The sequence below is a fragment of the Salvelinus alpinus genome, chromosome 2, assembly GCF_045679555.1.
Source record: "Salvelinus alpinus chromosome 2, SLU_Salpinus.1, whole genome shotgun sequence".
NCBI lineage: Eukaryota > Metazoa > Chordata > Actinopteri > Salmoniformes > Salmonidae > Salvelinus > Salvelinus alpinus.
The window spans coordinates 36,064,640-36,186,535 of NC_092087.1; the positions used below are offsets into that span (position 1 = coordinate 36,064,640).

The following is a 121,896-nucleotide window of genomic DNA, read 5'->3' on the forward strand; positions in this document are numbered from 1 at the left end:
AATGTAGAAATATCTTATGCCACCAAGTCCTTTACGTGGGTAAACAAGACAAAAACCCAGCATCACAGACAAAGATCGAGTTCTCGCTTTGTGGTGGATGTTTATCTGCCTCCTATCTTGATATCCACCTTTTAAAAACCCTGGCGACCATTTGTAGATTACCAATGACGTCAATCAGATATAGAATAGAATATGAACGGTTTCCTGCAGGCTTTCAGTCTAGCATGCATATGTCATGTGAATTTGTGCATTTATCCCATTAGTAAAGATTAGACTGTTTCATAACACACTGATGCAGTTCTGGTTTACTTCCAAAAAATTATTTTTTAATCTCTTGGTCCTACATGAATAATTGAGTAAAACAATCATATAAACTCATCCCTTAGAATGATTTGTAAATCACAATGTTATATTCATGAAGGTACCCACCTATCTGCTCTCAATGCCAGCTGCCATGGAGACACAGAATTGTACTGTATCCCTGAGCAAACTAATTAAACATATGAAAAGATTTTCTCATAACTGTTCATGCCAGCAATCATCGTATGTAATTTAAATGTGAAATAACATTCAATAAACAAGTCTCTCTTCCAGGTTAAGTTAAGCAATGCTGATGGAATGATTGAAGTCCGAGTATCCTATTCCTCCATTCCTGATAATGTACATCTCATTAACACAGTCCATCTTATATAAGATTTGAATTACATTGACATGCTCCTCTGTTCACACACTACATCTGGAGTCATTGTCCAGTCTCTCCAAAAGGTAATAGGTGGAAGTTTGAAGAGGAAATCTCTACTTTAGTTAAATTGGCTCTAACAACACTGACTGTGGTTATTTTTGGTCTTTCTCTTACGTTGCTGTTTGACGACAAGAGCCCAGAGGACAGGTTTTGTGAATACTTCTTTAAACTTCAACTACTTTTGTCTTTACCTCAAGGTCCTCTGACTAGAAGCGTGGCAGAGACTCTTTTCAAACTCGCTTTTACTGTGTACTGACTGTCTCTGAGCTGACAGCTGTTGCTCTGCTTGATATATTGGTCTCTTTCTGCAGCTTGTAGGTTTGTATAGTATGTAGGTATATCTAGTTTTTGGTGACTGGTATTTCTTACAGTAGGTATTCTTGCTAGGCTGGGTATTAGGGTCCAGTGTGTTAGTAGCTTGGTACAGTAGGTTGAAATAAGGCTCTACTGTGCTGGGGACTGAGGTGAGTTCCCCAAAAACATAAAGATAATATATTCCATTAAGAACATTGTTCGTCCCTGCCCTTGTACCTAGATCCTCAATTGTATGGGATGTCCAGCTGGTTTAGAACCCGCACACGACCATCATTTTCCTCCCCTGACTCAAGACATGTCTGAGGATTCACCTAATGATCTGGCACCTGCTAAGGCACAAGGTAAGTCCTTTTCGGGGTTTCTATTTATTTTTATGATCTGTTGGAGATAAATAATGAATGAGGTCAAAGCTATGATCAAACTGAGCTCAGGCTGGGAGTTTTGGGTGGCATATTTTCCACATGTCATGCTGTTGTGTTTCCCTCTAGGTGAGTCCCATAGTACTCTGGGGGGTAACACCTCTCTCCAAAACCAGCCCCAGGATGGAAACAAGTACAACAACCACTACTGGCCCATCGAGAAGAAGACCCCTAAATGTGAACGTCTTGTAAACAGGCATTTGTCCCCCCCTTATGTCTCCCTGGTTACACAACAATTTCCGTAACCTACAGTGAGCTACAAAAGTATTGGGAGAGTTACAGACCTCCCCCCCACTCCCCCACCCCCCCAAATGCTAAGCTCTCATGTTATTGTAATGGTGAGAGGTTAGCATGGCTTGGGGTTATGACATTTGTGCGTATGGTACTTTTTCACTCATCATTATTCATGATTCATTCAGGACTATCAATAATCATGGTAGCGTCCACATTAATGTAGAAATGTTTGGAAACATAGTCTCTTCTCATTTACAATAAAAGTGACTCCAAAATGTCACAATACATTATTTACCATTCATTTCTATTGGGCACAAAATAATCTGAAACACAACCAAAACAAACAGCAAATGCATCCAACAAGTTTGTAGAGTCACAAGCTTGATGTAATCATTGCGTGCTTGGAATATGGGACCAAATACTAAACATTTTACTAGTTTAATACACATATAAGTGAATTGTGTCCTAAAATGGCTATGTACTAAAGTGCTGTAATTTCTAAACGGTTCACCCGATATGGATGAAAATACACTGAAATTAAAGATGACAGTCTGCACTTTAACTTCATAGTCATTGTATAATTTCAAATCCCTAGTGCTGGAGTATAGAGCCAAAACAACAAAACATTTGTCACTGTCGCAAATACTTTTGAAGCTCACTGTATATATGACATGTGGACTGTGTGACATTCACATACACATATCAGAGAGGGGAATGACATCTCTCCTTAAGTCTCTTTTATTTCAGATCCCGCTGTGCAATCTATCCCTGGCCTTCTCAACCTTTATGCTTTCATCTCCATCATATTTATAAGGCTGTAACCGGGAGCTGCAGAGACAAACCCCAGGCTGTTGCTGTTAACTCTATCCCTCTGTCTGCTCTACAGAGTTGACACCTATCCCTCCTATCTGCTCCACAGTGTTGAGACCCATCCCTCCGTCTGCTCTACAGAGTTGAAACCTATTCCTCCCATCTGCTCCACAGAGTTGAGACCCATCCCTGCCATCTGCTTCACAGAGTTGAGACCCATCCTTTCCCTGTGCTCCAGAGAGTTGAGACCCATCCTTTCCCTGTGCGCCACAGAGTTGAGACCCACAGAGTTGAGACCCATCCTTTCCCTCTGCTCCACAGAGTTGAGACCCATCCTCTCCCTGTGCTCCAGAGAGTTGAGACCCATCCTTTCCCTCTGCTTCAAAGAGTTGAGACCCATCCTTTCCCTCTGCTCCACAGAGTTGAGACCCATCCTTTCCCTCTGCTCCACAGAGTTGAGACCCATCCTTTCCCTGTGCTCCACAGAGTTGAGACCCATCCTTTCCCTGTGCTCCACAGAGTTGAGACCCATCCTTTCCCTGTGCTCCACAGAGTTGAGACCCATCCTTTCCCTCTGTTCCACAGAGTTGAGACCCATCCTTTCCCCTTGCTCCACAGAGTTGACACCCATCCTTTCCCTCTGCTTCACAGAGTTGAGACCCATCCTTTCCCTCTGCTCCACAGAGTTGAGACCCATCCGTTCCCTCTGCTTCACAGAGTTGTGACCCATACTTTCCCTCTGCTTCACAGAGTTGAGACCCATCCTTTCCCTCTGCTCCACAGAGTTGAGACCCATCCGTTCCCTCTGCTTTACAGAATTGAGACCCATCCTTTCCCTCTGCTCCACAGAGTTGTGACCCATCCGTTCCCTCTGCTCCACAGAGTTGAGACCCATCCGTTCCCTCTGCTTCACAGAGTTGAGACCCATCCGTTCCCTCTGCTCCACAGAGTTGAGACCCATCCGTTCCCTCTGCTCCACAGAGTTGAGACCCATCCTTTCCCTCTGCTCCACAGAGTTTAGATCCATCCTTTCCCTCTGCTCCACAGAGTTGAGACCCATCCTTTCCCTCTGCTCCACAGAGTTGAGACCCATCCTTTCCCTCTGCTTCACAGAGTTGACACCCATCCTTTCCCTCTGTTCCAGACTCCTTAATCCCCTCTGCATTTGCTCCTCTGAGACCCCTTGTCTAAATTCATCTGACTCGTGTCGGGTTAGTGAGTGCATGCCAGGGTTTAACACTACAGGAAATACAGTATTACTGCCTATACATCGAAATGTCAGCTAACATACAGCTTGATAGGAATACTATCTTCTCTGACCTGCCTACTTTGCAGGGGATTTGATTGGTGTCTCCATAAAAGTGTTTTTGACTGATTCACTGAGGCCCAAAGCAGTGCCTATATTTTAGAGTAACAGCATGACTATATCACCTACCCAGGTGACTGGTGATGATGTAGCTCAAAATGTTCTAGGACATGGACACAGATTTGGAGCCAACAAAACCCTGGGATTACCAATAGTCTGAAGAAGGAGAATCTGTTGCTAATTTCAATGTTTGAAGTTTGCTAAATCATTATTGCCTTTCATGTATTCTTGCTACTGTGATCCAGTAGTGGAAAAAGTACCCAATTGTCATACTTGAGTAAAAGTAAAGTACCTTAATAGAAAATGACTTGCATAAAAGTGAAAGTCACCCAGTAGAATACTACTTGAGTAAAAGTGTAAAAGTGTTTGGTTTTAAAAATGCTTACAGTGCATTCAGAAAGTATTCAGACGCCTACCCTTTTTCCACAATTTGTTACGTTACAGCCTTATTCTAAAATTGATTAAATCATTTTTTCCCCTCATCGATCTCCCATTAATACTGGAGTGATATACAGTTGAAGTCGGAAGTTTACATACACCTTAGCCAAATTCATTTAAACTCAGTTTTTCACAATTCCTGACATTTAATCCTAGTAAAAATTCCCTGTTTTAGGTCATTTGAGATCACCACATTATTTTAAGAATGTGAAATGTCAGAGTAATAGTAAAGAGAATGAATTATTTCAGCTTTTATTTCTTTCATCACATTCCCAGTGGGTCAGAAGTTTACATACACTCAATTCATATTTGGTAGCATTGCCTTTAAATTGTTTAACTTGGGTCAAACGTTTCGGGAAGCCTTCCACAAGCTTCCCACAATAAGTTGGGTGAATTTTGGCCCATTCCTCCTGACAGAGCTGATGTAACTGAGACAGGATTGTAGGCCTCCTTGCTAGCACACTCTTTTTCAGTTCTTCAGTTCTGCACACGCTTTTTCAGTTCTACAAATTTTCTATGGGCTTAAGTTCAGGGCTTTGTGATTGCCACTCCAATACCTTGACTTTGTTGTCCTTAAGCCATTTTGCCACAACTTTGGAAGTATGCTTGGGGTCATTGTCCATTTGGAAGACCCATTTGTGACCAAGCGTTAACTTCCTGACTGATGTCATGAGATGTTGCTTCAATATATCCACATCATTTTCCTCCCTCATGATGCCATCTATTTTGTGAAGTGCACCAGTCCCTCCTGCAGCAAAGCACCCCCACAATATGATGCTGCCACCCCCGTGCTTCACGGTTGGGATGGTGTTCTTCGGCTTGCAAGCATCCCCCTTTTTCCTCCAAACATAACGATGGTCATTATGGCCAAACAGTTCTATTTTTGTTTCATCAGACCAGAGGACATTTCTCCAAAGAGTACGATCTTTATCCCCATGTGCAGTTGCAAACCGTAGTCTGGCTTTTTATGGCGGTTTTGGAGCATTGGATTCTTCCTTGTTGAGCAGCCTTTCAGGTTATGTCGATATAGGACTTGTTTTACTGTGGATATAGATACTTTTGTACCTGTTTCCTCCAGCATCTTCACAAGTTCCTTTGCTGTTGTTCTGGGATTGTTTTGCACTTTTTGCACCAAAGTACATTCATCTCTAGGAGACAGAACGCATCTCCTTCCTGAGCGGTATGACGGCTGCGTGGTCCCATGGTGTTTATACTTGCGTACTCTTGTTTGTACAGATGAACATGGTACCTTCAGGAGTTTGGAAATTGCTCCCAAGGATGAACCAGAATTGTGGAGGTCTACAATTTCTTTTCTGAGGTCTTGGCTGATTTCTTTTGATTTTCCCATGATGTCAAGCAAAGAGGCACTGAGTTTGAAGGTAGGCCTTGAAATGCATCCACAGGTACACGTCCAATTGACTCAAATGATATCAATTAGCCTATCAGAAGCTTCCAAAGCCATGACATAATTTTCTGGAATTTTCCAAGCTGTTTAAAGGCACAGTCAACTTAGTGTATGTACATTTCTGACCCACTGGAATTATGATACAGAGAATTATAAGTGAAATAATCTGTCTGTTAACAATTGTTGGGAAAATGACTAGTGTCATGCACAAAGTAGATGTCCTAACCGACTTGCCAAAACTATAGTTTGTTAACAAGAAATTTGTGGAGTGGTTGAAAAATTAGTTTTAATGACTCCAACCTAAGTGTATGTAAACTTCCTACTTCAACTGTAGGTCCTGGATGGCAGGAAGCTTGGCCCCAGTGATGTACTGGGCCGTACGCACTACCCTGTGTAGCGCCTTACGGTCGGATGCCGAGCAGTTGCCATACCAGGCGGTGATGCAACCTGTCAGGATGCTGTCGATGGTACAGCTTTTTGAGGCTCTAGGGACCCATGCCAAATCTTTTCAGTGTCCCGGGGGAAAATGTGTTCACGATTGTCTTGGTAGGTTTGGACCATGATAGTTTGTTGGTGATGTGGACACCAAGGAACTTAACGGTCCGATACAGCCCTGTCGATGTGAATGGGGGCATGTTCGGGCCTCCTTTTCCTGTAGTCCACGATCAGCTTCTTTGTCTTGCTCACGTTGAGGGAGAGGTTGTTGTCCTGGCACCACACTGCTAGTTCTCTGATCACCTCCCTATAGGCTGTCTCCTTGTTGTCGATGATCATTCCTACCACTGTTGTGTCGTCAGCAAACTTAATGATGGTGTTGCAGTCGTGCTTGGACACGCAGCAATGGGTGAACAGGGAGTACAGGAGGGGACTAAGCATACACCTCTGAGGGGCCCCCGTGTTGAGGATCAGCATGGCAGATGTGTTGTTGCCTAACCTTACCACCTGGGGGCGGCCCATCAGGAAGCCCAGGATCCAGTTGCAGAGGGAGGTGTTTAGTCCCAGGGTCCTTAGCATAGTGATGAGCTTTGTGGGCACTATGGTGTTGAACACTGAGCTGTAGTCAATGAACAGCATTCTCACATAGGTGTTCCTTTTGTCCAGGTAGGAAAGGGCAGTGTGGAATACGATTGAGATTGCATCATCTGTGGATCTGTTGGGGCGGTATGCGAATTGGAGTGGGTCTAGAGTTTCCGGGATGATGGTGAGCCATGACCAGCCTTTCAAAGCACTTCTTAGCTACCGATGTGGGTGCTATCTTAGTCCTGTATTGACACTTTGCCTGTTTGATGGTTTGTTTGAGGGCATAGTGGGATTTCTTATAAGCGTCAGGATTAGTGTTCCGCTCCTTGAAAGTTGCAGTTCTAGCCTTTAGCTCTGTGTGGATTTTGCCTGTAATCCATGGCTTCTGGTTTGGAAATATAGGTACGGTCATTGTGGGGATGACGTCGTCAATGTACTTATTGATGAAGCCAGTGACTGAGGTGGTATACTCCCTAATGCCTTTGGATGAATCCCGGAACGTATTTCAGTCTGTGCTAGCAAAACAGTCCTGCTGCTTAGCATCTGCATCATCTGTCCATTTCCGTATTGAGCAAGTCACTGGTACTTCCTGCTTTAGTATTTGCTTGTAGGCAGGAATCAGGAGGATAGAATTATGGTCAGATTTGCCAAATGGAGGGCGAGGGAGAGTCTATGTGTGTGGAGTAAAGGTGGTCTAGATTTTTTCCCCCTCTGGTTGCACGTGACATGCTGGTAGAAATGAGGTAAAACGGATTTAAGTTTGCCTGTATTAAAGTCCCCGGCCACTAGGAGCGCCGCTTCTGAATGAGTATTTTCTTGTTTGCTTATGGCCTTATACAGCTTGTTGAATGAGGTCTTAGTACCAGCATCGGTTTGTAGTGATAAATAGACAGCTCAAAAAAATATAGATGAAAACTCTCTTGGTAGATTGTGTGGTCTACAGCTTACCATGAGGTACTCTTCCTTAGGCGAGCAATACCTTGAGACTTCCTTAATATTAGACATCGTGCACTAGCTGTTATTGATAAATAGACACACACCCCCACCCCTTGTTTTACCAGACGGAGCTGTTCTGTCCTGCCGATGCACTGAAAACCCAGCCAGTTGTATATTATCTGATTCTTCGTTCAGCCACGACTCGGTGAAACATATGATATTACAGTTTTTAATATCCCGTTGGTAGGATAATCTTGAATGGAGATCACCCAGTTGATTCTCCAGAGTTTACACGTTGGCCAATAGAATGGATCGTAGAGGCGAGTTACCCCCTCGCCGACAAATTCTCACAATGCACCCCAAGGATGCACCCCAAGGACACCTTGGGGCACCCCAAGGACACCTACACCACCCGATGTCACAGGAAGGCCATAAAGATCATCAAGGACAACAACCACCCGAGCCACTGCCTGTTCACCCCGCTATCATCCAGAAGGCGAGGTCAGTACAGGTGCATCAAAGCATGGACCGAGAGACTGAAAAACAGCTTCTATCTCAAGGCCATCAGACTGTTAAACAGCCACCACTAACATTTAGTGGCCGCTGCCAACATACTGACTCAACTCCAGTCACTTTAATAATGGGAATTGATGGAAATTATGTAAAAATGTATCACTAGCCCCTTTAAACAATGCCACTTAATATAATGTTTACATACCCTACATTACTCATCTCATATGTATATGTATATACTGTACTCTATACCATCTACTGCATCTTGCCTATGCCGTTCTGTACCATCACTCATATATCTTTATGTACATATTCTTTATCCCTTTACACTTGTGTGTATAAGGTAGTAGTTGTGGAATTGTTAGGTTAGATTACTTGTTGGTTATTACTGCATTGTCGGAACTAGAAGCACAAGCATTTCGCTACACTCGCAATAATATCTGCTAACCATGTGTATGTGACAAATAAAATTTGATTTGATTTTGAACCTCCATCCCATATATTTCCATCTTGTCTTCATTGAAGAAAAAATCTTTGTCCAGTTCGAGATAAGTAATCGCTGTTCTGATATCCAGAAGCTCTTTTCGGTCATAAGAGACAGTAGCAGCAACATTATGTACAAACTAAGTTACGAACAATGCGAAAAAACACACACAATAGCACATTTGGTAAGGAGCTCGTAAAAAGGCAGCCATCCCCTCCAGCGGCATTATCACCATTTTCTTGTTTTTTAAATTTATGGATCACCAGAGGCACTCGGACATCATTAACAAACGAAGCAGTTGTGTTTGTGAGTCCGCCAAATCAGCGGCAGTAGGGATGACCAGGGATGTTCTCTTGATATGTGTGTGAATTGGACCAGTTTCCTGTCCTTCTAAGCAGTCAAAATGTAATGAGTACTTTTGGGTGTCAGGGAAAATGTATGGTGAAGTAAAAGTTGTCAAAAATATAAATAGTAAAGGACAGATACCCCCAAAAACTTCTTAAGTAGTACTTTAAAGTATTTTTTACTTAAGTACGTTACACCACTGCTGTGTTCATACATTTTATTTTTTCTGTCAGTACTTTTAAATACTATTACTGACCAAGTATGAATTATGCACTCTGATGGTTGAATGAAACAGTGTTTGTAAATGACAAATGATTAATAATATTAAAGGACTTCAAAGGTAGATTCTGTTATTGAGAGGTTTATTAAGTTTCCCCAGAAATCATATTCTGAAGCTGTCAATCACTATACATGACATTGCCAAGATTGTAAACTTCCAAGTACCATTTTTTCAGGTTTTATTCCCATTTATCAACCGTTATGAGAGAGTTGAATTATACATACTAATTGTAACCAACTTATCTTGTCAATCATAAAATCTTGGCAATAGCTAAGTATCTCACCTATGAACAATCTGATATGTTTATTCCATCAAGAGCATGTGGACATCTTGAGCTTGCCTTATCTGACCCGAATATTGGCTTATTTGTATTGGGTCTCTTGTAATTACATTGCAGTACACCACTACTGATGACTGATACAAAGTCAAAGGAGAGAGGATTGGGGGACAGTAGTAATTGCAGGAATAGAAAAACATATTTATTCTTATGCAACAGTCTAACTTAATCAGTTCTGAGAGGTTAAGAGGGTCAACATAGATAAGCCTGTTTGTATTGATAATTGTTTTCCTAGAATTCAGTCATATGAAACTAAAATGTAATGTTTGAGCTGTATGGTGGGTGGGGTCTCTAGATCTGTCCAATTAACCTTGACAATTAGATGGATGGATAGCTATACCTTTAATAATTGTTATACCTGGTACCAACCAGACTGACAACATAGTGGGCTAAGATATGATCATTTATTGACTCCTACGACCTACACTAGACTGTTACAACCATGACTAATTGAATCTGTGCAAAGAATATTCATGCATTTATTCATTCATCCGAGTAGTAACAACACTGCCATCAAGTGGAGTCTTGCAAAATGGCAGGGATTGAAAGATTTCATATGAACTCGCAAATTGACAGATCTAGAATCAGTTTACCTTTCCAGAAACAATTAGGAAACGACGCAAGATCTGACCTTAGATCGGTTTGTAGGGTCAATCATCCTCCCCCACATTGTGCCCTTGATTTTGGATGTGCCTTGAAGAATATTTGCTTGACATACATTTTTTCTCATCAGCAAAGACCCCAACCAATGAATCAATCACAAATGTCCCTTTGACGTCAAATCAGTCACGTGGATTTGCTCATCAGTGCGCACGTGGCTGTTTTACAGTTAGCTAGCTACTTTCTGTCATCAGAATTCTCATAGAAGGTAAAGTTGTTAAACTAGCTAGCTATATAGTCTCCGATCGAATTGCACTTCGAATACATGTTTTGTTAATATTTGATCAGTCTTATATCAGATGTTATATTAGGTAATGTACCCATTTTGATGATAACAAAGTGATGTGATCCAAGCTAACATATTAAGCTAGGTATCTAGGTAGGTAACATTAGCTAGCTAGCTAGCTAGGTTAGGTAGCAACTGAGTTAACGCATGGTAGCAGAATCCTGTAATTTACATGTCAGACCAAATTTTACTAGCCACAGTATCCAGACCAGAGATGTGGCTTTGACATGTGAGAAAGAAAATAAGGTTGATTTGTGAAGGTTAGTTAGCTACCTAGCTAACAAGCCTGTCTGTAGTCGGAAACTTCACATCTTAAAACAGAACGGAAACTTTGTTATCCATCTTTTTTTCTTCTGTGATTTCATTAGGGAGAAATTATGCCTCTGTGCTAACCCTCTTGGAAAGACAAATGGAGAACAAAGTTTCAGGTCTGTTTCTACAGAAAATAACATAATTCGGTTGAAAGAAACAGCTCTGCAGGGTAAAACTTAACTTTAACAAATTGTTGTCTATTGGTGTTTTTCAAATTGTGATGTGTCTGATACATTGGGAAGATACAAATCACTGAACTATATGCTTGTTCTGAAGACAATTTTAAGGTATTGTTTGACTTTAGTGACTAATAATGCAGACATCTCTTTTGCTTGTATTTTTGACTAGGGTTTCTGATATGGACAGCAACAACAGAGAGAAGGTGAAGTTTGACTGGCTACGGTCAACACTCGGCTCGCCTACAAAGTTCCACAAGAGCAATGGTGGCGCACCCAAGCCCACCCGCTGGAGTGTGTCGCCCAGTGAGGTTTTGAATGCCTCTGATCTGAACGTGTCGGCTGGCCTGGGAGAGCTGGAGGACATCTGCCTAGACACACCCAAGAGAAAGGTCACCTCGCCAGACGAACCCAGCGGGAGCAACCTCTTCACAGGGAAAATCAAGGGGCTCAGGAATCTCTCCAGAAAATGTCTGAAAGATTTCACTCCCTCCGAGTCCAAGGTAAATCATGACTGTGGACTCTGCTAAGCAATTCAATGCACGGACCATTGCTCTGTTCTCCCAAATGTCATCTTTCTTTGCCTCCTCTTCTAAATGAATTCAGATGGCCAGTGTTACATGTCATTTACTGGTGTTGCTTCCATTGGATATATCTATGTCCAATTTTTTTTTTCCTTAGGCGGTACTCAAGGACACAACATCCCAGTCAGAAAGCCGTGTCTCCTCACCTACACCGTCAGCCTGTGGCCTGAAGAGGAAAGACCGGACCCCACAGGAGGGGTCGAAGGCAATTTACCTGAAGGCTTTGACCGCCGCTATCAGGGGAGGAGGAGAGAAGCGGTCCCTGGCCAAAGCAACTGCCGAGAAAAGCCCTTCTTTCGCCAAGAAGTCCACAAAAAAGAACCAGTCTTTGGACACAGTCAATGACGACATGCCCAGTTTGGAACCAGACGACTGCACGGCTCTTGACTTGGACTGCTGCTCAGCCCAGTCAGAGAGCGAGTCAGAGGACATGGCTCCCCTCGAGGGCGGAGACTACTATTCCCGCCCAATGGTGTTTGAGGAAACAGGGACACAGGATGAGAACACTGGTCTCAAAAAAGACACAAGGGTGAGTCACAGGAAAGAAGGTTCCAAAGGTTGGTTAGCAGGGATTTACATGTGTAGTATGGATAATTGGTTGGGGGCGGTTCAATTAAGATAAATATTTTGTTCCTGAACCTATATTATTATTCAACAGAGATATCTCTCTATTCTCTCCTTTTCCATCTCAGAGTGTGGTGCTGAAAAGGGATGACTCCCCTGATTGGTCAGATGTTGAGGACCCTGTGGTGGTGGAGACCTTCTCCCAGGAGGAGTCTCCATCGCATTCCACTGCCAAGGTGGAGCCCAAGAGAGAGGTCAGCAGCAGTGACTCCTCCTTACCTGCTCTGGACTACATTCCTAACTCTCTACTTTACTTCACGAAGCCTCAAACATACCACCCAGACACCTGGAAACTCAACTTTCCTGCTGTGAATGCTCAGAGTGGTAGTATTACAGCACCCTCTCTCACCTCCCCCTCTACAAACAGACTGAATGGTGTTGTTCAGTCACCCAGTGAGAGCCCAGCTCAGCCCTTCCCTCAGTCATGGAGGACGGTGTTCATTTCCTCCAAGCAAATCCCCCCAGAGAAGCCAAACAGTGCACAGCCGCCTGCCCCCGGGACACCCAGGACTGGCATGGGGGGCATCGGTGCCCCGCACTCCCCCAGCAGTGTCTCCTCCTCCCCGGACCCCTTTGCTCTGTGGGAGCCTGCTATTCGCTCCAGCAACACTTCGCCTGCTACACACAAAATCCACCCCCTGTTCTCCAGCCCCTGTGAACAGACCTTCCGAAGGTACTCTGACGGAGGCCCCTCCTTTCCCTCTTCCTCCCCCTCCAGGTGCTATGACAACAGCACCAACACCAGGAGAATGTCAGTGGGGGTGGAGCCTATCTGGGCATGCGACCCCTCCCAGCGGAGGGCGAGCCAACATGGCTTCGTGGACACCCACTGCCACCTGGACATGCTGTGGGGCAAGCTGGGCTTCCGGGGCACCTTTGCCCGCTTCCGCAGCCTGCACCAGAGCAGCTTCCCGACTGATTTTCACGGCTGCATCGCTGACTTCTGCAACCCTCGGATCATGGTGCGGGAAGCGCTGTGGGAGGGCCTGCTGGCGGAGGAGCTGGTCTGGGGGGCGTTCGGGTGCCACCCCCACTTCGCCAAGGAGTACTCTGAGGTCCACGAGCGTAGCATTCTAATGGCCATGCGACACCCTAAAGCTATAGCCTTTGGCGAGATTGGCCTGGACTATTCCCACAAGAACTCCACCAACACATCCAGGCAGAAAGAGGTATGGTCAGAGCTTAATTTTCTCCCTCTCATTCAACTGATCCATTTGAAGTAGTTAATAAGCTGCTGCTTGGTGGAGGTAGTGATGGTGTTGAGTGTTTGGTGCCCCCTGTAGGTGTTTGAACGTCAGCTGAAACTGGCTGTGGCTATGAACAAGCCTCTGGTGATCCACTGCAGGGACGCAGACGATGACCTGCTGCTCATCATGAAGAAGTGTGTGCCCCAGGACTACAAAATCCACAGGTCAGTGTCTGCATGTGTGTGTGACTGTGATACTGTTCATGGGGAATTCCACAGTAACAGAATTACAATTTGACTGTTTTTTGTTTCACTTTTAAAATGTGTGCCGAACAAAAACCATTGATTTCAAAGTTTAACAATCCATACAACTCTATAGACGGGTTAGCATCAGGAAAACGATGCGCACGCTTCAATGGGGCAGAAGCCTGTGTAGTGATTCTGGATGGCCAGATGGCTATCAACAATGACAAGAAGCTGCCATGTGGGGAATTGTAGGTTTCTTGTTCTTGATACCATGTCTTGTTTTGACGGATGTCATGTCTATGCTAATATGGCAAAACAATTTGCTAGCTAGATGAGCAAGAACTAGCAATGTATTTGAGAAGTGCTCATTCCGCAAATGTATGTTTTCAATAAACATTGGAGACTAACTATAGTTTACATGTTGTCAACAGTCTAAGTCAACCTCGTCTGTTTTGCCCCATAGTTGCGTACACGTCGGTTTTGTTGCTAAACAACCAACCCGTCTATACACAAGGACTACTTTGAACAACTTCCACAGAAAAAATTACAAAAACAAGTTTAGTGGAAGAACTGTGCAGATGATAACTTTGCTCACAGAATTATGGTAAAATCTCCTTCAGTGTTTTTATGCGACCACCTTTTCCAAAAACTGAAATATCTGCTTTGTTTTTTAACTACAGTAAGTGAAATGGATTTACATCATAGGTCCCTGATCTGTACTACACAGAAATGCATATGAATGTCATTCTCCATGTTTCACAAGTTTGGATATTGCAGCACAGTAGAGTAAGAGTGCAGTACAATATAGCACAGTAGAGTGGATTACAGTATAATTTAGTACATTACAATATACTGTACTCTACTTTTCTTTACTGTATTGTACTAATGTATTGGACTGTGCTCTCACTGTACTATGCTGTCCAAACTTGTGAAACATATCTATGATAGGTTCAGATATGGTCCGGTCCATCTGTGGACGTTAACATTAACGTCAGGGTGGACTGACCAAATTTCAACTACTTTTCGACGTCAATGGACGACCGGTGTCGGTCAGTGCTCAGTGGGTGAGGACGCTGGTAACAGTAAATGGAAAAAGAGGGGGCTCATGGGTAGGTGTCGGTAAGAGCTGAGGGTAGGTGACATTAACTGGAGAGGAAGTGGTTGTCAAGACAGACTGTTTTAACACTTGGTTTAACACAAAGCAGCCACAAACCAAACCGTTTTGAGCTGAACACAACAGTATGCCAGTGGAAGGGAAAACAGTAGCAGGTGACACAACTTGTGGTTTGTGGCTGCTACGATTTCCCATTGTAGCCAATTCAGTATCTGTAATTCCATTACTGTTTTGGTAATTCTGTTACTAATTTTGTAACAGAATGACGAGTTTTAATCACGTAATAATTCATAAGAGAATTTGATATCAGTAAATCACTAACTAATTGGTAGGTCTACCATTACTTGTTATAAGTCTGTGAACTTTCATTATCTTCCCTCATGAGGGAGAGAAATAAAATATCTTAAAGGGATTCTCCATTACTTTTGTATTCTTTTTAGCGAGTAGTTCTGAAAGTAGCACCCACGAGCCAAAAGTGGTCCCTGAAAAAAATCATATGTGAACCATGTCATTGCTCTCTTTCTTGCTCTACTGTGTGTGATTCTTGCTAGCTGTCACTCAAATGGCGAGGGGCTGAATCTCATTGGCTGGAACTCAAATTGCTAGGGGCTGGTCCACATGGGGGGAAATGTAGGGGAAGTGGTGCAACACAGCTTCCAGAAAAGTCACTTTCAAACTAAGGATTTCGTGGCTAATTGAGGTAAGTCAGTAATACTGCTCATAGATTATGCATGTATGGAACTACACATTGTAACATCCAGCCTAAAGTGGGAGGTAAAAAAAATATATACTTACTAGTCGCCAAAGTACTGGAGCATGTCTTAAAACATATTTTTTTTTGTAACAATTACAAGGCACAAGGAATGTTTCTTAAACTTAGACTTACATTTGCCTTTCTTTTCCACAGACACTGTTTCACCAACAGTTACCCGGTGATCGAGCCCTTCCTGAAGGAGTTTCCCAACCTGTGTGTGGGCTTCACGGCTCTCATCACCTACCCTAGTGCATACGAGGCACGTGACGCGATCCGCAAGATCCCCCTCGACCGCATCCTCCTGGAGACAGACGCACCCTATTTCCTGCCCCGACAGGTACACACAAACACCACACGACAACACACATTTGGGAGGGTGGTTCGACGGGCACCGATTCACAAGCTAGGCGTATACAGGTGAAAGTTTAAGGTTGACAGTGCATGTATGTAAATCATTTTTGTTCTCTGTGTACCGGTAGGTTAGTAAAGATGTCTGTAGGTTTGCCCACCCAGGCATGGGTATTCACACCCTGCGTGAGATCAGCCTTCTGAAGGGAGAAAGCATCACCACGGTGCTCACCACGATCCGACGCAACACCACCCAGCTCTACGGCATATGACCACGACGACAGGGAAGGTCACCACGGAGGCCATGACTACCACCCTTGTAGGCATGGAAAGTACAAGGTGTAGCTGTCGTAGTGACCTGACACACACTCGGTCTCCTCAAACATAGGCAGCCTCATGGAGGAGAGAATTGTGTTATCGAAGGTTCACATTAAATAATAATCGTAAAACAATATATAGAATAAATCAACTATGTTTTCCAAACTGGTTTTGTTTGCTGCCTTTGGCATTTAACGTCTTGGTAGTTAACACATTGCAGAAAAATGTATAAAAGGTAAGAGGAAAAAAGGATGTAGTTGTGAAGCTTTGTTTTAGCTGGCCCCAAGCCCTTGCATAGTTTTAGGAGTTAAGTGAAATGCTCAGTTTGAGCTTCACTCTGTTCTAAAAGATCCCAATGGTTTCAGCAACTATGATCTCACCCTGAACATAAGGCTCCATATGCATCGACTGGAATCCAAATCCTATTTTATTTTTACATATTTTTTTATTAGATTTGACGGAAGCTTTAATTCGTTTAATTTTGGTGTTTGTATTTCTTTTCCTCCTGTCTGCATGTGTTGTTTTGCTGACTTGTGAAATGATTTGGTTTTGATTTAGTCGATGTAGAAGCCTTCCCTTCCTGGTTCCTTCCTCACTATCAAAGGCTGTTATTTACTCAATTAAAAGCTTATTTTTACTTTCTCCTGATTTGTATGTGAATTGATACATGAGCACTTTGGTCCTTTGAATACAGCTCTTTCTCCAGCGCCCCTCATTAAACTCCTCTCCTATCAAGAACATGGAGTCTGCTGCATTAGGCCAATTTACTCTCAACAGGTAAATACCCCTGAGGGTGCTGGTGTACTCAGTGGTTGGTAATGGTATAACAAGCCTGTTATGTGCAAAGGCATTTTTTTAAAGGTTAATACTTTACTCTTGAAGTTATACCTTAGTTCCACTGGTGTCAATTCAGTCAGTTTTTATGTGTAGTTTGATGGGAAGGAATTGTGTATGCTTCAAGTCTGATACACTAAGGAAAGATGTTAAGTGTGTAAAGGGTTTGCAGGGGGTTGTATAGACTAGAGGGAAACTGAGTAGAATGTCCATATAGGGCATTGTCTTATACAGATTTCTGTAGTGTTTTGTATGGGGGAACCAGGCTGAACATCTCCGGCGTTAGGGAGAAATAAGGTTGATTTTATTTCCAGATTTAATAGAGACGTGAAATGGTTGAGTGGCCTGTCCATTAGCCACTTCCTGTGAGCAGTCAGAGATGGGTTAAGAAAGAGAGTTTAGCTTCAGCATTTCCATTTGAGAATGATTGACAGGAGTACCCAGTGACACATCCAGAGAGACACTATCATCACACCAGATCAAGGTGGAAAAGCGGCTAGGACAATGGGTTCAATGTGTGAATGGTACCGAAGTGCCTCTACTGAACTCAGAGAAACACATGATTTTGAGTTATTCATGGACACACGTCTCCCATGTAACAGTTTTTTGTGTTCTACTTGAGCCTGTTTGTATATAGGTCCGGATATGCGAGTACACTCTTGTAGGAAGGGCAGCCTGGAGGTAGAGACGAGGCATTCTAATACAACCTAATAAAACACACGTGGCCCACAGCCCACTGCCAGAGGTGCCCTAGTTCCCCAGGTCTGAGTAGCAGCCTCTTCAGCTGAACTGAAACAGATATTAAACAAGACACAAAGAGAGGAGGGTTCTTTCCTTCAATGAATACATGGTCATAATTTAGCATATTTCACAGGGTTATGTCAAGCGTCCTATTCACTGCACTGTGACTGTAATCTGACCAGAACAAATGAGTTATACTTGCAGGAAACAGCTGAGGGGATTTATAAGAATAATTATTTCTGGCAGATTTAGTGAGATCGATGGGCTGTTTCATATTCTCCTGGCGCTCAAATTCAGATTTTTTGCCATTATGAGCCGCAATCTAAGACAGTCTTTTTACTAGAGAACTCTTTGAAGATAAGGATGAGAGATCTGTTCAAAGACCCAAAATGACCCAGGGAGTAATGAAGCAGTGTTATTTTATTCATCTTTTACAATTCAAATGATGTTCACACAGTAAATCAGGTATAAGACAAATCGAGAAAAGAAAGTTGGAGAACAGGAAATGGGAGGTTCTTTGTATTCCGTGTCTATACCAAGTTGTGATCATTCTGAAACACAGAAACATGATTTTAAACAATGCTGCTCTGGAACATTTAATGCACTCTGCTGTCTGTCTGATGGTTTAGATTTGACAGATGACTGTTCTTTGGCTCCAAATATGGTTAATTCCAAATATGTGCTAATGAATTGTTATAGCTACCATCATGAACAGGCAGTGTATCCAGTGGCAACCTGTCATTCAGGGCAGGTGGGGCTTTGAGCAAAAAAATGAATATACACTACTGTTCAAGCAAAAAATTTGTCCATTAAAATAACATCAAATTTATCAGAAATACAGTGTAGACAGTTAATTTTGTAAATGACTTGTAGCTGGAAAAGGCAGATTTTTTAAAATGGATATCTACATAGGCGTACATTATCAGCAACCATCTGTGTTCTAATGGCACGTTGCATTAGCTAATCCAAGTTTATCATTTTAAAAGGCTAATTGATCATTAGAAAATCCTTTTGCAATTGTTAGCACAGCTGAAAACTGTTGTTCTGATTAAAGAAGCAATAAAACTGGCCTTCTTTAGACTAGTTGTGTATCTGGAGCATCAGCATTTGTGGGTTCGATTACAGGCTCAAAATGTCCAGAAACAAAGAACTTTCTTCTGAAACTCGTCAGTCTATTCCATGTGAGAAATTTCAATGAAACTGAAGATCTCGGTCAATGCTGTATACTACTCCCTTCACAGAACAGCGCAAACTGACTTTAACCACAAAAGAAAGAGGTGTGGGAGGCCCCGGTGCACAACTGAGCAAGAGGACGAGTACATTACAGTGTCTAGTTTGAGAAACAGATGCCTCACAAGTCCTCAACTGGCAGCTTCATTAAATAATACCCGCAAAACACCAGTCTCAACATCAACAGTGAAGAGGCAACTCTGGGATGCTGGCCTTCTAGGCAGAGTTGCAAAGAAAAAGCCATATCTCAGACTGGCTGATAAAAATAAAAGATTAAGATGTGTAAAAGAACACAGCCACTGGACAATTGTTCTGAATTCTGTTGCTGTACATTTAAAAAATACTGAACAGATAGTTATATTGACTACGTCTGTCTTAGCTCGCTCATTAATGTCTTAATCGAAATTACGGATTACCTCTGATCCATTCTCTTGTATTATAGTATGTACATCTCAATTGTCAGTAGAAACCACATTTGTTTAAGCAAGTCAGCCATATCAGCTGTTTTTTTAAAAATATGTAGCAAATGAGGCTGAATGAACTGTTTTGCTGACAGACAAGGCTCAGCTGATAACCAGGTGTAGCAGTGGTAAGGTGTTGGGACTGCTGTTGGGACTCTGCTATTGGGACAGCTTTATGTAGGCCCTAACAGTTTGTGGACACCGTTTGTCACCGTTATAGTGCAATTAATGTCTTGTTTAGTGTTGTGTGTAGTGGCTTTGCTGGTATGCATTAAATAAAAAGTTGAGTTTGCCCCACCAAGATTTACAGGCTAAAATCGCCACTGTCTCTATCCAACTAGAGTAGTAGTGCTGTATGTAAGTTCAAATGTCATCGCAGGGCACCTGCAGTGGCAGTGTCTCCCAGGATATCCTGCAGTATCTTCTGCAGCACGGCACCATACTCCTGGAACTCCTCCTCACTCATGGTGATGCCCATCTCAAAAGGAGCCTTGATCTGAGAACAGGCAGAGCTGATCAGTATCCAAATTAAACCTAGCCCTTAACATCCCTTGGCATGTTTGGTGGTTTTGAAAGCAACAGATAGGGATAAGCAATATGTTAATAACGCCATTTTAGACCCTTTTTTAAATTTCACCTTTATTTAACCAGGTAGACTAGTTGAGAACAAGTTCTCATTTACAACTGCGACCTGGCCAAGATAAAGCAAAGCAGTGCGACACGAACAACAACACAGAGTTACACATGGAATAAACAAGCGTACAGTCAATAACACAATTGATCAAAAAGAAAGTCTACATACAGTGTGTGCAAATGGCGTGAGGAGGTAAGGCAATAAATAGGCCATTGTAGCAAGTAATTACAATTCAGCAAATTAAACAGTTTGCTGAGTAGAGTATTGGAGGCTATTTTGTAAATGACATTGCCGAAGTCGAGGATCGGTAGGATAGTCAGTTTTACTAGGGTATGTTTGGCGGCGTGAGTGAAGGAGGCTTTGTTGCGGAATAGAAAGCTGATTCTAGATTTAATTTTGGATTGGATATGTTTAATATGAGTCTGGAAGGAGAGTTTACAGTCTAGCCAGACACCTAGGTATTTGTAGTTGTCCACATATTCTAAGTCAGAACCGTCCAGAGTAGTGATGCTAGTCGGGCGGGCGGGTGCGGGCAGCGATCGGTTGAAAGGCATGCATTTAGTTTTACTAGCGTTTAAGAGCAGTTGGAGGCCACGGAAGGAGTGTTGTATGGCATTGAAGCTCGTTTGAAGGTTTGTTAACACAGTGTCCAAAGAAGGGCCAGATGTATGCAGAATGGTGTACTCTGCGTAGAGGTGGATCAGGGAGTCACCCACAGCAAGAGCGACGTCGTTGATATATACAGAGAAAAGAGTCGGCCCGAGAATTGAAGCATGTGGTACCCCCATAGAGATTGCCAGAGGTCAGGACAACAGGCACTCCGATTTGACACACTGAACTCTGTCTGAGAAGTAGTTGGTGAACCAGGCGACGCAGTTATTTGAGAAACCAAGGCTGTTGAGTCTGCCGATAAGAATACGGTGATTGACAGAGTTGAAAGCCTTGGCCAGGTCGATGAAGACGGCTGCACAGTACAATCTTTTAGCGATGGCGGTTATGATTTCGTTTAGTACCTTGAGCGTGGGGGGCGGAGCTGTTGGCCGGGATCGGGGTAGCCAGGAGGAAAGCATGGCCAGCCGTAGAGAAAATGCTTATTGAAATTCTCGATTATCGTGGATTTATTGGTGGTGACAGTGTTACCTAGCACAGTGTTACCTAGTCTCAGTGCAGTGGGCAGCTGGAAGGAGGTGCTCTTGTTCTCCATGGACTTTACAGTGTCCCAAAACTTTTTGGAGTTAGAGCTACAGGATGCACATTTCTGTTTGAAAAAGCTAGCCTTTGCTTTCCTGACGGACTGCGTGTATTGGTTCCTGACTTCCCTATCGCGGGGACAATTCGATGCTATTGCAGTCCGCCACAGGATGTTTTTGTGCTGGTCGAGGGCAGTCAGGTCTGGAGTAAACCAGGGGCTATATCTGTTCCTAGTTCTACATTTTTTGAAAGGGGCTTGCTTATTTAAGATGGTGAGGAAATTACTTTTAAAGAACGACCAGGCATCCTCGACTGACGGGACGAGGTCGATTAGAAAGGCCTGCTCGCAGAAGTGTTTTAGGGAGCGTTTGACAGTGATGAGGGGTGGTCTTTGACCGCTGTCCCATAGCGGATGCAGGCAATGAGGCAGTGATCGCTGAGATCCTGATTGAAAACAGCATAGGTGTATTTGGAGGGCAATTTAGTCAGGATATTATCTATGAGGGTGCCCATGTTTACGGATTTTGGGTTGCACCTGGTGGGTTCCTTGATAATTTGTGTGAGATTGAGGGCGTCTAGTTTAGATTGTAGGACTGCCGGGGTGTTAAGCATATCCCAGTTTAGGTCAACTAACACAACAAACTCTGAAGATAGATGAGGGGCAATCAATTCACATATGGTGTCCAGGGCACAGCTGGGAGCTAAGGGGGGTCTATAACAAGCGGAAACAGTGAGAGACTTAGGCTGGGTGGATGGTAGGGGCATTGGGTTGATTTGGATTCAGCAGCAGTGTTGGATTTGTAGAGCTATTTGTAAGAGGTATATCCATGTGCATCAGCAACCTTCTTTGTGTCACTTACCGTATTGTGTTTGTCTTCCTGGTGAAGGGGACCCTCAAACAGCTCAGCAAAGCTCTCAATGTCTCGCCGACCAACTCGAGGGGGCTTCCCTTTACCCTGCAGGGCCAGGCCACGACAGTGAGTCACACACTACCTTATTCACACATTTACTATAACATTACTCACACACATTTTACACACAATTCATAAACCTTACTCACAAACACACACGTCTGCTACACCTTACCTGTCTTACCTGTGGTTTCTGGGAGGGGCTGAGGAAGCTGGAGCCTGCACTGACTGACTTGGCCCACAGAGCCAGAGTACACAGCATCAGTATCATGAGACCGGTGTTTCTCTTCAGTAGCATAATGGATGGCTGTTTGCGCTTCGTAGAGAGAACTCACCAAATACAAAGTAACAACATTTTAAAGCACTGTATATTGTGATGCTTTTACCGAAAGCATTCCTATGGCACAATGTGACATATTTTTTACTTGTGTATAAATTAATAGAGATACCCAACCTAAATATAATCTCCTCTGATATCTTATTTATTGAAAACGAATTGTTATACTCACCAGATATACCTTGGACATTGATATGGTTGGACTAGGGCCTCTTTTCACCTTATATACCTATTCTGATGTTTACCTCTGAGACATTTGGAATCCAAACACATATTTGCTTCTATGTTTGCACATTAAAGCAAATACAGTCATGGTTGATGGAACTGGGAATAGATGGATTGTTCAAATGTTTGAATAGATAAAAGAACAAGAATAGCACAGTTGCAACCTGATAACAGAAATGTTCTTGCTGATTATCACCTTTAATCATACTATTATGATGACACCACACTGTCATGTGGGCTTTAGACCCTTTTAGAATGTGTACCCATACCTGAGCAACTGTTTGCTGGTCCATCAACAGAAACATTCTGCATTTCCTGAGTCTACAATAGACATATTCACTGTCCTATGTACTGAAATATGCCAAGAACACATTATCTCAACTTTCAGTTTTTCCGTTCTTTGTCAGCTGTTAATGGGCAGAATGTTGTGCATCATTATAAGCATCGAAATTGTATATTTCTGGTTATGATATATGTATATATATTTTATCTTTAACTCTGCATTGTTGGAAAATAACCATTAAGTAAGCATTTCACTGTTAGTCTACACCTGTTGTTTACGAAGCATGTGACAAATAAAATTTGATTTGATACCTGAGACATAGTAAAATAACAATCTCTGTCTATACTTGGTCTGATATACATATACATATATTACATAACTGCATGTTCAAGAGCCTAAATCCATTATAACCAGAAACGAATTATGTCAACATTGAAAGCATCAATATTTTTTTTAGACTGCCAGTTGCTTACTCCACACCGCTAGGTGGCAGTCCTGAATCTACTTAGCTAGCTACCCTTAAATTATCACGTGACCCAAACAACATGGCTGCTTCCGAGTTGTAGATTGGTTGCCTTCCACTAGCTAGCTGACTTTGAGCTGCTATATCGAAATCTAACAACCATGGATAAAAAGAAAAAGCAATATGCAGTGACTGCTTCATCGTTGACTTGTTTACAATAATTAATATTGTCACATTTTCTGTCAGCAGTGTGAACCATAGCTAGCTGATTAGATAACGCTTGTAAAAAAAAGAGTAAGTATAAGTAAGTATCTAGCCAGCACGCTAACACATAGCAAGCTAGGATACTGTACTGTACTCTTTTTTTTCTGCATCTGATTGATCTCAAAGCTGAACTCTACAGGAAACAAGAGCAATTCAAACATGAACAATTGGGGCAAGATGCTGGGACTAGTGCCGAATCCCCCAAAAGCAAGGTATGTATTGAACTTTGTACCGTACAGATACACGTAAATCAACCTACTTCGCCTCCATAACGTTCATTGGGTTCTTGTCCCTGTGTAGAAACCTAATGTATGGATCAAACAGAATGAGGGGGTTTCAGCTCCGGCACAGAAAGTTGTGGAACAGGTGGCAGAGGAAGAGAACAAGGCAAAGTGAGTACAAACACATTTACTACACCATCGGTGCCTTCTATTAGAGCTCATTGCTGTTTGCCATGTCTCTCTTTGTCCACAGATGCAAACTAGAGGAGAAAGTTAAACTGTATGAGCAGATGACCAAAGGAGACTTTCCTGGTATAGTTTTGTAATTCGTTACACTGGTCATTACATGCTGTCATATTCTGTATGTAAGTTTGACATGTGAAGGCCCTGCATATGCCATTTGTATTTCTCGCATTGGAATTACAGTCCTCTTTTCCATTGTGTCAAATGAGGAGACAGAGGGACTTTTCCTGGTGGATTTCACCCAGAAGATTATTGACAAGAGAGAGAATCATGCCCAATGAGAGAGCGAGAGAGGATAGAGAGAGCTCCTCCCCCAACCCACCCCCTGAGAACACAGGCAAGGAATGGTAATGTCTGCACAGCACATGAAGCCCCAAACTACTGTATATTTCATCTATAGCAGAGGCAGAGTATTGGACTGTAGATGTCATTGAGTGGTCGAGGGTTAGGAATTGAAGAAGCCGTTGTCTGATTCCTCCTTAGGGTGGACGATCTTGGAGATGCATGAAGAAAGACCTACCAGGGTTCAAGAAAATGGACCTAGACTTTCAGGGAAAAGGGTATATTTTACTCTGATCAAACATGGAAGTGAATGTAAGTTTGTTCATAGAAGAAGATGTTAATGACAATACTGTTCTGAGCTTCGTTTTTTAATGTTTGTACACAGTCGTGACCTGGCTGAGAAGGACCGACTGTCAGAGGACATGCGTGGAGAGCTGCAGAGGTAAGCCTGGGAGAGGGAGGAGGCCATGAACGGGCCTGTGGGACGAATCCACTACGAGGACATCAGGGAGCAACGTTGGCATGGCACTGGTTTCATAGATACAGTAATCAAACTGAATTTACTGTACTTTTTTAACCAAACCCTGAGAGGTGTGTTCTCTGTGGATTGACTTGTCTCTTCTCTGATCTCTCGCCTCTTCCTCCATCTCTCACACTGCTACTTTTCCTCCCTGTTCTCTCTCTGTCTGTCCATGTCAGAGGCCCGTGAGCTGGGTGTGGGCTACTTTACATTTTCTCAGGACCAGGAGCAGCGCAGGAAACAGAGACTCTGGACATGCTCAGACACCAGGTGAGTTACTCTCAGCCTCCGCAACCCCTGAGATTAGGACCTTCTTATATTACTTATCAGTTCAATCAGCAGATTGTTGATGTTAATTCAATTTTTTATTTTGATTAATTATCTCTCCTTTTCTCTCCCTCTCTTTCTCTCAGACGACAGACCAGCGCAGTAAGAGGGAGCAGTTGAAGGAGAAGAGGAAGGCTCTGCTGAACGCTCAGTTGGCCAAGGTGAGGCAAAGGAAGATGAAGACTAAGCTGGACGGAACACAGGACAACCAGGGAGCTGGACACAACCACGATTAGAGGAACCTCCCACAATAATACAGCATTGGGGACAATGATACCTGGGGACAAGTACACTCTTCCCTCTGTGTACTTCAGCGACGATAAGAGACAGCGCTATGGGAAATGGGCCAAACGGGAGCAGGACAAACCCAAAATGGCCTTCAAGTGGTCAGAGGGGCAGGGTGGAGGGCATAAGGAGCCACCCCAGGCCAAGCCCAAAAGTAGTTATTTACCCCAGCCACAGTCAAGTACCCCTGTACCCTCTCAACCCACAATGCTATTCATTGACTACAGCTCAGCGTTCAACACCATAGTACCCTCAAAACTCATCACTAAGCTAAGGATCCTGGGACTAAATACCTCCCTCTGCAACTGGATTCTGGACTTCCTGACGGGCCGCCCCCAGGTGGTGAGTGCAGGTAGCAACACATCTGCCACGCTGATCCTCAACACTGTAGCTCCACAGGGGTGCGTTCTCTGTCCCCTCCTGTACTCCCTGTTCACCCACGACTTCATGGTCAGGCACGACTCCAACACCATCATTAAGTTTGCAGACGACACAACAGTGGTAGGCCTGATCACAGACAACGACGAGACAGCCTATAGGGAGGAGGTCAGAGACCTGGCCGTGTGGTGCCAGAATAACAACCTATCCCTCAACCTGGCCAAGACTAAGGAGATGATTGTGGACTACAGGAAAAGGAGGACCGAGCACGCCCCCATTCTCATCGACGGGGCTGTAGTGGAGCAGGTTGAGAGCTTCAAGTTCCTCGGTGTACACATCAACAACAAACTAGAATGGTCCAAACACACCAAGACAGTCGTGAAGAGGGCACGACAAAGCCTATTCCCCCTCAGGAAACTAAGAAGATTTGGCATGGGTCCTGAGATCCTCAAAAAGTTCTACAGCTGCAACATCGAGAGCATCCTGACTGGTTGCATCACTGCCTGGTACGGCAATTGCTTTGCCTCTGACTGCAAGGCACTACAGAGGGTAGTGCGTACGGCCCAGTACATCACTGGGGCTAAGCTGCCTGCCATCCAGGACGTCTACACCAGGCAGTGTCAGAGGAAGGCTCTAAAAATTATCAAAGACCACAGCCACCCCAGTCATAGACTGTTCTCTCTACTACCGCATGGCAAGCGGTACCGGAGTGCCACGTCTAGGACAAAAGGCTTCTCAACAGTTTTTACCCCCAAGCCATAAGACTCCTTCACATGCAATCAAATGGCTACCTGGACTGTTTGCATTGTGTGCATTGCGCTATTGGTTAGAGCCTGTAAGTAAGCATTTCACTGTAAGGTCTACACCTGTTGTATTCAGCGCACGTGACAAATAAACTTTGATTTGATCCCCTGGTCAGCCCCAAAATGCACCTCCAGCCCCTCAGTGACCCACCTCAGTACCCTTTTTAGACTGGTGATCTTGTTCATGTGTGGTGATTGTGTGTTTTGAGTGACAGGACAATACCGAGGATCAGCCACGATGTAATAGCTGTTTTCTGGGTTTGACATTGAGACGTCTCTGGAAGCTTGTCATTATATTCAAACATATGCAATTACCTGTGATCATTTAAAAGGATCTATGGAATATATATTCAGTGTTGGGATATAGCTATAAGTGACGAAGGTTTGACTGAGATGCTCTAGATGGCGCTGTGCCCATTTACCATTGTTTTATGAGCCACCAGACTCCGTGTAGGTGTGTTCAGAATGTGTAATGTTGAGTGCTTTAAACGTTTTTTAATCCAATGGAGTACTCACTGGCCTGGCATGAACTCCTCTGGTCCATTTCATGCGCTTGACAAGGAGGCAGGTGTGTTTGTCCCATCAGGAAGACAGGTCAGGGAAATGACACTGACGTGGAAAATGTTTAGCTTCTTCAAACAGCGAATGAAAGGAAACTTTAATATTTCTGATCATTAGATTGTATTAAATAGTTATTTATGCCATGTGAGTTTATTATTTATATATACATATACACACACACACACACAGAGATAATCACAATCATAAACTTTACCAACAAGGCTCTGTAAGCAAGCAAATGTTTCAATTTTGTACCACTTATTCCATGTTTAAACCGTTTTGAATGCACCTCTGAAGTACTGTAGATTAGGTAAAATCACCGCTGTTTTTCCTTTTGCAAATGACTTTTTTCCCCCTCCAACTTTTATATTTTTATATATCTTACCACTAAAAGGCTGTGTAATATGTGCTTACTGCTTACACGTAATTCCTTTAAATTCAGTTTGCCAATATGAATTATGAGGACAATTATTTTAATACCATAAAAATATATCTTACATTTCAATCAGTAATTAAATGTTATCGATGCAAATGGTTCCATATAATTTCAGTATTCATTGAAATTATGTTGTTACAATAAAATAATCATATTGCAGTAGCAGGTTGGCCACTCAGGTAGACCACTAATGACATCAAGAGACGGACTTTTCTTCAATGATGGGTGCATTCGTAAATTCGCTCTGCCTGTGTACTCCGATTTCAGAGCACTCTTGTCAACAAAAAAAGTGTAATTAAATTGTTGCCAGCAGCACAGTCACCAACGCCCTGGATAACAGCCTAACCAGCTCTGCTAGGGCGAGTAAAATGGTCAGAGTGATGTGTTCTATAAATTGTGTCTGGAAGTAGCTAGCAAGCTAGCCAACGTTAGCCAGTTAGCTTGGGTGCTTGACTGCCGTTGTGAGGTCAGAACGCTCGGATCAACCCTACTCCTCGGCCAGCCCATTGTGCGTTCTGAACGCACCTAAAGCGAAGCGCTACAACGGCACAGTGCGCGTTCTGGCACTCCAGAGTGAATTTAAAAACGCACCCAACATCACAAAAGTTGTCAAAAATATGATTAGTAAAGTACAGATACCCCAAAACACGAGTTAATTAGTACATTAAACTATTTTTACTTAAATACTTTACACCACTGCAAATAAATGTATTTTGTCTTAATATTGTGCTCAGTGTTGTTTCAACAAACGAGGGAGCAACTTGGCGCCATAGAGCCCAAAGACCAAGGAAGGAAAAATAAAAAAAGACCACGCAGGAGGTAGCGAGAACTTTGTTGGAAGGCCCAAGAGAGAGTTTAGTTTATTAGCATCCCCATAAGCTTCTGCACTTTAAAAAAACACTTTATTTAACTAGGCAAGTCAGTTAAGAACAATTTCTTATTTTCAATGACAGCCTAGGAACAGCGGGTTAACTGCCTTGTTCAGGGGCAGAATGACAGATTTTTACCTTGTCAGCTTGGGGATTCAATCTTGCAACCTTTCGGTTACTAGTCCAACGCACTAACCACTAGGCTACCTGCCGCCCCACATGCAGCAGCTACTCTTCCAGAAGGTCCACAAAACATACAAATGCATGACAAAGTACAGAACCGTTACAGACAAGAACAGCATGAGATATTACATTAAATTCAAAGTAAAAGTTGTACTATTTACACACTATTCATATTCTTATATACAGTACAGTTAAATGAGATATTTAGAAAGAGGAGTGATACAATTTGTTGTTTTTAACTGTGTAAAGCTAAACTTGCTTTAAAAAACATTAACCTCTGGTGGCAGAGCATTCCATGATGACATGGCTCTATTATAACTGAGTGACGCATTAAATCTGTTTTTGGTTTGGGTAGAAACCCATTGTGGTGTGTCTGGTGTGGTATATATGTCTGAAGTGTATGCAAATCTACTGAACAAAAATATAAACAATTTCAACATTTCTCCCCACAAAGGGGCTTTATTACAGACAAAATACTCCTCAGCATGACCCCCCTCCCCCGACGATCCCGCAGGTGAAGAACCTGGCTATTGAGGTCCTAGGTTGGCATGGGTACACGTGATCTGCGGTTGTGAGACTGGTTGGACGTACTAACAAATTCTCTAAAACGACGGAGGCAGCTTATGGTAGAGAAATTAACATTCAATTCTCTGGAAACAGTTCTGGTGGACATTCCTGCAGTCAGCATGCCAATTGCACACTCCCTCAACTTTAGACATCTGTGGCATTGTTTGCGTGACAAAGCAAAACATTTTAGAGTGGCCGTTTATTGTCCCCCAGCACAAGGTGCACCTGTGTAATGCTCTTTAATCAGCTTCTTGATATGCCACACCTGTCAGGTGGATGGATTATCTTGACAAAGGATAAAATGCTCACTAACAGGGATGTAAACAAATATGTGAAAAATAAGCTTTTTGTGCATATAGAACATTTCTGCAATCTTATTTCCAGCACATGTTGCATTTGTATTTTTGTTCTATATATATATATATATATATATATATATATATATATATTATATATAAATCAAAATGTCTTACCTGCATGTGACTCTGTAGGATTTGGAAAAAGTCACGTTTTGGTGCTTCGGAAAAAGACAAGTCCTCTTAAAACTGCTTTAGGACAGTTCGAAATTTACTGGGGTTGGAGTGCTTGTCCAAAATAGTGAATTTTACATTCAACATTTTGCAGGTTTTTCTATATAATGTCTTCCATATAGCCACATTTCCTCATCAGCTTGCATCCACCTCCCCTATAAAGGTGTTTTGGTACTTCCCTTATGCACTACTCTTTACCAGTCAATGATCTATCCTGTTCTCTATCCATAGTGACAATAGTGGTAGGTGGATTGTTTGTCCAGATCTGCATGATGCAAACAAGCAATCTGAGATAGAGGAAATAGCTGATAGGCAGCTGAGAGGCCAGGTCTGTCATTGCTCTTGAAAGAACAGTGAAGGCATGCAGCTCAAAAAGGTCCCCTATTGATCTTGTTTATTATCACAAAAGCCCTGTTATTTGAATTTCATTCCATTTGGATCAGTTGTTGGTCTCCTCTGGACAGATTATAGAAAGGCACAGTAGCAGCCCAGTCTGGCTGTATTTTTACTTCTGATGCGCTGTCTGTTGCTGATCATCATTCTCACAAAGGCCTATGCTCCCAGCATGCCCAGTTATTCAGGAAAGCTTAACACATGTTCTGCCTCCTTTCCGATCCGAGTGGCTATTCCTAGAGCTAGAACCTAACGCTTCAATATAGACTAAATATTTGTCATTTAACTTTTAAAATGAATGACCTTTTATGTGTGGCAAAAACACAACTAACCACAATGTTTTCATCTGATTTCTGGTAGGCTACTTAAAAAGTGTCCTGCAGGCTACTTGCAGATATTCCCCCACTGCGCAATGGCCATTCGATTCATGGAAAGGGACAACTGTTACAAAACACCAAAAAGTTTAATAACATTCAAAGATTGTCAAACTTTCGATACTGAGTAGGGAAGTATATATTTTCTGTTTGTCAAGATTGACATTACTTGATTGTGGTGTTGAAAACTCAAACCATGATGATAAGCGCTCAAAGTAATCGGTAGGCAATTATATATGTTGCTTATTGTTGTGTGTGATGCATTGCCACAGAAACCTGTTGGTGGAAAATTTGTTCCGTATATTTTATATAATTATAAATATAGCATCTATAGCATATTTCCCCCTAGCTGATCATTGCCTGCAGCCGTTTCTGATTGTAGTGTAATCAAATCAAACTTTATTTGTCACATGCGCCGTATACAACAAGTGCAGACCTTACCGTGAAATGCTTACTTACAAGCCCTTAACCAAAAATAACAATAGTAATAAAAAGTAACACAATAACATAACAATAACGAGGCTATATACAGGGGGTACCGGTACCGAGTCAGTGTGCAGAGGTACAGGTTAGTTGAGGTAATTTGTACATGAGGCAGGCAGGGAGAGTGAGCTTGACTGTAGGGGTCGGCAAACCCTCAACCTACTGGCCCGTTAGCCCTGCGTGGCATTGACTATGCCACAAAACTATGCTAAAGTGGTGAAGTCAAAATCCACATTTATAAACACAGGGTTGCTACAGTTGTTATTTATGGTGGTACATTTTTGTTGTTGTAAATGTTAAGACGGAGAAGGGTGTGTATATTATTTTACAGTACAAGGAGGGTTTTGAACGTTGGGGAGAGGGATGCATTTCTTTTATGACACCTCCACTTGGACCAGCACCACTGGTAGAAGTCTGTTGCTAGGCTGTTCCACCTGTTAGGCCTCTCTGAAATGTCTCTGAAATGATTGTTACCAACATGTCCCTGTTGAAGAGCCATGTAGAGGGTTAGATCATTGAGGTTTCTGCATTAAATCAACCCAGAGCTCAACCCTTTACTCTGGATCATCGCAGTTAGCTAGCTGCTATCCGATTGGCTACTCCTGGCTAACTTCTGTGTCCCGAAGCAAGCACCAGTTAGCCTGGAACTAGCCTCGATCTCTAGACCCATCTCCCAGCTAGCTGAAGAGATCTATCAAGCAATTCCTGGGCTTCAATTACCTCTTTTACCAATTGGCCTGGGCCTTGGCTGCCGACACGGAGCCCCGCCAGTCCATCACGACTGGTCTACCGACGTAACCGTCTGAGGAGGTTTCTGTCCCGAAGCAAGCACCAGTTAGCCTGGAGTTAGCCTCGAGCTAGGCCCATCTCCCGGTTAGCCGAAGAAATCCATCAGATAATCCCTGGGCTTCAATACCTCTTTTGCCAATTGGCCTGGACCCTTTCCTGCCGAAACAGGGCCCCGTTAGGACATCTAATTTGTGCATGACACAAGTAATTTTTCCAACAACTGTTTACAGACAGATTATTTCATGTATAATTCACTGTATCACAATTCCAGTGGTCATAAGTTTAAATACACTAAGTTGACTGAGCCTTTAAACAGTTTGGAAAATTCCAGAAAATTATGTTATGACTTTAGAAGCTTCTGATAGGCTAATTGACATCATTTGAGTCAATTGGAGGTGTACCTGTGGATGTATTTCAAGGCCTACTTTCAAACTCAGTGCCTCTTCGCTTGACATCATGGGAAAATCAAAAGAAATCAGCGAAGACCTCAGAAAAAACATTGTAGACATATTTGTGGGAGTGACACAAATATTGGTTTCCACAAAGTTTGCTGCTTCAGTGTCTTTCGAGATTTTTGTCAGATGTTACTATGGAATACTGAAGTATAATCACAAACAATTCAGAAGTGTCAAAGGCTTTTATTGACAATTACAGGAAGTTGATGCAAAGAGTAAATATGTGCAGTGTTGACCATTCTTTTTCAAGTCTGGTTCATCCTTGGGAGCAATTTACAAACGCCTGAAGGTACCACGTTCATCTGTACAAACAATAGTATGCAAGTTTAAACACCATGGGACCACGCAGCCGTCATACCGCTCAGGAAGGAGACGCGTTCTGTCTCCTAGAGATGAACGTACTTTGGTGCAAAAAGTGCAAATCAATCCCAGAACAACAGCAAAGGACCTTGTGAAGATGCTGGATGAAACATGTACAAAAGTATCTATATTCACAGTAAAACGAGTCCTATATCGACATAACCTGAAAGGCTGCTCAGCAAGGAAGAAGCCACTGCTCCAAAACCGCCATAAAAAAGCCAGACTACGGTTTGCAACTGCACATGGGGACAAAGAGCATACTTTTTGGAGAAATGTCCTCTGGTCTGATGAAACAAAAACAGAACTGTTTGGCCATAATGACCATTGTTGTGTTTGGAGGAAAAAGGGGGACGCTTGCAAGCTGAAGAACACCATCCCAACCGTGAAGCACGGGGGTGGCAGCATCATGTTGTGGGGGTGCTTTGCTGCAGGAGGGACTGGTGCACTTCACAAAATAGATGGCATCATGAGTGAGGAAAATTATGTGGACATATTGAAGCAACATCTCAAGACATCAGTCAGGAAGTTTAAGCTTGGTCGCAAATGGGTCTTCCAAATGGCCAATGACCCCAAGCATACTTCCAAAGTTGTGGCCAAAATGGCTTAAGGACAACAAAGTCAAGGTATTGGAGTGGCCATCACAAAGCCCTGACCTCAATCCTATAGAAAATGTGTGGGCAGAACTGAAAAAGCGTGTGCGAGCAAGGAGGCCTAAAATCCTGACTCAGTTACACCAGCTTTGTCAGGAGGAATGGGCAAAAATTCCCCCAACTTATTGTGGGAAGCTTGTGGAAGGCTACCCGAAACATTTGACCCAAGTTAAACAATTTAAAGGCAATGCTACAAAATACTAATTGAGTGTATGTAAACTTCTGACCCACTGGGAATGTGATGAATGAAATAAAAGCTGAAATAAATCATTCTCTCTACTATTATTATGACATTTCACATTCTTAAAATAAAGTGGGGATCCTAACTGACCTAGGACAGGGAAATTCCCTGGGATTAAATGTCAGGAATTGTGAAAAACTGAGTTAAATGTTAAATGTATTAATGCTAAATTGTAATTATTTTTGCCTCTATAGCCTATTTATTGCCCACCTCCCTACTCTTCTAGATTTCCACACACTGTACATAAATAGAAAGATCTTTCTTGTCTTTTGTGTTATTGACTGTACGTTTGTTTATGTGTAACTCTGTGTTGTTGTTTTTGTCGCACTGCTATGCTTTATCTTGCCCAGGTCGCAGTTGTAAATGAGAACTTGTTCTCAACTGGCCTACCTGGTTAAATAAAGGTGAAATAAATTTAAAAAATTATTCATTTACATGACACGTTGACAGTCTGTGGCATTCTTGTTAGTTTCCATTATCATTACATGGGGAATATGTGAATGCTCTGTAACTGAATATTTTCTCATGTATCTTTCTGTCTGGCTAGGAGGATCAGTGTCTATTATAGCTTCCTGGAGCCTGGGGGTAAGACCATGGTGTTTCAGACTGGCACCAGGCCACAGGCTCTGAAGACAGTGAAGCTCAAAAGCTTCCTGCGTGATATTAAATGCCAGGGACACATGGTGAGAGTGAAACCATAGATCTTCATCATGGGGTGGGACTGTTGTGGATTAGTGGGGGGTTTATAGGGGAATGTCAGTTATACAGTACCTGACACCATTTGGCATTAGCCTCATTCTACATTTCCTGCTACTAGAATCTTCTAACAACTAGTTTGTCTTTCAGGTCTGTATCTTTATGGAGGTCACAACTGGATGTATGCTATGCTACACCTCTGCAGATGGACTCGTCTACGAGCCAGGTCATCATCAGTGTTGCCATTTTCTGTGGCTTATGGGCATTTGATGACTTCGGATGATAGGCCTATGTGGTTTCAGTTCCTCATCAATCCACGGGGATTTAACAGTTTTTACAAACGGGAATAAGCAATTTCATAAATGTGTCAAGTGCAGCGTCTGGTTGCTCCTCATTACACACTACAGCGAATATTCTTTACATCGTCAACATAGGAATCACAAAAAAACGTATTGTATGACCTTTTATACACTATATTAGGCCCAGCCTTTGGAATTGAGATTTTCCTAGATATGGCTACTGTTTCAGACCTATATCTATCCTACCCTGCCTTTCTAAGGACACCTTCAGAAGCTAAGTTAACAAACAGATCACTGACCATCAGAGCAGCTCACAGATCATTGCACCTGTACATAGCCATCTGTAAATAACCCATCCAGCTACCTCATCCCCATATTGTTATTTAATTTTTTTTCTCTTTTACACCCCAGTATCTCTACTTGCACATTCATCTTCTGCACATCTATCACTCCAGTGTTTAATTGCTAAATTGTAATTACTTCGCCACTACGGCCTATTTATTGCCTTACCTCCCTAATCTTACCTCATTTGCACACACTGTACATAGATTTTTTCTATTACACTGTACGTTTGTTTATTCCATGTGTAACTCTGTGTTGTTGTTTGTGTTGCACTGCTTTGCTTTATCTTGGCCAGGTCGCAGTTTTAACTAAGAACTTGTTCTCAACCGGCCTACCTGGTTAAATGATGACAAGTCGAGGATCGGTAGAATGGTCAGTTTAATGAGGGTATGATTGGCAGCATGAGTGAAGGATGCTTTGTTGCGAAATAGGAAGCCGATTCTAGATTTAATTTTGGATTGGAGATGCTTAATGTGAGTCTGGAAGGAGAGTTTACAGTCTAACCAGACACCTAGGTATTTGTAGTTGCCACATATTCTAAGTCAGAACCGTCCAGAGTAGTGATGCTGGACGGGCAGGCAGGTGCAGGCAGCGATCGGTTGAAGAGCATGTATTTAGTTTTACTTGTATTTAAGAGCAGTTGGAGGCAACGGAAGGAGAGTTGTATGGCATTGAAGCTCGTCTGGAGGTTAGTTAACACAGTGTCTAAAGAAGGGCCAAAAGTATACAGAATGGTGTCGAATGTGGACAGTGGTTGTCCCACCTAACTAACTTAAGATTAATTAACTAACTAAGTCTGCTAAATGGCTCAAATTTCAAATGTAAATGTGTTTGTGTGTGTGTGTGCGTGTGGGACTGTGACTGTGACTGTCTGTGTGTGTTTGTCTGCACTCCCATTTATGAAGATGGATTTATGGGTTGCTGCCAGGGCACATTTCAGAAAGAGCGGAGGGAGGGGGGGTGCAGTGACCGGACCCCACAGAGTGATGCAGGGAAATTTAATATGCACACTCATGAAAATATAATGCAGTGCAGGGCAGAACGCACACAACAATAAAGAAAAGGCCACTTAATGAAGGTTATGACTGAATAATTCAACCTAATAAGAGCAGAGAGTGACACACACAATGACCGCACTGGGCTTAAATGAAAAACAACAAGCCATATTTTTTTGTTGTTGATATGTAAATAAGGTGTGTTTCTATGTTATTGTGCAGATAGATAAAGACACAGTGAAATGACTTTCTCTGTACTATTATGTACTAGATGGCCACGCAATAAGACTTTCAGTATTTTGCCTTAAAGTTGTGGTTAATAAACAAAACCATATTCAAATGTTTAATTTTACTCTATTTTTATTTCTCTTTGCCAACCTAACACACTTTACTGTCTTCTCTCCCTATGTGTGCAATGTGTCTTGTGTCCACAAATGTACGCAGCGGGAGAGTAGATTTTCGGTGAGACAGTGCCCACATGAAAAAAATACACTAGCATTCTGTTTTTGCAGACTTTACCGTGGTATACTGTAGGATATACTGTAGTATACTGTAGTATTTACTATAGTGTTTTGTTTTATTATGTTTGACAAATACTAAAAGAGTATGTTTTCCATAACCTGTAGGTCGATAGGTAGGTATGACAGCTAGTTCAGCACTTCAGCTCTTTTCTATAATCTGTATGGAACACAATATGGTCTATACTTGTCATGTAGGTTTCTCACTTACGGGTGGCACAGATTGGGATATGGGGAGGGGAATGGGAAGGGTATATGCAAATGAAATATTGTAGTATTTAGTATAGTTAAAAAAGTGTAGTGTTTTTGCGTACTGTAGTGTTTTTGCGGACATTACTGTAGTATTTACTGCAATCTTTTTTGTGGGTATGATACTGTAGTATTTACTCTAGTATTCTCCAGTATATTACAACATCATATAGTATGTACTACACATGATAGAGGGATGCTAAAGTGTGTAGTATAGTATTCTACACTATACTAGAGAATTCTATAGTTAGTACTGTAGTATTCTATAGTAATGTGGGTGCTCTGATTGGCTACGGCTTCAGGAAGACCAACATCCTGAAGGAGATTGCCAAAACCCAGAGTGACCATGCCAAGGACAACTTCCTGCCCCACGACTACAAACTGGGGTGTCTGGCATAGAACCACATAGAACCCCATCACCTTGCTCACTGGTCAAACAGCCAAGGGCTGTCCCAGATTCTGCATGTGGGTTAACATGACACTTGATTCACATTTTTTGTCTCAGTCAGTGTGATCATTTAACATGTTTTGCGATAAAATCAATACATTCACACAGGCCAATGGACACGTGTTAACTCAATAGCACTCTCCAGCTCTTTAAGCAAAGGCATTAACAGGAGCGTAAAAGAAAGCGTGTATTGGCATCAGAAAGAGTGTGTATATGTTTGAGTGTGGATGTATCAGTGTGCTTGTTTGAGTGTTTATAAGGATTGGGCTATTTCAGATCAATGCTGTGATGGATGAAATGGAAAACAGTACGCGAGAGCCTCCCATTGGCCTGTAAAGCCAGCAGGCCTGTGACCAATGACTTCAAGTGGACTGTAGTTTTAGTTTGTCACTGAGCTCTGCTTGAGTGATGCAGGGGCTGGGAAGCCAAGTGTCCTGCTCAGAATCAGCCAGCCAGCAGGACACAGTAAAGGAGATGGACCCGATCCTCCTGGTCCGACTACAAGGAAAAACATTCCCTGATCTACATTTACATTTAAGTCATTTAGCAGACGCTCTTATCCAGAGCGACTTACAAATTGGAAAGTTCATACATATTCATCCTGGTCCCCCCGTGGGGAATGAACCCACAACCCTGGCGTTGCAAGCGCCATGCTCTACCAACTGAGCCACACGGGACCATCTGATCTGCTGTAAAGAAACACACACACACACATACACACACACACACACACACACACACACACACACACACACACACACACACACACACACACACACACACGCACACACACACGCACACACACACACACACACACACACACACACACACACACACACACACACACACACACACACACACACACACACACACACACTTGTTTGTTTTACTATCCTTGTGGTGACCAAACAATTGATTCCGATTCAAAATCCTATTTTCCCTAACCCGAAACCCTAACCCCTAAGCTAGCCTTTTTCTTTGTGGGGACCAGCGAAATGTCCACACAAACACACACACACACACACACAAAGAGCACAGTGGTGTTGGTTTGCACTTCTTTATTGAAGACACTCGTCACAGTTGGTCTGTTTTAACGTCTGTCCCATCCGGACCACAACAGGAGCTAATGGAGCCTTTATGAGTGGGGGATATATGGAGATGGGATGGGGGGCAGCCAGTATCTGACACATCTACCCTGGTAATCCCCCTGTCTTATGTCCTCTAGCATTGAGCAGGGACCACGATCAATGGCCTCTTTATTGCAGTGCAGGGAAGATGGGGGCAGATGGAACATGTTTCCGGTATGGCTGCCCCTCGTGAATGCCATTTCACAGGCATGAGACGCAATAAAACTAACAATATGAAAGTACATGGAGCCAAAATGGCTGAGGTGGTAGTCGTAATAAATGCTGTGAAAGCCAAAATGGCTGATCATGACATATTGTGTTTTTCCTGAAGGAGTGTCTCCAAAGCTCTTAAGAAAGGGGGAAGAGCCCAAACTACAGGTCATCTATAACATGCATATTAAACATTAAATAGACACTAAAATTATACATGGTGTCACCATTGCATACAACTGCCTACTCTTGTTATTGAAATAATGCCCCCGACGGTGCCCCCGACGCTCCCCTCATATTGTGGCACATCTCAGGTACTATCAATACTACAGATTCAGAATAACATTTGGCAGGTAATGTCATAACACTACACAAGGTTGTATTCACTGAAGTGTCAAAGCACCCAGATAGGACCAGAGGGATCCTGATGCACTCAGCGACCGCTGGAGGTAGAGAGGGATAGAGGGATGACTTCCACTGGTTCTATGAAAGAGCCTGGAGACATGTCTGATGGATTATGTCAGCATTGATCCACCTGACTTAATCATTTCCTTGTTTTGCCCATGGGTTTTCCAACACCATTTACAAGTCCCCAACCAGGGTTAGCATTGATAAGGCGAGTGGAGCAGGGGCACTCTGGGTTAGTGGTGGTGTGTGTCTTCAGTGTGACCTTGTGTCTAGCTCATCATAGGTCAGTAGAGTCACACCGTAGGCCATGTTATCACAACAGGGATCCCTTCCTTGATTGACTTAATTGATGTCCAGGATGGAATTCCCACATGCTAATGCGGGTTGATGTTGCAATGTTTTGATAGAGGGGCATGGGTGGGTCAAAGGACATGGGTCATAAAGAGAGACCCCTGTGTCTAAACAATTTTAGGTTTCTAGGGATGGAATGGGATCCTGTCAAAGTCTCAGAGACATAACACTGGACATGGTGTTAGTGAGATTTCCCATTATATTTGCATGCCTTTGAAAGTTGGCCGGTTAGTTTGTGTTTTAATTAACCTCAATGATCTACTCCTGTATAGTAACTCTTCAGTCATTATCTCCATGCCAGAAACAGTGGTCACCTCTAGTTGAATCTTCTATGGGAACTGTAAGCTAAATGCTACAACAGCTTTGGAGCTAACCTAGCTCCCTGTCTCATATAGGCCTATCTCATGAGGAGGGTGACCCAGAAACACTTGGAGGAGAGACGTCCAGGCAGAAATGAAAGAGAGGCCTCAATTAGTGTGACCTGGAAAAACCTGTCCCAAACCGAGTGTGATGGAGGACATTTGTCAACGTCCTATGTTTCATAGAAGCCAAGAGCCTAAGTCAAGTAAGTCATGAGGTGGACAGGCATGGTTTGACAACATCCATACATCTGGTTGGGGTCACACCCATTTGAAATCTACCGTATCTTAGAGAAGACTATGGGGCATAGGGGAGGATTTCAGAGTGTTATCATCTAGTTCCACGTTTTCAGATAAACCGAAGGGTATCCTTGCTGACATTGGACATGCCCACATCATCAGATGATAAGCAGGTGGACAATGGGGACTGATATCTCACTGAGAAAAGGAGAGATAAAGAAAGGGAGAAAGAGAGGGTGAATGCAAATCGATGCAGGGTATAAACCAGACCTTTTCAGAGAATGCCCCATGGGAACAGTCAGTCAGGCAGGAGGGCAGTGAGTCGACATAGCACAAAAATGTATGCACTCTGTATGCACTCTGGATAAGAGCATCTGCTAAATGACAAAAATGTAAATGTAAGCATGTACACATGCCTACACATACCCTGCCAATCACACACATCCATTCATCAGACGCTTACATAAACAGTCATGGCATCATAAAACGCAAACACGCGGCCATCGGCAATCAGCCTTGGACAGAGGAGAAGATTAAAAAAGTATTTATGACTACAGATAAGAGTTGCTTTACTAATGTAGTTTAAGTTTTGTCACAAAAGTTTCTGTAAATGTTCATTCCAGTCGTGTCCCACTAAACACAAACTGGTTGAATCAATGTTGTTTCAACGTAATTTGTCAATGTATTGTGACGTGGAATCTACGTGGAAAATACATTGGATTTGAAAAAAGTAATTAACTGTTGTTTTGAGGGTGAAAATTTCAAGCACAGGATTATGTCATCATGGTAACCAAATTTCAACATAGACAAACATTGCATAAAATATGTAGAATTTTTACCTTGAAAACAACGTCAACTCTTCAACATTATATTCACTATCAGACAAAAAACTACAGGTTGGGCAGCACCTCCTACTGGAAAATGGATATATCTACAGCTATACTTTTTGGTCTTCCACCCAGGGTTTTGTCATTGACTATTACCAACGTGCTAGCATGAGAATGATTGTTGAAAGATCTCCACTTCCCCAACTAAATATATTCACTGTTGCTATCAAAGTCATTTCAAAGGGAAGGTTTAACAGAGCAATTGAAATGTGACCTTACTTTATCACTCATATATCATCAATAATGTTGCTGCTATCGTCTCCTATGACCAAAAAGAGCTTCTAAACCAGAACTGGGATTGCTCACCTTAAACTGGACGAAGAGATTTTCTTCAATGAGTCGGACGCAAGGGATATACTGTTGGCACCCGACCAGGCCCCGATCCCCGTGATTCACTGGAGAAGGAAACGGAGATTCTGAGGCAAAAGATCAGGGTGCCTTGTGAGGACCAGGCGACGAGTGGCTAATCTGCCCTTGCCCTCCGTTCTGCTAGCTAACAATCAATAGCTAGGAAATAAATAGGACGAACTGAAAGCACGTACAGTGGGGAGAACAAGTATTTGATACACTGCCGATTTTGCAGGTTTTCCTACTTACAAAGCATGTAGAGGTCTGTCATTTTTATCATAGGTACACTTCAACTGTGAGAGACGGAATCTAAAACAAAAATCCAGAAAATCACATTGTATGATTTTTAAGTAATTAATTTGCATTTTATTGCAGACCCACTCCAATTTGCATACCACAACAACAGATCCACAAATCTCTATTGCACTCCACACTGCCCTTTCCCACCTGGCCAAAAGGAACACCTATGTGAGAATGCTATTCATTGACTACAGCTCAGCTCAACACCATAGTGCCCTCAAAACTCATCACTAAGCTAAGGACCCTGGGACTAAACAGCTCCCTCTGCAACTGTATCCTGGACTTCCTGACGGGCCACCCCCAGGTGGTAAGGGTAGGTAACAACACATCCGCCATGCTGATCCTCAACACGGGGGCCCCTCAGGAGTGCATGCTCAGTCCCCTCCTGTACTCCCTGTTCCCTCATGACTGCACGGCCAGGCACAACTCCAACACCATCATTAAGTTTGCTGATGACACAACAGTGGTAGGCCTGATCACCGACAACGATGAGACATCCTATAGGAAGGAGGCCAGAGACTTGACCATGTGGTGTAAGGACAACAACCTCTCCCTCAACGTGATCAAGACAAAGGAGATGATTGTGGACTACAGGAAAAAGAGGACCGTGCACGCCCCCATTCTACTCGACGGGGCTGTAGTGGAGCAGGTTGAGGGCTTCAAGTTCCTTGGCGTCCACATCAACAACAAACTAACATGGCCCAAGCACACCAAGACAGTCATGAAGAGGGCGCGACAAAACCTACTCCCCCCTCGGGAGACATGGGACGTCAGATCCTCAAAAGATTTTACAGCTGCACCATTGAGAGCATCCTGATGGGTTTCATCACTCCCTGGTAACTGCTCGGCCTCCAACCGCAAGGCACTACAGAGGGTAGTGCGTACGGCCCAGTACATCACCGGGGCCAAGCTTCCTGCGATCCAGGACCTCTATACCAGACGGTGTCAGAGGAAGGCCCTAAAAATCATCAAAGACTCCAGCCATCCTAGTCATAGACTGCTCTCTCTGTTACCGCATGGCAAGCGGTACCGGAGCGCAAAGTCTAGGTCCAAGAGGCTTCTAAACAGCTTCTACCCCCAAGCCATAAGACTCCTGATCAGCTAGTCAAATGGCTACCCAGACTATTTGCCCCCCCACGCTGCTACTACTCTCTGTTATTATCTATGCATTGACACTTTAACAACCATACCTGCATGTACAGTTGAAGTTGGAAGTTTACATACACCTTAGCCAAATACATTTAAACTCAGTTTTTCACAATTCCTGACATTTAATCCTAGTAAAAAATTCCCTGTCTTAGGACAGTTAGGATCACCACTTTATTTTAAGAATGTGAAATGTCAGAGTAATAGTAGAGAGAATGATTTATTGCAGCTTTTATTTATTTAATCACATTCCCAGTGGGTCAGAAGTTTACATACACTCAATTAGTATTTGGTAGCATTGCCTTTAAATTGTTTAACTTGGGTCAAACGTTTCGGGTAGCCTTCCACAAGCTTCCCACAATAAGTTGGGTGAATTTTGGCCCATTCCTCCTGACAGAGCTGGTGTAACTGAGTCAGGTTTGTAGGCCTCCTTGCTCGCACACGCTTTTTCAGTTCTGCCCACAAGTTTTCTATGGGATTGAGGTCAGGGCTTTGTGATGGCCACTCCAATACCTTGACTTTGTTGTCCTTAAGCCATTTTGCTACAACTTTGGAAGTATGCTTGGGGTCATTGTCCATTTGGAAGACCCATTTGCAACCTTAACTTCCTGACTGATGTCTTGAGATGTTGCTTCAATATATCCACATAATTTTCCTTCCTTATGATGCCATCTATTTTATGAAGTGCACCAGTCCCCCCTGTAGCAAAGCACAGGATTAGCCTATCAAAAGCTTCTAAAGCCATGACATAATTTTCTGGAATTTTCCAAGCTGTTTAAAGGCACAGTCGACTTAGTGTATGTAAACTTCTGACCCACTGGAATTGTGATACAATGAATTATAAGTGAAATAATCTGTCTGTAAACAATTGTTGGAAAAATGACTTGTGTCATGCACAAAGTAGATGTCCTAACCGACTTGCCAAAACTATAGTTTGTTAACAAGACATGTGTGGAGTGGTTGAAAACGAGTTTTAATGACTCCAACCTAAGTGCATGTAAACTTCCGACTTCAACTGGACTTCCGACTTCAACTGGACAATTACCTCGACACCGGTGCCCCCGCATATTGACACATTGACTCTGTACCGGTACCCCCACTATTGTTATTTACAGCTGCTGTTTAATTATTAGATTTTCTTATCTCTTACTTTTTTTTGTATTTTCTTAAAACTGCATCATTGGTTAAGGGCTTGTAAGTAAGCATTTCACTGAAAGGTCTACACCTGTTGTATTCGGTGCATGTGACAAATAACATTTGAATTGATTTGATGGCATTTAGGCCTATATTTGCAAGTCATCAACAGCTATTGTTTCAATTCAACCCAGAATTCAACAAAAAATAGACAATACAATAGGCCTAGGGTTTCAAGCACTAGTTGTTTTCAAATGTAATTATATTTAGTGATAGACTAAGTCCGTGGTACAGATGGAACTATGAAAGCAGAAGATACATCTCCTTGACATGTTGATATTTGGTTTTATAAAAAATACATATATATATTTTCAGCAAGCCATGACACCCACCATCTCAGATTGTTTGGAAATCGTTTTTTGTAGTTAGAAATAGATACGATTTGCATTCCTGAAACATTATTTTGTTTACGTATTATTTGATCTCGGAGAAATTAAGCAAATTGTGCAAATTGGACATATTGTTTTAAATAATGCAAGTGACTTCAATGAGTGATTTTTCTAAACGGGGGAAAAAACATCACCAGATTCATAGGGAATACATTACATAGTATGGAGAAGATTCAATACTCCAAATCACAGCTTCATGCTACTTGTCAAACATTGTAACGATCTTCGTCCTCGTCTGATGAGGAATAGGAAGGATCGGACCAAAATGCAGCGCTGTAAGTGTCCATGATAATTTATTTTATCAGAACACGAAAAATACAAAATAACAAAGTGAATGAAAGAAATGAAAATCGAAACAGTTCTGTATGGTGAAAACACAGACACAGAAAACAACCACCCACAAACAAAAGTGGGAAAACAGGCTACCTAAGTATGGTTCTCAATCAGAGACAACGATTGACAGCTGCCTCTGATTGGGAACCATACCAGGCCTAAACATAGAAATAAAACACCTAGACATTCAACATAGAATACCCACCCACATCACACCCTGACCAAACAAAAAATAGAAACATACAAAGCAATCTACGGTCAGGGCGTGACAAACATAGAGAACTAATACTGTATACTGGTTGTTAGGGTTTGATTGGCATGGGCTGTGGGGTGTCCATGGTTGGCTTTTGACAATTATTTTTACTCATTGGTAGTCGAAGAAGTTTGGTCCAAATTGGATGTTGGGTACTTTATTTATTGAATATTATCTGAATTCTAAAAATTAAAATTGCCAATTTTGGTGCAATTAATTAGCTTAATTTCCAATTATATATGAAATTTAATATCAACAAAATACTGTTTCAGGAATGCTAATCGTATCTGTTACTAATTACAGAAACAATTTCAGAACCATCTGAGATTGTTAGTGTCGAAAACCAATTTCTTGTGCTTTTTGAGGTGGAACGACCCAGAAGATAAACATATACATTTCTTCTTATGTAATCATATAAAGCGTGCATGTCCAAGATAGCATGCATAGGTCGTCGCAGGTCTGTGGAGATTTTCACAATTGATGTAATAACCTGCGAAGAATCTCGAACGGCATTGATCACTAGCACCATGTAATCTAAACTGCAATCCAGGTCATTTGGTTCTGCTATTAGATGAAGCACAGTGATAAAACAATCCGTTGTATAAATAAACAAAATATCTGACATTGTATTCTCATTTGAACTTTGCTGTGCTTTTAAATATTTTGAAAGCCCAGTGATAGACATTTGGGTGACAACTAAACCAAAAATCAGACATTGTTTTTCCATTGGAATATGGTTGTGCTTTTAGAAAGCATAATGATAACACATTGGAAATCCAACTAACTTTTTAAAATTAAATTAAAAAATAAATAAATTCACCCCCTTTTCGTGGTATCCAATCGCTAGTAATTACTATCTTGTCTCATCGCTACAACTCCCGTACGGGCTCGGGAGAGACGAAGGTCGAAAGCCATGCGTCCTCCGAAGCACAACCCAAATAAGCCGCACTGCTTCTTAACACAGTGCGCCTCCAACCCGGAAGCCAGCTGCACCAATGTGTCGGAGGAAACACTGTGCACCTGGCCCCCTCGGTTAGCGCGCACTGCACCCGGCCCGCCACAAGAGTCGCTGGAGCGCGATGAGACAAGGATATCCCTACCGACCAAACCCTCCCTAACCCAGACGACGCTAGGTCAATTGTGCGTCGCCCCACGGCCCTCCCGGTCACGGCCGGCTGCGACAGAGCCTGGGCGCGAACCCAGAGACTCTGGTGGCGCAGCTAGCGCTGCGATGCAGTGCACTAGACCACTGCGCCACCCGGGAGGCCGAAGTCCAACTAACTTTTGGCTGTGTGTGTGAATATAGGTTGAAGTATCATTGATCAACATCTCAACTAAATATTTCCCAATTATCCACGTTGAAATGGCGTGGTATGCCCAGTACATACTGCATGGCCTCTAACAACTGGTTCAGCAGGCGGTCCAGACCTTAAGGATCTGTCCCTCCATCACCGCACAGAGAGTCATAATGAGTTAGAAAGCTCAACACAGGCTAATTCTCCCACAACCGCTGTGACTCTCCAGCCAGTATGGAGGCTCACCATAAAAAGACTCTCCTGCTGTGTTGTGTACAGCCAACTAGCTCTCACAGTCTCACATCAGAATTAGACGTTCATCCATGTTTCTCAAATGTCAAATTTCAAAGTGTTTAAGGTTAAGTTTAGGCATTAACTCCAAACTTTTTAAGGTTAGAGTTAAGTTTAGCCATTAACTCCGAAATCTTTAGGTTAAGTATTAACTCCAAATGGTTGGTATTAACTCCAAAAATCTCAAAAACAACTTTCTATTGCTGGATTTGAACATGCAACCTTTGGCATCAGAGGCAGATGGATTCAGAGATGCAACCTTTGACACCAGAGGCAGATGGATTCAGAGATGCAGCCTTTGGCACCAGAGGCAGATGCTTACACCCATCCGCCATCCCGTCCACAACACCCTAGCAAAATTGAAACCTACCTGAAGGTAACATCTCTCACTGTTGCCCCTAGTGGACAGTTTCATCTGCCGACATCCTCAGACATGAATGGACGTTGAATAATGACTTGTACCACGGGTGACCTGGCTGTATAAAGCAGCCTAAAATCAACATATGTAATGCAGGCTGGCACCAGTAGGGCTGATGGCAGATCTGCAGCGGTGTCTCCCCAGTACATCCCAGTAGCAGATGGATCAGAGCGAGACAGAGAGCAAAGAGAAAAGAGGCCCTGTGGATAATGTGATGAATCCATTTGGCTATGATGCAACTCACAGCGTGAGGCTGCTGAATTCATGTAGTAAATAATGCCTTCACAGTTTGATAAACATTTCCTAGTGTTTTATTTCTCCTCACTGGTTCTGTTGTTCCCTCTGTGTGGTGAGGAGGAGCAGGCTTCCCCAACCAAGGCACTAGCCTAGGACCTTCAGTTCCTATACTGTGGCTTTGTAAGGAAAAGTGAGTCATTTAGCCCTTTTAAACCTTTGTTGCCCACAAATGAGATCCTGCCCTCGTGGATGATACGGTAAGGACGATTCCAAGAATAAAAACTGGTTTCAATTGATCCCCTAAGTACCTGGAAATCTATCCAAAAGAGAGCAGTTAAGGTGTTTAAACTGAGATGTAACAAATTGCAGAAAGAGCATTTGTATACTTCTGTGTTCAGCTGAAATGGGAACTCGACAGGCCGTTTGTCTTCCAGGTGGTGTATCTGTCGTCCTTCGTGGCCTGTTCCTCACGCTGGCAGATAAAGAGATTAGCAGAGTGCTGAGCGCTGTGGGCACAGCACGCACGCTCGTAATGGACTCGTAAATTCTGCTGACGTAAAAGAAAAAAGGAAAAGAGAAAGAGAGGAGGGGTTGAGGGAAGAAGAAGAAAACCGTCAGTTCTCTCTCTCTCTCTCTCTCTCTCTCTCTCTCTCTCTCTCTCTCTCGCTGATGCGAGAATGTTCATGGCAACCCAAACTTTGCTGGCATGGATATTATTATTATTATTTTTTAAACAATTGTCTTTTTGGACACAGTTCCAGCAGATATGGTGGATGCGTAACCAGGCCAGCTTGGTTTGGCTAAGCTCGGCTCAGTACTGTGAAAAGCCCTTAAGACGAATAGTGATAGATGAATGTTCAATTGCACTAATGCCATGACTCAAATGACTGTGAGTTTGTGTTTAATGTAGGTTTAGTGCTACAAATAAAAGCAGAGTTTAGTCTAATGGTGATATACACTGAGTACTCTTTATGACAGACTGACCAGGTGAATCCAGGTGAAGCTATGATCCCTTATTGATGTCACTTGTTAAATCCACTTCAATCAGTGTAGATGAAGGGGAGGAGACAGGCTAAATAAAAAAATTTCAGCAACTCAATATTTGGAAGGTGCTCCTAATGTTTGGTATCCTCAATGTAGATGCCAGACAGTGGCACTCTCTCATGTTGCTCCCCTCTCAGACAGATGGATGGGAGCCCAGATATCGATCTGCTCTTTATTCCCAGCCTGCATGGCTTTATTAAGGCATTCCAATACGGTTTTCCCAGGGAGAATCCCAAATGAGTTGCAGATAAGGAGGATCTGTGACTAACACCTCATGGCAGTGATGATGTGGCTCCTACAGGCCCAAAACCAATATTGATTGTGAAGTCCAAAAGCAGTTTTACTGTGGTTTGCCTCTCAATGTGTCTTTCAGGGGGAGATTAATTGTGCCTCTATGAAACAAACAAGCAAATATAATGATAATGAACAGTTGCATCAACACCGACTAGGACTCCCTGCTGCTCTTCTCTCTCTATCTCCCTTTCATTGTCAAAACAACCTGAATGTCACTGACAGAACCAACCGAAAACAGTTTAAGCATTTGATGGCAGGAAGTTTAAATGGAAATAGTATTTTCCTTCCTTATTTTCCTTATACTGGGTTGGGTGCCATTCATCAAATCAAATCTAATCAAATGTATTTATATAGCCCTTCTTACATTAGCTGATATCTCAAAGTGCTGTACAGAAACCCAGCCTAAAACCCCAAACAGCAAGCAATGCAGGTGTAGAAGCACGGTGGCTAGGAAAAACTCCCTAGAAAGGCCAAACCCTAGGAAGAAACCTAGAGAGGAACCAGGCTATGACCCCCTCATAGCCTGGTTCCTCTCTAGGTTTCTTCCTAGGGTTTCTCAAAGTGTACAGCACTTTGAGATATCAGCTAATGTAAGAAGGGCTATATAAATACATTTGATTAGATTTGATTTGATGAATGGCACCCAACCCAGTATAAGGAAAATAAGGAAGGAAAATACGGGGCCAGTCCTCTTCTGGCTGTGCCGGGTGGAGATTATAACAGAACATGGCCAAGATGTTCAAATGTTCATAAATGACCAGCATGGTCAAATAATAATAATCACAGTAGTTGTCGAGGGTGCAGCAAGTCAGCACCTCAGGAGTAAATGTCAGTTGGTTTTTCATAACCAATCATTAAGAGTATCTCTACCGCTCCTGCGGTCTCTAGAGAGTTGAAAACAGCAGCTCTGGGACAGGTAGCACGTCCGGTGAACAGGTCAGGGTTCCGTAGCAGAACAGTTGAAACTGGAGCAGCAGCACGGCCAGGTGGACTGGGGACAGCAAGGAGTCATCATGCCAGGTAATCCTGAGGCATGGTCCTAGGGCTCAGGTCCGAGAGAAAGAGAGAATTAGAGAGAGCATACTTAAATTCACACAGGACACCGGATAAGACAGGAGAAGTACTCCAGATATAACAAACTGAGCCTAGCCCCCCGACACATAAACTACTGCAGCATAAATACTCATAAATACTCAAATACTCATTCATGGTGAAGTAAAGTTGATAACTAATGAGTAAGTGGAAAACAGCAGATAATCTGCCAATGTGCTGAGTTGGCACAGAGGGCATCTCTGATTCAATTAACCCAGGAAGCACACTAGCTGACCCATACCACAATTGATCTCAATTTCTCTAGGCTTACCAACGTAGCCCACTGTCATGGCATTCTACGACTCTGGCGAGCATGGCAACGGGGTTATCCCCTCCAGTGATAAAGCCAGTGAGGGAAGCCTATGAATGCATTTAAAAGTCAGTTTGATTATCTTGTCTCTGTGGTCTCTATGGGAAAACAGTAGGTCTATAGGCTACCGGTGGAACTAACCCCATGGTGTCCTCTGTTGGAGATAAAGAATTTGTAGAACTCACTCCATGAATATGCCAGGATCAGAATCCCACCTGTCCACTGCTTTTGGCCGCTCTGCTGTACTTAAAGGCTGGGCTCTATAGTCCTTATGGAGCTGCTGGAATTCTGATTATTGCCTGGATTGGACATCCATTACTTCAGCGTGATAACTGTCTGGTGCACTTCTCCACCTCTCTGCATCCCAAACACACACGCACACACACTCATACACACACACACACACGTACACACACATACACATATGATGAAAGGTTAGCTCGGGTTAATCCACTGCAGTTCTAGTCACAAGATCCAAGGCCTCGTGTTCTAAAGCAGAACCTTTACCATAGTCTCACCTGCAAATGTAATTAGTATTTTAACCAGGGATAATTGTTGTGTGTGTTGAGAGTTGATGGTGCCGGTGAAGGCTCATCACTCAGCCACGCACCACAGGCCCAGTACAACACTTATGAGAGGACAGGCCCAGTACAACACTTATGAGAGGACAGGCCCAGTACAACACTTATGAGAGGACAGGTCCAGTAAAACACTTATGAGAGGACAGGCCCAGTACAACACTTATGAGAGGACAGGTCCAGTACAACACTTATGAGAGGACAGGTCCAGTACAACACTTATGAGAGGACAGGTCCAGTACAACACTTATGAGAGGACAGGTCCAGTACAACACTTATGAGAGGACAGGTCCAGTACAACACTTATGAGAGGACAGGTCCAGTACAACACTTATGAGAGGACAGGTCCAGTACAACACTTATGAGAGGACAGGACCAGTACAACACTTATGAGAGGACAGGACCAGTACAACACTTATGAGAGGACAGGTCCAGTACAACACTTATGAGAGGACAGGTCCAGTACAACACTTATGAGAGGACAGGTCCAGTACAACACTTATGAGAGGACAGGTCAAGTACTGAAACCATTCCAAGGACAAGCAACTACAACCTTAACTATGGTCTATGATCTTTCTCCCCCCACACACACAAACACAGTTTGACCTTTCTTAGTCCATTGTTTATTGTTCAGGGGTTGAAATTGCATGCACACCATGCTGTTTTGTGGTTGCTATTTTAGGACTTTCATTTTGTTTGCCTTCCATGATTTAGTGCAGGAAAGTTTTAAATCAGCTTTAAAAATAACATTCATTTGCAATTCGAAGAATGCGCCTGACAGACATATGTGTATGTTTTCACCATACCCGTCATTTATGAAGGTAAGCAATGTTAATAGGTCAGGAAATTGTCTCTGTAAGGTTTCTTGTTTCTTTAACAAAGCCCCTTCAAATCAAGTGTCATTCTTATCTGTGACATAGATTATTTCATCCTGATACCCTTTTCCCATGTGTCAGGGAAATTCAATAAAGTTATATTTATCAAAACCTATTCTGAGGCAGCTGTTTTTCTCACCAGTAGCTTAATCAGAACATTTTCTGAAAAACATATTTTCTGAAAAATCCAGAGAGAAAGAGAGGAAAGAGAGCAAGGGAATGTCCCATGGTCATTGTACGAAGGTCAGGAAGGTATTACAGAAGTACAAAAACAACAACCCAGCTGTGTTTTCTTCCTTAGTTAGCCGTGATGTGATGTGAAATTATATTTAGCCCACCATGACACAACTAGAAGTTCAGTCAGCACCCCTTTACTCTCCCCACAGCTGACAGGACAGACATCCATGCTACCATTTCTATTCCCACTGTAAAGCTGACAGGACACGCATCCATGCTACCATTTCTATTCCCACTGTAAAGCTGACAGGACAGACATCCATGCTACCATTGCTATTCCCACTGTAAAGCTGACAGGACAGACATCCATGCTACCATTTCTATTCCCACTGTAAAGCTGACAGGACAGACATCCATGCTACCATTGCTATTCCCACTGTAAAGCTGACAGGACAGGCATCCATGCTACCATTTCTATTCCCACTGTAAAGCTGACAGGACAGACATCCATGCTACCATTGCTATTCCCACTGTAAAGCTGACAGGACACGCATCCATGCTACCATTGCTATTCCCACTGTAAAGCTGACAGGACAGACATCCATGCTACCATTGCTATTCCCACTGTAAAGCTGACAGGACACGCATCCATGCTACCATTGCTATTCCCACTGTAAAGCTGACAGGACAGACATCCATGCTACCATTGCTATTCCCACTGTAAAGCTGACAGGACACGCATCCATGCTACCATTGCTATTCCCACTGTAAAGCTGACAGGACAGACATCCATCCTACCATTGCTATTCCCACTGTAAAGCTGACAGGACACGCATCCATGCTACCATTTCTATTCCCACTGTAAAGCTGACAGGACAGACATCCATGCTACCATTTCTATTCCCACTGTAAAGCTGACAGGACAGACATCCATCCTACCATTGCTATTCCCACTGTAAAGCTGACAGGACACGCATCCATGCTACCATTTCTATTCCCACTGTAAAGCTGACAGGACAGACATCCATGCTACCATTTCTATTCCCACTGTAAAGCTGACAGGACAGACATCCATGCTACCATTGCTATTCCCACTGTAAAGCTGACAGGACAGGCATCCATGCTACCATTTCTATTCCCACTGTAAAGCTGACAGGACAGACATCCATGCTACCATTGCTATTCCCACTGTAAAGCTGACAGGACAGACATCCATGCTACCATTGCTATTCCCACTGTAAAGCTGACATACAGACATCCATGCTACCATTTCTATTCCCACTGTAAAGCTGACAGGACAGACATCCATGCTACCATTGCTATTCCCACTGTAAAGCTGACAGGACACGCATCCATGCTACCATTTCTATTCCCACTGTAAAGCTGACAGGACAGACATCCATGCTACCATTTCTATTCCCACTGTAAAGCTGACAGGACAGACATCCATGCTACCATTGCTATTCCCACTGTAAAGCTGACATACAGACATCCATGCTACCATTGCTATTCCCACTGTAAAGCTGACATACAGACATCCATGCTACCATTTCTATTCCCACTGTAAAGCTGACAGGACAGACATCCATGCTACCATTGCTATTCCCACTGTAAAGCTGACATACAGACATCCATGCTACCATTGCTATTCCCACTGTAAAGCTGACAGGACAGACATCCATGCTACCATTTCTATTCCCACTGTAAAGCTGACAGGACAGACATCCATGCTACCATTGCTATTCCCACTGTAAAGCTGACAGGACACGCATCCATGCAACACTCAGCATAGCTGTGCCAGCCAAGAGCACAGTTCAAGTAGAACAAACATGTTTTCATTCAGTTTGTGTGGGTGTCTGTATTTATGTGTGAGCATGAGTGTTTGCTTACATTGTTACATAAATATTTTCTGTCATTTTCAATACTGCGAAAGTGTGACTGTATTTTATGGTTAGCGTGGCCCGGTGGGAAAATATTTGAATAGACTCCCAGGCTCACACAATAGATATGATGACAGATAAAAGCGTATTTACAGGAAAACACTTCAACCCCTTGACACACTTTTTTCCCCACCTGCAAAACAGTTACTGTTGAATCACGGCTGGTGATTCTGAACTGCAATATCATAGACTGAGGGACCCAATACATTACTGCTCTGGCCATAACTATCACACGTACAAAAGCTATTGGTTCAGATGAAAAGAAAAAGAAGAGATAAAGAAAATATGTTTACAAGTTTGGAATCCGTACCCTCTCTCAATCCTTGCCCAATTTTTCTGATAGACGTGAAAACAGTCACAGGAAAGAGTAAATCAAGAGGGAGCTCTTTTTTTAAGACACATTGTTATTGTTTTCTCTCAGAGCAGGAGAAAGAAGAGGTACGCACCCTCTCCCTCTTCCCCCGATATGGCCTGATGCAGACAGGAGACAGATAGCCAATGGAGTGTAGTGCTGAGGGAGACACACACACACAATGGAGGGATTCCCCCACTTTATCATATATGTTAGCTCTGGAATGCTTCAGCATCAGACCATTGTGCATAGTATGATTTAGCTAAGCCAGAACACCAAGCATCGTGCTCATGTGCCTCTTCGATGCATGGCCTGAAATCCAACTGTGAAGGAGTGATTTTGCTGGCTCTTGGTTGGACTGTGCTCTCATTGTTTTCCAGTGGCTCTAAATAACACCTGTTCCTACAAGAGGGTGATTATTGTAAAATCATCCCACATGATTGTTCTATAAGGCTGGTTCATTGTAAGTATTTCCTGCTCTTAAAGAGAACAACTCAAAACCATCAATGTAATGTTAAAATCCCCTGGTAACATATTGTGGACAAATAAATGCCATTTGGTGGGGTCAGTAGGTCCCTTCCATTACTACCAGGAGAACAAGGCTTTGTAATAAAGGGCAGTTTTATTGATGGGGTTCATGAGCGGTCCTCCCCTCTATCCCCCCCCCCTCTCTCTCTCTCTCTGTCTGTCTGTCTGTCTCTCTCTCACACACTCTTTTCCTTACTCTCTGATTCTAAATGCTGATTTGCAGGTGTACCTAATCGCTGTATGTGGTGTAGCAGCCAGATTGAATAGGTCTGTCCATTAATCACTCTGCTCCTCCCACCTCAACAAGCTGCTCTGTAACAGCATAGCTGGCTGCACACAGCACACCCCCAACAACCTGCTCTGTAACAGCACAGCTGGCTGCACACAGCACACCCCCAACAACCTGCTCTGTAACAGCACAGCTGGCTGCACACAGCACACCCCCAACAACCTGCTCTGTAACAGCAGAGGTGTTCCACAACACTGGCCTCAGACTAGTTTGTGGAGCTGGCATGTTGACCAGAACATTTCACATCCGTCCCTGTGAGAGGGTTGTGCTCCAGCCCTGAGATCAGCAGCATTGGACTTAGTGGCCTGTTTTCCCTCTTTCAGATCCGCTTCCCTTCGGGAGGCGGGGATGGCTGTGTGTGTGTGTCTGTCTGTCTGTGTGTGTTTTTGTATGAGCCCAAAACATGTTTTCATGCTCCACATCTGCAGCCCCTTGTTTATCAGGAGATCCGTCATTATTCTCTCACGCCACAGAGCAGGGCTGCTCTCTGAGCCCACCTCCTTGCCCTTCATTGAGTCAATATAAAAACATACTTATTGGACCAACAAAAGGGGTCAAAGGTAACAACATGTAATGTTTTTAAATGAGCAGAACAATCTGTGCTGCTAGTAACACTATACTTAGCCTCGGTTGGGGGACTGTTGAAAACAGATGTGTCATGCCCAGATTCGCTTCATATTATGTGGACTGGTTGTCTGTGCATGCACAATAACCCTGATTCAAAAGTACAAACAGGAGAATTCTGCAGATACACAGTTGTGAGGTTTTGGTCATTGGGCACTCAAGGATGTTTTAGTTAATGTGTTAGAGGATCAGTGTGGGTGACATATTTGGGCAGGTCTAACTTAGTGGAACCCAGCAGTGGTGCCTGCTCTAGTTCTTTTAGATCTTTTTTTCGTTACCAGTCAGGTCTAATGTATTATTTCTGCGGTGCCCTGATGTCTGTCTCGTCTTGTAATCCTGCCAGCAATGGGACTTATTTATGTATTTTGCATGTTGAATTATATCTGCAGAAATCCCCAGGCCGGCTGTGATGTGGGCAGATTTTTTTTTACCTTTCAGTGTTGTGTGTGAGAGAGAGAGAGAGAGAGGAAAGATGGCGCACCATGGCCCTTTCTCAGGCAAAGGCAGTTTATCCAATATCCAGCCATGTGCAATGTCACAGCAGGGGGGAATGGTTGTTGGGAACGCTGGAATCCTGGCATTTCCCTTTGGTGGCCCTGGGCAGGACCCAGCAATGCCTTCTGTGCAGGCTTAGCCTCTCTCTGAACCGCAAGTAACAGGGAGTAGAGACTGGGATTACCTCTGCAGCTGAACGTGTGTGTGTGTGTGTGTGTGTGTGTGTGTGTGTGTGTGTGTGTGTGTGTGTGTGTGTGTGTGTGTGTGTGTGTGTGTGTGTGTGTGTGTGTGTGTGTGTGTGTGTGTGTGTGTGTGTGTGTGTGTGTGTGTGTGCGTGCGTGCGTGCGCTCACGTGCTAGCAAGTCCATGTGTCACACTCTTTACCCCTGAGAGATACAGAGTGAGGTAAAGTCAGTTCAGTACACATGGATCAAAATAGCTGCAGTTAAAAGAGATGGTATAATCATGATAATGCTGAATGTGGTTAATAGGTACTGTATATCAATTTGTACCACAATAGGAAAACACGTTATTTCATTGTTGTAATGGAAAATAAAGTATTTTTGGTGTATCCTATCATCAGGTGACTACTTTAGGAGACAAAATATGTTACCTCATCATGTTTTTAAGTTTCAACTCTCCAATGGGTTAAAATGTGCCAGTTTTGTCCATCAGTTGCTAAGGAAGTGGAGCCTCGTTGTGCAGGAAACAGGGAGTGCAATTTCCTGTTATGCAGAAATGTTTTAAGGGACTTCTGTCCTCCAATCAGACTTCAGTTGTATGGGCAGGAAATCATGTCCAAATAGCAGCAGTCTCTGGGATCCCACACATTCTGTTTTTAGCTGGATGTCTCTGAGCTGCCAGGATTCAAGAAATACTTTATAATTGTTAGCTTACAGTCACACTAGTCTGACTAACACATAACTCAAAGTCCTCCTGACTTCAGAGTATGGAAAGAATATCTATATGTTGTCTGCATGATGAGTCGATAATGAAGGGATGTGCTTTTTTACTGATTGGTTCGGCTCTGTGTCTTTCTCACTCAATCACCCACATAGACAACCACACACAGCCCTCGATTGCCACCCACTTCCAATACAACTGTTGCATTTCAAAATCCAAATAATGTGAGGCCTTAACCCCCCAGAAAACAAAAAAACTTTGAGAGAACCAATCAAAGCTCAGCACATTCACACATGGACAGTGTGGTGAAGAAGGCACGACAGCGACTATTCAACCTCAGGATGCTGAAGAAATTCAGCCTGTCACCGAGGGCCCTCACAGTGTTCTACAGGAGCACCATCGAGAGCATACTGTCGGGCTGCATCACAACCTGGTACAGCAACTCCACTGCTGCAGACCGCAAGGTGCTACAGAGGGTGGTACGCTCAGCCAAATGCACCATTGGATGCACACTGCCTGCCCTCCAGGACAAATACAATACCAGGTGTTGCAGGAAAGCCAAGAAGATCATCAGGGACCCCAGCCATCCAAGCCATGGCCTGTTTTCCTTGTTTCCATCAATCAGATGCGGGCAGTATAGGAGGATCATGGCAAAAAAAACGTAAGACTGGCCAATAGATTATAGATTAGATTCTACTCCCAGACCATCAGGCTGCTGAATACACCACTAGTCAGCTACCTGCTGACTATCTACCCAAGACTGGTGGAGAACTCTCAACAATAATTTTTATGATATCACATTGGTAATATCATAGCTAAGCAGGGCTTGGTTAAAACCCTGGATGGGAGACCAAAGTGGAGCTGTAGATGGATAAATTCTCCAGTCGGAGGTGCTGCCCAACTTATTGTTTATTTTTCTGATTGTGGATATAATGTTGAAGATCTGATGTTGTTTTAAAGGTACAAATTCAACAATTTATACAAGGTTTGTCTATGTTAAAATGTGGTTACCATGATGAAATTTCACCCTCAAAACAACAGTTGCCATTAAAATCCAATGCATTTTCCACGTAGATTCCATGTCACAATACGTTGACAAATTACGTTGAAACAACGTTGATTCAACCGGTTTGTGACCAGTGGGTTCCTCCTCAGGAAACGCCAGGGAACACCTCCTGCGCTCAGCTCCCAGTCTCCTGCATCTGTTCAGTCGCGACTCTCACCACATATGCACGCGCCACCAGTCAACGACCGCTACAGCTGGAAAGTAACTTGACACAATAAAAATGACATAAAACTGAGGTTATTGTTTTACCTTTCTGGTCTTTGAATAGCTTTCCTTTCTGTTTCTCGGAATACGTTTGGTTTGGAATATAGCCTACGGGATGTTGCTTTCTCACAAGGATTAATGAACGATAAATGGTTCGGATGCTCGCGCGGATGGTTCCTGAAAATGGATACAGGTATGAGAGCACTTTGATTTGAACACATGTAGCCTACTAATCAAATAGGCCCTAGGTCTTGACAACATTTGTTCATTTCATAATAAAACGCTGCATTGTCTGAGTTGTTTTATCCCGACAAAAAGGGACTGTAAGAATGTGTCCTACCCATAACAAAACGGGAAAGGGACTCTGTGTGAAGGGAGGGGGACAGACTTGTGCTACCTACAGTTGTAGAAGTTGACAAGACCTGGGATGATAATGCCACAGACTGGGATAGCCTATAGGCGTGGTTGGCTAGCCAAATAGAGGTCAAATTGTTGTTTAGATATAGAATTGGTAATGCAATTCCAATCTTATTATTTCAATCATTGAAATTCCAAGTGTGAAAAGAGTCACTAGGTCTTTAGTCTATATCTGAAACTGTGAACAACTACAGTGGAGTAGTTAGGCATTCTATGATGTAGTGTTAAGGGAAAGGACTGTTGGTGGTGTAAAAATATATTTAATATATAGGATAACCGATTTATCTAATATCGAAACACATGAGTGATTATGAATTTATAGACACCAGATATTATTTTGATAATGCGCATGATAGATTTTTGACAAGTTTGTCAGTGGCATTGTTCTGTTGTAACTATGGGGACATTATACAAGGAGTAAGCCTGTATGATGCTTATCACATTGCTGCTTTGTTGAGAATCTGATTGGTTCTTCAAGGTACAGCCAGGGGTGCTGTTTTCCTCAGGTTATGTTGAGGAGATCTTATCACAGGAGGCTGGTGGCACCTGAATTGGGGAGGACGGGCTCATGGTAATGGCTGGTGCGGAGTTGGTGGAATGGTTTCAAATACATCAAACACATGGTTTCCATGTGTTTGATGCCATTCCATTTACTTCGTTCCAGCCATTATGAGCCGTCCTTCCCTCAGCAGCCTCCACTGGATCATATGTAATGTCCTTATGTAATGTCCTTCTGTGTCCTGTTTGACCAGTTATGCTGTCATGTTTTATTTTGTCTTTAGTTTTTTTGTCCCTTGAAACTCACAACTTCAAAGGAGCAAAAACAGTCTATGAGAGGGGCTTCTCTCCAGTGAATTGCAGAAAGTGACTTGGGGAAATCCTTTAGTGTTAACTTGAGTCCCTCTAAGCAAAGTGTCCACTGTCAATACGCCTCCCAGGTGCCCTAGTCCAGCGGATAGTGGAAATAATCGTGCATTTTATGATAAAATTATCAAACTTGGTACACTAATTCTAGATACCTTAAAGGGACAATCCGCAGTTGAAATGATAACGCAGGGTCCTCTCTGCCCCTGTTTCGGTGAAATGCTGAGGGATGGGGCTGGAGAAATGTAACCACTCTCAAATTCATAGACTGAGCTATGGATGAAAGGGCTGACCATACATGAGATGAAAATGATAGTTTTAACTAGGTTTGAGCCCATACAGTGTTTGTTTACATTTACTTTGTGTTACAAACATTGGAGTAAAACAAGCGTATATTTTGGGTTCTGATGGGGTACGACTGTTGAACTTAGCTCATGAGGCATTTATTAATTAATTTAGAAAACCAAAAATGGATGTAGCAACTGCAGATTGCACCTTTAAGTAAGGAACATTTTAATGATTGGAAGCAGTCTGGGAAGCGAAATTTACATTCGTAGGAGTGTCAAGTGTCAGTTGTGCAGAGGTGAGGAATCAGGCGCAGGACACAGAACTGAGTAAATAACGTACTTTACTCTGAAAAATAATCAGCCAATAAATCCACGCAGGGATAACAAACCCTAACACAAAAGACTAACACAAAACCAGGAACTGTCACGCACAAAACATAATGAGCACCAGAGGGTTAAATAGGGAAATAATAATAACGTAATGGGAACCAGGTGTGTACAATCAAGACATAACAAATGGAAAAAGAAAACGTGGATCGGTGGCAGCTAGAAAGCCGGTGACGACGAGCGCCGAACGCTGCCCGAACAAGGAGAGGCACCAACTTTGGCGGAAGTCGTGACAGTACCCCCCCTCCCCATGACGCGCGGCTCCAGCAGCGCGCCGACAACGGCCTCGGGGACAACCCGGAGGATGAGGCGCAGGGCGATCTGGGTGAAGACAGTGAAATTCCTGCAGTAAGGAAGGGTCCAGTATGTCCTCCACCGGCACCCAGCATCTCTCCTCCGGACCAGACCCCTCCCACTCCACGAGGTACTGAAGGCCCCTCGCCCGACGTCTTGAGTCCATGATGGCTCGCACAGTATACGCCGGGGCCCCCTCGATGTCCAGAGGGGACGGAGGAACCTCCCGCACCTCAGACTGCTGGAGCGGACCAGCCACCACCGGCCTGAGGAGAGACACATGGAACGAGGGGTTAATACGATAATCAGGGGGAAGCTGTAACCTATAACATACCTTGTTCAGTCTCCTCAGGACTTTAAATGGCCCCACAAACCGCGGACCCAGCTTCCGGCAGGGCAGGCGAAGGGGTAGGTTTCGGGTTGAGAGCCAGATCCGGTCTCCCGGTGCATACACCAGGGCCTCACTACGGTGGCGGTCGGCTCTTGCCTTCTGTCGCCTGATGGCCCATTGCAGGCGTACATGGGCAGCGTCCCCGGTTTCCTCCGAGCGCCGAAACCATTCATCCACCGCAGGTGGCTCGATCTGGCTCTGATGCCACGGTGCCAGAACCGGCTGATAACCTAGTACACACTGAAACGGAGACAGGTTAGTGGAGGAGTGGCGTAGGGAGTTTTGGGCCATCTCTGCCCAGGGTATGAAAGCCGACCACTCCCCCGGCCGGTCCTGGCAATAAGACCGCAGAAACCTACCCACATCCTGGTTAACTCTCTCCACCTGCCCATTACTTTCGTGGTGAAACCCTGATGTCAGGCTGACCGAGACCCCCAGACGTTCCATGAACACCCTCCAGACCCTTGATGTGAACTGGGGACCCCGATCAGACACTATATCCTCAGGCACCCCGTAGTGCCGGAAGACATGTGTAAACAGGGCCTCCGTAGTCTGTAGGGCCGTAGGGAGACCGGGCAAAGGAATGAGACGGCAGGACTTAGAAAACCGATCCACAACAACCAGAATCGTTGTGTTTCCTTGTGATGGAGGGAGATCCGTCACGAAATCCACCGATAGGTGTGACCACGGTCGTTGTGGAACGGGTAGGGGTTGTAATTTCACTCTGGGTAGGTGTCTAGGTGCCTTGCACTGGGCGCACACCGAGCAGGAGGAAACATACACTCTCACGTCCTTAGCTAAAGTGGGCCACCAGTACTTCCCACTAAGATAGCGCACTGTCCGCCCGATGCCAGGATGACCAGAGGAAGGTGACGTATGAGCCCAACAGATCAATCGATCACGAACATCAGACGGAACGTTCTTACGTCCAACTGGACACTGGGTGGGAGTGGGCTCCCCACGTAACGCCCGCTCGATGTCCGTGTCAACCTCCCATACCACCGGTGCCACCAGGCCGGCTCCCCACGTAACGCCCGCTCGATGTCCGTGTCAACCTCCCATACCACCGGTGCCACCAAGCCGGAAGTATGGGAGTGGGATCCGTGGACCGCTCCTCTGTGTCATACATCCGAGACAGTGCGTCTGCCTTAGCGTTCTGGGAACCTGGTCTGTAGGATAGAGTGAACACAAAATGGGTGAAAAACATGGCCCACCTTGCCTGGCGAGGATTCATTCTCCTCGCCGCCCGGATGTACTCCAGATTGCGGTGGTCAGTCACTGCCTCCACGCTTTCAGAGCCCCGACAACAGCCAACAGCTACCGGTCCCCCACATCATAGTTTCGCTCCGCCGGGCTGATCTTCTTCGAAAAGAACGCACAGGGGCGGGGTTTTTGTGGCGTACCCGAGCGCTGAGACAGCACAGCTCCTATCCCAGCCTCGGACACGTCCACCTCTACTAGGAACGCTAAGGATGGATCAGGATGAGCCAACACAGGAGCCGAGGTAAACAAAGCCTTCAGGTGACCAAAAGCCCTGTCCGCCCCAGCTGACCACTGCAGTCGCACCTGTCCCCCCTTCAGCAAAGAGGTAATGGGAGCCGCTACCTGACCAAAGCCCCAGATAAACCTCCGGTAGTAGTTGGCAAACCCTAAGAACCGTTGCACCTCCTTTACCGTGGTTGGAGTCGGCCAATTACGCACGGCTGAAATGCGGTCATTCTCCATCTACACCCCTGACTCGGACAGGCAGTACCCTAGGAAGGAGACGGACTGTTGGAAGAACAGACATTTCTCAGCCTTAACGTACAGGTCATGCTCAAACAGTAAACCAAGCACCTTGCGCACCAGAGACACATACTCGGCGCGTGTAGCGGAGTATATTAGAATGTCATCTATATACACCACTACACCCTGCCCGTGCAGGTCCCTGAAAATCTTGTCTACAAAGGATTGGAAGACCAATGGAGCATTCATTAACCCGTACGGCATTACGAGGTACTCATAGTGCCCAGAGGTGGTACTAAATTCCGTCTTCCACTCATCCCCTTCCCGGATACGCACCAGATTGTAAGCACTCCTGAGATCCAATTTGGTGAAGAAGCGCGCCCCATGCAATGACTTGGTCACACTGGCTATGAGAGGCAGAGGGTAACTATACTTCACCGTGATCTGATTTAAACCTCTATAGTCAATGCACGGGCGTAAACCTCCATCCTTCTTCTTCACAAAAAAGAAACTTGAGGAGGCAGGTGAAGTGGAATGCCGAATGCATCCCTGTCCCAGAGATTTGGTGACATATGTTTCCATAGCCGCCGTCTCCTCCTGTGACAGAGGATACACGTGACTCCTGGGAAGTGCTGCGTCTACCAGGAGATTTATCGCACAATCCCCCGGTCGATGGGGTGGTAGTTGAGTCGCCTTCTTTTTACAGAAGGCGAGAGCCAAATCGGCATATTCAGGGGGGATGTGCATGGTGGAGACCTGGTTTGGACTCTCCCCCGTAGTTGCCCCTATGGAAACACCTATACACCTCCCTGAAAACTGACGTGACCATCCCTTGAGAGTCCTCTGTTGCCACGAAATAGTGGGGTCATGATAAACCAACCAGGGAAGCCCCAACACCACAGGAAACGCAGGAGAATCGATCAGGAAGAGACTAATTCTCTCCTCATGACCCTCCTGCGTTATCATACATAATGGAGCTGTGACCTCCCTAATCAGGCCCGACCCTAAAGGACGACTATCTAAGGAATGTACAGTGAAGGGAACATCAACAGGGACAATAGGGATCCCTAAACTAAGAGCAAACGAACGGTCAATAAAATTCCCAGCTGCGCCAGAATCTAGTAGCACCTTATGCTGGGAATGCGGGGAAAACTCTATAGATATACACATGTGCGCAACAGGAAGCTCTGGGTGAGTTGGGTGCATACTCACCTGGGATGATCCACCAGTGCCCTGCCTGCTGCCTCGACTTCCTGGGGGACCTCTCCAGCACCGACCAGCAGTGTGTCCTCTGCGGCCACAGGTAGTGCAAGAAACAGCCCCCCCTCCGGTCACCCTTAGAGCAGCACCTCCGAGCTCCATAGGTGTAGGATCGGAGGTGCTGGGAGATGGAATGGACGGACCCCGATCCAGACGTCCACGGGTGGCCAACAGGTTATCCAGCCGGATGGATAAATCCACCAGCTGGTCGAGGGTAAGGGTGGTGTCCCTGCAGGCCAGCTCCCGACGAACGTCCTCATGTAGACTACAACGGTAATGGTCGATCAGGGCCCTCTCATTCCATCCCGCATTGGCAGCCAGGGTCCTGAAGTCCAGTGCGAATTCCTGTGCGCTCCTCATCCCCTGTCTGAGATGGAACAAGCGTTCCCCCGCCGCTCTCCCCTCAGGTGGACGATCGAAGACCGCTCGAAAGCGACGGGTGAAATCCTCATAGCGGACCGACGCTGCGTCTATACCTCCCCATTCAGCGTTGGCCCACTCAAGCGCTTTCCCCGACAGACAGGAGATGAGGGCGGACACACTCTCGTATCCCGAGGGAGTCGGGTGGATGGTCACCAGGTAGAGCTCCAACTGGAGCAGGAACCCCTGGCACCCGGCAGCCGTCCCATCATATGCGCTCGGGAGCAAGAGACGAATCCCACTGGGTCCAGGTGAAGGAGGGGTGGACCGCGGTGTGGGTTGTGGTGTTGGTTGGAGTGAAGTTGATGGGGTCATGGGAAAACCCCCTTTTTCCCATCGCTCCATGGTGAGCAGCACGCAATCCATGGCTGTGCCAAGATGTTGGAGCATCGTCGCGTGCTGCTGGACACGTTCCTCTACTGGTTCCGGAGGACTGGGTGCACCTGCTGACTCCATTAAAATGCTGTGTGATTCTGTCAGGTGTTAGTTGTGCAGAGGTGAGAACGGAATCAGGCGCAGGACACAGAACTCAGTAAAATAACGAACTTTACTCTGGAAAATAATCAGGAAAATAAATCCACGCAGGGATCACAAATCCTAACACAAAATCCTAACACAAACCATGAACAATCACACACAAAACATAATGGGAACCAGAGGGTTAAATAGGGAAATAATAATAACTTAATGGGAACCAGGTGTGAACACTCAAGACATAACAAATAGAAAACAGAAACATGGATTGGTGGCAGCTAGAAAGCCGGTGACGACGAGCGCCGAACGCCGCCCGAACAAGGAGAGGCACCAACTTCGGTGGAAGTCGTGACAGAGCTCCCAAGTCTAGACGCAGTCTAGCTAAGGTTAGCTAGCCAGCGTCAATAGCTGAACTGTTTCATAAGAAAACGGCTGAGGTAACTCAAACCCTGTAGCTAGCTAGCAAGCCCTCCATTGCGACAATGTTATTGACATGCGGGAATATTAGATATGTATTTTCATTTTAAGATAACTGCCCTTAAAGCTGTTGGTTACTACTGGTTTTAGATTCGAGGCGAGATAAATTGTCCGCAATGTATTTTGTGTTTTGGTAAGGGCTCGGAGTGATGTCACACACCCAAGAAGGCTCAGCCAATCACCTGGCAGATAATGACTTTGCCTCTGGCTATCCTACAAAAGTAGATTTGCGTCTGGGAAGCCAGTGTGGGGTGGTTAAGATTTTTGTTTTGTCGAACATGCTCTATTTTGGTGGTCTCTGGTACATTATAATGCTAGATAGTTGCTGGTTGAAAATACAATCAGGAAATAACACTGATCACATTTTTTCACACTTTTACAGTGTTAGTTTCATCAGCTGTTCTTACGCGCAACGCGGAGTGCCTGAATTTAGCCCTTAGCCGTGGTATAATGGCCATATACCACCAAGCCCTGAGGTGCCTTATTGCTTTTATAAACGGTCCTGCAACAGTCTTCTCCTGGATATTCAGTGTTCCTCACCCTGGCTTGTCCTTTGTTGGTGCCATCTTGGTTTTTGGTTAAGAGAAAAAAGTCCTTTAACCTCTACTCAGTGCCCTCTACTGGCCATCCCACCGCTGCCGCCATATGAAGGGGATGAACAAGGAGGCAACGAAAGACAACTATGTAGAGGTGAAAATACACTGCTCAAAAAAATAAAGGGAACACTTAAACAACACAATGTAACTCCAAGTCAATCACACTTCTGTGAAATCAAACTGTCCACTTAGGAAGCAACACTGATTGACAATAAATTTCACATGCTGTTGTGCAAATGGAATAGACAAAAGGTGGAAATTATAGGCAATTAGCAAGACACCCCCAATAAAGGAGTGATTCTGCAGGTGGTGACCACAGACCACTTCTCAGTTCCTATGCTTCCTGGCTGATGTCTTGGTCACTTTTGAATGCTGGCGGTGCTCTCACTCTAGTGGTAGCATGAGACGGAGTCTACAACCCACACAAGTGGCTCAGGTAGTGCAGCTCATCCAGGATGGCACATCAATGCGAGCTGTGGCAAGAAGGTTTGCTGTGTTTGTCAGCGTAGTGTCCAGAGCATGGAGGCGCTACCAGGAGACAGGCCAGTACATCAGGAGACGTGGAGGAGGCCGTAGGAGGGCAACAACCCAGCAGCAGGACCGCTACCTCCGCCTTTGTGCAAGGAGGAGCACTGCCAGAGCCCTGCAAAATGACCTCCAGCAGGCCACAAATGTGCATGTGTCTGCTCAAACGGTCAGAAACAGACTCCATGAGGGTGGTATGAGGGCCCGACGTCCACAGGTGGGGGTTGTGCTTACAGCCCAACACCGTGCAGGACGTTTGGCATTTGCCAGAGATCACCAAGATTGGCAAATTCGCCACTGGCGCCCTGTGCTCTTCACAGATGAAAGCAGGTACACACTGAGCACATGTGACAGACGTGACAGAGTCTGGAGACGCCGTGGAGAACGTTCTGCTGCCTGCAACATCCTCCAGCATGACCGGTTTGGCGGTGGGTCATTCATGGTGTGGGGTGGCATTTCTTTGTGGGGCCGCACAGCCCTCCATGTGCTCGCCAGAGGTAGCCTGACTGCCATTAGGTACCGAGATGAGATCCTCAGAGCCCTTGTGAGACCATATGCTGACACATGCACATTTGGAAATTGCTCCCAAGGATGAATCGGACTTGTGGAGGTCTACAATTCTTTTCTGAGGTCTTGGCTGATTTCTTTAGATTTTCCCATGATGTCAAGCAAAGAGGCACTGAGTTTGAAGGTAGGCCTTGAAATACATCCACAGGTATACCTCCAATTGACTCAAAATATGTCAATTAGCCCATCAAAAGCCTTTAAAGCCAGGAAATCTTTTTCTGGAATTTGCCAAGCTGTTTAAAGGCACAGTCAACTTAGTGTATGTAAACTTCTGACACCACTGGAATTGTGATGTAGTGAATTATAAGTGAAATAATCTGTCTGTAAACAATTGTTGGAAAATGACTAGTGTCCTGCACAAATAGATATACTAACCGACTTGCCAAAACTATAGGTTGTTAACAAGAAATGTGTGGAGTGGTTGAAAAACGAGTTTTAATGACTCCAACCTAAGTGTATGTAAACTTCCGACTTCAACTGAATATAGCATTCTGTTGGTGGCAAGATTTTTATATAATAATTTAAATTGAAAAACTGTAATTGTTGAATCAAGGGTAGTTTTTTGTACCGGTTCAAAACCATGTGCCATGGAATTGGTACATCAAAAATCTTCCATTTATTTTGCAACCTGTATGGCGCAGCTGTCAACATTTTTGTCCTCAGATGAAACTGGTATATTTTTCTATTTATGCCAGTTCCTTTCAGCCAATTTGTATCTGTAATATATGGCAGGCAGACAAGTTCCCTACCTTCCCCCTTATCCACTTGCCTCCTCCATTTTTGTGGTAATGCTGCAATCAATTGGTTGTAAATTTGGATTGAGGAGATATTCCATATATTTTCGCTAACTGCATATGTGACATATCTCCTCCATTTCTATTCATAATATCATTAATACATATAATATAATTTAAAACAAAATTTCCATAAAGAATGTTTTTTAATTCATCAATATATTTGAGTTTAACATTTGTTTTTTGTGCTGACCGCTAACCTCACGATTTTCCCCCTCTGTACGTTTTGAATAATCCATTATCTCGTTTGGCTATATCTAGTAGTAGCTCATGATGTCTTTTGTTTTGTTTTCAGATTTGAAGAAGCCTCCTCTTGCTCCTAAACCAAAACTTGTGAGTCACCTCACCTTCAAGCTTCCTTCCCCCCTCATGTCCCGGCCCTGCTCCAGGGGCCCCAAACCTCCCATCGCCCCCAAACCCACAGTACCACATGACCCTGAGGAGTGCGACTACTCCCTACTCTGCAACAACGCCCAGGAGGGGTGCACCATCGGGGACCTGCTGTCCTCAGACGAGGACCTGGACCAGGAGAACGAGCCAGAGGACTGTCTGAGTGGAGGGAAGGGGCTAGAGGAGGAGGAGCCAGTGGAACCTCAGTATGACTCATACTTTCTCAGTTCAGGGGTCAACGATCCTGAGAATGGTTATGAAGGGCAGATGGAACAGGAGGAGGAGATGGTACAGGAGAAAGAGGAGGACTGGAGGTTAACTGACAGTGTTCAAGCAGAGGAGGTGGATTCTCTGGACACACTGGGGGTCAGTGATGCTGGATTCACAATTTACTCAGTGGACTCGGTGGAGATAATCGACACGGACATCACTGATGAGATTGACGCAGAGGGGTGCTACGCGGGCGAGGCGCTGGCCGACACAGATGGCGTCTCTATCACCAGCATTGAGGAGGAGGAGGCAGCATGCTACTTCTGTGAAACCTGGCCTGGGAAAGAAAAAAAGGAGAATGAGGAGGAAGAGCACCAAATAGAGGAAGAAGAAACAGAAGAAGAAGCAGCTGATACCACAGCAGATACAGTAACAGAATCTCTCTCTGAGGAACCCATAGATCTCCTCGTTAAAGACAACATAGAGGAGGATTCATCCTTCAAGGAGGAGGATGAAGGGGAAGTAGAGGAATCCTCAACTTACCCTGGTAGTCCTACCAGTGTCCTACAGGAGGACTTTGGATATGATGTCATTGGTCCCTCAGAGGAGAGAGCACAAAGGTATCAACCATATTCCATAATTGATGAAGAGCCCATGACTATTCAGTACAGTATGGAAGAGGGTGAGAGCCAACACAGCAAACATAAAGCAAAACAACTTTTCAACACAGTGGAGGAAGCAGTTGACCCTAGCCTGGAACCCTACTACATCTCAACTGAGGACATTGTGGATCCAGAGCAGAGCCCTGCAGAAGGCAAAGGTGACAGATCAGCAGAGAGTGAGAACACACCGGAAGAATCTTCACTGGTCACAACAGAGACCACGGAGCCCAGTGAGTATGCAGCCATAGGTGACGATGACTCGCTGTGTGAGGACATGGGGCATATTGAGTGTGTCTCTTCTGAGGACTACGTCGAGATAGGAGATGACGATGATGACGATGATGACGACAGGGAGAACATGACAGGTTCATGTCAGAGAAGGATGCCTGTAGTCCAGAGGGTGGAGGCTTTCTTGAACCAGAGTAACAACCAGCCCCGCTTCAGGCTGGTGTCCATCTCAGTGCCAGCGGACACAGACACCTCCCAGGCCTCATCGTTCTCTGACAGCAAGCTACTCTCCCCAGATGACTCTGATGTGTTCAGGGATGAGGAGGACCTTGAGGGCCTCATCATTCCCTACCTGGATGAGACAACCGACATAGAAGGTAACCTTAGTGATGAGCATGTCTACGAAGAGGCAGGCCTGGACTCAGAGGGGGAGAATTTCCTGCCTTTTGACAGAAAATCCATTGTGACCAGGTCCCGGTCGTTGTCAGGGAAAGTGTCTGGTTACGTGCCTGATACGGTTCCTGAGGAGGCGGGCTCTGAGTTCCACCTTCAGAACTACTGCGAGGTGGAATTGGACCGGAGCGGACCCGCGCTGAGCAGCAGTCCTATGTTAAACTCAACCCGGGCCAAGAGCTCATCCAAACAACATCGCTTTCTCCTGTACCCCCGCTCCTTCTCCATGGAGGGACGGGACCTGCCCCTGTGTGTGTACAGGGAGGGCCAGGGTTCCCCGGGGGAGAGGAGGGAGGACAGCCTATCCCTGCCCTGTGTCATGGGCTCTTCTGGAAGCTTCTCCCAGCAAAGTCCCCTGCCCTCCAGCGGCCTGTCCACCCCTACTTCAATGGTGGACATCCCTCCTCCCTTTGAGCTAGCATACATCACCAAGAAGCCCATCACCAAGAGCTCTCCATCCCTGTTCATCGAGGGGGACTCCCCAGACAGGCAGAAGAAGAAGAAGTCCTCCTTCAAGCGCTTCCTGATGCTGAAGTTCAGGAGGAAGACGGAGAGCAAGCTGCTGGTGGACGTCAGTGTGTCCTCCTCCAGGTCCTCCCCTGAGTCCAGCCACCACGGCCCCGCCAGGGTCCTTGATTTAGACAGGCGCAGCACAGGCAGCTCCCCGCAACTCAAGTCCCGGATGGTCAGTAAGCCTCAGCGCTCTCCGGACTCCCCCTCCACCTTCCTGTTCTATAAGGATGGGAAGAGAAAAGGGGGTTCCGTGGCCTTCCTCAACCGCAGTGTGGCCCGGGTGGAGTCCTTTGAGGACCGCTCCCGCGCCCCCTACACCCCCCTCCCCCTGACCAAGCCCCGCTCCATCTCCTTTCCCAACACTGACATGTCAGACTACGAGAATATCCCTGCCCAGACCCTCAGCTCCGACTATGAGAACATCCAGATCCCTTCCCGGAGGCCTGTACGACCTGGGACCTTTGCAGAGTTCTTTGACCATACGAGTCGGGTGCTGTCCTCTGCCAATGACACTGATGGTTACGTGGATATGAGTAGCTTCCCTGGGTTTGAGAGAAAAGCTCAGTCGCCTGAGCAAGAGCCTGAAAGGTATGGGTTAATTTGAGTTAACTTTTACATCTAACTTAGATCTCAAGGTGTATAGTTTGCACTGGTAACACACTTGTAACATTCATGTGTGTGTGCGTGCGTGTACTTTTTTTAATGTGTGGTGTGTTATGTGTGTACTGTATGAGAGTGAACCACTGAAGTAGATAGATGCTCCCGGTTGTAATATTAGTGATCCCTGCCACCTCTTATACAGAGCGCTAGTCTTTTTGATTACTGTGTCCCCGTTGTGTGTTTACTGCTGCCTAGGGATAAGGGATTTATAACTGTTTCTAAGGGAGGGTCCCTTGCTGCCAGTGGTCAGTCACACACACACACACACACACACACACACACACACACACACACACACACACACACACACACACACACACACACACACACACACACACACACACACACGTCACAATTGCTGCTACCAGAATCTTATTATGATTGCTAAATACTGCACAATTGAAACACTTGCCCCCCCAATTTCTCCTTACCCAAAACGTGTAAATGTTCCTATATTATACGTATGCTAAAATGTTTATTATATTCTACTGAGCAGTTTACTGTATGTTCGTATTCTTATCTTTTATTATTTCTTATTGTTGCATTTATCGAGAAGGAACCAGCAAGTAAGCATTTCTTTGGACGGTGTATACCATGTGTATCCCGTACATACCACTAATATAACTTGAATTTGAAACTTGAGGTTGGTCAACAGTGGTCAGGGGCTCTGCCTGTAGATGTTGGCTAGAGGTTGGTCAGCAGTGGTCAGGAGCCCTGCCCATAGGCTAGGTGTTGGCTACAGGAAGGCCTGGGTGTGGGGCCTGTGAGGTCATTGTCAGGTCATCCCTGGGGAGGAAGTGTCCTGCCTTTGAGCGTCCACTTCTCTGTTTACGGGAAATGCCGGAGAAGGGGTGGAGGACTTTAAAGGGCTTACAGTACATACAGGTCTTGACTTGTTTGTGGTGTTGAACGCAGAAACAGTCAAGCACCGGGTTACACTAATGATAGCATTAGCAGCACAGCACTGAACATACTGAGGCACAATTATTTGTTACCCCAGTCTTCTTTACAGGTATCTTTACTAATTTCACCACTAGAATAATTACTATCCGAGAAACCAAGTCCTTCAGTATATTTGAGGTCACTGACCAGTGGATACTCACCCTTCCACTATCAGCAGGACAAACAAATAAGCTCACAAAGAGCCTGGGGAAGCGGGGAAGTATAATTTGTTATCCCCTTTTGTAATTCGCCACTGTAGATTTGTTCTTTGGCTGTAATAAAACATTATAGCACAGAGGCTGCAGAGACCAGATGCTATTGCCATGGTTAAGGGACAAAATTGTAACATGCAGAGATTAAGATGTGTTTTTGGTTGGAAATTATTTGGAAGCTGAAAACTGGGAACTGACTCAATCGGTTCCTTTGTTCCGATTTAGTCGAGGGCAACACCATTAACTGCATCCCATCCCATTGATGCTGGTCCATGGCCTGGGTATGGCTGTGTCGCTGGAGGCACTCTAGGTTTATCTTTCCCCACACTAAAAAGACCTCTCATCTCTTCTCATAATTTCACGTTGTCGCTCTCCATATGTCTGATGTTCCTCCATATAACCTGCTATTATTACAGCAGTATTGAGGCATATAAAGTCAACTCAGTTGAGTGCTATTCTTCTGCATCATATATCTCACAGATAAAGGTTTATGGAGAGAGGAGAGGGGGACTGCTCTCACTAAGAGCCAAATTATGCAGAGAAAACTGAAATACTGATACAACTTTATAGACTTTGTATACACTGAGAGTACAGAACATTAAGAACACCTTCCTGATATTGAGTTGCACCCCCTTTTGCCCTCAGAACAGCCTCAATTCGTCAAAACATGGATGCTAAAAGGTGTTGAAAGTGTTCCACAGGGATGCTGGCCCATGTTGACTCCAATGCTTCCCACAGTTGTGTCACATTGGCTAGATGTCCTTTGAGCGGTGGACCATTCTTGATACACACGGGAAACTGTTGAGCGTGAAAAACCCAGCAGCGTTATAATTCTTGACACACTCAACCCGGTGTGCCTGGCACTTAAATATTTTGTCTTGCCCATTCACCCTCTGAATGGCACACATACACAATCCATGTCTCAATTGTGTCAAGGCTTAAAAATCCTTCTTTAACCTGTCTGATCCCTTCATCTACACTGATTGAAGTGGATTTAACAAGTGACATCAATAAGGGATCATAGCTTTCACCTGGATTCACCTGGTCAGTCTATGTAATGGAAATAGCAGGGAGTCCTTATGTTTTGTACACTCAGTGTAAATGTACTGTAAATGCTGTATAAAGATAATACTTCATGGTGTGGTCTGTAGATAAAGACATTCATGATGGAAATGCCATACTGTACATTGGAATGGGCAGATAGAATCTTGAAAAATGTCTCTAACAATGTCATTGTTCTCTTCCTGAACAAATGGTTTTTAATTTGTTTCCCTGAGAGACTTTCTAGTTTTATTAGCCATTCATCATGGCAGAAGGCCTGACACCGTGACCTATGAGAGATCACTCTGGGGTTGATTAATCCTCCTTTCCATTGATCCGACATGTTCCTCTTAATTTCCTATAAAGAAGCGTTACCAGCCCTCTCTGTGTTGGTTTGGAAATTGACCCTAGCTGGAGACAAGCTGTCTCACTCTGTCTCCCCCTTCATATTAATCTCAAGGATTGTTTTATGTTTAATTTAGTTTTTTATCTTGCTAATGATCAGAGTTTGGGATTTTCTGAATTTGATCCACTGCCCATCAGTTGAGTTACAGCTTCATAATGCCTCTCTGTAAATGTCCTTTGGTTTAGTAATATCTTTGATGGGTTTATTGTCTCTCCTCTCTCTCCTCTCCTTCCTTCCTTCACTGGCTCACCCTCATCATCTGCCAGATTTCAGAAAACTGCACTGACTAAACTGTCACGGTATGGTGTGTGTGTTTGTTAACATACATATGTTGATGTTTGAATGTGTATTTGTCGACATGTATGTGTGAACTACACTACAGTAGGATCTTAATTTGAGCCAGATTGCTACAGCAGGAAAATGATCCTGCAGCAACAGGAAATGTGGATTATTATAACTGATGATACATTTTTTGTAAGAGAAAATCAAGTCTGAAATTTCTAAGTGGAAATTACAATCTTCAGAAGCCTTTTTTAACCTCAAATACACTAGATGTTTTACATTTCCTGCACAGAAGGAAAGTTCACCTGCAACAGGGTGATCAAATTAAGATCCTACATCTCTATACTGATGCTCTTATCTGGGCCTGTCCTCTCAGTGCCTATACAGAAGCCTACACCGTGTGCGCCATAGCTGTTGGTTCACCTGGCGGGTCAGGGGTTGAGGCGGGGGACGGAACAGCGGAGGAGGAGGACCAAGAACAAACCTCTGAGGAGGAGGAGGGAGGAGCAGATAACACATATGACAGACGGGTAAGTTTTCAAAACCAAGATATTGTTATTGTATTATGTTTGCTATTCCATAGAGATTTGTTACTGATAATGTTGTTCTTTACAGACCGACGGTCGATCCAGAGCCTTCTACATTGCCAAAGAGCTGGTGGACACTGAGAGATTGTGAGTGACCTGAGTATCACATATAACACTACTTGTCAGCATCATTGTAACTCTTTAACTCTGTAACATTGTTGTGTCCTTTTCACCTTGTTGTTTCACCCTAATAACCTGTAAATTAATGCATTTTTACATTCATCTGCACATGTAAACCTGACAGTGCCTCAATTCTCTCTCTGCAGACATGTGAAAGCCCTCAAGCTTCTCCAGGAGGTAGGTATGAAGAAGTCTCTGAACAAGACATGTATTTCAAGATGGATTGGATTTCCTCTCACCTTCATGTAGCAAACTCTGCTCTAGGAAAGCTCTCTGTCATTGGGCGTTTAGTGCCCCCATGAGTTGGTAGTAGAAAGATACAGAAGATGGATCGGAGAGGCAGACAACAAGGTTTATACAAATCCCCTCTGTTGCAATCCCAATGCTAGGCTATAAGCAAGGGGAAAGAATGTCTAGATGCTTTTTACAGTGGAGATCAAGTTTATGAATTGCTGGCTGGGCTGATGGGACAGTGCAGTGATTTCTCAGATAGAACAGTAAACAGGCATTTCACCGTCATAGACGTGGGATGTTGTGTATAGATAACAGTCGTAAACTTGGCTTGGGAGTGAGGGAAGGAAGGATGTATCTATAATACAATGTAATTGTATTTATTTTTGTGACTTGCAAACCTGCTGTAAAACGAATAAGAGTTCTGGACAAATTAGGAGAGGATGTCGCGTCATTATTATTCCTTGTTTGCCATTATATCCAATGGTGGTTATTGGTGAGAGAGTGGAGATGGGCTCAATCTGAGGGCCAAGGTGGCTGGGAGGGCATCAGACAATTCCCTGAAGTATGTGTGGTGCCTCCACTCATCTCACTTTTGTCTCTCTGTGAACCACTTTCCCCAAGTAGAGCCTCACCAACCACTGTACTTTAATTCAATTTTGAAGGTATTACAAACTAATGTTGTGACTTTACTTTCATTAATCTGATTACTTTTATTTATCGAATCAACTAACTATGTTTAATTGTTACCCGATTAAACTAATAATGTAACAATTAACTCATTAGGAATTTGGGGCACCATGAGAGCAGTTGTTTAAAGAGATACCATCTCCCAAATTAAACTCTAAAGGTCTAAAGCTTTACCTATCACATCCATAAAACAGTCAACGTATTAATGATAACCTCTTATCATATCGTCATTCTGAACAGTCATAACCTTCTTTGATCTGCCAAAAACCCCAGCCTTACTTATGATTCAATACTACACAAATTGGTGTCATTATTTATTTTATAGCTAACTAAATAATAACACAGAATAAACTTACACACTCAATACATGAGAAGAAGGTCCCTACCGGACTGACACAATATGGTGGCTTTTTACAAAACGACATGGAGAGGGAGAGAGAGACAAAAAGAAAGCGAGACACATCGTTTATACATTTTAGAAACTATTCTCACAGTAATCATGTACTTTGCACAAGAACCGCCACCCCTTTAGAATTAGAAATCATGAATGTATTTACGTGTGTATGCCTTCGCTCGCCGTTTATCACTGTCAGAACCATCCCTCCTTAGCAAAGTTGTTGGCCTTTCAGCGGCACGCTTGTATAGCTTTGATTGTCCGAAAGTGGTCTCCCCTTTCCCGTCTTCTACTGTTGTTCACTCTGGAAGATGCTCCATGGAAGATAGGGTAGCCAGCCGTGTCGACAGTTCCCATTGGTGATGAGAGTAGTAGGATACGGTGATTTGAGAAGAGTAGTAGGATGGTCCCACTTAAATTCGCTTTTCTAGATATTTGACTTAGAACAGCTAATCAGCCGTACCAGTGAGGTGAGCTTCTCGCCGCTTCCGGGTGTTGATATTCAAACCACTCTGGATGTGAGCTGCAGCTCTACACACCTCTCTGGTCTGGGAGGTGAGTTTATTTTCTTCACCTCGTGTTGAGGTTCAAAGTTCCAACCATTTCGAAAGTGTAACTACCACTTCACATTTTCTGGTCTCCTGTTAATTTCTCCACCAATCATTTTATGCACTCTGGCCGAAGGGGATGGCTCCGTCTGGCTGACACGCTCTCTGACCTCACTCGGGGTGTGGCTACATACTATTCAAAGATTCTTTTTAAAATCACATTCCTATCTTAACAAAAGTATTTCAATAATTTTTCATATTTCCTATACAACGTTAAGTATGGAGACTTCATACATGTAGTGTTTATACTTTTCAAGTTACAGTATTTCCTTTATAACCTTTTTAATAACATCACAAAATAAATAACAATTTGACAATAGTTTTCTATAGATCATCTCTGACCATTCCCTATGTTCTTTTGTTAGAAATATTGTTTAGTGGGAAAAAGTCTGTTAACAAAGCACATTCCTTGGTGGATTTTGGAGAGGGAGATCTCTCTGGATGACAGGGTGTGAGCTGTCAAACTGGCTCAGTTCCCTCCTCCCGTCTTCTGTGGGTGAGAGAAGGACTAGTTAGTGTCATCCATTGCCAAGCTGATCTGACCCATTTGAATCCTCACTGGACAGTCATGACACTGAACACAGTGTTTAAGTGGCAGTCTTTCTCCAATGTATTTACAATGACATAACCCACAGACTTTTGGTACATTAGGAGAGGAGTTGGAGCTTAAAAGCCCTAAAAAGGCATAACGCCTCAAAGTACAAAGTACTTGCTTTATGTTTTTTGTGTGTTCATCTATTAAATGTTTTCTCAGCCTACATGTTCACACATTCTATATATGTAATGTATACAATAACTATGTATTCATACTATGACTCTCCCATATCCATGAGATGTCCACCACCCTCATATGACATGTTTGCTAAAATGTTTTATCTGGTTCTTCAATGATAGTCAGAACATACAAGCTTAATGTTGATTAAGGCCAAAAATAATCCAATTTATTACATGGAATGTGCACGGTCTCCATTATGGCAAAAAGCATAAGGCTCTTAAACATTTAAAGAGATTGTCAGCAGATGAGGCTTTCCTGCAAGAGATCAAAAAAGTATAAATTGAATATTTAAAGAGGAGCTGGGTTGGAGAGGCATATGCTGCCACCTACTGTAGTAACAGCAGAGGTGTAGGCATCCTGATAAATAAGAATACATCCTTTTCCCTTATATCCCAGCACACGGACCAAGAATGCCATTTTCTCATTAAGAAATATACCTTACATGGTGAAATATACACATTGATTTCATCGTATGTGATTTGATTTGATATCCCCCCAGGGGCAATTCTCGTGTTTTTGATAGAATTCAAGCTATATTAGATCAAACCCAGCAAGGAAATATTAATTTCGCAGGCGACTTAAATCACGCAAGTTAGACAGACATAAAAATATAAAAGGCAAATTCAATGAGCCTCTTAAGAAGCTGAGAAATGTAATATCTACAAATAATTTACAGTACACCTAGATATTACTATTCCCAACTTCAAAAGACTACTCCTTTTTTCTCACAGTAAGAAAAGTTATTCAAGAATTGACTATATTTTTTTTTTCCAAAAATGAACTGAGCACATCTTCAAGACCCAAAATGTATTAAATACAAAAATAAAGACCTTTACCATTACACATGTTGACATATAAGATAGAGAAAAGCCCACCCCCAACATCATTTGGGATGATTTTAAGGTGATACATATCAATCAAACAGGATTTATTAAAAAGACACTTACAAACAAATAAAATAATATGTTTCAGTATAGTACAATATACTAAAATACAAGATGTAGATTTGTCAATAATGGCTATTGATGCCGAAAAGGCTATCGACTGTCTTTGGAAGCTTTCAACTTTCCAGCTGAAATAATACATTTCATATAAAATATTATATAAATATCCTAAAGCAAAAATATTCACAAATAATACATTATCTGATGAAATTGCTTTAGAGAGACAGGGAGGTCCTCTCTCCCCCCTCTTGTTTGCACTGGCAATTGAATCGCTTGCAGAAAGAATTTGACAGGATCCAAACCATTAATGGTAAACATGAATATAAGATAAACTTATTTGCAGACGATCTTCTGATATACCTGACTAATATTGAAAACTCAATGCCCCCCTTCTTAAAAATATTTTCAGAATACTCTCAAATCTCAGGATATAAAATGAATGTGGAAAAACTGAAATAATGGCAATAGGAAAAAAATAAATAAAATAACTCATGATCTACAGCAATCCTTTAAGTGGACCATAAAAAATATGAAATATTTAGGATGCTTAATAAGTGACGATAAACAACAAATATATAAAGATAACTTCATGGAATAATCTTCCCATAAATCTTACAGGTAGAATAAACCTAGTTGAAATGACATGGTTCCCAAAGTTTTTATATTTATTTTTGGTAATACCAAAGCCAAAGAAGACATTCTTTAAAAACTATACTTGGCCATAACAGACGTTATATGGACAAATATAACTCATAGAATAAATAGGAAAGTTTTACATATCCCTAAGTCTGAGGATGGTTTTAAGCTTCCAGACTTGGAATTCTATCAACTCGCCACCCAACGCTTTTATTTGCAACATATTGTTAAATGCACTAAAGAGGAACAATGGGTGCATATTGAAGATGCGCATGCTCAACCCCAGAATCTTTTCCCATGTCTGTTTTCATGAACAACTTCATAGGTAGCTATTTCCTGCTATTTCCTAAACTATTGGAACCGATACTTAAAAATAACTGATATTGGCACTAGATGGAGGGAGTGTTGGAAAATAACTAACAAAATTACAGTTCATGAAAATGTATGCTTAATCCAGTATAAACTAATGTATTATACAAAATAACAAAATTCACAAATTCTACAGCACAACAGCAGAGTCATGTCTTAAGTGTAAAACTAACAGTGACTCAATGATTTATGCCTTTTGGGAGTGCTATAAAGTCCAAAGGTTATGAGCGGAGGTAGAACGTTGGCTGTTTTACAATATAAATGTACTTTTAATCCGTCTATCTGCATATTTTAAGACATGGCATATGATGGTGGGGTGAGATACCCATTGGGTTGGACCATACTTTTCATGTCAATCATTTTGAAAAAATAATTGCTTTAAAACTGGAAATCAAATGACCCTCCATCATTAAGACAGTGGATAAATAAAATGCATTATAATTAAATATTGAAAACAAATGGGCTAGAGATAATCAAAATAGTCCAATTTGAAGCCATAAAATATTACAAGCACTGGAGATATTTAAAGAATGAGTAAGGAGAGAAAATGAACGTGTAGGTCTGAGCAAGTGTGATGTTATTAATGTTTGTAGAAATCAATGTACATAAATGTTAAGTTTTCTATTGTCTTTGTCCATGTATAGTTTAAGTATTGTAAGAAAAATAAAATAGTAAAAAAATAACACTGTTTTAACCAATCAGCATCCAGGATTAGACCCACCCGTTGTATAAAGTGATATGGTTGGTACAGTAATAGGTACACAAGCAAAAGCATGTTCAGATCTTGGCAGACATAATTTTTTTTGTCTGTGGTGAAGTCAAATCGTGTGAATCACTCAGACAAGATAGAATCATTGGGATGGCTTTGAATTATGTAATGGAGGGTTACCTACAGACTGGAGAACCGCACTGTCTGCATTAGCTGTGTGGAAGTGTTTTCAGCAGCAGAGAAGCCTATCCTATTTTGGGGGAGAGTAAGTGGTTCATTGCACATTTCAGAGAGAAGGGAAGGGATTTGGAATGCAACCCTTCTGTGGTCAAAGTTAATCTCGGTTCACTTCTCGCTGCATTACATCACAAGGCCTTGTCTGTCACCTCTTTCCTGAGAAACCAGGCTTGGATTGGTATGGCGCTTTAAAAAGTGGGTCAGCTCTTCCCTTGGGACTGATTCAACATTCCAACGTGGTTAATGGAATGACACAGCAATTTTACACTGTATTATTTCTAAAATACTGGTTGAGAACAATTGTTGTGATCAATGAGACGTAATCGTAAGATGTAATGAGAATTCCATCACAGAATGTGGTAATGCCCCTCTCCAGTCATTGACAGGGTGCTGTACTATACTGTACATAGGGAAGCTGGTAAACATACCGTAGAAATCCTACGTAGTTCTCATGGCGTATGGAGATAATCTAATGTTCTGTGCTCTGTACATTATATGTTAACTGGCTACTTCATGCAGTCATTTACAGTCAGTCTAGAAATAGACATCATAACACAGATAGACAGACAGAATGCTCACGGAATTGGAAGTTATAATGTTAGTTATGTGAATGGAGGAGTCGTCCAGCCGTAGGACTGGAAGCACTTTTCGAATTCATACGATGATGTATCATGTACAGTTTATTAATAACCCATATGATGAAATCATCTTTGTCTCTGTGTCAGGACTTCAGGGAGGCGGTGGGGGCTGCAGTAGGGGATGAGGGGGATCCTGTGCTGGAGGAGGAGAGGCTGAGAGAGATCCTCAACGAGCTGCCTGATGTTTACACTCTGCACCGCAGAATCCTCACCGAGTTAGAGAATCGCATCCGACAGTGGTGAGACATTGACTGCACACCATACACACAAATCAAATCAAATTGTATTGGTCACATACACGTGTTCAGCAGATGTTATTGCGGATGTAGCAAAATGCTTTGGCTTTTAGTTCCGACAGTGCAGCAATATCTAACAAGTAATATCTAACAATTTTGCAACAAATACCTAATACACACAAATCTAAGTAAAGTAATGGAATTAAGAGTATATAAATATATGGATGAGCAATGTCAGAGCGGCATAGATGAAGATACAGTAGATAATATAGAATACAGTATATATATATATATATATATATATATATATATATATATATATATATATGAGATGAGTAATGCAAGATATGTAAATATTATTAAAGTGACTGTCACGCCCTGACCATAGAGAGCTTTTTATTCTCTATGTTGGTTGGGTCGGGGTGTGACTAGGGTGTGTCATCTAGGTGTTTGTGTCAATGTTGGCCTGTTATGGTTCCCAATCAGAGGCAGCTGTTTATCGTTGTCTCTAATTGGGGTTCATATTTAGGCAGCCATTTCCCTTTTGTGCGATCTTGTCTATGGATAGCTGCATGTCAGCACTATTATTAGCTTCACGTTTAGTTTGGTAGTTTGTTGATTTTGTTCGGTGTTCATTTATTAAAGGAAAATGTACGCCTATCACGCTGCACCTTGGTCCATTCATAATGACGATCGTGACAGTGACATTATTAAAGTGACTAGTGTTATATTTATTAAAGTAGTATGCTGGCTACTTTAGTCCACCTCCACTAGAGGAGCCTCAGCTGACATATACACAACTCAATGGCTGACAAATCAAATGTTATATGTCACATGCGTAAACTAACAGTGAAATGTTTACTTATGGGCCTTCGCAACAATGCAGAGACAAAAATATAGAAAAATATTAGCACAAGGAATAAATACACAGTGAGTAACGATAACTTGGCTATATACACAGGATACCAGTACAGAGTCGATTTGCGTGGGTACAAGGTAATTGAGGTAGATATGTAAACTGTACATGTAGGTAGGGGTAAAGTGACTAGGCAACAGGATAGATAATAAACAGTAGCAGCAGCATATGTGATGAGTCAAAAGAGTTATGGCAAAGAGGGTCAATGCAGATCGTCCAGGTAGCTATTTGGTTAACAATGTATTAACAATTTAGTAATGTGTCTGCTGCATACTGAGCCCAGTGTCTAGTGTGCACTCCATCATTTTACCCCCTGTTTTTTGTCTTCATCCCATTCTTTCTCTTCCTTCAGGGAGGAGAGTCAGAGGATTGCGGATGTCATCCTATCCAGGAAGTCAGAGTTTGTGGTCTTTACGACTTACATCGGTCACTACGACCGCAGCATGAGCCTGCTGGACGAAAGCTGCCGGACCTCGCCCGCCTTCTCAGCAATCGTCCGCCAGTATGAGGTCAGATGTCAAAGTCAAGTCAAAACTGTTTATAGCAGATAGATTGTGTTGAATAAGATCATAGGTGACAAGAGTGCATTTCTCCAAGTCTGGCTGTATGTACAGTGGGGTTTGAAATTATTGACACCCTTGATAAAGATGAGCAATAATTACTGTATAAAATAAATAATTGAAATTCAAGATCATATCCCCAAGACATGCTAACCTCTCAACATCACCAATAACAAGGAAGGTAGCATGTTTTGACCCTCTGTAACTTTCTCACTCGTCATTATTCACTATTCAACCAGGATTATCCATAATCATGGTAGCATCCACATTAATGTAGAAGTGTTTAGAAACATATTCTATTTTTATTTACAATAAAAGTGACTCCAAAATGACATAATACATTATTTACCATTCATTTTTGAGAAAAAAAGTATTACTTGTTAAACAAAATCTCTTTCTCTGAGCAATTGTATTAGTATAAAATAATATAATTTCCAAATTTTTTGAGCATACAATATACACTACCATTCAAAAGTTTGGGGTCACTTAGAAATGTCCTTGTTTTTGAAAGAAAAGCAAATGTTTTGCCCATTAAAATAACATCAAATTGATCAGAAATACAGTGTAGACATTGTTAATGGTGTAAATGACTATTGTAGCTGGAAACGGCAGATTTTTGTTGGAATATCTACATAGGCGTACAGAGGCCCATTATCAGCAACCATCACTCCTGTGTTCCAATGGCACGTTGTGTTAGCTGATCCAAGTTTATAATTTTAAAAGGCTAATTGATCATTAGAAAACCCTTTTGCAATTATGTTAGCACAGCTGAAAAATGTTGTTCTGATTAAAGAAAATAAAACGGGCCTTCTTTAGACTAGTTGAGTATCATGCACCAGAGAGAGAGAGAGAGAGATAGAGAGAGAGAGATACTTTTTGTCTTTCTTTAATGAAACATTCTCAGTTCATTAAAAACTCACCCCCCCCTTAAGAATAAAACACCAAAATATATCCTGTACTGCATACATGTACCATACTCACCTTTCCCTCTACCACACGATACAAAACAACACCAAACATCACAATAACCAAAAAACCTTACCACTTCTACAACCGTATATCCAAAACATCTCCGTATATCCCCCCAAACACACCATATCTCCATATCACTTTTATCATTCTATAGAACTCAAATTCTACCCTAAGGCGCACAGAGACCATCCCATTAAATAATAGTAAAGGGTCTGTTATTCCCCACCTTTGACCCTGTTCCTCCTTGATAGCCAAATAGCCAACTTCGCCTGAGCAAACAGAAAATTCAACAAAAACATTTGGCCTTCTCCTTATTCGAATACCTGTACCCCATTATAAACATCCCAACAGTAAAAACCACCCCAACCTCTCACACAGACATTCCAACAGAGACATTAATGGCATTAACCTGGCGCACACAGAAAACACATGAATCACAGTTTCTTTCATAATACAGAAAGGACACCCCTGCCCGATTCCCGGTTCAACCCGTACCAACCAGCTGTTAGTGGCCAGGGCTCCATGAAGAACCCTCCACTGGAGGTCCCCTAACCTCTTTGGTACTGGGGGTTTGTAAAGCCCCCTTCATCTAAAACCCACCATACTCTCCGCCCCACATACCCCCTGCCACCTTACCTTGACGCAGAGGTTGTAGAGGGCTTTACCTCCCACACCTTCAAACTCCCCCAGGCTCGGAGTGTTAAAATCGAACAAGTCCTCCAGACCCCCTTGCCAGTCTCCAGTCTCTGCCGTCACCTGCAGTGGCGGAAACATTGGTGGCCCCTCCCTCTTTGGCCGCTCAAACACCCCACTTACCGGCTCAGACAGTGCCTCCTGGACCTCCTCCTCCGGCCTAAGAGACGTTATTCCTGTTTGTTGTGCCAGGACTTTCGGGGTTTTGTAAACCTTTGTAAACCCGCTGCCATCAGTTGCCTCTGCAGGGTGGCCGACTGAACCGATCTTAAAGGGATGGCTGGGTTGTGGAAGATAGGCTCCTCCCACACCCACAGCCCAGGCTCCACACATCCTTCTCGTGTGGGCGTTAGCAGCTGCCAGGCCCTCAGCACTGCAGAGTAAAAATCTGAGAGACCTGCTGTACTCAGCCTCTCCGGCTTCATGAGGAACAGCTGCCGGTCCAACCCTAATCCGCCAGCTCTCCTCAGCAGTGCGCATGCTGGTTCCCTCCTGCCGACATCAGTATGGTACAGCAGTCTCTATGCCGCCTTTAGTCGGAAAGCAGCCACCCTGCTCTCCAGTTCCACCAGGCCCTGTCCTCCTCATGAACTGTCATGCACAACACTGCCGCCCTCAGCCAGTGATGGCCCGACCAGAAGAAGTCCACCAGCTTGCGTTGCAGGTCTGCGGGGGGGGGGGGGGGGGGGGGGGGGGTTGAGGACAGCCAGTTAATGGCACAGGGAAGATGCCACCAGGTTGTTGATTATCAGCACCCTCCCTCTATATGACACTTGAGACAGGAGCCACCTCCACCTGGCCAGTCTTGACACCACTGCCTGTGACAGCCCCTCCCAGTTCTTCCTGACCCACCTTTCCGAGCCCAGGTACACCCCCAACACTTTAAGTCCTTCACAACCCCACTGCAAACCCCCTGGAAGCAGAGGAAGGGCCCTATCCCCCCATGCCCCACATAACAGAGCTTTGCTCTTGCCCCAGTTTACCTTAGCTGACGAAGCTCCCTCGTACCTCTTCATACTGGTCTCTAGTGCCTGCAAATCCTGTCCATCACAGAAACATCATCTGCATATGCTGACACTGCTATGCCTGTCACCACACCCATGCCTGTCCAGCACACTCCCTGCAGTCTCCTGCGTAGCAGGCCGAAAAAAGTCGCAATGGCTAGTGTATATAACTGCCCCGAAAGAGGGCATCCTAGTCTAATTCCCCGTCTGCCCAGACTGGCCTACTGAGCCCCCCTCCCACCTTGACCATACATGACGCCCCAGCATACAACAGCTTCACACAGGTCAAAAAACTCTTCCCAAACCCAAACACAGACATCACATTAACAGATACTCATGGTCCACTTTATCAAAAGCCTTCTGTTGATCTAAACAGACCAGTTCAAAGTTCACATTAGAACCTCTCGACAAGTCCAACATGTCCCTGATTAAGAACAAGTTGTCTGTGATTGAGTGTCCCGTTACACAATATGTTTGGTCCTTATGTACTATTGAGTCCAGATGGGATTTCAGTCTGTTAGAGAGGACCTTGGCAAATATCTTGTAGTCCGCACAGAGTAATGCAACAGGCCTCCAGTTCTTAAGTTCACACAAGTCCCCTTTTTTGGGCAGGAGAGTCAGAGCCGCCCGACGGCAGCTCATCGGCAGCTCTCCTACCCCGACGCATCCACGCAACACACAAAAGAAGTCCTGTCCAATTATTCCCCAGAATTCTTTTATAAAACTCCACTGGGAGTCCATCGACTCCCTGTGCACGACCGGGGGACATCTGGGTTAAGGCCTCTGCCATTTCATGGGACAACAGAGGAATGTCCATTTCATCCCTCTGTGCCAGAGAGAGCTTAGGGAGTCCTGCGAACAAGACCTGAGCACACATAGGATCACACAATTCTGCCCTATACAACTCAGTATAAAACTTCACAGTCCGCTCCCGCATCTCCCTCACCACAGAGGTCACCCGCCCATCAGACAGCCGTAGACAATGCATACCCTTGGCTTCAACGCTCTGTCTTTCCAAACCAAAGAAGGAGGAGCTGGGAGCATCCATCTCCTTGAACATGGAGAACCTAGCTCTTACAAGTGTTCCATTTGCTTTAACCTGGAAAAAACTACCCAGGTCCCTACGTAATTCAGCTAAATTAGCCTGGAGGCCTACATTGCCTTGCCCCACCATCTCTACCTCCATCTCACTTATACAACGCTCTAGTTCCCCCAATACTCTCCTAGCCTCTGAGGATGAGAGAGCTGTATACTGTTGACAGAAAAGCCGAATTTGGACTTTCCCCACATCCCACCATTGAATCAGAGACTCATACTCCTCTCTTCGCTGCCCCCACCTTTCCCAAAAGGTCTGGGAACCTGAGCAAAACGTGGCATCTTGTAAGAGCTTTACATTAAACTTCCAATAGGATGCCTGCCGGGGCCCTGGTGAAATAGACAGCCGAGCGATGGTTATGTGGTGATCCGAAAACCCCACCGGGAGAATGGTAGCGCCCAACAGCCTATTGCTCCGATTCCTGGACATGTAAAACCGATCAAGTCGAGCTGCACTCACCCTAGCCCCAAAAACCTTCACCCATGTATACTGTCTTGTGTTGGGATGTTTAGTTCTCCAAACATCCACGAGGTCGAACTGATTAATGATGTCCCTTAACACTCCCACTGACACTGAATGAGGCTCTTCCCCATTTCTGTCTTTCGTAAAATCCATTGTACAGTTCCAGTCCCCGGCGACCACCAGCGTCTCCTCAGGCGCTACCTGTGAGAGTTCCTGTCTAAGACCCAAATAGAACCCCCCTCTCTCTCCCTGTATTAGGCGCATACACATTTATAAAGACAAAACCCATGTTGTTAATTTCTGCGTTTTCAACAAGCAGCCTACCTCTACACACCTCCTTCGAGGAGCACATTTTTACAGACAGACGCAGTATAAAAAGGACTGCCATCCCTGCACTAAAATTTGTCCCATGGCTCAACACACTTGCCCCTTTCCACCAGAGCCCCCAATCGACTTCATTCAATACATCACTATGCGTCTCCTGCAGAAACAGCACCTGTACTTTTTTTTGTTTTACATATTCACCCAACACACTCCTCTTTCCCGCATCTCTGGCGCCATTTATATTGAGCGAGCCTACCCGAAGAGTCTCCATAAGAAGTGGGGGAAAAGCCAGCAAAGAAAGAGACCAATAGCAAAGCTCAAAAAGCCCCAGTCCCCGAAAGAAACTATACATCTAAACAGTGTCTGAAGGTAGACCCCTACGCACTGTTGTGACCCACTTCCTCAAACTAAATCGTTTCCTGGGTGAGAGGACACCATGCTACTCATTTTTCATAGCATGTTGTGCTGATCTTACAAACTTTCTCGGATCAGAAAAAAAAAGCCTCAACCCTTCTGCTTGACTGGCTGTCAGCTCCGGACCCATTGAAGAGGAGTCTGAAAAAAATAACTCCTCATCGTCCTCTTCCTCAGATTCACTTTCCTCCTCATCTCCATCTCCCATCCTGACCACCTGCCCTTCCTCTCTGGTCAGGGCCCCCCCCCCCAGCACCAGGCAAAGGTTCCATGGTGCCTTAGACCACTTTCTTTTTCCTTTTCCGCTTGACACCCTCCTCCTCCCCCCTAGTCTCTTACACTTCCCCACTATACTCTCCTCATCCACTAGCATAACCTGACTAGACCCAGCCTCATCTACACCACCCTCCATAGCATGACTAGACCCAGCCTCCGCCACACCACCATCCATAGCATGACTAGACCCAGCCTCATCTACACCACCATCCATAGCATGACTAGACACAGCCTCATCTACACCACCCTCCATAGCATGACTAGATCCAGCCTCAGCTACACCACCATCCATAGCATGACTAGACCCAGCCTCATCTACACCACCATCCATAGCATGACTAGACCCAGCCTCAGCTACCCCACCATCCATAGCATGACTAGACACAGCCTCATCTACACCATCATCCATAGCATGATTAGACCCAGCCTCCGCCACACCACCATCCATAGCATGACTAGACCCAGCCTCATCTACACCACCATCCATAGCATGACTAGACACAGCTTCATCTACACCACCATCTCTTGCATGACTAGGCCCAGCCTCATCTTCACCACCATCCCTGGCATGACTAGGCCCAGCCTCTACTGTCTGCATCTCATTGCCCCCTGCACGTTGACCTCGATTTCCCCCACTGGCGCTTGTGCCCTCACCTTGTCTTTGGTCTTTATGTGGGCACGCAAAGCTCTTATGCCCCAAAGCCCCACACTCAAAACACTGTAGACTATCTGTGCTAGCAAACCCTGTGTAGAGCCCCTCCCCATGCCTCACTTTAAAATGCACATTTAGCTGTTGCTCATTGTTATTCAGAAACATGAACACTTGCCTCCGGAATGAAACACCGTGCTTAACGGCATCTGCCTGAAAACCTGCCGACAGTACACGAAAACCGCTAGCAAACTTACCAAAACGACTCAGCTCTTTCCTGATTTGATCATCCGTAATAAACTGAGGCAAATTTGCAACTACCACCCTTGTCGAAGGGGTAGAAAGAGGTCAAATTGACACCAACACACCCCTTACAAATATTCCACTAGCAATTAGCCTACCAACCAAATTTGCTCTTTTCATGAACACAACCACAGCTTTGTTCATTCAAGAAGCGGAATGTATAAAATCAGCTCCTACCTGTTCACCGACTGTTCTCCTCCACTTTAACTCCATTCTCAGGAACACACCTGAATCCATGCCGTATCGACAGCGTCTCCTCCGCGCCAGGCTGAGAAGCCATCGCGCACACCACACCTTTCAAACCTCAGGAAACTAACTCTGTCCTCTTCCACCCTAACTTTGAAAAAAACTATGGATACCGCTAAAACAAATAATGCATTAGCCCTCCACCATAGAAAATAAAATTGAAAGAAAAGACCAAGGACAGAATCAAGAAAGATAGTTAGGACAGAGCCCTCCACACCAAACACTCAAACTCCAAAACTCCCAGCATGCACAGAAAGAGAGAGAGAGAGAGAGAGAGAGAGAGAGAGAGAGAGAGAGAGAGAGAGAGAGAGAGAGAGAGAGAGAGAGAGGGAGAGAGAGAGAGAGAGAGAGAGAGAGAGAGAGAGAGAGAGAGAGAGAGAGAGAGAGAGAGAGAGAGAGAGAGAGAGAGAGAGAGAGAGAGAGAGAGAGAGAGAGAGAGAGAGAGGGGATAAGGTCTATGTTATTGTACAGTAGGCTATGACTGTGTGTGTGTTTGTCTTTGGTTGCATTGCTGTTGTCTAGCTGCTGGTGAAGAAGATAAGAAAAGCTAATTAGCAGATGGTCAGTCTTTACAACTCCCCTATCAAATCAACATATTGCTCTGCCAGGACTTTGGCATTGATTTGTGACCCATGCTGTATGTGTAGGGAAGTGTGATCGTGGATGTGTGTGTATGTGTGTGTGTGTACATGTGCACTTGTGTGTTTGCGCTTGCATGCATGTGAGTGTGTGCGTGTGTGTTTGTGTACATCCTTGTTTGTGTGTGTAAAAGTGAAAGTGTATAGGGATGTTTCTGGAGGGCACTGTAGGGACTATAAGTGCTGACCAGCACCATGTTGAGATATTGGCCCTGGCTCGTCACATAAGTGACTTGTAATTCTTCTGAAACTCTTAGAATTAGTGGTGACTTGAGGAAACCTGGAGATCCTCAAGGAATCCCTAGAGTTCCTCAAGGAACTATTGCTAGTAGCTTCAATGAAGGTATCAGAGGTGTATGAGTTCTTAAAGAGCCTAATCAAATCCCAAAGTTGGAATAGTTAACACTTTATTACTGTATGTACGCAGCAATGTCAATATTATATTAGAATGTTTAATATGCATAAATATTCAAGGAACGTTTTAATTTGCAGTGTACCAACTCAACATGATAAACAGGAATGACCAAAAATAACTCTGCCACACCTCCAATCTAATAGGCTGCCACCTCTACAATATATTATTAAATGTCCCGAACAGTCATTCCGATTCCCATGCACAGTTGAAGTCGGAAGTTTACATACACTTAATTTGGAGTCATTAAAACTTGTTTTTCAACCACTCCACAAATTTCTTGTAAACAAACTATAGTTTTGGCAAGTTGGTTAGGACATCTACTTTGTGCATGACACAAGTAATTTTTCCAACAATTGTTTACAGACAGATTATTTCACTTATAATTCACTGTATCACAATTCCAGTGGGTCAGAAGATTACATACACTAAGTTGACTGTGCCTTTAAACAGCTTGGAAAATTCCAGAAAATGATGTCATGGCTTTAGAAGCTTCTGATAGGCTAATTGATATAATTTTAGTCAATTGGAGGTGTACCTGTGGATGTATTTCAAGGCCTACCTTCAAACTCAGTGCTTCTTTGCTTGACATCATGGGAAAATCTAAAGAAGTCAGCCAAGACCTCAGAAAAAAATTGTAGACCTCCACAAGTCTGGTTCATCCTTGGGAGCAATTTCCAAATGCCTGAAGGTACCATGTTCATCTGTACAAACAATAGTACGCAAGTATAAACACCATGGGACCACGCAGCCGTCATACCGCTCAGGAAGGAGACGCGTTCTGTCTCCTAGAGATGAACGTACTTTGGTGCGAAAAGTGCAAATCAATCTCAGAACAACAGCAAAGGACCATGTGAAGATGCTGGAGGAAACAGGTACAAAAGTATCTATATCCACAGTAATACAAATCCTATATCGACATAACCTTAAAGACCACTCAGCAAGGAAGAAGCCACTGCTCCAAAACCGCCATAAAAAAGACAGACTACGGTTTGCAACTGCACATGGGGACAAAGATCGTACTTTTTGGAGAAATGTCCTCTGGTCTGATGAAACAAAAATGGAACTGTTTGGCCATAATGACCAATGTTATGTTTGGAGGAAAAGGGGGAGGCTTGCAAGCTGAAGAACACCATCCCAACCGTGAAGCACGGGGGTGGCAGCATCATATTGTGGGGGTGCTTTGCTGCAGGAGGGACTGGTGCACTTCACAAAATAGATGGCATCATGAGGCAGGAAAAGTATGTGGATATGTTGAAGCAACATCTCAAGACATCAGTCAGGAAGTTAAAGGTTGGTCACAAATGGGTCTTCCAAATGGACAATGACCCCAAGCATACTTCCAACGTTGTGGAAAATGGCTAAAGGACCACAAAGTCAAGGTATTGGAGTGGCCATCACAAAGCCCTGACCTCATCCTATAAAAAATGTGTGGGCAGAACTGAAAAAGCGTGTGCGAGCAAGGAGGCCTACAAACCTGACTCAGTTACACCAGCTCTGTCAGGAGGAATGGGCCAAACTTCACCCAACATATTGTCAGAAGCTTGTGGAAGGCTACCCAAAACGTTTGACCCAAGTTAAACAATTTAAAGGCAATGCTACCAAATACTAATTGAGTGTATGTAAACTTCTGACCCACTGGGAATGTGATTAAAGATATAAAAGCTGAAATCATTCTCTCTATTATTACTCTGACATTTCACATTCTTAAAATAAAGTGGTGATCCTAACTGACCTAAGACAGGGGATTTTTACTAGGATTAAATGTCAGGAATTGTGAAAAACTGAGTTTAAATATATTTGGCTAAGGTGTATGTAAACTTCTGTCTTCAACTGTAAATAGCCTTTTTGACTGACTAAAATATCACCCATTATGTTTTTGTGAAAAAGTACTTTTTCTCTCATCGCTAAGTACCAGGAAGTTTGAAAAGACAGCCTTAGTGGGCGGGGAGCTTTTATTCATGAGCTCACCTTGACTCACAGCTCTTTGAGATGCCTATGTCAAGAAACTTGGATGCAGTGTTGCAGTAAAATAATCTCAAGCAAGTTTGGCAATACACAAAGCAATTTTTTTATATATATATCTCCTGTTTGGTATGTGTCTTCGGATGTGGTTCACATCACTGACGGATGTGTTGACATGACAACTCCGTCAGAGTTTTGAATGACCCTCCTCCCCTTTTGTTCCATGCTGGCTGGAGACCTAGCTAGCCTGTAACTAGCTAACACCAAACACAGATGAAAGGGGAAACATATGTATCTTTGCCATATATGAATAGGGTAAACTTTTAATTATATTTTCTGACACCCTACAGACATTTTATGGCACCAGTAGAGTAGCGATCTAGCTATATAAGCCCCACCCCTCTGCAAACACGCCTTCTCTGATGTTGGTTACAAGGTGGTACTTATTTGAATTGGGTAAGAGAATATCATGTTACCATTGGTGTTTTCACATTTTTGAGTTAGGGTTACATCACCTTATCCCCTTAACAATCCCGCCTCCTGAATCCATGTGTTTGACATGTGGAAGTGGACCAGAAACATTATGTAGAAGCAACAGTCAGTCATTTTTCATACTTTGATCTGGTTTCATCCAAATATCATTACATTTCATGATTTTGACTGTTCATGGCCTGTAAAAAGGTTCAACATTGAACACCTCCCATCACAGAAAGGTTCAAACCTTTACACAGGGGTTCCTCGAGGATCCTTTTCAGAGGGGTTGTACAAGGAACCTTTGTAAAATGGAAAGGTTCCGCCGGTATGGCAACCCAAAAGGTTCTTCCAGGCACCTTTACTTTTAAGAGTGTGGAGTGCAATTTACACAGCTCTGTCCTCCTCCCACCCGCTCATTTTCTCCCTTGCTTTTTATTTTCTCTGTCTGTCTACTCATCTGTCGGTGCAAAAGCTCATAATTTGGTCAACCTTTCTCTTACTGTAACAGTGAAGACTTTTTGGAAAGATATGGATATAGGAAATAGCTTTGTGTTAATTGTAGGCTATCAGTAACATGTCTGTCTGTTTTTCCCAGCAGCAGAGTCCGGCAGGAGACAATGTCTCTCTCAAACACCAGCTTCTGCAGGTCATCGTACGGGTGGCTCAATACTGCATGCTCCTCAACGGTAAGTGTGTGCGTGTGCGTGTGCGTGTGAATCATTTTTGATTATGTACAGTACCAGTCAAAAGTTTGGACACACCTACTCATTCCAGGGTTTTTCTTTATTTTGACTATTTTCTACATTGTAGAATAATAGTGAAGACATCAAAACTATAAAATAACAAATGGAATTATGTAGTAACCAAAAAACTGTTAAACAAATCAAAGTAAATGTTATAATTGAGATTAAATATGCAAAGAGAAATGACAGTCCATCATTACTTTAAGACGTGAAGGTCAGTCAATCCGGAAAATTTCAAGAACTTTTCAAGTTTCTTCAAGTGCATTCGCAAAAACCATCAAGCGCTATGATGAAACTGGCTCTCAGGAGGACCACCAAAGGAAAAGAAGACCCAGAGTTACCTCTGCTGCAGAGGATACGGTCATTAGAGTTAACTGCACCTCAGATTGCAGCCCAAATAAATGCTTCACAGAGTTCAAGTAACAGACAAATCTCAACATCAACTGTTCAGAGGAGACTGTGTGAATCAGGCCTTCATGGTCTAATTGCTGCATAGAAACCACTACTAAAGAACACCAATAATATTATTGTGCCAAGAAACACGAGCAATGGACATTAGACTGGTGGAAATCTGGTGGAGTCCAAATTTGAGATTTTTGGTTCCAACCGCCGTGTCTTTGTGAGACGCAGAGTAGGTTAAATATATTTAAAAAAAGAAAAACCCTTGAATGTGTAGGTGTGTCCAAACTTCTGACTGGTACTGTATATCAAAACATTTATACATAAAAATTGTATATGATGAAAATGATCTCATTCTGTCTCATCTTCCTGTGGTTCAATCAATGGCCATGTATCTTTTCTCAATTGCTGCTGTTTGTTTTCCTCATCCTCCAGATTACCTGAACAACCTCTCCCCAGACTCCAAAGAATACGAAGATACACAAGGTACAGTGGAGCTCTGCTATAAGCACTAGCCATGGTATAGTTAAGCAATACGTCCCGAGGAGGTGTGGTATATGGCCAATATACCATGGCTAAGGGCTGTTCTTATGCATGACGCAACGCAGAGTACATGGATACAGCCCTTAGCTGTGGTATGTTGGCCATAAACCACAAACCCTGAGGTGCCTTATTGCTATTATAAACTGGTTACAAAAGTAATTAGAGTAGTAAAAATACATGTTTTTTCATACCCGTGGTATACGGTCTGATATACCACTGCTGTCAGCCAATCACCATCCAGGGCTTGAACCACCCAGTTTATAATACCTCCTTAGTCTGTATTGCATTATTCACAGAGGGCCATGTCGGTTCTGTTTGTATGTGTTTATAAGGGATTTATTTGGGCTCATTTGCCATTTTGAGTAACTCACAGGGGAGCCATTTTACCCTATGTTTTTCTTTGTGTATGGGTAAATCACTAGGGAGACATTTTGGCTGTCTTGTCTCTGTGTACTGTATATGTAATTCACGAGTGGGTAGCTACTGTGCTATCTTTGGCCCCTCTGGTCTGTGTGTGTCTGTGCACAGCAAATTCTCCAGTGTTAATCAGGTCCACACTTTTAAGTGTTAAATAACACTGTGCTTAGTGCTGATGCTGTTACACTTTATCAGTGTTAGGGAATTAACACTTTCAGTGTTGTGCAATAACATCTCATATAGTATTTTTTATTATTACACCCCAAGGTTTGTATTTCAGTGTTGGAATAAGGACAACACAACAATATTTAGTTTGCTTTTATGAAAGCATTTACAAAGTCATCATAATTAGCAGCAGACATACTCAATCTTTAATTAACACAACCATAGACCACATAAACTGCTACAACACTTCCACTCACGGGTAGCCAAAAATAACTAGTTGAAAACCACGCCCCCAGTAAGCCACGCCTCCAATCTAATTGCCTTTTAGAGTGAATTGTAAAGTTACCACCCATGACTGTATTTGTTAGTGACAGAGACATGGTTGTTGAATTCATTATTTTTCAATTCTGTGGACTTTCTCAAGTGTGTTACTACCGTTGGTGAATGTTATCAGTAAAATGTTTATAGAGTTTTATGTTCCTTGTTGTCCACATCACCAACAAATTATCATGGTCCAAACACACCAAGCCAGTTGTGAAGAGGGCACAACAACACCTTTTTCCCCTGAGGAGACTGAAAAGATTTGCCATGGGTCCCCAGATCCTCAAAAAGTTCTACAGCTGCACCATCGAGATCATCCTGACCGGTTGTATTACTGCCTGGTATGGCAACTGCTCAGCATCTGACCGGAAGGCGCTACAGAGGGTAGTGCATATGGCCCAGTACATCACTAGGGCCAAGCTTCCTGACATCCAGGACCTATATAAGTTGGTGTCAGAGGAAGGCCCAAAAAATTGTCAAGAGACTCCAGTCACCTAAGTCATAGACTGTTCTCTCTGCTACTGCATGGCAAGCAGTACTGGAGCGCCAAGTCTAGGACCAAAAGGCTCCTTAACAGCTTCTACCCCCAAGCCATAAGACTGCTGAATAACTAAACTAATCAAATGGCCACCTGGACTATTTACATTGAACCCCCCTCCTTTTGTTTTTACACTGCTGCTACTCACTTTTTATTATCTATGCATAGTCACTTTACAAATTACCTCGATTAACCTGTACCCCCGCACATTGACTCGGTACCGGTACCCCCTGTATATAGCCTTGTTATTGTTATGTACATTTCTTTTGTTACCTTGTGATTTTTATTTTTTACTATAGTTTATTTAGTAAATATTGTATTAACTCTATTGCTTGAACTGCATTGTTAAGGGCTTGTAAGTAAGCATTTCACATGTGAAGGTCTATACCTGTTATATTTGGCGCATGTGACAAATTACATTTGATTTGATTTAAAATTTGTTTATGACAATACAGATATCAGGTGTTTAGGTTGTTTTTTAATTTTTTTTATTTATTTTACTGGTATTTCCAGTGGTATCCACTTGATTTGCTGTCGGCAAAACATCCTAGGAAATGCTCTTTAATTGACTCAAACTGTCTCCAATCAATCAGTCATTCAATTTCTGGTACCGTGGTGGGGGTGTCGCCCAAGCCAATGGAGGCGTAGCTCTACGGATCTTAATTGCACAAAGCCTATTATTTGGCAGGGAATACTATTTGTAGATCAGTGATTCTACACCTCACTATTCTCAAGCTGATCCTCTCCAACAGACTCAATCTTTGATCATCGGCGGTTATAAAAATGGGGCAATTAGTACAGTTAAAGGGGATAGACTATGAGAGAGACTATGAATCCAACCAGAAAATATCAAACATTCAAAATCAGAATATCACTTGAAAAATAAGCGTGCCAATACCCCGCTGGGAAGATCTTTGCAGATTACAACAATATATTCTGTAAAACCTGCAATTTAGCATTAGATTATAAACGGAAAGACAGGATAGACAGCCATCTGAAATAATAATACATTACATTACGGTGTCTCAGAAGAAGGCTTCTACCCAAGACAATTTAGATTTCCTAACGAATACGTTGTGAAAAATATTTCACAATAATACACACAAATCTAAAGTAAAGGAATGGAATTAAAAATATATCAATATTTGGACGAGTAATGTGCGGCATAGACTAAGATACAGTAGAATGGAAAAGAATACAGTATAGACATATGAGATGAGTAATGAAAAATATGTAAACATTATTAAAGTGACAAGTCTTCCATTATTAAAGTGGCCAGTGATTTCAAGTCTATGTATATAGGGCAGCAGCCTCTAATGTGCTAGTGATGGCTATTTAACAGTCTGATGGCCTTGAGATAGAACCTGTTTTTCAGTCTCTCGGTCCCAGCTTTGATGCAGCTGTACTGACCTCGCCTTCTGGATGATACCGGGGTGAACAGGCAGTGGCTCAGGTGGTTGTTGTCCCTGATGATCTTTTTGGCCTTCCTGTGACATCGGGTGCTGTAGGTGTCATGGAGGGCAGGTAGTTTTCCCACAGTGATGCGTTGGGTAGACCGCACCACCCTCTGGAGAGCCCTGCGGTTGCAGGCGGTGCAGTTGCCGTACCAAGCGGTGATACAGCCTGACAGAATGCTCTCAATTGTGCATCTGTAAAAGTTTGAGGGTTTTAGCTGCCAAGCAAAATTTCTTCATCCTCCTGAGGTTGAAGAGGCACTGTTGCGCCTTCTTCACCCCACTGTCTGTGTGGGTGGACCATTTCAGTGTGTCAGTGATGTGTACGCCGAGGAACTTGAAGCTTTCCACCTTCTCCACTGCGGTCCCCTCGATGTGGATAGGGGGGTGCCCCCCCTGCCATTTCCTGAAGTCCACGATAAGCTCCTTTGTTTTGTTGACGTTGGGTGAGAGGTTATTTTCCTGGCTCTCACCTCCCCCTGTAGGCTGTCTCGTCATTGTTGTTAATGAGGCCTACTACTGTTGTATGGTCTGCAAACTTGATGATTGAGTTGAAGGCGTGCGTGGCCATGCAGTCATGGGTGAACATGGAGTACCGGAGGGTGCTGTTCTGTTAACAATTCTGTTAAGACCACAGTATTTGGAGAGAAATGCTTCTCCACCTTCACAAAGCATGTGTAAAAGCACAGGTAATCGCATAGGCGAAATTGCCACGGAGGATATATTCAGAACAGGTCAATTCATCCCCCTCAATAATTTCTTTAAAAATATGGCCCCCCCAGATAGCATATGAACACATCATAAGCAATGGCAAAATGTGTAGAATTGCAGGAAATTAGCTTTAACGGTCGACATTGGGCACGAACAACGGTCCAACTTATCATTCTGGTGTCATTCTGGTCATGCGCACCATGACCGACGTAGCTAGTTTGTTAACTAAACTAGCCACTTGTAGCTAGCCAGTAACTCCTGCAGTATGTGTTGACGTCATTTCACATGATTTGTTTTTGGACAGAAGCTGTAGAGATTGGTAAGAAATTGTACTTCTGTAGTCAAATATCTTATTCATAATTTTTTTTTAAACATTAAATGACCTGGTATGATGGTGCATTGATCAGTTATACAGTTGAAAGTTATTTTTGCGTTTTTGGCCAAAGTTTATCTTTAAAGTATGTGTCCAATGCCTCCCGAGTGTCGCAGCGGTCTAAGGCACTGCATCGCAGTGCTTGAGGCGTCACTAGACAACCGGGTTCGATCCCTGGCTCTGTCGCTGCTGTCCGCGACCAGGAGACCCATGAGGCGGCGCACAATTGGCCCAGCATCGTCCGGGTTAGGGGAGGGTTTGGCCGGCCGGGATGTCCTTATCCCATCGTGCTCTAGCAACTCCTGTGGCGGGCCGGACACATGCACGCTGACACGGTCGCTAGTTGTACGGTGTTTCGTCCGAGACATTGGTGCGGCTGTCTTCCAGGTTAAGGGGACAAGACTGTAACTACCAATTGGATATCATGAAAAAGGGGTAAAAAATATATAAAACATTTATTAAATGTCCAGTGTTTCCAGATTTCTATTAAATATGACTGATAATAAATTACAACATCAGAATGGTGTGGGCATATACAGGTCATAAAAAATATTAATGCGAGTAGAACACTGATTGGCCAGCTCATCCTCCTCAGGAGGACGACATCATCCTATATGAGGAAATATCAAGCATTTTTTAAATGGTCTGTTTGAGATACAAGTTTGAGGTGATTTTTTATTTATTTTTCCTCCAATTTATGCTTTGGCCACAAATACCAGTATAGGATGAGTTAACAACATTATTTGGATGAGTTAACAGAATATGAACTTTTAAAAGTGAGATTTTCACTGGACAGTTACTTTAAAACAAAATGTTCTCTCAGCCTCATGGAAAAATGTGTAGAGTAACAGGAAATTAGCTTTGAAACTGCAAAATGTTCTCTCATCCTCATGGCAAAATATGAAGAATAGCATGACATGAATTGCACATTTTTCTCTCTGCCCCATGGCAAAATGTGTAGAATTGCAGAAAATAAATTCGGACTCATTTTTTTAATATAGCAAATGTTGTGAAATCAAGGAAGTTAGCTGCCCCCCCCCAAAAAAATTATATGTTTTCCCTAATAATAATAATAATACAAAATATTTTTTTTGAAAATACACCTCCATATACCCCTGAAAACTCCCCTCGTCCCCCCAAATATCTACATCACAATTTCCCCCTTGATGTACTGACACTGTTGAATAGTACACTGCCTGCAAATACACTGTATCAGCCAGAACAACTTTGTCTTCACCCAGCTCTCCTACAAAATATGGTCTTGTGTGTCAGTGGATTCGTCCGTTATTATGGAGATTCTTTCAGTTTTTTTTACCAGGCTACACCTCCGTTCTATAGGCTACATTTGTGTTAATGAATGAGTGCATTTTGTCAACGTTTTCAAAAGGGATGTTGGCGCTTGAAAAATAAATTTACGTTTTTATGTATTTCTATAGCGAATGAAAATGGCTACTTTGTTCCGAAATAGGCTACATTTTCTTAGATAAAAGGGTGGAACATGTACACGTCATGAAAGATGAGAATGGTCTCTGTCCCTCTCTGGTTCTCTGTACGTTTTGATTTTTGTTTTAACACCCCTTTACTTCTCTGTTTTCACTGTCTCTTCTCTCTCAGCCGCACTGGTGATAGTATCAGACGTTGCGGATCAAGCCAATGACAGTTTGAAACATGGGGTGAGTTTCAAGTACGAAGACGAGTGTTTGTGACAGTTCCTCCAACATGGTGTGTGAACAGTATGTGTGCGTGAGTGCTTGCGTACATTCCTGCCTGTCTATCTGCCTATTTGCCTGCCTGTCTGCCTGTGTGTGTGTTAGCGTGTACAGTCAGTGTTGTGGGATGCACAATGTTTTATCTTTTAGTTATTGTTATTGTTTAACATGGAATGTTGGCATAATCTCTCATACAAGCTCTCTCGCCCTTCCTCCCCCCCTCTCTCCCTCTCTCTCTCAGGAGAACCTGCTGCGTCTGGTCAACATAGAGTACAGTGTTCGAGGCCAGAGGGATCTGCTCCAGCCTGGCAGGGTGAGCTCCGTCCTGCCTGATAACACCATTGTTTCTACCCAGGGCTCCAGGCACCCTCCACCTCTCCATCCCACCCGTGTCGCCCTTTATATAACCAGTCAGCTGGGAATCCCCTGGCCCTCTCTTTGTGTCTAGGTGGGGTGGAGTAGAGCAGGCACACACTCTTAAAGGACTCTTTAAAAGCCCTCTCTCCAACTTTCTTCTCAATGTTAAAACTGCCGAATACTTCCCATACGTGGAACACTGACTGCCCCAATTGCTATTTAATCTACTTTGTCGAATTAGAGTTATAAAATTCTCCAAAAATAAATAAATAAATGTTTAATAAATTCCCTGGTTTTCCAGAAATCCTGGTTGGAGGATTCTGGATTTCCTGCTTTTTTTCTATGAATTACGGGATTCCTTCGACCAGGAATTTTGCAACCCTATGTCTGACCCTGTGTGTGTGTGTGTGTGTGTGTGTGTGTGTGTGTGTGTGTGTGTGTGTGTGTGTGTGTGTGTGTGTGTGTGTGTGTGTGTGTGTGTGTGTGTGTGTGTGTGTGTGTGTGTGTGTGTGTGTGTGTGTGTGTGTGTGTGTGTGTGTGTGTGTGTGTGTGTGTGTGTGTGTGTGTGTTCTCAGGTGTTTGTGAAGGAGGGCACTCTGATGAAGGTCAGCAGGAAGTTCAGACAGCCACGCCACCTGTTTCTGGTAAATGTCACTTCCTGTTTGGTGGGAGGGTAGGACACTCACCAGCACAAACCTATAGATATACAACTGACAGAACAAGCAATGGGGTTTTTAGGCAAAAAATACCATTCTTTAACAGAATTTTCAATCACAATTTGCTCTAATTTTAACATGGTCACTGCACTTGTCATTATGACTACACAACTATGCACTATCTTCTGCCATGTAAATGTGAAAAGGAGAAGCAGCAGTTCTGTTCTGTTTGCGCTATATCGATGGCCTGGTCCTCCCAGACCCTGCTATTGAGAGAGCAGTTTCCTGGCAGGATGTTTCTGAATGGGCGCTTCCTGAGCTGCTCTTTACTGACGGGACAGGGAACCTCAGGAACACTCCTCATACACCCACACACACACATACCCCCTAGACCAGATACTCGTTCTTTTGAACAATGCTGATACAGCCATACACACTAAACCTGGTAGTTTTTCTGTTCAACACTGCTGATACAGCCACACACACTAGACCTGGAGAAAACTCTATTTGAACCTCTTATGTTAGTTCGTCCAATCATAACTGTCTTTAAGAAATAGAGCAAGATAGAAATGTGTAATACTTAGTATGTAGATCAGTAGATGTTCACATGGATGTCCTACTATTGTTTTACCACACCATGTTAATCAAAAATTGTATCATTACTCATTACCGCCCCCACCTAGATACTGTCATCTTTCTAAAAAAGAACACGCGCGTCCTAAGCAACCCTACATCTGCACTCATGATATGGTAGTATGGGTCACCTATCTGGGGTAGGAGAGGAGGATGAGGAGGGAGAGGAGGAGGAGGATAGGGAGGGTGTAATTTATAAAGACATAACTCTAAATAGAGTAACGACTTCAGACAGGCCATTCTTTAGCAGCCTGGCAGCGCAAGCCCCCTCTGTAACCATGCCAACAGAACACAGACTGTGCCATCTCAAAGTGAGAGAGAGGGATGTGAGCAGAAGAGAAAGAGCATAAAACAAAGAATGGTTTTACTATGACATATAATTACAGGATAAAAGGGGATTTCGATCTTTTTTCAAATGTCCAGCCCTCTCAGTGGCGGTAAACAAAGATAGAAAGAAGAGTTACAGAGTTAAAGGGTCAATCTGCAGTTGCTACATCCATTTTGGACATATAAATTAATGTTATATACCTATTGATTCTTGAAGAATATATCACTTATATATAAATGCCTCGTGAGCTTAGTTCAACTGTCAATGCCACCAGAACCCAAAATATACGCTGGTTTTACTCCAATGTTTGTAAACAAAGTAAATGTAAATAAACACTATATCCTCAAATAATTTTGATATCATGGATGGTCAGTCCTTGCATCCATAGCTCTGTCTATGAATTTGAGAGTGGGTACATTTCCCCAGACCGATTGCCTTTTACCAACAGAGACGTGGTGTTGTCTTTGTTATTGTTTAAACTGCGGATTCTAGTTTTAAAGAAAGACAAATATAATCTGAAAATGAAAAGCTAATGCCAAATTATGCCTATCCTCGAATGACCAATGACCTTATACCCCAGTATTAGTCAACTTTTATGTTTTAGAAGTCACTGTTGTCAAACTAGAGGGATTTAAGACGATTTACTCAATCATATTTGGAAATATTATCCAACAGGATAAAACTTAATTTCAAATCTTATAGGAAAAGCTGTAGGATCTGCTTGTGGGAAATCCCTTAAACATGTAAGAATAAACACTGAAGCTATAGGCTGTCAATCCACTCATGATGACACACACAACTATAATCGTCCATTTAGTGTTTTTCTACAACATAGTACTCTCGCTTTGTCAAGGAAGTGGAGTTATGGTGTGCTCGGGGTCTTGGTGGAATGATGAGTAGAGCACATGTCATGCGATCAGAAAAACGTACAGTTATGAATATAACTACAGTTCTCTGAAGGAGGGAATGAGGTATAACATACTATGGGGAGTCAACTGCCAATCATATTCACCTGAAGTGTCCAGGTCGGTGCCATAGGCTTAGACACTGTTCTGAGCTGACTCACGCCTTTCAGCAGCCGCACCAACAGAGGATGACACCTCTGGGTAGAGCCATCAATCCCTACATGACACCTACCCCCCCACGCCCACCCCGCTTTGCCCTCAGAGCAGCCTCAATTCATCGGGGCATGGACTCCACAAGGTGTCGAAAGCATTCTACAGGGATGCTGGCCCATGTTGACTCCAATGCTTCACATAGTTGTGTCAAGTTGGCTGGATGTCCTTTGGGTGGAGGACCATTCTTGATACAAACAGGAAACTGTTGAGTGTGAAAAACCGTGTGAAATACAAACTGGAGCACCTGGCACTTACTACCATACCCCATTCGGAGGCTCTTACATTTCTGGTCTTGCCCATTCACCCTCTGGATGTCACATATACACAATCCATGTCTCAATTTCCTCAAGGCTTGAAAATACTTCTTTAACCTGTCTCCTCCCCTTCATCTACACTGATTGAAGTGGATTTCACAAGTGACATCAATAAGGGATCATAGCTTTCACCTGGATTCACCTTGTCAATCTATATTATGGACAGAGAAGGTGTTCTTATGTTTTGTATAGCCTCTTGTAGAGGGTGCACGTGACGACTGTATAGTTGTATTCACGTTCGAAGGTAAACCCCTAGCCGTCAAATTCAACCTTCAGGGGCCTAAAACCACAAATCCCATATCTGCGTTCGTGGGGACCAAACTTTCCCGTGCACCTGGGACAACAGATTCCGATGACACGGAACCCTCCATGGGTTCTCGCCCAACAGACGTATGATCTCTGGGAACCAGGGTTGTCTGGGCCAACGGGGTGCCACCAGAATCAACAACAGACCCTCCTAACGGACCCTCTCCCTGCAATAGCAGTCGATGGTCCGTCCAAGGAGTCAACGCCTTTAGGCACGAGGAGGATACCTTGAGCAACCAATGGCAGTGGCGAGATGCGTCCAGATGTGTAGCAATCACCCAGAGCTGAAACAGACTCATCAACAGAAGTCCAAGAGGCACCACAGGAGGCACCACAGAGGCATCATAGGGGCCATCAGACCCAATAAACACAGGCACAAGCGAAACGGCACTGAGTGCCCCAATTGAAACTGTGGCAGACGGAGCCGGATGCATGATTCAGAACCGAGTCCACAACAAGACCCAGACACTGAATGCACTGAGCCGGAGTCAAACTCATTTTCTTTTGGCTCACTATGAACCCCAGAATATGAGAAACCAGCGTGGCAGTGTGGAGCTCCACCTGTTCCCTCGACTCCGCTACGACCAGCCAATCATCCAGAAAGGTCAATACTCTGATCTGGCACTGCATCGGTGCCAAAGTCGCCTCCACCACCATATAAAAGGTGCGGGGCAATAGGGAGAGCCTGAAAAGCAGGACCAGAAACGCATAGGCCACACCCTCGAAATGAAACCTCCGGAACTTTCTGTGGGGAGGATGTATAGCCACATGACAATACTCATCCTTCAGATCTATGGATGTGAACCAATCACTGGGATGCACCGACTGCAATAGCCGGTGAAGTGTGAACATTTTGAACTTGCAAACTTTGAGGTGCTTTCGTGGTACCGCTGTTCTGATACCCAACCCACACCAGGTTTGGGGACTTCCGCAACCAGTAACTTTTCCCGAAACCCAGGACAGTACAGCGGGACAGACGCAGCACAAAATCAACCATAGCATGGATTTTCTCGAGAAGCAATGAAACCGGCTTCGCCACCTCCACAGTCCTATTCAGCTTCAGCAGCAAATCGATATGATACATCTGCATCATTGTGACCACATTCAACAACCGGGCTGCCACACCCTCAGCCTGGTACACTTGTCCAGCTGATCGGCCGGCACACCATGCTAGGATTGGCCCCCTTGTTAGCCTCTGGAGCTAAGTAACTCGCCAGCTTTCCATCCATCGGTGGTGTGCAAACAAGCCCTGCCTCCTTCATACCTTCTACGTTCATGAACTTGCCATAACCTGGTAGCACCAGCCTGCCTGAATGAGGGGAATCCCAGGTTACCTTTAGCTCATCAGCGAAATCTTTAAACAGGGGTAAGCAACGTTTCACCGTTGCACTGCCAGAGAAACTGGAATGAGCCTCACTCGGCTGGGATGACATCCCTATCAACACTGACCACCGCTGTTGCTCTCTCCCAGCCTCAGACAACCCCTTCCCGAGGTCGCTTCACTGGAAGAGCCTTCGCCAGCAGCCCCAATCTTTCTCACAAAGTCAGCTTGACCCCCAATGGAAGTTGAACCCAGCCAGAGACAATAGTCACACAAACTGCTCTGAGCCTTCCACCCCAGGCAAACAGGACATCACTCGTGAGTATGTTTCATTTTCATTGTGAAACCACATGCCCTTGGGCACGGTTGGAGGTTCAAACTCAGCTGGTTAACCTTTTTGAACTTACTCTTACCACTGACCATCCTACCCAAGCAAGGAAGCATTAGCTACACAAGCAGAGCAGAAAGTAGTTGGCTTTTAGCAAACTCAAAAACTGATACCAAGACCCAAAACTCGCAACATCTAGGGCTCTCAAACTCGACTCTGGACCTGAAAGCCATTTCTACTGCATTTTCCCATTGTTCCCCTCTAATCAGGAAATTATTTAAACTTGGGACACCCAGGCATGTGCAATTCATTATCAGGTAGAACAGAAAACCAGAAGGCTCCGGACCTCGTAATAGTTGAATATCCCTGATCTAGAGGGACGAGTACTCTCTCCCCACTAACAGACACCTAAGTCAGAGCCGAATCTTGTAGTCTTTGTGTGCTTGAAAAGTTTGTAAACTTCGTGACACGTTCTTCCTCCAGGCGAGCTGAAGAATTGAGGAAATGAATGCGAGCCCCGGTATTATAGCCAGGAAGGCGGGGCTTCCGACGGCAGGCTCGACATCCATTGGCCTGTTGGGCGTGATTTCATTTTTCTTAAGGTGAATGTGATTGGTCGCTTACTCCCCAGAGTATGTTATACCAAGTGACTGACTGAAAGGGAACAGGGAAACATCTTGAGTTGTGACATTGGGCGCGTTTGAGTGGTAAGCCCAAAGTAGCCGACTGTAGACGGAAGTCGACATGTAATGTTGGGGGAGGTACATATGCACAGACAATAAGTCGGACAACTTCTGCTGTTTCTATGAAATGGCAGACATGGCATTCGCTTTTGTTATTGCCGATGAAGTGGATGCTATTGATATTCCACTTCTCCTACACGAAGCTCAACATGATCAATATGGTTCAATAAATGAATATCCTGATAAGGAAGTTAGATATCAGCCCAAGCTCTTTCTAACATTCACAAGACTTGTTTTGTATTTTTGTGATGGTTTTCTCAAAATATAACCAGCTAGTGAGTGCATAGGCTACTAGAATGAGAACATATAGGTGTTTTTGCAGCAAATGGAATATGCTATGTTGTTTGCCATTACTTCATGCCTTTGTACCTTCCTCATTATTATTTGTGATTGTGCAACATGGAATTGTAACAGATGTGATTAAATGGAGTCCACCAAGATTCTTACTGTATGGTAAATGTTTGCATGTCAGCATCACATTATCCATATGCTGCAAAAACAGCCTTTTGGCAGGTAGCCTAGTGGTTAGAGCATTGGGCCAGTAACCAAAATGTTGCTGGATCGAATCCCTGAGCTGACAATGTACAAATCTGTCATTCTGCCCCTGAGCAAGGCAGTTAACCCTATGTTCCCCAGGCACAGAAGACGTGGATGTTGATTAAGGCAGCCCCCCACACCTCTCTGATTCAGAGGGGTTGGGTTAAATGTGGAAGACACATTTCAGTTGAAGGCATGCATGTTGCAACCTGTATGTTGCTTTTGTCATTAAGCATGTAAAGAACAGAATTGGATTAAATCACATGAAGGACAAAACACTCACTGTACAGAAAAAGATAACACAATACATATATACCAGTTCACATAAATTACTGGGTAAACAATATGAACAGGATTAGACTACATGTACATCAGTTCACATACTGGGTAAACAATATGAACAGGATTAGACTACATGTACATCAGTTCACATAAATTACTGGGTAAACACTATGAAAAGGATTAGACTACATGTACATCAGTTCACATAAATTACTGGGTAAACACTATGAAAAGGATTAGACTACATGTACATCAGTTCACATAAATTACTGGGTAAACACTATGAAAAGGATTAGACTACATGTACATCAGTTCACATAAATTACTGGGTAAACAATATGAAAAGGATTAGACTACATGTACGTCAGTTCACATACTGGGTAAACACTATGAAAAGGATTAGACTACATGTACATCAGTTCACATAAATTACTGGGTAAACACTATGAAAAGGATTAGACTACATGTACATCAGTTCACATAAATTACTGGGTAAACAATATGAAAAGGAGTAGACTACATGTACATCAGTTCACATAAATTACTGGGTAAACACTATGAAAAGGATTAGACTACATGTACATCAGTTCACATAAATTACTGGGTAAACAATATGAAAAGGATTAGACTACATGTACGTCAGTTCACATACTGGGTAAACACTATGAAAAGGATTAGACTACATGTACATCAGTTCACATAAATTACTGGGTAAACACTATGAAAAGGATTAGACTACATGTACATCAGTTCACATAAATTACTGGGTAAACAATATGAAAAGGAGTAGACTACATGTACATCAGTTCACATAAATTACTGGGTAAACACTATGAAAAGGATTAGACTACATGTACATCAGTTCACATAAATTACTGGGTAAACAATATGAAAAGGATTAGACTACATGTACATCAGTTCACATAAATTACTGGGTAAACAATATGAAAAGGAGTAGACTACATGTACATCAGTTCACATAAATTACTGGGTAAACAATATGAAAAGGAGTAGACTACATGTACATCAGTTCACATAAATTACTGGTTAAACAATATGCCAAGCGATAAGCCAAGCAGTCAAATGCACTTGGTATTAACCTCACGACTGGTGTCTGGGCTACTTGCTCATTAATATTTCATTTATTTATGTTAGAAATGTGGATCACATGTAGGCCTATGTATATAGATTGTAAGGATGAAGATGTATTTAAGTCTAAATAGTCATCCAACCAAAACAGTAAACATGCATTGCTAATAACCAATGACAGGTGGCGACATCAACCATTTATGAGCATCTAGTGCCTTTTGAGTCCAAAAAAACAGAAGAAGGTTGTGTCCCACAATGCTTCAGTTCCTACTTGAAGTTGCAGTTGGTGAGGAGAAACTGCAGAAATTTCCAGTTGACTGCAGTTCAAAGTTTATGACCTTTGATCACATGGTTGTTGTAAAGGTCATGCAGTCGACATGTAGTCGCAAGTGGAAAAATGTGTATACACATAATGCAACACATTTTGAAAGGCAGTAACCAACATTGGTCAACGTCTTGACAAAAGTGATCCGCTCGAACGCGCTCAAATCTGATGAAATGATGATCACTTAAACAGCCCAATTCCTCCTTAAGGAACTGATAGTTTCCTCTTAGTTTAGACCGCCATCATGTGGTCAGTTAGCATGCAGGCATAATGTCAAAAGGATTTTAGTACTGAGAATAAGTACATGTACGCATTTCACATTGTTTAATTTCTCCATGCACTTGTTCTATCCAACAGCTGAATCAGTGGAATGTTTGTAACAGTATTATCTTGTTCATTGGCTTTGAGGATAAAGAATGAAAGTATGTTTGATTCTGAGTCTTGTCAGTGAAGAATGAGTGTGTTTGTGTGTTAACAGATGAATGATGTGCTGCTGTACACCTACCCTCAGCAGGATGGGAAATACAGACTGAAGAACACCCTCCTACTGCCTGGGATGAAGGTCAGAGTCCTCCTCCCCATCACTCATTCCCCTCTAACACATTTTTTCCCCTCTCGCCCCCTCTCTCGAACTTTGTCTCTGTCTTTTTCACTCCCTCTCACTTATTTTTGGTCCCTCCCTAACATCTCACTTTGCCACTCACCCTCCCCTCTCTCCCTCTCTCCCTCTCTCTCTCTCTCTCTCTCTCTATCCTCTCATTCTCTCTTCCCTTTTTAAACCTAGCTGTCCTCTCTCTCACTGATTCCTCATCAGTCTATGTCATGTGCTTTTGATGATTGATGTTCCAGGTCAGTAAACCCATCATAGAGGATGTGCAGAACGCTCTGAGGATCGAGGGAGCAGACATCTCCATCACCTTGGCAGCCAGGTGCGTCACACTAATACATACACCTTGGTCGGTATAATGATTGGGGTTCATAGTTCTCGTGGTCACCAATTTTACTGTCTCAACAGTGAATGAAGTATAGTGACGCCTCTTGTGCCAGGCTTCTAGGCTCTTTTACAAGTAGTGTCAGTGTTATTTTCCTGACCACGTATCTAGACCACTCCGGGCCATTTATACCTCTAAAAGTAACATAGTCAAACACCCCACTGGACACACACTGGTTGAATCAAAGTTTCCACGTCATTTCAATGACATTACGTTGAACCAACGTACTGTAGAATAGATGTTGAATTGACATCTGTGCCCAGTGGGACATTACTGATAAATGAGACTATGTACAGTAAGAGGGCTTAATGACCCGTGCTCTGTGTGTCCCTGTGCAGCTCCTGTAGTGAGAGAGAGGACTGGTTCCACACTCTGAGTCGGACAGTGTCTGACCACGCCAGAGGAGCTGGAACTTTCAGCAGCTGCTCTGGAGAGGTGAGGAGGACTGTGACTGGGAGACGGTGCCTACATAAAAGTCATGTTAGCAATTTTAGCAATAACATAGTTATGCTCCCCACTCAATGACCATAGCAAACCAATACTCATACATTTACTAAAGTTACATAGCATTGCAGGTGTCTGTTGCCTACATTGCAGCCTGTCTCCTCAGTGTGACTGTGAAGTCTAGTGTGGTAGCCGCATGTTGAAACTATATTGTCCTCTCTCTTTCCCAGGCCAGAGAGCGTCTGTGGCTGTCCCTGGGGGAGAAGGCTCCTACTCTGGTGCCTGTATCCCATGTGGTGATGTGTATGAACTGCACCTCAGACTTCAGCCTCACACTGCGCAGACACCACTGCCATGCCTGCGGGAGGGTGAGTCTCTCTCACACACACACATGGAATGAAAATGTTTTAAAGGAATGGCTATGTCACCTAGAAGCATAGGTTTGTGCAGTATGATGTGGCTGGAGTGTATGGTAGTCTATGGTCTGACCTGTGTGTGTTTAGTGTTCTGACGTGTCCTGGTCTTGGTCTTGCTCTACTCAGATTGTGTGTCGGAGCTGCTCCAGGAACAGATACCCTCTGAAGTACCTGAAGGACCACATGGCCAAAGTGTGTGACCACTGTTACAGCGAGCTCAAGAAGAGAGGTACACTACGCCTCCTGCCTTTTACTGTTTTGTATTGTACTAAACTGTACTGTACTATACTATACTGTACTATACTATAATGTGTTGTACTATACTGTACTATACCATACTGTATTGTACTATACCATACTGTACAATACTGTACCATACCATACTGTAATGTACTGTACTGCACTGTACTGTACTATACTGTACATGCCCCCCTTGACTACTGGAGCACATTGCATGTGTGTGAGTCCAGTATTAAGGTGTTCTCTGTCGCCATAGGAGGAGATGTGTCTGGGGCGAGTGGTACTGACAGTCCTCGTTCTAACCGCCGCTCCAGCCGCCCACTCTCTGCCGTCTTCCAGAACATTCACCCTCCCAGCCTGTGGAGACACCGCAAGGGCACCGCATCTCTGAGCCAGGTATCCACACACACACACCACTCCTATTCTACCAAATGAACAGGGAATTGGTTGAGGTTGACATTGACATTGCGAAAGCCATTGTCCACATCCTGCTGTAGCTACATTACTCAGTCCTGTACTGTTATCCATTTGAAAAGTACTCCGTTATTATTGGACCCAAATTATGATGTTAGAATTATAAGATAATTGTAAGAAACTATCATTGTAGAAAATTATTATAGAAAATTCAACAAAAATATCAATAATTTTGGTCTTCAATTCATGCACCTTGGTTGTACTGAATAAGTGGCAGTATACTTTTCGCTGTGCACTGTTATGTATCTAACTAATGGCTGTTCCTGTGTTGTCTCCAGGTAAGTGTGTCAGAGGAGGGCTCTATGAGTGGGACTCTACAGCGCAGTAAGAGGAGCAAGAGGAACTGGAAGAGGCTGTGGTTCCAACTCAAAGACAAGGTGCTTTACACCTACCAGGCCCGAGAGGTGAGGGGGAACACACGCTCCCCTTAAACCTGAACCCTCACACACACCTCACCCCTACAACACTTCTCCCTGTAAATCTGTAACTTACACATACCAAACTCAGATGGAGAAAGAGCATTGAGTTTCTCTAGTATAGCTCTACTTTCTTAGTTTGTGAATGCCCACAAAACTAGGGGACTATGGTACATGTATTCACAAAACTAGGGGTGTAACTGTACTTGTATTCACAAAACTAGGGGTGTAACTGTACTTGTATTCACAAAACTAGGGGTGTAACTGTACTTGTATTCACACAACTAGGGGTGTAACTGTACTTGTATTCACAAAACTAGGGGTGTAACTGTACTTGTATTCACACAACTAGGGGTGTAACTGTACTTGTATTCACACAACTAGTTGTGTAACTCTACTTGTATTCACACAACTAGGGGTGTAACTGTAGTTGTATTCACAAAACTAGGGGTGTAACTCTACTTGTATTCACACAACTAGGGGTGTAACTGTACTTGTATTCACACAACTAGGGGTGTAACTGTACTTGTATTCACAAAACTAGGGGTGTAACTCTACTTGTATTCACACAACTAGGGGTGTAACTGTACTCGTATTCACAAAACTAGGGGTGTAACTCTACTTGTAATCGTAACGAACTGTTCGGTATGGGGACGTCAGTTCGGTCCGCACTGTGAACCCGAATGAATACATAAAACAAACATTTGAAAAATAAAACCCTAGGACTATAGGCTATGGCTAAACTGCTGTAAATCTGATCTGAAAAAAATAATTAGAGCCTAAGCGCACTTTGTAATCAAAATTCTAATATTAATTGCCGGATTTCAAATGATCCTTTTGTGAGGTGGAGCCGGGAACTAGTTGTGTACGATGGAGAGTGGTGTGGTTAATAAACCAGGAGCATCCTCCATCATCGTTTAAATCTCCAGTTTGGGAACATTTTGGCCTCCCAGTAAATTACAACAGCGATGAACAGAGAGATTATGTCGCCACTGCTCAACGAGAATAGCCTATGCAGCTACCAACACCTGAAAGATGTTGACACATTTATGCTGACATCCCCCCCAGTATTCCTACCACCGGATCCAGACGGAAACGCAAAAAAACCATCAACATAACATTTTCTCTCCACTCTGCATTCAAGCAGCCCTTCTCAACTGATTCTGACCAGGCCAAAGAAATTACAAGGGAGATAGGTATGTTTATAGCCGCAGATATGCGCCCATTCTCTTTGGTTAAGAATCGGGGGTTTCAGCACTACTGGCACACTGGACGCAAGGGAGGGGCGGGGGCTGCCCCCCACCCCTGAGGGGCCCATGCGCCTATCATTGGTCATAATGCTTCTTAGGTAGTTCTTTATTAGTTTAAGTTCTGCAATATCTTTAACTGAGCCTCTCATTCTCCTTAATTGCCGGCCTCAACATGTTACGGAAAGAGATGAACTGTATAAGAAGCTCTGGGGACATGTCGTCTGGCTACTGGACTGCCAATACATTGGCAGATGCAAACAGATGATCATCTTTAGCGTGAAACAGTTCTTGAGGGCTCAATTTTTTTTATAATTGTTCATACTGGTGAACCAGCGTTTGAGTTGTGTGGTTGCAATATCAGCAGTCCCTTATCTCTGGTATAGTTTAAATTGTGTGAAGCACAATGGACATTTAATACACAATGTCTCAGGTGTTAAGTGTCAATGTGCAGCAGGGAGGACATAGTCAGGTGCAGGACACAGAACTGAATAACAAACAAACTTTACTCGTAGAGAATAAACTAATTCCACGCAGGGAAAAATACATCGACCGCCGAACGCCGCCCGAACAAGGAGAGGCACCAACTTCGGCGGAAGTCGTGACATCAGGAAAGACTGTCTGGGTTGTCAATACTTAGTATAGAAAACAGTCGGGCCGCAACCTACGCCTACAGGCTGTGGTTTGCACACAACAGTTCAAGACAATGCAGTAGCATACTGTAGCTACTATAGCCCTCTACATAGAAAAACAACAGAGAGACACAAGCACAGAAACTGATCAACTTTTTCTTTCTTCAAGAAAGAAAGAGAAAAAGAGACACAGAGAGAGGCAGCTAGGAATACTTCAGGAGAATTGTTAGGCTATTTGTATTTTTTTAATAAAAAGTGTATAAATAGCAGCTAAATACTGTATAGCTATAGGATACACTGCATAATGAAACAATCCCTAGTAAGCTAGTGTTTTGAGGGTGGACTGACTGTACTATTTGGCATTAATAGACTGGTTTTATTCACAACAACTTTCTATCCAAGCTGGGAGAGAGGACGAGGTGGACTCATGTCATGCAGGTTTAGGTAGCCTATACAGGACAGTTGTGTATATATAATTTTTTTTTATCGATTGGTAGCTGATTAGTATGCTGTTGCATCGAAAATACATTTTGCAATCTGCATTGTTTGAATTTCCAACTTTAATTACTAAACAAGTAATTACATTGTTACCGCCAGCCAGCAGTCTAAATGTCAGCATTGCGACACCGTGTATAGCTTTGTGAAATGTTAGGCTTAACATGAGAAAATGTGGCTATAAATATTTATCTATTAGCAAAAGCAAAGCTATAGGCTATATGCCCTGGCACAACAGAAAGCCTATCGTCGATTCGATAGGCAGCTACATAGACATGTCGCAATTTCAGCACCATGGACAGCGATCGGTAGTCTATACTTTGTGAGTAGCTGTCTGGCTGACACATTCGATTTTGTATTTTAGGAAAGGGGTAGGGTCCAGAGAAATTGCGTTACGCCAGTGTTCAGCGCCTCATGAAAGTGCTCGACCCACGTTCCGAATTAGCTCTCTCGCACCAATTTCAGCAAACAGGTAGTCCCCGCTCTATATAAGCAAGCTAAAGCCGAAGTTGTCAATGAATTGGCCAATGCACCATGTGTTGCGCTTGCTACAGATGGATGAACCTCCAGGGCTATAGAGAGCTACTTAATTAAAACCTCTTAAGGATCGGCCCCTTTTTTTACAATTTTCGCCTAAAATGACATACCCAAATCTAACTGGCTGTAGCTCAGGCCCCGAAGCAAGGAATGCATATTCTTGGTACCATTTGAAAGGAAACACTTTGAATTTTGTGGAAATGTGAAAGGAATGTAGGAGAATATAACACATTAGATCTGGTAAAAGATAATACAAAGAGAACAACAACCGTAAAAAAAAATGGTACCATCATCTTTGAAATGCAAGAGAAAGGCCATTATGTATTATTCCAGCCCAGGTGCAATTTATGTTTTGGCCACTAGATGGCAGCAGGGTATGTGCAACGTTTCAGACTGATCCAATGAACCATTGCATTTCTGTTCAAAATGTTGTATCAAGACTGCCCAAATGTGCCTAATTTGTGTATTATTAACTTTTCATGTTCAACACTGTGCACTCTCCTCAAACAATAGCATGGTATTATTTCACTGTAATAGCTACTGTAAATTGGACAGTGCAGTTAGATTAAGAATAATTTAAACTTTCTGCCAATATCAGATATGTCTATGTCCTGGGAAATGTTCTTGTTACTTACAACCTCATGCTAATCGCATTAGCCTACGTTAGCTCAACCGTCCTGCAGGGGACCCACCAAGTTTTAACAGTGACAGCCCATCACATTACCCTGGAGTGGTAAATGAGAATTACCGTGCTAGAGACACGCCCCCTTTATGAGAGTCACACAAGTGCCAGTCTTTTTCTCATTGTAAGAAAACGTTATAGCATAGGCCTATACAATGTCTGAGCCATGTTTACATATTAATTTCACATGCATATTGTTTTTTATTTTTGTGTTGTTGAGTAATCTTGTGTTTTCATTTAAGAAAATACAAAGTGTTGATGTTCCTGATTGTGCTCTCATCAGGCATTATATGACTCATGATCATATATGGAATCAGGAATACCAACACTTTGTATTTGATTAAATAAACAACAATTAACTACACTAACTGTTGGCATTTCATTTTGTACCGAAACCGTGACCCCAAAACCGCAATAGGTACCGAACCATGGATTTGGCGAACTGTTACACCCCTACACAAAACCCCCACAAACTACACCCTGAAGACTATGCGGGTCTCTTTTTCTCTCTCTCTCTCTCTCTCTCTCTCTCTCTCTCTCTCTCTCTCTCTCTCTCTCTCTCTCTCTCTCTCTCTCTCTCTCGCTCTCGCTCTCGCTCTCTCTCTCTAGGAGAAGGTGGCGTCTGAGAGTTTGCCTCTGTTGGGCTTCACAGTGAAGCTGCCTGACAGGCCAGGTGGAGAGGAGACAACCAACGTCTTTGAGCTGTACCACAAGAAGACCCTGTACTACACCTTTAAGGCCGAGAACAACCACACTGCTGAGAGGTGAGCTCTGCACTGCACCTTTTATGACCACATGATCTGACCAGGAGAAACTATGGGCAGCAGCATCAACACAACAATCATATTGTTATTACAATGTTATTACAGTCAGCACTTTCTTCTCTGTCCAGATGGGTGAATGCCATGGAGGAAGCCACAGTTTTATAGCAGTGGCCATCTTGGGTGGTTTGTTGAGACTGTGGTTGCGTTCCCCTGCTCAGACGTTGCATGTATCAACCAATGATTGCGTGCCACGTCATCGACTGTGTCATCTGACAGATTACTATAACATATGATGTGGTTAGCTGATACGTAAAATACCTATCCAGGCGTTATAAGATCTGGCAGGCATCAGCAACGCCTGGACAGAGGAACGCGCCCTATATCTCACCTTTCAGACTTACCCTGGAGTCCTCGCTGCCACTCTCCTACTACACATAGCCGTCCCTCAGAATGCCTGAATGTAAAACAAAAAGGGAAGAGGAGGAAGAAGGATGAATATGTTCATTTTGCCTTTAGTCAGCTATGACGGTTGTGTCTTACTGTGTGGATTGGGAGAGGAGAGAACAAGACATGGTGTTCTTAAAGGAGAGGACACGCTCACCTACTTTGTCATCTTCCAACGTCCCCATCCCGCTGCTACAGCAGGTGTGATGCCTAGAGCCAAGAGAGAAGCTGTCCCAGATACGTACCCTTCTGGAAAATTCCACCAAGGCTACCTATGACTCTCCCTCCAGTTTTTCATGGCATTAACCACTCTGGATTACTTATACAAATGGAATGAAAATGACATTCACATTTTTTGGGGATATTTTATTTTATTTTAAGAACACTGTAAAAACAATGTAGTTGTTTCAACTAGTTATTATTAAATAACAGTTTCCAGAGACATTTCGGGCAGAGTGTTACCTGAACCCACATTTTTTGGGGGGCGCAAACTTGATTACATTTTGCATGTTCATTTATACAGGAATTCATATCAAATAAAATTCAATTTTATTGGTCACATACACATGGTTAGCAGATGTTAATGCGAGTGTAGTGAAATGCTTGTGCTTCTAGTTCCAACAGTGCAGTAATACCTAACAAGTAATCTAACAATTCCCAACAACTACCTAATACACACAAATCTAACAAGTAATCTAACAATTCCCCAACAACTACCTAATACACACAAATCTAAAGGGGTGAATGAGAATATGTACATATAAGTATATGGATGAGCGATGGCCGAGCGGCATAGGCAAGTTGCAGTAGATGGTATAAAATACAGTATATACATGTGATATGAGTCATGTAAGATATGTAAACATTATTAAAGTGGCATTGTTTAAAGTGACTAGTGATACATTTATTAAAGTGTCCAGTGATTGGGTCTCAATGTGGGCAGCAGCCTCTCTGAGTTAGTGATTGCTGTTTAGCAGTCTGATGACCTTGAGATAGAAGCTGTTTCTCAATCTCTCGGTCCCAGCTTTGATGCAGCTGTACTGACCTCGCCTTCTGGATGGTAGCGATGTGAACAGGCAGTGTCTCGGGTGGTTGATGTCCTTGATGATCTTGTTGGCCTTCCTGTGACATCGGATGCTGTAGGTGTCAAGGAGGACAGGTACTTTGCCCCCGGTGATGCGTTGTGCAGACCGCACCACCCTCTGGAGAGCCCTTGCGGTATTGAAAATGTCCTCACCTGCGATTTGAAGTCACAACCTCTTAGTGCAAGCTAAGCCACCATGTCTGTGTCAATGACTGATTTCACCTGCATTGCTACACTTTGCACCTCAAAGTAAATCTCAGCTCTATTAAAAGTACACTCAATAAAAAATATTTTATTTATCATAGTGATTAAGTCAGGGTTTCCCAAACTCACTCCTCGGGACCCCAAGGGGTTTTGGCTTTCACCCTAGCACTACACAGCTAATTCAAGTAATCAACTAATCATCAAGCTTTGATCATTTGAATCAGCTGTGTAGTGTTAGGAAAACAAAAACCAAAAAACATTAACATTATAACAGAGTAATATACCCCACCAACATTAAACAACCAGACAGAAAACCCTCAAATGGTTGAAACAAGTAAGTCAAATCAATGATGAGAGAATAGTCTGATTAAATGATAATGGACACAGACATGGTGGTGTAGCAGGACGATTAGAATGCCGTGAACCCAGAGGTTGTGAGTTCAAATCCCAGGTGAGCACATGTTGAATAATGGGGACGTGGGGGTGGCAGGTAGCCTAGCAGTTGAGAGCGTTGGGCCAGTAACCGAAAGGTCACTGGTTTAAATCACCGAGCCTACTAGTTGAGAAATCGGTCAATGTGCCCTAAAGCAAGGCACTTAACCATAATTGCTCTGGATAAGAGCATCTGCTATATGAATAATTTCTGTATAAATGAACATGCACAAGGTAATCATGTCAACATGTGTCAAATATGTAAGTTGAACACATTGAAGTTAAAAGCACTGTGTGTGTGTGTAACCAGTTGCCCAGCTTTTTGCCCACCAGTTGCCCAAATAATTTTTGCCTAAGTTTTCACAAGTTGGAGCTAAGTTTGGGCCAACAATTTTTGTTGTTGTTCAGATAACACGAAAAGTTGAGTAAACAGAAAAAAAGCCTGTGGAACTAGTTACTTAATAATAATTAGTTGAAACAACTAGATTTATTTCAGTGAACAATAACAGTAAATGTTATTAAACTGCATGTACTACTAGGGTGTAGCCTATATCCAGAGGTTATGAAAATGCTGAATCTGTTATTAATACACGTTGACCACATGCCAACGTGACCGTTGTTTTAATGTGATGTCAGAAGCATAAGAGTGGATCTCCATGTATTATTACGTCATCCACCAAGGTTTGAGATGGTGGGTTCATTCACCCCCCCTCCCATTAGACCCAATATGTGCTGTCATGTTCACAGTGCAAGACAGCCTTTCTAAACCAATATGGCAGTACTTACTGAATTCATTCTCTATTTCTTTATTTTATCAGAACACTTTCCTGCACTCGACTTAGCCAGCTTCACGTACCTTAATGCCTGACATTTTAAAGCACAGGTTCTGCTCAAAGTATGACTATTCATGGATTGCACCTCATTCGGTCGTTGCAACTATTATCAACGTTGTTAGATCTCGCAGCGTGTTGATGTCCGACTGATGGTTAATGGTCAGTCTTTCTGAACAAGGGCTAATACTGTTTCATGAAAATTACGCTATAGAAGCCTGGAAATACGATGACATTGCTAAAGTATACAAATAATTAGTAGAAAACAACTTTGCCATCATTATGATGTCGTCAAGTTAACTTTAGAGAGATGGCAATGTTGCCTTAAGCTAGAAAAGTTTGTTCCCTCCGCCCTATGTTCTCTGGGCCCTATGATTCCTCTATCTATGTTCCCAGAGCCCTATTTTCCCTCAGCCCTATGTTCCCTGGGCCCTGTGTTCCCTCAGTCCTATGTTCCCTCAGTACCCACTGAACCAATTTCAATCAAAATTGGCATAAATGCTTATTGTCCAAATAATTTGTATTGTAATCAAATACCCAGTGTGCTTTGTAAGTGTTCATTTTCACATAACATTTTGGTCATTTAGAGACATTTTATCACACCATAGTGCCATCACACTTCTGATACAAATGCAGTACATTTGGGATGATAGGAGCCCACAAAAGTGTGAGTCGCTATAACAAATGGTATAGAAAAGTATTTTGAAATTGTGTAACTTATTGCAAAATACATTTCTTTGTAGTTAATGCCAGTGGAATACAAATTACACTAAATACTCAAAAGTAACTGAAATACACTACCGTTCAAAAGTTTGGGGTCACTTAGAAATGTCCTTGTTTTTTAAAGAAAAGCACAGTTTTTGTCCATTAAAATAACATCAAATTGATCAGAAATAGAGTGTAGACATTGCTAATGTTGTAAATAACTATTGTAGCTAGAAACGGCTGATTTTTTATGGAATATCTACATAGGAGTACAGAGGCGTTGTGTTAGCTAATCCAAGTTTATCATTTTAAAAGGCTAATTGATCATTAGAAAACCATTTTTCAATTATGTTAGCACAGCTGAAAACTGTTGTTCTGATTAAAGAAGCAATAAAACTGGCCTTTAGACTAGTTGAGTATCTGGAGCATTAGCATTTGTGGGTTCGATTACAGGCTCAAAATGGCCAAAAAACAAAGCACTTTCTTCTGAAACTCGTCATTTTATTCTTGTTCTGAGAAATGAAGGTTATTCAGACATGGTCCCTCATGCTAATGTTAGCTAGCACAAATGTCGGTGCTCTCCCCTCAATATTAGCCAGCTAGCTAAAGTTATACTACATCTCAAGTCAATCTGGTGACATCACAATGATGACAAAAGCTTATCCTACTAATTATTTGCCTCCTTTTGAAATGTCATCATGTTTCCAAGCCACAGTAATGCACTTTAGACAAAATCTTAATCAGCACCTACACTCTTAGAAAAAAGGGTTCTAAAAGGGTTCTTTGGCTGTCCCTTTAGGAAACCCCTTTTTGGTTCCAGGTTTAACCTTTTTGGGCTTCAGGTAGAACCCTTTTGGGTTTTGGAAGAACTCTCTGTGGAACGGGTCCTTCATGGAACCCAAAAGGGTTCTACCTGGAACCAAAAAGGGTTCTTCAAAGGGTTCTCCTATGGGGACAGCCGAAGAACCCTTTTAGGTTCTAGATAGCACCTTTTTTTATAAGTGTGTATTGAGACTGCATTGCATAGAATGCTCAGCTGGGCTTCAGTCCTGAAACAAACAGTCCTGAAACGAACAGTCCTGAAACAAATGTTAAATACAATATTGTAACTAAATGTGCAACCCATGATTTGTCTTGTTTTTTTTTGCATTTAATGTGGTTCTTTGCTATGCATTTTTGTCATGTACTGTATTTTCTGAAATTACCTTGCATACAGCAACTAGTTAATGTAAATACATATAGATTTTGATAGTCAAATATTGTTTTGCTGTATTTGCACTGATAAAATGAGAATGGAACTGAAAGTGGAATGTAAGTTCACTCTTCTCCTAAATGTTATTCTTTAATCCTGTGTCTTGGTCGACCTGTGCCAAACTCACTAAGCCCAGTGCCCGGAGTTAGCTAACCATGGATATATCAGTTATATCAGATCAATGACAAAAAAGAGACTTCAACATTAAGTTACATAACATGTCAAATTCCTATTTGTATCAAGCCACAGCTCAGCCTTATAATGAGAGTGGTTTCCCTGATGTGAAACCCTGCTATTAGCCATAACTACATTAGTGGACTTTGTACTGGATGAGTTATTTATTTCCAACCGTGGGGGTTTCTCAGACAAGTAAAGTGACTAAGGTCGGATATCCTTTGCATGTGTCAGTTTGTGTGATTTCTTCTAATTACCCTGTGCTAGGGTTGCAAAGCTACCGGTAATTTACCAAAGTTCCCAAAATCTTCAGTAATTTAGGTAATTAACAGGTAATCTATGGCAATCTATGGTAACTTTGGTAATTTGTACTTGAATAACTTTTTAAAAAATGTATTCATAGATAGTATTCATTTTTTTTATATCTGTGTCCATATGGTCCATGAGTTTCTAGTGGATAGACCATAAGGTCCATGAGTTTCTAGTGGATTGACCATATGGTTCAAGAGAAAATTGCCTAATTAATTTTAAAAAGCATCTAATCAACAATGGCATTATTTTCAAATAACTCTGCAACTCCCACCAGTTTGGCACCAAAACATTTGCAACAAAGACATATTGACATACAGTAGTAAAATAACTAAAAGTGTGTAAAAAAAAAAAGAAGAAATATACAAATATTTCTCTCTGTGTGCATTCTGACTTTGAACTTGAGAATAGTGTGCTGTTCACCTGAATGTACTGTACATGTGCTCAGGGAGACCGCAACCTTACCGTGGTCCAGGACCAGCTCTGTCTCTCTTAAACTCTTGGTCGGCCAGTCCAAGTGGATTATTATTTGTTCAGATGATGCTGAGAACATAAATATGTACAAAATGGAAAAACACAAAAGGCATGCCCAAACAAAAGGCTCAAAAATAATCTAAAGTCTCTGTGGGCTATTTATACTCCCACACGTATTTAAACTGTGTCTGTGTACAGTATAACTGTAACTGCACTAATAAAGCAGAAGTGCAATGTATCTGGTTTCAGATCACTGTGAGGGCTTCAGCAGAGCGAGCAGCAGGGCCTGGGTGATACAGACAGACAGACAGCAGTATGCAGTATAGGAGAGTAGGGCAGGAGAAATGGCAGCACTGCTCTGTTCCTTACCTCTCCCTTGAGGCTTCCTGACCCAGAATAGTGGGGGGGAAAGTTTGTTTTCTGGGGTAACTGAAAGTTGCAGATACCTTGTACTACATAGGCTGGATCCTTCAACATCCAGTGCTCTCCTTCTTTCCCTCTCCCAGGATCCCTCTCTTTCTCGTTACTTTCTTCAACAGTATCCCCCATTATTTCAACTCTTCCTCATTATTTTTGTCTGGCTCTCTTTCTGTTTCACAACGTATCCTGTTTCTCAGTTGTAAGGCTGTTGGTTAGGTCCTCTTAAGTTCATGCAGGTCTCATCATACTTACTCATACCTATTGCATAGGGCCAGGGGTTTTTCCAGATCTGAGCAAGAAAAACTCCATGCTCTACTCATACTGCATACCACTCCAGTGATTCCTACTCTTTTTGACTAATGACCATTCATTTGCTCCAGTTCTTCCCCCTCTAGATACAAACCCCTCCCCTGGTACCTGCTGCTCCTGTTCCTATTATCCAGCTTGGGGGTTTTGTAAACACTTCATTAGCAACTAGGTTGTGCTAATAGCTACTGTTGATGCTGTTACTGTACTTCAGTTATTATTCACAGTACTAATCATTTGCTCAGCAGATGTATCAATCATGATGCAGGCATGTACAT

The 121,896-nt window shown here is 43.3% G+C and overlaps 3 protein-coding genes and 1 long non-coding RNA gene across 12 annotated transcripts; 3 read left to right on the forward strand and 1 right to left on the reverse strand.

Annotated features, from left to right (window-relative positions):
* Nucleotides 1-10,372: 10,372 nt before the first annotated feature.
* tatdn2 (TatD DNase domain containing 2) lies at nucleotides 10,373-16,894 on the forward strand. Of its 3 annotated transcripts, none has more exons than XM_071376335.1 (7): nucleotides 10,373-10,512; nucleotides 11,251-11,581; nucleotides 11,760-12,191; nucleotides 12,355-13,455; nucleotides 13,570-13,697; nucleotides 15,740-15,923; nucleotides 16,066-16,894. In XM_071376335.1, the coding sequence occupies exons 2-7, from the start codon at nucleotides 11,261-11,263 to the stop codon at nucleotides 16,204-16,206; spliced, it is 2,307 nt and encodes a 768-aa protein (XP_071232436.1). In that variant the 5' UTR covers nucleotides 10,373-10,512; nucleotides 11,251-11,260; the 3' UTR covers nucleotides 16,207-16,894. The 3 variants fall into 3 exon arrangements, with proteins under 3 accessions (XP_071232436.1, XP_071232445.1, XP_071232453.1); XM_071376344.1 differs by lacking the exon at nucleotides 10,373-10,512 and adding an exon at nucleotides 10,520-10,615; XM_071376352.1 differs by lacking the exon at nucleotides 10,373-10,512 and adding an exon at nucleotides 10,776-11,071.
* Nucleotides 16,895-18,229: 1,335 nt separating this feature from the next.
* On the reverse strand, nucleotides 18,230-22,788 carry ghrl (ghrelin/obestatin prepropeptide). Of its 2 annotated transcripts, none has more exons than XM_071362107.1 (5): nucleotides 22,764-22,788; nucleotides 22,439-22,584; nucleotides 22,204-22,299; nucleotides 19,903-20,014; nucleotides 18,230-18,378 (listed from the first exon to the last, which is right to left on the reverse strand). In XM_071362107.1, the coding sequence occupies exons 2-5, from the start codon at nucleotides 22,550-22,552 to the stop codon at nucleotides 18,374-18,376; spliced, it is 327 nt and encodes a 108-aa protein (XP_071218208.1). In that variant the 5' UTR covers nucleotides 22,553-22,584; nucleotides 22,764-22,788; the 3' UTR covers nucleotides 18,230-18,373. The 2 variants fall into 2 exon arrangements, with proteins under 2 accessions (XP_071218208.1, XP_071218198.1); XM_071362097.1 differs by having other exon boundaries at nucleotides 22,430-22,584.
* An 855-nt stretch (nucleotides 22,789-23,643) lies between these two features.
* LOC139559915 (uncharacterized) lies at nucleotides 23,644-24,638 on the forward strand. 3 transcript variants are annotated; one of them, XR_011671848.1, is made up of 3 exons: nucleotides 23,644-24,038; nucleotides 24,127-24,359; nucleotides 24,500-24,638. It is a non-coding gene; the product is annotated as an uncharacterized lncRNA (long non-coding RNA). The 3 variants fall into 3 exon arrangements; XR_011671847.1 differs by having other exon boundaries at nucleotides 24,503-24,638; XR_011671846.1 differs by having other exon boundaries at nucleotides 23,644-23,866; nucleotides 23,966-24,038; nucleotides 24,127-24,634.
* A 32,824-nt stretch (nucleotides 24,639-57,462) lies between these two features.
* On the forward strand, nucleotides 57,463-120,333 carry LOC139559922 (FYVE, RhoGEF and PH domain-containing protein 5-like). 4 transcript variants are annotated; one of them, XM_071376390.1, is made up of 22 exons: nucleotides 57,463-58,073; nucleotides 67,654-70,402; nucleotides 73,342-73,374; nucleotides 73,734-73,887; nucleotides 73,973-74,031; nucleotides 74,211-74,241; nucleotides 80,383-80,534; nucleotides 81,800-81,956; nucleotides 92,531-92,621; nucleotides 93,513-93,563; nucleotides 99,214-99,272; nucleotides 99,550-99,621; nucleotides 100,241-100,309; nucleotides 108,124-108,207; nucleotides 108,495-108,574; nucleotides 108,976-109,072; nucleotides 109,312-109,449; nucleotides 109,624-109,726; nucleotides 109,994-110,133; nucleotides 110,490-110,615; nucleotides 114,830-114,984; nucleotides 115,113-120,333. In XM_071376390.1, exons 1-22 carry the CDS (start codon nucleotides 58,019-58,021, stop codon nucleotides 115,147-115,149), a joined length of 4,692 nt encoding a protein of 1,563 aa, XP_071232491.1. In that variant the 5' UTR covers nucleotides 57,463-58,018; the 3' UTR covers nucleotides 115,150-120,333. The 4 variants fall into 4 exon arrangements, with proteins under 4 accessions (XP_071232491.1, XP_071232507.1, XP_071232517.1 ...); XM_071376406.1 differs by having other exon boundaries at nucleotides 57,464-58,073; nucleotides 110,490-110,588; XM_071376398.1 differs by having other exon boundaries at nucleotides 57,465-58,073; nucleotides 92,534-92,621.
* Nucleotides 120,334-121,896: the final 1,563 nt, after the last annotated feature.

Bases quoted from the DNA above. Each gene is read 5' to 3' on its own strand.
- LOC139559922 (XM_071376390.1), top strand. From the start codon at position 58,019: ATGAACGATAAATGGTTCGGATGCTCGCGCGGATGGTTCCTGAAAATG. The intron at 74,242-80,382 runs GTAGGTATGAAG...TCTCTGTGTCAG, and splicing joins CCCTCAAGCTTCTCCAGGAG to GACTTCAGGGAGGCGGTGGG. The intron at 92,622-93,512 runs GTAAGTGTGTGC...CTCATCCTCCAG, and splicing joins ATACTGCATGCTCCTCAACG to ATTACCTGAACAACCTCTCC.
- ghrl (XM_071362097.1), bottom strand. From the start codon at position 22,552: ATGCTACTGAAGAGAAACACCGGTCTCATGATACTGATGCTGTGTACT. The intron at 22,300-22,429 runs GTAAGGTGTAGC...CTGGCCCTGCAG, and splicing joins AGAAACCACAGGTAAGACAG to GGTAAAGGGAAGCCCCCTCG. The intron at 20,015-22,203 runs GTAAGTGACACA...GCCTGTTCTCAG, and splicing joins AGGAAGACAAACACAATACG to ATCAAGGCTCCTTTTGAGAT.
- tatdn2 (XM_071376335.1), top strand. From the start codon at position 11,261: ATGGACAGCAACAACAGAGAGAAGGTGAAGTTTGACTGGCTACGGTCA. The intron at 13,456-13,569 runs GTATGGTCAGAG...TGCCCCCTGTAG, and splicing joins ACACATCCAGGCAGAAAGAG to GTGTTTGAACGTCAGCTGAA. The intron at 13,698-15,739 runs GTCAGTGTCTGC...TCTTTTCCACAG, and splicing joins CAGGACTACAAAATCCACAG to ACACTGTTTCACCAACAGTT.